General features: G+C 50.7%; 1 long non-coding RNA gene across 1 annotated transcript; it reads left to right on the top strand.

Moving 5' to 3' along the window:
* Positions 1 to 22,080: 22,080 nt before the first annotated feature.
* LOC130304178 (uncharacterized) lies at positions 22,081 to 87,751 on the top strand. Its single transcript, XR_008853977.1, has 3 exons — positions 22,081 to 22,171; positions 77,837 to 77,950; positions 87,694 to 87,751. It is a non-coding gene; the product is annotated as an uncharacterized LOC130304178 (long non-coding RNA).
* The last annotated feature ends 18,221 nt before the right edge of the window (positions 87,752 to 105,972 follow it).

Below are 105,972 nucleotides of genomic sequence, written 5' to 3'. Positions count from 1 at the left end.
AGTATACAGCCTCCTATATACAGAGATCACTAATATACAGTACAGTGTACAGCCTCCTATATACAGAGCTCACTAATATACAGTACAGTATACAGCCTCCTATATACAGAGCTCACTAATATACAGTACAGTATACAGCCTCCCTATATACAGAGCTCACTAATATACAGTACAGTGTACAGCCTCCCTATATACAGAGCTCACTAATATACAGCACAGTATACAGCCTCCTATATACAGAGCTCACTAATATACAGTACAGTATACAGCCTCCTATATACAGAGCTCACTAATATACAGTACAGTATACAGCCTCCTATATACAGAGCTCACTAATATACAGTACAGTATACAGCCTCCTATATACAGAGCTCACTAATATACAGTACAGTATACAGCCTCCTATATACAGAGCTCACTAATATACAGTACAGTATACAGCCTCCCTATATACAGAGCTCACTAATATACAGTACAGTATACAGCCTCCTATATACAGAGCTCACTAATATACAGTACAGTATACAGCCTCCCTATATACAGAGCTCACTAATATACAGTACAGTATACAGCCTCCCTATATACAGAGATCACTAATATACAGTACAGTATACAGCCTCCTATATACAGAGCTCACTAATATACAGTACAGTATACAGCCTCCTATATACAGAGCGCCCTAATATACAGTACAGTATACAGCCTCCCTATATACAGAGCTCACTAATATACAGTACAGTATACAGCCTCCCTATATACAGAGCTCACTAATATACAGTACAGTATACAGCCTCCCTATATACAGAGCTCACTAATATACAGTACAGTATACAGCCTCCTATATACAGAGATCACTAATATACAGTACAGTGTACAGCCTCCCTATATACAGAGATCACTAATATACAGTACAGTATACAGCCTCCCTATATACAGAGCTCACTAATATACAGTACAGTATACAGCCCCTATATACAGAGCTCACTAATATACAGTACAGTATACAGCCTCCCTATATACAGAGCTCACTAATATACAGTACAGTATACAGCCTCCCTATATACAGAGCGCCCTAATATACAGTACAGTGTACAGCCTCCTATATACAGAGCTCACTAATATACAGTACAGTATACAGCCTCCCTATATACAGAGCTCACTAATATACAGTACAGTATACAGCCTCCTATATACAGAGATCACTAATATAGAGTACAGTATACAGCCTCCTATATACAGAGCTCACTAATATACAGTACAGTATACAGCCTCCCTCTATACAGAGCTCACTAATATACAGTACAGTATACAGCCTCCTATATACAAAGCTCACTAATATACAGTACAGTATACAGCCTCCTATATACAGAGATCACTAATATACAGTACAGTATACAGCCTCCTATATACAGAACTCACTAATATACAGTACAGTATACAGCCTCCTATATCCAGAGCTCACTAATATACAGTACAGTATACAGCCTCCCTATATACAGAGCTCACTAATATACAGTACAGTATACAGCCTCCCTATATACAGAGCTCACTAATATACAATACAGTATACAGCCTCCTATATACAGAGATCACTAATATACAGTACAGTATACAGCCTCCTATATACAGAGATCACTAATATACAGTACAGTGTACAGCCTCCCTATATACAGAGCTCACTAATATACAGTACAGTATACAGCCTCCTATATACAGAGATCACTAATATACAGTACAGTATACAGCCTCCTATATACAGAGATCACTAATATACAGTACAGTATACAGCCTCCTATATACAGAGATCACTAATATACAGTACATTATACAGCCTCCCTATATACAGAGCGCACTAATATACAGTACAGTATACAGCCTCCTATATACAGAGCTCACTAATATACAGTACAGTATACAGCCTCCTATATACAGAGCTCACTAATATACAGTACAGTATACAGCCTCCCTATATACAGAGCTCACTAATATACAGTACAATATACAGCCTCCCTATATACAGAGCTCACTAATATACAGTACAGTATACAGCCTCCTATATACAGAGCTCACTAATATACAGTACAGTATACAGCCTCCCTATATACAGAGCTCACTAATATACAGTACAGTATACAGCCTCCTATATACAGAGCTCACTAATATACAGTACAGTATACAGCCTCCTATATACAGAGCTCACTAATATACAGTACAGTATACAGCCTTCCTATATACAGAGATCACTAATATACAGTACAGTATACAGCCTCCCTATATACAGAGCTCACTAATATACAGTACAGTATACAGCCTCCTATATACAGAGCTCACTAATATACAGTACAGTATACAGCCTCCTATATACAGTACAGTATACAGCCTCCTATATACAGAGCGCCCTAATATACAGTACAGTATACAGCCTCCTATATACAGAGCTCACTAATATACAGTACAGTATACAGCCTCCTATATACAGAGCTCACTAATATACAGTACAGTATACAGCCCCTATATACAGAGCTCACTAATATACAGTACAGTATACAGTCTCCTATATACAGAGATCACTAATATACAGTACAGTATACAGCCTCCTATATACAGAGCTCACTAATATACAGTACAGTATACAGCCTCCCTATATACAGAGCTCACTAATATACAGTACAGTATACAGCCTCCTATATACAGAGATCACTAATATACAGTACAGTATACAGCCTCCTATATACAGAGCTCACTAATATACAGTACAGTATACAGCCTCCTATATACAGAGATCACTAATATACAGTACAGTATACAGCCTCCCTATATACAGAGCTCACTAATATACAGTACAGTATACAGCCTCCCTATATACAGAGCTCACTAATATACAGTACAGTATACAGCCTCCTATATACAGAGCTCACTAATATACAGTACAGTATACAGCCTCCCTATATACAGAGCTCACTAATATACAGTACAGTATACACCCTCCCTATATACAGAGATCACTAATATACAGTACAATGTACAGCCTCCTATATACAGAGCTCACTAATATACAGTACAGTATACACCCTCCCTATATACAGAGCTCACTAATATACAGTACAGTATACAGCCTCCCTATATACAGAGCTCACTAATATACAGTACAGTATACAGCCTCCTATATACAGAGCTCACTAATATACAGTACAGTATACAGCCTCCTATATACAGAGCTCACTAATATACAGTACAGTAAACAGCCTCCTTATATACAGAGCTCACTAATATACAGTACAGTATACAGCCTCCCTATATACAGAGCTCACTAATATACAGTACAGTATACTACTATATACACCCTGCCCTTATATACAGAGTTCCTATATACACCCTGCCCTTATATACAGAGTTCCTATATACACCCTGCCCTTATATACAGAGTTCCTATATACACCCTGCCCTTATATACAGTGTTCCTATATACACCCTGCCCTTGTACACAGAGCTTCTATATACACCCTGCCCTTATATACAGAGTTCCCATATACACCCATCCCTTATATACAGAGCTCCTATATGCACCCTGCCCTTATATACAGAGCCCCTATATACACCCTGCCCTTATATACAGAATTCCTATATACACCCATCCCTTATATACAGAGCTCCTATATGCACCCTGCCCTTATATACAGAGCTCCTATATACACCCTTCCCTTATATACAGAGCTCCTATATACACCCTGCTGTTATATACAGAGCTCCTATATACACCCATACCTTATATACAGAGCTCCTATATACACCCTACCCTTATATACAGAGCTCCTATATACACCCATACCTTATATACAGAGTTCCTATGTACACCCTGCCCTTATATACAGAGCTCCTATATACACCCATATCTTATATACAGAGCTCCTATATACACCCATACCTTATATACAGAGCTCCTATATACACCCATACCTTATATACAGAGCTCCTATATACACCCTGCCCTTATATACAGAGCTCCTATATACACCCTGCCCTTATATACAGAGCTCCTATATACACCCTACCCTTATATACAGAGTTCCTATATACACCCTCCCTTATATACAGAGTTCCTATATACACCCTGCCCTTATATACAGAGCTCCTATATACAACCTGCCCTTATATACAGAGCTCCTATATACACCCTGCCCTTATATACAGAGCTCCTATATACACCCTGCCCTTATATACAGAGTTCCTATATACACCCTGCCCTTATATACAGAGCTCCTATATACACCCTGCCCTTATATACAGAGCTCCTATATACACCCTGCCCTTATATACAGAGCTCCTATATACACCCTGCCCTTATATACAGAGTTCCTATATACACCCTGCCCTTATATACAGAGCTCCTATATACACCCTGCCCTTATATACAGAGTTCCTATATACACCCTACCCTTATATGCAGAGCTCCTATATACACCCATACCTTATATACAGAGCTCCTATATACACCCATACCTTATATACAGAGCTCCTATATACACCCTTCCCTTATATACAGAGCTCCCATATACACCCTGCCCTTATATACAGAGTTCCTTTATACACCCTCCCTTATATACAGAGTTCCTATATACACCCTGCCCTTATATACATAGTTCCTATATACACCCTGCCCTTATATACAGAGTTCCTATATACACCCTTCCCTTATATACAGAGCTCCTATGTACACCCTGCCCTTATTTACAGAGCTCCTATATACACCCTGCCCTTATATACAGAGTTCCTATATACACCCTGCCCTTATATACAGTGTTCCTATATACACCCTGCCCTTATATACAGTGTTCCTATATACACCCATATCTTATATACAGAGCTCCTATATACACCCTTCCCTTATATACAGAGCTCCAATATACACTCATACCTTATATACAGAGCTCCTATATACACCCATACCTTATATACAGATTTCCCATATAAACCCTTCCCTTATATACATAGCTCCTATATACACCCTGCCCTTATATACAGAGCTCTATACACCCTGCCCTTATATACAGAGTTCCTATATACACCCTGCCCTTATATACAGACTTCCTATATACACCCTCCCTTATATACAGAGTTCCTATATACACCCTGCCCTTATATACAGAGTTCCTATATACACCCTGCCCTTATATACAGAATTCCTATATACACCTGCCCTTATATACAGAGTTCCTATATACACCCTTCCCTTATATACAGAGCTCCTATATACACCCTGCCCTTATATACAGAGCTCCTATATACACCCTGCCCTTATATACAGAGCTCCTATATACACCCTGCCCTTATATACAGAGTTCCTATATACACCCTGCCCTTATACACAGAGCTCCTATATACACCCTGCCCTTATATACAGAGCTCCTATATACACCCTCCCTTATATACAGAGTTCCTATATACACCCTCCCTTATATACAGAGTTCCTATATACACCCTGCCCTTATATACAGAGTTCATATATACACCCTGCCCTTATATACAGAATTCCTATATACACCTGCCCTTATATACAGAGTTCCTATATACACCCTTCCCTTATATACAGAGCTCCTATATACACCCTGCCCTTATATACAGAGCTCCTATATACACCCTGTCCTTATATATAGAGCTCCTATATACACCCTGCCCTTATATACAGAGTTCCTATATACACCCTGCCCTTATATACAGAGCTCCTATATACACCCTGCCCTTATATACAGAGCTCCTATATACACCCTGCCCTTATTTACAGTGTTCCTATATACACCCTACCCTTATATAGTGTTCCTATTTACACCCTGCCCTTATATACAGAGCTCCTATATACACCCTGCCCTTATATACAGAGTTCCTATATACACCCTCCCTTATATACAGAGTTGCTATATACACCCTGCCCTTATATACAGAGTTGCTATATACACCCTGGGGGGATTCATCAATCTATATAGACCATTTTTAAGTGTATTTTTTCAGGCAAAATCTTGCGCAATGATATTTTCTGCGTTATTTTTGTGCGTTTTTTTTTTTTTGGGGGGGTGTCTCCTTCTCACGATGTCCTCCCCCTTCGGTTGTACCGTGGAGCCATTTTTCCGGTAAACATCGATTTACTAACTGCGTTTTTTGTTTTTTTTTGGATGCAGAAAAAGAACGCGTCTCACTTTTTTGTACAAATATACATCACCTCGGAGGACACGCACCAAAGTGTCTATTTTTACACAGTAAGGACTACAACTCCCATCATGGACAGACTCTGCTTTTATATACACTGACATAATTCATAATCCCCCCCGCCGGAACACGGGAGCTCTGATTGGCCAATAGCTATCCACCAATCAGAGCTCCCCTCTCCCGGTGGCGGGGATTATGAATTATGTCAGTGTATATAAAAGCGGCGGAGCGCAGTGTAGACGCATGTACCGCCGCCCTTTTAACTTAAATGCGGATCGCAGCAGATCATTCTCTGGAGATCTGTTGCGATCCGCATTTATTACTATACAATCCGGCGGTACATGCGTCTACACTGCGCTGCCACTGACTCCTATATACAGGTCTCTGTCCCATGATAGGAGTAGTAGTCCAAGGGCGGAGGGACAGATCTCTGGTCACATGCGTTTTGCATAATGGGAACAGAGCCTTTCTGACACTGTGTTCCCAAACAGGGAGACTCCAGCTGTTGCTTAATTACAGCCCTCCATGATGGAAGTTGTAGTTTAGTAACAATTGGAGGATCCCTGTTTAGGAACACGCTGCATTATATGCGCTCTTCACAGGGGAGAGCGCAAAAAATGTACTAACCCATATTTCTTGTTTTTCTTTTCTTCTCATTTCAGATACATGAATGCGGAGGGCGAAGTCAGATTCGGTGGACTGCGACGATGACCAGCGGTTTTTTGTATTTCAATAAAATGGTGAACGAGGGCTGTGAGGGGGGGGGGGGCTTTAAATAAAAAAAAAATTTCAATGTGTCTTTTTTTTCAATGTTTTTTATAATTGAATTTTCAGGGTTAGTAGTGGAAGCTGTCATATAGATGGAATCCATTACTAAGCCGGGGCTGGGCATTGGCCCCAAAATCAGCTAGCGCTAACTTCCAATTATTACCTCGGTACCCACCGCCACAGGGGTGCCGGGAAGAGCCGATACCAACAGGCCCGGAGCGTCAAAATGGTGCTCCTGGACCTAGAAGGAGTGTGCGGTAGAGAAGGAGTGTGTGGTATAGGAGGAGTGCACGGTAGAGGAGGAGTGTGCGGTAGAGAAGGAGTGTGTGGTAGAGAAGGAGTGTGTGGTAGAGAAGGAGTGTACGGTAGAGAAGAGGTGTATGGTACAGAAGGAGTGTACGGTAGAGAAGGAGTGTACGGTAGAGAAGGAGTGTAGGGTAGAGGAGGAGTGTACGGTAGAGAATGAGTGTACGGTAGAGAAGGAGTGTAGGGTAGAGAAGGAGTGTACGGTAGAGAAGGAGTGTAGGGTAGAGGAGGAGTGTACGGTAGAGAAGGAGTGTACGGTAGAGAAGGAGTGTAGGGTAGAGGAGGAGTGTACGGTAGAGAAGGAGTGTACGGTAGAGAAGGAGCGCACGGTAGAGAAGGAGTGTACGGTAGAGGAGGAGTGTAGGGTAGAGGAGGAGTGTACGGTAGAGAAGGAGTGTACGGTAGAGAAGAGGTGTACGGTACAGAAGGAGTGTACGGTAGAGAAGGAGTGTACGGTAGAGAAGGAGTGTACGGTAGAGAAGGAGTGTAGGGTAGAGGAGGAGTGTACGGTAGAGAATGAGTGTACGGTAGAGAAGGAGTGTAGGGTAGAGGAGGAGTGTACGGTAGAGAAGGAGTGTACGGTAGAGAAGGAGTGCACGGTAGAGAAGGAGTGTACGGTAGAGGAGGAGTGTACAGTAGAGGAGGAGTGTACGGTAGAGAAGGAGTGTAGGGTAGAGGAGGAGTGTACGGTAGAGAAGAGGTGTACGGTAGAGAAGGAGTGTACGGTAGAGAAGGAGTGTACGGTAGAGAAGGAGTGTAGGGTAGAGGAGGAGTGTACGGTAGAGAAGGAGTATGCGGTAGAGGAGCATACGGTAGAGAAGGAGCGTACGGTAGAGAAGGAGTGTAGGGTAGAGGAGGAGTGTACGGTAGAGAATGAGTGTACGGTAGAGAAGGAGTGTAGGGTAGAGGAGGAGTGTACGGTAGAGAAGGAGTGTACGGTAGAGAAGCCGCGCATGGTAGAGAAGGAGTGTACGGTAGAGGAGGAGTGTACAGTAGAGGAGGAGTGTACAGTAGAGGAAGAGTGTACGGTAGAGAAGGAGTGTACGGTAGAGAAGGAGTATGCGGTAGAGGAGCATACGGTAGAGAAGGAGCGTACGGTAGAGAAGGAGTGTACAGTAGAGGAGGAGTGTACGGTAGAGAAGGAGTGTACGGTAGAGAAGGAGTGTGCGGTAGAGAAGGAGTGTACAGTAGAGGAGGAGTGTACGATAGAGAAGGAGTGTACGGTAGAGAAGGAGTGTGCGGTAGAGGAGCATACGGTAGAGAAGGAGCGTACGGTAGAGAAGGAGTGTACGGTAGAGAAGGAGTGTACGGTAGAGGAGGAGTGTACGGTTGAGAAGGAGTGTACGGTAGAGAAGGAGTGTACGGTAGAGAAGGAGTGTATGGTAGAGAAAGAGAGCACGGTACAGAAGGATTGTGCGGTAGAGAAGGAGTGTACGGTAGAGAAGGAGTGCACGGTAGAGAAAGAGTGTACGGTAGAGAAGGAGTGTGCAGTAGAGGAGCATACGGTAGAGAAGGAGCGTACGGTAGAGAAGGAGCATACGGCAGAGAAGGAGCATACGGTAGAGAAGGAGTGCACATAGAAAAGGAGTGTACGGTAGAGGAGGAGTGTACGGTACAGAAGGAGTGTGCGGTAGAGAAGGTGTGTGCGGTAGAGAAGGAGTGTACGGTAGAGAAGGAGTGCACGTTAGAGAAGGAGTGTACAGTAGAGAAGGAGTGTGCGGTAGAGAAGGAGTGTACGGTAGAGAAGGAGTGTACGGTAGAGGAGGAGTGTACGGTAGAGGAGGAGTGTACGGCAGAGAAGGAGTGTGCGGTAGAGGAGCATACGGCAGAGAAGGAGTATACGGTAGAGAAGGAGTGCACGTAGAGAAGGAGTGTACGGTAGAGGAGGAATGTACGGTAGAGAAGGAGTGTGCGGTAGAGAAGGTGTGTGCGGTAGAGAAGGAGTGTACGGTAGAGAAGGAGTGTATGGTAGAGGAGTGTACAGTAGAGAAGGAGTGTGCGGTAGAGAAGGAGTGTACGGTAGAGGAGGAGTGTACGGTAGGGAAGGAGTGTACGGTAGAGAAGGAGCGTATGGTAGAGAAGAAGCGCACGGTAGAGGAGGCGTGTACGGTAGAGAAGGAGTGTACGGTAGAGAAGGAGTGTACGGTAGAGAAGGAGTGTACAGTAGAGAAGGAGTGTACGGTGGAGAAGGAGCGCACAGTAGAGAAGGAGTGTACAGTAGAGAAGGAGTGTACGGTAGAGGAGGAGTGTACGGTAGAGAAGGAATGTACGGTGGAGAAGGAGTGCACGTTAGAGACGGAGTGTACGGTAGAGAAGGAGCGTACGGTAGAGAAGGAGCGTACGGTAGAGAAGGAGTGTACAGTAGAGAAGGAGTGTACAGTAGAGAAGGAGCGTACGGTAGAGGAGGAGTGTACGGTAGAGAAGGAGCGTACGGTAGAGAAGGAGCGTACGGTAGAGAAGGAGTGTACAGTAGAGAAGGAGCGTACGGTAGAGGAGGAGTGTACGGTAGAGAAGGAGCGTACAGTAGAGAAGAGGTGTATGGTAGAGAAGGAGTGTACGGTAGAGAAGGAGTGTACGGTAGAGGAGTGTACGGTAGAGGAGGAGTGTACGGTAGAGGAGGAGTGTACGGTAGAGAAGAGGTGTACGGTAGAGGAGGAGTGTACGGTAGAGAAGGAGTGTAGGGTAGAGGAGGAGTGTACGGTAGAGAAGGAGTGTACGGTAGAGAAGCCGCGCATGGTAGAGAAGGAGTGTACGGTAGAGGAGGAGTGTACAGTAGAGGAGGAGTGTACAGTAGAGGAAGAGTGTACGGTAGAGAAGGAGTGTACGGTAGAGAAGGAGTATGCGGTAGAGGAGCATACGGTAGAGAAGGAGCGTACGGTAGAGAAGGAGTGTACAGTAGAGGAGGAGTGTACGGTAGAGAAGGAGTGTACGGTAGAGAAGGAGTGTGCGGTAGAGAAGGAGTGTACAGTAGAGGAGGAGTGTACGATAGAGAAGGAGTGTACGGTAGAGAAGGAGTGTGCGGTAGAGGAGCATACGGTAGAGAAGGAGCGTACGGTAGAGAAGGAGTGTACGGTAGAGAAGGAGTGTACGGTAGAGGAGGAGTGTACGGTAGAGAAGGAGTGTACGGTAGAGAAGGAGTGTACGGTAGAGAAGGAGTGTATGGTAGAGAAAGAGAGCACGGTACAGAAGGATTGTGCGGTAGAGAAGGAGTGTACGGTAGAGAAGGAGTGCACGGTAGAGAAAGAGTGTACGGTAGAGAAGGAGTGTGCGGTAGAGGAGCATACGGTAGAGAAGGAGCGTACGGTAGAGAAGGAGCATACGGCAGAGAAGGAGCATACGGTAGAGAAGGAGTGCACATAGAAAAGGAGTGTACGGTAGAGGAGGAGTGTACGGTACAGAAGGAGTGTGCGGTAGAGAAGGTGTGTGCGGTAGAGAAGGAGTGTACGGTAGAGAAGGAGTGCACGTTAGAGAAGCAGTGTACAGTAGAGAAGGAGTGTGCGGTAGAGAAGGAGTGTACGGTAGAGAAGGAGTGTACGGTAGAGGAGGAGTGTACGGTAGAGGAGGAGTGTACGGCAGAGAAGGAGTGTGCGGTAGAGGAGCATACGGCAGAGAAGGAGTATACGGTAGAGAAGGAGTGCACGTAGAGAAGGAGTGTACGGTAGAGGAGGAATGTACGGTAGAGAAGGAGTGTGCGGTAGAGAAGGTGTGTGCGGTAGAGAAGGAGTGTACGGTAGAGAAGGAGTGTATGGTAGAGGAGTGTACAGTAGAGAAGGAGTGTGCGGTAGAGAAGGAGTGTACGGTAGAGAAGGAGTGTACGGTAGAGAAGGAGTGTACAGTAGAGAAGGAGTGTACGGTGGAGAAGGAGCGCACAGTAGAGAAGGAGTGTACAGTAGAGAAGGAGTGTACGGTAGAGGAGGAGTGCACGGTAGAGAAGGAGTGTACGGTGGAGAAGGAGTGCACGTTAGAGACGGAGTGTACGGTAGAGAAGGAGCGTACGGTAGAGAAGGAGCGTACGGTAGAGAAGGAGTGTACAGTAGAGAAGGAGTGTACAGTAGAGAAGGAGCGTACGGTAGAGGAGGAGTGTACGGTAGAGAAGGAGCGTACGGTAGAGAAGGAGCGTACGGTAGAGAAGGAGTGTACAGTAGAGAAGGAGCGTACGGTAGAGGAGGAGTGTACGGTAGAGAAGGAGCGTACAGTAGAGAAGAGGTGTATGGTAGAGAAGGCGTGTACGGTAGAGAAGGAGTGTACGGTAGAGGAGTGTACGGTAGAGGAGGAGTGTACGGTAGAGGAGGAGTGTACGGTAGAGAAGAGGTGTACGGTAGAGGAGGAGTGTACGGTAGAGAAGGAGTGTACGGTAGAGAAGGAGCGTACGGCAGAGAAGGAGTATTCGGTGGAGAAGGAGTGTACGGTAGAGAAGGAGTGTACGGTAGAGAAGGAGCGTACGGTAGAGGAGGAGTGTACGGTAGAGGAGGAGTGTACGGTAGAGAAGAGGTGTACGGTAGAGGAGTGCACGGTAGAAAAGGAGTGTACGGCAGAGAAGGAGTGTACGGTAGAGAAGGAGTGTACGGTAGAGAAGGAGCGTACGGCAGAGAAGGAGTGTACAGAGGAGAAGGAGTGTAGGGTAGAGAAGGAGTGTGCGGTAGAGGAGGAGTGTACGGTAGAGAAGGAGTGTACAGTAGAGAAGGAGTGTACGGTAGAGAAGGAGTGTACGGTAGAGAAGGAGTGTACGGTGGAGAAGGAGCGTACGGTAGAGGAGGAGTGTACGGTAGAGAAGGAGTGTACGGTAGAGAACGAGTGTACGGTGGAGAAGGAGTGTACGGTAGAGAAGGAGTGTACGGTGCAGAAGGAGCGTACGTAAGAGAAGGAGTGTGCGGTAGAGAAGGTGTGTGCGGTAGAGAAGGAGTGTACGGTAGAGAAGGAGTGTATGGTAGAGGAGTGTACAGTAAAGAAGGAGTGTGCGGTAGAGAAGGAGTGTACGGTAGAGGAGGAGTGTACGGTAGGGAAGGAGTGTACGGTAGAGAAGGAGTGTACTGTAGAGAAGGAGCGTATGGTAGAGAAGAAGCGCACGGTAGAGGAGGCGTGTACGGTAGAGAAGGAGTGTACGGTAGAGAAGGAGTGTACGGTAGAGAAGGAGTGTACAGTAGAGAAGGAGTGTACGGTGGAGAAGGAGCGCACAGTAGAGAAGGAGTGTACAGTAGAGAAGGAGTGTACGGTAGAGGAGGAGTGTACGGTAGAGAAGGAGTGTACGGTGGAGAAGGAGTGCACGTTAGAGACGGAGTGTACGGTAGAGAAGGAGCGTACGGTAGAGAAGGAGCGTACGGTAGAGAAGGAGTGTACAGTAGAGAAGGAGTGTACAGTAGAGAAGGAGCGTACGGTAGAGGAGGAGTGTACGGTAGAGAAGGAGCGTACGGTAGAGAAGGAGCGTACGGTAGAGAAGGAGTGTACAGTAGAGAAGGAGCGTACGGTAGAGGAGGAGTGTACGGTAGAGAAGGAGCGTACAGTAGAGAAGAGATGTATGGTAGAGAAGGAGTGTACGGTAGAGAAGGAGTGTACGGTAGAGGAGTGTACGGTAGAGGAGGAGTGTACGGTAGAGGAGGAGTGTACGGTAGAGAAGAGGTGTACGGTAGAGGAGGAGTGTACGGTAGAGAAGGAGTGTACGGTAGAGAAGGAGCGTACGGCAGAGAAGGAGTATTCGGTGGAGAAGGAGTGTACGGTAGAGAAGGAGTGTACGGTAGAGAAGGAGCGTACGGTAGAGGAGGAGTGTACGGTAGAGGAGGAGTGTACGGTAGAGAAGAGGTGTACGGTAGAGGAGTGCACGGTAGAGAAGGAGTGTACAGAGGAGAAGGAGTGTAGGGTAGAGAAGGAGTGTGCGGTAGAGGAGGAGTGTACGGTAGAGAAGGAGTGTACGGTAGAGAAGGAGTGTACGGTAGAGAAGGAGTGTACGGTGGAGAAGGAGTGTACGGTAGAGAAGGAGTGTACGGTGGAGAAGGAGCGTACGTAAGAGGAGGAGTGTACAGTAGAGAAGGAGTGTACGGTAGAGAAGGAGTGTACGGTGGAGAAGGAGCATACGGTAGAGGAGGAGTGTACGGTGGAGAAGGAGTGTACGGTAGAGAAGGAGTGTACGGTGGAGAAGGAGCGTACGTAAGAGGAGGAGTGTACAGTAGAGAAGGAGTGTACGGTAGAGAAGGAGTGTACGGTGGAGAAGGAGCATACGGTAGAGGAGGAGTGTACGGTAGAGAAGGAGTGTACGGTAGAGAAGGAGCGTACGGTAGAGGAGGAGTGTACGGTAGAGAAGGAGTGTACGGTAGAGAAGGAGTGTACGGTGGAGAAGGAGTGTACGGTAGAGAAGGAGTGTACGGTGGAGAAGGAGCGTACGTAAGAGGAGGAGTGTACAGTAGAGAAGGAGTGTACGGTAGAGGAATGTACGGTAGAGAAGGAGTGTACGGTAGAGTAGGAGTTTACGGTAGAGAAGGAGTGTACGGTAGAGGAGGAGTGTACGGTAGAGGAGGAGTGTACGGTAGAGAAGGAGTGTACGGTAGAGAAGGAGTGTACGGTAGAGAAGGAGTGCACGGTAGAGGAGGAGTGTACGGTAGAGAAGGAGTGTACGGTAGAGAAGGAGTGCACGGTAGAGGAGGAGTGTACGGTAGAGAAGGAGTGTACGGTAGAGGAGGAGTGTACGGTAGAGAAGGAGTGTACGGTAGAGGAGTGTACGGTAGAGAAGGAGTGTACGGTAGAGAAGGAGTGTAGGGTAGAGAAGCAGTGTACGGTGGAGAAGGAACGTACGGTAGAGGAGGAGTGTACGGTAGAGAAGGAGTGTACAGTAGAGAAGGAGTGTACGGTAGAGGAGGAGTGTACGGTAGAGAAGGAGTGTACGGTAGAGAAGGAGTGCACGGTAGAGGAGGAGTGTACGGTAGAGAAGGAGTGCACGGTAGAGGAGGAGTGTACGGTAGAGAAGGAGTGTACGGTAGAGAAGGAGTGTACGGTAGAGGAGGAGTGCACGGTAGAGGAGGAGTGTACGGTAGAAAAGGAGTGCACGGTAGAGGAGGAGTGTACGGTAGAGAAGGAGTGTGCGGTAGAGAAGGAGTGTACGGTAGAGGAGGAGTGTACGGTAGAGAAGAGGTGTTCGGTAGAGAAGGAGTGTACGGTAGGGCAGGAGTGTACGGTAGAGAAGGAGTGTACGGTAGAGAAGGAGTGTGCGGTAGAGGAGGAGTGTACGGTAGAGGAGGAGTGCACGGTAGAGAAGGAGTGTACGGTAGAGAAGGAGTGTACGGTAGAGGAGGAGTGTACGGTAGAGGAGGAGTGTACGGTAGAGAAGGAGTGTACGGTAGAGAAGGAGTGTACGGTAGAGGAGGAGTGTACGGTAGAGAAGAGGTGTACGGTAGAGAAGGAGTGCACGGTAGAGGAGGAGTGTACGGTAGAGAAGGAGTGTACGGTAGAGAAGGAGTGTACGGTAGAGGAGGAGTGTACGGTAGAGAAGGAGTGTACGGTAGAGAAGGAGTGCACGGTAGAGGAGGAGTGTACGGTAGAGAAGGAGTGTACGGTAGAGAAGGAGTGTACGGTAGAGGAGGAGTGTACGGTAGAGGAGGAGTGTACGGTAGAGAAGGAGTGTACGGTAGAGTAGTGTACGGTAGAGAAGGAGGGCACGGTAGAGAAGGAGTGTACGGTAGAGAAGGAGTGCACGGTAGAGAAGGAGTGTACGGTAGAGAAGGAGTGTACGGTAGAGAAGGAGTGTGCGGTAGAGGAGGAGTGTACGGTAGAGGAGGAGTGCACGGTAGAGAAGGAGTGTACGGTAGAGAAGGAGTGTACGGTAGAGGAGGAGTGTACGGTAGAGGAGGAGTGTACGGTAGAGAAGGAGTGTACGGTAGAGAAGGAGTGTACGGTAGAGGAGGAGTGTACGGTAGAGAAGAGGTGTACGGTAGAGAAGGAGTGCACGGTAGAGGAGGAGTGTACGGTAGAGAAGGAGTGTACGGTAGAGAAGGAGTGTACGGTAGAGGAGGAGTGTACGGTAGAGAAGGAGTGTACGGTAGAGAAGGAGTGCACGGTAGAGGAGGAGTGTACGGTAGAGAAGGAGTGTACGGTAGAGAAGGAGTGTACGGTAGAGGAGGAGTGTACGGTAGAGGAGGAGTGTACGGTAGAGAAGGAGTGTACGGTAGAGGAGTGTACGGTAGAGAAGGAGGGCACGGTAGAGAAGGAGTGTACGGTAGAGAAGGAGTGCACGGTAGAGAAGGAGCGCACGGTAGAGAAGGAGTGTACAGTAGAGAAGGAGTGTGCGGTAGAGGAGGAGTGTACGGTAGAGAAGAGGTGTTCGGTAGAGAAGGAGTGTACGGTAGAGGAGGAGTGTACGGTAGAGAAGGAGTGTGCGGTAGAGGAGGAGTGTACGGTAGAGAAGGAGTGTACGGTAGAGAAGGAGTGTGCGGTAGAGGAGGAGTGTACGGTAGAGGAGGAGTGTACGGTAGAGGAGGAGTGCACGGTAGAGAAGGAGTGTACGGTAGAGAAGGAGTGTACGGTAGAGGAGAAGTGTACGGTAGAGAAGGAGTGTACGGTAGAGAAGGAGTGTACGGTAGAGGAGGAGTGTACGGTAGAGAAGAGGTGTACGGTAGAGAAGGAGTGCACGGTAGAGGAGGAGTGTACGGTAGAGAAGGAATGTACGGTAGAGAAGGAGTGTACGGTAGAGAAGGAGTGCACGGTAGAGGAGGAGTGTACGGTAGAGAAGGAGTGTACGGTAGAGGAGGAGTGTACGGTAGAGGAGGAGTGTACGGTAGAGGAGGAGTGTACGGTAGAGAAGGAGTGTACGGTAGAGGAGGAGTGTACGGTAGAGAAGGAGTGTACGGTAGAGAAGGAGTGTACGGTAGAGAAGAGGTGTACGGTAGAGAATGAGTGCACGGTAGAGAAGGAGTGTACGGTAGAGAAGAGGTGTACGATAGAGTTGGAGGGCACGGTAGAGAAGGAGTGTACGGTAGAGAAGGAGTGCACGGTAGAGAAGGAGCGCACGGTAGAGAAGGAGTGTACAGTAGTGTTGAGCGGCATAGGCCATATTCGAATTCGCGAATATTCGCGAATATATGGACGAATATTCGTCATATATTCGCGAATATTCGCATATTCGTTATATCCTCGTTTTATTTTCGCATATGCGAATATACGCGTATGCGAAAATTTACAGATGTGAAAATTAGTATATACAAAATTAGCATAAGGTAAAATTCGCATATACGAATATTCGCATATGCTAATTTTCGCATATGCGAATTTTCGCACGCCAGTCTCACACAGTAGTATTACAGCCTTCTTTACACCACACAAGCTGGAAGCAGAGAGGGGTGATCACTGTGATGTGTACTGTGAAAAAAAAAACAAAAAAAAAAAACACGAATATTCGTAATTACGAATATATAGCGCGAAATTCGCGAATTCGCGAATATGCGATATTCGCGAATAATATTCGAATTGCGAATATTCGCGAGCAACACTAGTGTACAGTAGAGAAGGAGTGTGCGGTAGAGGAGGAGTGTACGGTAGAGAAGAGGTGTACGGTAGAGGAGGAGTGTACGGTAGAGAAGAGGTGTTCGGTAGAGAAGGAGTGTACGGTAGAGGAGGAGTGTACGGTAGAGAAGGAGTGTACGGTAGAGAAGGAGTGTACGGTAGAGAAGGAGTGTAGGGTAGAGGAGGAGTGTACGGTAGAGAATGAGTGTACGGTAGAGAAGGAGTGTAGGGTAGAGGAGGAGTGTACGGTAGAGAAGGAGTGTACGGTAGAGAAGGAGTGTACGGTAGAGAAGGAGTGTACGGTAGAGAAGGAGTGTGCGGTAGAGGAGGAGTGTACGGTAGAGAAGGAGTGTACGGTAGAGAAGGAGTGTGCGGTAGAGGAGGAGTGTACGGTAGAGAAGGAGTGTACGGTAGAGAAGGAGTGTGCGGTAGAGGAGGAGTGTACGGTAGAGGAGGAGTGTACGGTAGAGGAGGAGTGCACGGTAGAGAAGGAGTGTACGGTAGAGAAGGAGTGTACGGTAGAGGAGAAGTGTACGGTAGAGAAGGAGTGTACGGTAGAGAAGGAGTGTACGGTAGAGGAGGAGTGTACGGTAGAGAAGAGGTGTACGGTAGAGAAGGAGTGCACGGTAGAGGAGGAGTGTACGGTAGAGAAGGAATGTACGGTAGAGAAGGAGTGTACGGTAGAGAAGGAGTGCACGGTAGAGGAGGAGTGTACGGTAGAGAAGGAGTGTACGGTAGAGGAGGAGTGTACGGTAGAGGAGGAGTGTACGGTAGAGGAGGAGTGTACGGTAGAGAAGGAGTGTACGGTAGAGAAGGAGTGTACGGTAGAGGAGGAGTGTACGGTAGAGAAGGAGTGTACGGTAGAGAAGGAGTGTATGGTGGAGGAGGAGTGTACGGTAGAGGAGGAGTGTACGGTAGAGGAGAAGTGTACGGTAGAGGAGGAGTGTACGTAGAGGAGGAGTGTACGGTAGAGGAGGAGTGTACGGTAGAAAATGAGTGCACGGTAGAGAAGGAGTGTACGGTAGAGAAGAGGTGTACGGTAGAGGAGGAGTGTACGGTAGAGAAGAGGTGTACGGTAGAGGAGGAGTGTACGGTAGAGGAGGAGTGTACGGTAGAAAATGAGTGCACGGTAGAGAAGGAGTGTACGGTAGAGAAGAGGTGTACGGTAGAGGAGGAGTGTACGGTAGAGAAGAGGTGTACGGTAGAGAAGGAGTGTACGGTAGAGGAGGAGTGTACGGTAGAGAAGAGGTGTACGGTAGAGAAGAGGTGTACGGTAGAGAAGGAGTGTACGGTAGAGAAGGAGTGTACGGTAGAGGAGGAGTGTACGGTAGAGGAGGAGTGTACGGTAGAGGAGGAGTGTACGTAGAGGAGGAGTGTACGGTAGAGGAGGAGTGTACGGTAGAGAAGGAGTGTACGGTAGAGGAGGAGTGTACGGTAGAGAAGGAGTGTACGGTAGAGGAGGAGTGTACGGTAGAGAAGAGGTGTACGGTAGAGGAGGAGTGTACGGTAGAGAAGAGGTGTACGGTAGAGGAGGAGTGTACGGTAGAGAAGAGGTGTACGGTAGAGAAGGAGTGTACGGTAGAGAAGGAGTGTACGGTAGAGAAGGAGTGTAGGGTAGAGGAGGAGTGTACGGTAGAGAAGGAGTGTACGGTAGAGGAGGAGTGTACGGTAGAGAAGGAGTGTACGGTAGAGAAGGAGTGTACGGTAGAGGAGGAGTGTACGGTAGAGAAGGAGTGTACGGTAGAGGAGGAGTGTACGGTAGAGAAGAGGTGTACGGTAGAGAAGGAGTGTACGGTAGAGAAGGAGTGTACGGTAGAGAAGGAGTGTACGGTAGAGGAGGAGTGTACGGTAGAGTGAGGGGGGGGGGCATTTCTATATTTACACAAGATTTATCAAAGAGGACGTGCACAACCTTAGTAAATGCTGAGCAAGAGAGTAAAGGGGGAGAACTGTGTATACAACAGACAAATAATGATAAATCTCCCCCCCCGCCCTTATACACAGAGCTCCTATATACACCCTGCCCTTATATACAGAGTTCCAATATACACCCATCCCTTATATACAGAGTTCCTATATACACCCTGTCCATATATACAGAGTTCCTATATACACCCATCCCTTATATACAGAGTTCCTATATACACTCTGCCCTTATACACATAGCTCCTATAAACACCCTGCCCTTATATACAGAGCTCCTATATACACCCTGTCCATATATACAGAGTTCCTATATACACCCATCCCTTATATAAAGAGCTCCTATATACACCCTGCCCTTATACACAGAGCTCCTATATACACCCTGCCCTTATATACAGCGTTCTTATATACACCCTGCCCTTATATACAGAGCTCCTATATACACCCTACCCTTATATACAGAACTCCTATATACACCCTGCCCTTATATACAGCGCTCCTATATACACCCTGCCCTTATATACAGAGCTCCTATATACACCCTGCCCTTATATACAGAGCCCTTATATACACCCTGGCCTTATATACAGAGCTCCTATATACACCCTGTCCTTATATACAGAGCTCCTATATACACCCTGCCCTTATATACAGAGTTCCTATATACACCCTGTCCTTATATACAGAGTTCCTATATACATCCTGCCCTTATATACAGAGCTCCTATATACACCCTGCCCTTATATACATAACTTCTATATACACCCTGCCCTTATATACAGAGCTCCTATATACACCCTGCCCTTATATACAGAGTCCCTATATACACCCTGCCCTTATGTACAGAGCTCCTATATACACCCTGCCCTTATATACAGAGCTCCTATATACACCCTGCCCTAATATAGAGTTCCTATATACACCCTGTCCTTATATACAGAGCTCCTATATACACCCTGCCCTTATATATAGAGTTCCTACATACACCCTGCCCTTATATACAGAGCTCCCATATACACCCTACCCTTATATACAGAGCTCCTATATACACCCTACCCTTATATACAGAGTTCTTATATACACCCTGCCCTTATATGCAGAACTCCTATATACACTCATACCTTATATGCAGAACTCCTATATACACCCGGCCCTTATATACAGAGCTCTATACACCCTACCCTTATACACAGAGCTCCTATATACACCTTGCCCTTATATACATAGTTCCTATATACAGTTCCTATATACACCCTGCTTTTATATACAGAGTTCCTATATACACTCATCCCTTATACACAGAGCCCCTATATACACTCTGCCCTTATATACAGAGTTCCTTTATACACCCTGCCATTATATACAGAGCTCCTATATACACCCTGTCCATATATACAGAGTTCCTATATACACCCATCCCTTATATACAGATTTCCTATATACACTCATCCCTTATATACAGAGCTCCTATATACACCCTGCCCTTACATACAGAGTTCCTATATACACCCATCCATTATATACAGAGCTCCTATATACACCCTGCCCTTATATAAAGAGTTCCTATATACACCCATCCCTTATATACAGATTTCCTATATACACTCATCCCTTATATACAGAGCTCCTATATACACCCTGCCCTTATATACAGAGCTCCTATATACACCCATCCATTATATACAGAGCTCCTATATACACCCTGACCTTATATAAAGAGTTCCTATATACACCCATCCCTTATATACAGAGTTCCTATATACACCCATCCCTTATATACAGAGCTCCAATATACACCCATCCATTATATACAGAGTTCCTATATACACCCATCCCTTATATACAGAGCTCCTATATACACCCTGCCCTTATATACAGAGCTCCTATATACACCCTGCCCTTATATACAGAGCTCCTATATACACCCTGCCCTTATATACAGTGTTCCTATATACACCCTACCCTTATATAGTGTTCCTATATACACCCTGCCCTTATATACAGAGCTCCTATATACACCCATCCCTTATATACAGAGTTCCTATATACACCCATCCCTTATATACAGAGCTCCTATATACACCCTGCCCTCATATACAGAGCTCCAATATACACCCTGCCCTTATATACAGAGTTCCTATATACACCCTGCCCTTATATACAGAGCTCCAATATACACCCTGCCCTTATATACAGAGCTCCTATATACACCCTGCCCTTATATACAGAGCTCCTATATACACCCATAACTTATATACAGAGTTCCTATATACACCCATCCCTTATATACAGAGCTCTTATATACACCCTGCCCTTATATACAGAGCTCTTATATACACCCTGCCCTTATATACAGAGGCCCTATATACACCCTGCCCTTATATACAGAGTTCCTATATACACCCTGCCCTTATATACAGAGCTCCTATATACACCCTGCCCTTATATACAGAGCTCCTATATACACCCTGCCCTTATATACAGAGCCCCTATATAGACCCTGCCCTTATATATAGAGTTCCTATATACACCCTGCCCTTATATACAGAGCTCCTATATACACCCATCCCTTATATACAGAGCTCCTATATACACCCTGCCCTTATTTACAGAGCTCCTATATACACCCTGCCCTTATATATAGAGTTCATATATACACCCTGCCCTTATATACAGAGCTCCTATATACACCCTGCCCTTATATACAGAGCTCCTATATACACCCTGCCCTTATATACAGAGCCCCTATATAGACCCTGCCCTTATATATAGAGTTCCTATATACACCCTGCCCTTATATACAGAGCTCCTATATACACCCATCCCTTATATACAGAGCTCCTATATACACCCTGCCCTTATTTACAGAGCTCCTATACACACCCTGCCCTTATATATAGAGTTCATATATACACCCTGCTCTTATATACAGAGTTCCTATATACATCATTCCCTTATATACAGAGCTCCTATATACACCCTGCTCTTATATACAGAGTTCCTATATACATCCTGCCCTTATATACAGAGCTCCTATATACACCCTGCTCTTATATACAGAGTTCCTATATACATCCTGCCCTTATATACAGAGTTCCTATATACACCCTGCTCTTATATACAGAGTTCCTATATACATCCTGCCCTTATATACAGAGCTCTTCTATACACCCTGCCCTTATACACAGAGCTGCTATATACACTCATCCCTTATATACAGAGCTCTTCTATACACTCTGCCCTTATACACAGCGCCCCCAGTGTCTTTATATCCGGGTGGGGGAGGGGCACAGTCAGCGGCTGAGACGGAGAGCGAGGAAGGAAGAGGAGGAACGCCCCGCCCCTCCTCTATACTGAGCGCTGATTGGTGGAGCGGACAGTCAGTACGCGCTTCGGCTCGTCTCGTTCCTGTACACAGATTGGTGGGGCAAAGCCCGAACAGAGCCACACCCCCGAGGACCCGGCCGCGCATACGACATAGGACATGGTGAGCTCCGCAGTGTATACTAGACTCTGTCCTCCAATCCTCAGTGTATCCCCCTCATCTTCTGTCCTCCAATCCTAAGTGTATCCCCTCATCCTCTGTCCCCCAATCCTCAGTGTATCCCCCTCATCCTCTGTCACCCAATCCTCAGTGTATCCCCCTCATCCTCTGTCCCCCAATCCTCAGTGTATCCCCCTCATCCTCTGCCCCCCAATCCTCAGTGTATCCTCCTCATCCTCTGTCCCCCAATCCTCAGTGTATCCCCCTCATCCTCTGTCCCCCAATCCTCAGTGTATCCCCCTCATCCTCTGTCCTCCAATCCTCAGTGTATCCCCCTTAACCTCTGTCCTCCAATCCTCAGTGTATCCCCCTCATCCTCTGCCACCCAATCCTCAGTGTATCCCCCTCATCCTCTGTCCTCCAATCCTCAGTGTATCCCCCTCATCCTCTGTCCCCCAATCCTCAGTGTATCCCCCTAATCCTCAGTCCACTAATCCTCAGTGTATCCCCTTATCCTCTGTCCACTAATCCTCAGTGTATCCCCCTCATCCTCTATTCTCCAATCCTCAGTGTATCCCCCTCATCCTCTGTCCCCCAATCCTCAGTGTATCCCCCTCATCCTCTGTCCCCCAATCCTCAGTGTATCCCCCTCATCTTCTGTCCTCCAATCCTAAGTGTATCCCCTCATCCTCTGTCCCCCAATCCTCAGTGTATCCCCCTCATCCTCTGTCACCCAATCCTCAGTGTATCCCCCTCATCCTCTGTCCCCCAATCCTCAGTGTATCCCCCTCATCCTCTGTCCTCCAATCCTCAGTGTATCCCCCTCATCCTCTGTCCCCCAATCCTCAGTGTATCCCCCTCATCCTCTGTCCCCCAATCCTCAGTGTATCCCCCTCATCCTCTGCCACCCAATCCTCAGTGTATCCCCCTCATCCTCTGTCCTCCAATCCTCAGTGTATCCCCCTCATCCTCTGTCCCCCAATCCTCAGTGTATCCCCCTAATCCTCAGTCCACTAATCCTCAGTGTATCCCCTTATCCTCTGTCCACTAATCCTCAGTGTATCCCCCTCATCCTCTGTTCTCCAATCCTCAGTGTATCCCCCTCATCCTCTGTCCCCCAATCCTCAGTGTATCCCCCTCATCCTCTGTCCCCCAATCCTCAGTGGTATCCCCCTCATCCTCTATCCCCCAATCCTCAGTGGTATCCCCCTCATCCTCTGTCCTCCAATCCTCAGTGTATCCCCCTCATCCTCTATCCCCCAATCCTCAGTGTATCCCCCTCATCCTCTTCCCCCCAATCCTCAGTGTATCCCCCTAATCCTCAGTCCACTAATCCTCAGTGTATCCCCTTATCCTCTGTCCACTAATCCTCAGTGTATCCCCCTAATCCTCAGTCCACTAATCCTCAGTGTATCCCCCTCATCCTCTGTCCTCCAATCCTTAATGTATCCCCCTCATCCTCTGTCCCCCAATCCTCAGTGGTATCCCCCTCATCCTCTGTCCTCCAATCCTCATTGTATCCCCCTCATCCTCTATCCCCCAATCCTCAGTGTATCCCCCTCATCCTCTATCCCCCAATCCTCAGTGTATCCCCCTCATCCTCTATCCCCCAATCCTCAGTGTATCCCCCTCATCCTCTGTCCCCCAATCCTCAGTGTATCCCCCTCATCCTCTGTCCCCCAATCCTCAGTGCATCCCCCTCATCCTCTATCCCCCAATCCTCAGTGTATCCCCCTCATCCTCTGTCCCCCAATCCTCAGTGTATCCCCCTCATCCTCTGTCCTCCAATCCTCAGTGTATCCCCCTCATCCTCTATCCCCCAATCCTTAATGTATCCCCCTCATCCTCTGTCCTCCAATCCTCAGTGTATCCCCCTCATCCTCTGTCCCCCAATCCTCAGTGTATCCCCCTCATCCTCTGTCCTCCAATCCTCAGTGTATCCCCCTCATCCTCTGTCCCCCAATCCTCAGTGTATCCCCCTCATCCTCTATCCCCCAATCCTCAGTGTATCCCCCTCATCCTCTATCCACTAATCCTCAGTGTATCCCCCTCATCCTCTGTCCTCCAATCCTCAGTGTATCCCCCTCATCCTCTGTCCACCAATCCTCAGTGTATCCCCCTCATCCTCTGTCCACTAATCCTCAGTGTATCCCCCTTATCCTCTGTCCTCCAATCCTCAGTGTATCCCCCTCATCCTCTATCCCCCAATCCTCAGTGTATCCTCCTCATCCTCTGTCCTCCAATCCTCAGTGTATCCCCCTCATCTTCTGTCCTCCAATCCTAAGTGTATCCCCTCATCCTCTGTCCCCCAATCCTCAGTGTATCCCCCTCATCCTCTGTCCCCCAATCCTCAGTGTATCCCCCTCATCCTCTGTCACCCAATCCTCAGTGTATCCCCCTCATCCTCTGTCCCCCAATCCTCAGTGTATCCCCCTCATCCTCTGTCCTCCAATCCTCAGTGTATCCCCCTCATCCTCTGTTCCCCAATCCTCAGTGTATCCCCCTCATCCTCTGTCCCCCAATCCTCAGTGTATCCCCCTCATCCTCTGCCACCCAATCCTCAGTGTATCCCCCTCATCCTCTGTCCTCCAATCCTCAGTGTATCCCCCTCATCCTCTGTCCCCCAATCCTCAGTGTATCCCCCTAATCCTCAGTCCACTAATCCTCAGTGTATCCCCTTATCCTCTGTCCACTAATCCTCAGTGTATCCCCCTCATCCTCTGTTCTCCAATCCTCAGTGTATCCCCCTCATCCTCTGTCCACTAATCCTCAGTGTATCCCCCTCATCCTCTGTCCACTAATTCTCAGTGTATCCCCCTCATCCTCTGTCCCCCAATCCTCAGTGTATCCCCCTCATCCTCTGTCCCCCAATCCTCAGTGGTATCCCCCTCATCCTCTGTCCCCCAATCCTCAGTGGTATCCCCCTCATCCTCTGTCCTCCAATCCTCAGTTTATCCCCCTCATCCTCTATCCCCCAATCCTTAGTGTATCCCCCTCATCCTCTTCCCCCCAATCCTCAGTGTATCCCCCTAATCCTCAGTCCACTAATCCTCAGTGTATCCCCTTATCCTCTGTCCACTAATCCTCAGTGTATCCCCCTAATCCTCAGTCCACTAATCCTCAGTGTATCCCCCTCATCCTCTGTCCTCCAATCCTTAATGTATCCCCCTCATCCTCTGTCCCCCAATCCTCAGTGGTATCCCCCTCATCCTCTGTCCTCCAATCCTCAGTGTATCCCCCTCATCCTCTATCCCCCAATCCTCAGTGTATCCCCCTCATCCTCTATCCCCCAATCCTCAGTGTATCCCCCTCATCCTCTATCCCCCAATCCTCAGTGTATCCCCCTCATCCTCTGTCCCCCAATCCTCAGTGTATCCCCCTCATCCTCTGTCCCCCAATCCTCAGTGCATCCCCCTCAACCTCTATCCCCCAATCCTCAGTGTATCCCCCTCATCCTCTGTCCCCCAATCCTCAGTGTATCCCCCTCATCCTCTGTCCTCCAATCCTCAGTGTATCCCCCTCATCCTCTATCCCCCAATCCTTAATGTATCCCCCTCATCCTCTGTCCTCCAATCCTCAGTGTATCCCCCTCATCCTCTGTCCCCCAATCCTCAGTGTATCCCCCTCATCCTCTGTCCTCCAATCCTCAGTGTATCCCCCTCATCCTCTGTCCCCTAATCCTCAGTGTATCCCCCTCATCCTCTATCCCCCAATCCTCAGTGTATCCCCCTCATCCTCTATCCACTAATCCTCAGTGTATCCCCCTCATCCTCTGTCCTCCAATCCTCAGTGTATCCCCCTCATCCTCTGTCCACCAATCCTCAGTGTATCCCCCTCATCCTCTGTCCACTAATCCTCAGTGTATCCCCCTTATCCTCTGTCCTCCAATCCTCAGTGTATCCCCCTCATCCTCTATCCCCCAATCCTCAGTGTATCCTCCTCATCCTCTGTCCTCTAATCCTCAGTGTATCCCCCTCATCCTCTGTCCTCCAATCCTCAGTGTATCCCCCTCATCCTCTGTCCCCCAATACTCAGTGTATCCCCCTCATCCTTTATCCCCCAATCCTCAGTGTATCCCCCTCATCCTCTGTCCTCCAATCCTCAGTGTATCCCCCTCATCCTCTATCCCCCAATCCTTAATGTATCCCCCTCATCCTCTGTCCTCCAATCCTCAGTGTATCCCCCTCATCCTCTGTCCACCAATCCTCAGTGTATCCCCCTCATCCTCTGTCCACTAATCCTCAGTGTATCCCCCTTATCCTCTATCCTCCAATCCTCAGTGTATCCCCCTCATCCTCTGTCCCCCAATCCTCAGTGTATCCCCCTCATCCTCTGTCCTCCAATCCTCAGTGTATCCCCCTCATCCTCTGTCCCCCAATCCTCAGTGTATCCCCCTCATCCTCTATCCCCCAATCCTCAGTGTATCCCCCTCATCCTCTGTCCACTAATCCTCAGTGTATCCCCCTCATCCTCTGTCCTCCAATCCTCAGTGTATCCCCCTCATCCTCTGTCCACCAATCCTCAGTGTATCCCCCTCATCCTCTGTCCACTAATCCTCAGTGTATCCCCCTTATCCTCTGTCCTCCAATCCTCAGTGTATCCCCCTCATCCTCTGTCCCCAAATCCTCAGTGTATCCCCCTCATCCTCTGTCCTCCAATCCTCAGTGTATCCCCCTCATCCTCCATCCCCCAATCCTCAGTGTATCCCCCTCATCCTCTGTCCCCCAATCCTCAGTGTATCCCCCTCATCCTCTGTCCCCCAATCCTCAGTGTATCCCTCTCATCCTCTGTCCCCCAATCCTCAGTGTATCTCCCCTCATCCTCTGTCCTCCAATCCTTAGTGTATCCCCCTCAGCCTCTGTCCTCCAATCCTCAGTTTATCCCCCTCATCCTCTGCCCACTAATCCTCAGTGTATCCCCCTCATCCTCTGTCCCCCAATCCTCAGTGTATCCCCCTCATCCTCTATCCCCCAATCCTCAGTGTATCCCCCTCATCCTCTGTCCACCAATCCTCAGTGTATCCTCCTCATCCTCTGTCCACTAATCCTCAGTGTATCCCCCTTATCCTCTGTCCTCCAATCCTCAGTGTATCCCCCTCATCCTCTATCCCCCAATCCTCAGTGTATCCTCCTCATCCTCTGTCCTCCAATCCTCAGTGTATCCCCCTCATCCTCTGTCCACCAATCCTCAGTGTATCCCCCTCATCCTCTGTCCACTAATCCTCAGTGTATCCCCCCTTATCCTCTGTCCTCCAATCCTCAGTGTATCCCCCTCATCCTCTATCCCCCAATCCTAAGTGTATCCCCCTCATCCTCTGTCCCCAAATCCTCAGTGTATCCCCCTCATCCTCTGTCCTCCAATCCTCAGTGTATCCCCCTCATCCTCCGTCCCCCAATCCTCAGTGTATCCCCCTCATCCTCTGTCCTCCAATCCTCAGTGTATCCCCCTCATCCTCTGTCCACTAATCCTCAGTGTATCCCCCTCGGACTCTGTCCTCCAATCCTCAGTGTATCCCCCTCATCCTCTGCCCCCCAATCCTCAGTGTATCCCCCTCATCCTCTGTCCACTAATCCTCAGTGTATCCCCCTCATCCTCTGTCCTCCAATCCTCAGTGTATCCCCCTCATCCTCTGTCCCCCAATCCTCAGTGTATCCCCCTCATCCTCTGTCCCCCAATCCTCAGTGTATCTCCCCTCATCCTCTGTCCTCCAATCCTTAGTGTATCCCCCTCAGCCTCTGTCCTCCAATCCTCAGTGTATCCCCCTCATCCTCTGTCCACTATTCCTCAGTGTATCCCCCTCATCCTCTGTCCCCCAATCCTCAGTGTATCCCCCTCATCCTCTGTCCCCCAATCCTCAGTGTATCCCCCTCATCCTCTGTCCTCCAATCCTTAGTGTATCCCCCTCATCCTCTGTCCCCCAATCCTCAGTGTATCCCCCTCATCCTCTGTCCTCCAATCCTTAGTGTATCCCCCTCATCCTCTGCCCCCCAATCCTCCGTGTATCCCCCTCATCCTCTGTCCCCCAATCCTCAGTGTATCCCCCTTATCCTCTGTCCACTAATCCTCAGTGTATCCCTCTCATCCTCTGTCCTCCAATCCTCAGTGTATCCTCCTCAGCCTCTGTCCCCCAATCCTCAGTGTATCCTCCTCAGCCTCTGTCCCCCAATCCTCAGTGTATCCTCCTCAGCCTCTGTCTCCCAATCCTCAGTGTATCCCCCTCATCCTCTATCCTCCAATCCTCAGTATATCCCCCTCATCCTCTGTCACCCAATCCTCAGTGTATCCCCCTCATCCCATGTCCCCTAATCCTCAGTGTATCCCCCTCATCCTCTGTTCTCCAATCCTTAGTGTATCCCCCTCATCCTCTGCCCCCCAATCCTCAGTGTATCCCCCTAATCCTCTGTCCCCCAATCCTCAGTGTATCCTCCTTATCCTCTGTCCACTAATCCTCAGTGTATCCCTCTCATCCTCTGTCCTCCAATCCTCAGTGTATCCTCCTCAACCTCTGTCCCCCAATCCTCAGTGTATCCTCCTCAGCCTCTGTCCCCCAATCCTCAGTGTATCCCCCTCATCCTCTGTCCTCCAATCCTCAGTATATCCCCCTCATCCTCTATCCTCCAATCCTCAGTGTATCCCCCTTATCCTCTGTCCTCCAATCCTCAGTGTATCCCCCTCATCCTCTATCCCCCAATCCTCAGTGTATCCTCCTCATCCTCTGTCCTCCAATCCTCAGTGTATCCCCCTTATCCTCTGCCCTCCAATCCTCAGTGTATCCCCCTCATCCTCTATCCCCCAATCCTCAGTGTATCCCCCTCATCCTCTGTCCTCCAATCCTCATTGTATCCCCCTCATCCTCTGTCCCCCAATACTCAGTGTATCCCCCTCATCCTCTATCCCCCAATCCTCAGTGTATCCCCCTCATCCTCTGTCCCCCAATCCTCAGTGTATCCCCCTCATCCTCTGTCCTCCAATCCTCAGTGTATCCCCCTCATCCTCTATCCCCCAATCCTTAATGTATCCCCCTCATCCTCTGTCCATCAATCCTCAGTGTATGCCCCTCATCCTCTGTCCACCAATCCTCAGTGTATCCCTCTCATCCTCTGTCCACTAATCCTCAGTGTATCCCCCTATCCTCTGTCCTCCAATCCTCAGTGTATCCCCCTCATCCTCTGTCCCCCAATCCTCAGTGTATCCCCCTCATCCTCTGTCCTCCAATCCTCAGTGTATCCCCCTCATCCTCTGTCCCCCAATCCTCAGTGTATCGCCCTCATCCTCTATCCCCCAATCCTCAGTGTATCCCCCTCATCCTCTGTCCACTAATCCTCAGTGTATCCCCCTCATCCTCTGTCCTCCAATCCTCAGTGTATCCCCCTCATCCTCTGTCCACCAATCCTCAGTGTATCCCCCTCATCCTCTGTCCACTAATCCTCAGTGTATCCCCCTTATCCTCTGTCCTCCAATCCTCAGTGTATCCCCCTCATCCTCTGTCCCCAAATCCTCAGTGTATCCCCCTCATCCTCTGTCCCCCAATCCTCAGTGTATCCCCCTCATCCTCTATCCCCCAATCCTTAATGTATCCCCCTCATCCTCTGTCCCCCAATCCTCAGTGTATCCCCCTCATCCTCTGTCCTCCAATCCTCAGTGTATCCCCCTCATCCTCTATCCCCCAATCCTTAATGTATCCCCCTCGTCCTCTGTCCTCCAATCCTCAGTGTATCCCCCTCATCCTCTGTCCCCCAATCCTCAGTGTATCCCCCTCATCCTCTGTCCTCCAATCCTCAGTGTATCCCCCTCATCCTCTGTCCCCCAATCCTCAGTGTATCCCTCTCATCCTCTATCCCCCAATCCTCAGTGTATCCCCCTCATCCTCTATCCACTAATCCTCAGTGTATCCCCCTCATCCTCTGTCCTCCAATCCTAAGTGTATCCCCCTCATCCTCTGTCCTCCAATCCTCAGTGTATCCCCCTCATCCTCTGTCCACTAATCCTCAGTGTATCCCCCTTATTCTCTGTCCTCCAATCCTCAGTGTATCCCCCTCATCCTCTATCCCCCAATCCTCAGTGTATCCTCCTCATCCTCTGTCCTCCAATCCTCAGTGTATCCCCCTCATCTTCTGTCCTCCAATCCTAAGTGTATCCCCTCATCCTCTGTCCCCCAATCCTCAGTGTATCCCCCTCATCCTCTGTCCCCTAATCCTCAGTGTATCCCCCTCATCCTCTGTCACCCAATCCTCAGTGTATCCCCCTCATCCTCTGTCCCCCAATCCTCAGTGTATCCCCCTCATCCTCTGTCCTCCAATCCTCAGTGTATCCCCCTCATCCTCTGTCCCCCAATCCTCAGTGTATCCCCCTCATCCTCTGTCCCCCAATCCTCAGTGTATCCCCCTCATCCTCTGCCACCCAATCCTCAGTGTATCCCCCTCATCCTCTGTCCTCCAATCCTCAGTGTATCCCCCTCATCCTCTGTCCCCAATCCTCAGTGTATCCCCCTAATCCTCAGTCCACTAATCCTCAGTGTATCCCCTTATCCTCTGTCCACTAATCCTCAGTGTATCCCCCTCATCCTCTGTTCTCCAATCCTCAGTGTATCCCCCTCATCCTCTGTCCACTAATCCTCAGTGTATCCCCCTCATCCTCTGTCCACTAATCCTCAGTGTATCCCCCTCATCCTCTGTCCCCCAATCCTCAGTGTATCCCCCTCATCCTCTGTCCCCCAATCCTCAGTCGTATCCCCCTCATCCTCTGTCCCCCAATCCTCAGTGGTATCCCCCTCATCCTCTGTCCTCCAATCCTCAGTGTATCCCCCTCATCCTCTATCCCCCAATCCTCAGTGTATCCCCCTCATCCTCTTCCCCCCAATCCTCAGTGTATCCCCCTAATCCTCAGTCCACTAATCCTCAGTGTATCCCCTTATCCTCTGTCCACTAATCCTCAGTGTATCCCCCTAATCCTCAGTCCACTAATCCTCAGTGTATCCCCCTCATCCTCTGTCCTCCAATCCTTAATGTATCCCCCTCATCCTCTGTCCCCCAATCCTCAGTGGTATCCCCCTCATCCTCTGTCCTCCAATCCTCAGTGTATCCCCCTCATCCTCTATCCCCCAATCCTCAGTGTATCCCCCTCATCCTCTATCCCCCAATCCTCAGTGTATCCCCCTCATCCTCTATCCCCCAATCCTCAGTGTATCCCCCTCATCCTCTGTCCCCCAATCCTCAGTGTATCCCCCTCATCCTCTGTCCCCCAATCCTCAGTGCATCCCCCTCATCCTCTATCCCCCAATCCTCAGTGTATCCCCCTCATCCTCTGTCCCTCAATCCTCAGTGTATCCCCCTCATCCTCTGTCCTCCAATCCTCAGTGTATCCCCCTCATCCTCTATCCCCCAATCCTTAATGTATCCCCCTCATCCTCTGTCCTCCAATCCTCAGTGTATCCCCCTCATCCTCTGTCCCCCAATCCTCAGTGTATCCCCCTCATCCTCTGTCCTCCAATCCTCAGTGTATCCCCCTCATCCTCTGTCCCCCAATCCTCAGTGTATCCCCCTCATCCTCTATCCCCCAATCCTCAGTGTATCCCCCTCATCCTCTATCCACTAATCCTCAGTGTATCCCCCTCATCCTCTGTCCTCCAATCCTCAGTGTATCCCCCTCATCCTCTGTCCACCAATCCTCAGTGTATCCCCCTCATCCTCTGTTCACTAATCCTCAGTGTATCCCCCTTATCCTCTGTCCTCCAATCCTCAGTGTCTCCCCCTCATCCTCTATCCCCCAATCCTCAGTGTATCCTCCTCATCCTCTGTCCTCTAATCCTCAGTGTATCCCCCTCATCCTCTGTCCTCCAATCCTCAGTGTATCCCCCTCATCCTCTGTCCCCCAATACTCAGTGTATCCCCCTCATCCTCTATCCCCCAATCCTCAGTGTATCCCCCTCATCCTCTGTCCCCCAATCCTCAGTGTATCCCCCTCATCCTCTGTCCTCCAATCCTCAGTGTATCCCCCTCATCCTCTATCCCCCAATCCTTAATGTATCCCCCTCATCCTCTGTCCTCCAATCCTCAGTGTATCCCCCTCATCCTCTGTCCACCAATCCTCAGTGTATCCCCCTCATCCTCTGTCCACTAATCCTCAGTGTATCCCCCTTATCCTCTGTCCACCAATCCTCAGTGTATCCCCCTCATCCTCTGTCCCCCAATCCTCAGTGTATCCCCCTCATCCTCTGTCCTCCAATCCTCAGTATATCCCCCTCATCCTCTGTCCCCCAATCCTCAGTGTATCCCCCTCATCCTCTATCCCCCAATCCTCAGTGTATCCCCCTCATCCTCTGTCCACTAATCCTCAGTGTATCCCCCTCATCCTCTGTCCTCCAATCCTCAGTGTATCCCCCTCATCCTCTGTCCACCAATCCTCAGTGTATCCTCCTCATCCTCTGTCCACTAATCCTCAGTGTATCCCCCTCATCCTCTGTCCACTAATCCTCAGTGTATCCCCCTTATCCTCTGTCCTCCAATCCTCAGTGTATCCCCCTCATCCTCTGTCCCCAAATCCTCAGTGTATCCCCCTCATCCTCTGTCCTCCAATCCTCAGTGTATCCCCCTCATCCTCCGTCCCCCAATCCTCAGTGTATCCCCCTCATCCTCTGTCCTCCAATCCTCAGTGTATCCCCCTCATCCTCTGTCCACTAATCCTCAGTGTATCCCCCTCGGACTCTGTCCTCCAATCCTCAGTGTATCCCCCTCATCCTCTGTCCCCCAATCCTCAGTGTATCCCCCTCATCCTCTGTCCACTAATCCTCAGTGTATCCCCCTCATCCTCTGTCCCCCAATCCTCAGTGTATCCCCCTCATCCTCTGTCCCCCAATCCTCAGTGTATCCCTCTCATCCTCTGTCCCGCAATCCTCAGTGTATCTCCCCTCATCCTCTGTCCTCCAATCCTTAGTGTATCCCCCTCAGCCTCTGTCCTCCAATCCTCAGTGTATCCCCCTCATCCTCTGCCCACTAATCCTCAGTGTATCCCCCTCATCCTCTGTCCCCCAATCCTCAGTGTATCCCCCTCATCCTCTATCCCCCAATCCTCAGTGTATCCCCCTCATCCTCTGTCCACTAATCCTCAGTGTATCCCCCTCATCCTCTGTCCTCCAATCCTCAGTGTATCCCCCTCATCCTCTGTCCACCAATCCTCAGTGTATCCTCCTCATCCTCTGTCCACTAATCCTCAGTGTATCCCCCTTATCCTCTGTCCTCCAATCCTCAGTGTATCCCCCTCATCCTCTATCCCCCAATCCTCAGTGTATCCTCCTCATCCTCTGTCCTCTAATCCTCAGTGTATCCCCCTCATCCTCTGTCCTCCAATCCTCAGTGTATCCCCCTCATCCTCTGTCCCCCAATCCTCAGTGTATCCCCCTCATCCTCTATCCCCCAATCCTCAGTGTATCCTCCTCATCCTCTGTCCCCCAATCCTCAGTGTATCCCCCTCATCCTCTGTCCTCCAATCCTCAGTGTATCCCCCTCATCTTCTATCCCCCAATCCTTAATGTATCCCCCTCATCCTCTGTCCTCCAATCCTCAGTGTATCCCCCTCATCCTCTGTCCCCCAATCCTCAGTGTATCCCCCTCATCCTCTGTCCTCCAATCCTCAGTGTATCCCCCTCATCCTCTGTCCCCCAATCCTCAGTGTATCCCCCTCATCCTCTATCCCCCAATCCTCAGTGTATCCCCCTCATCCTCTGTCCACTAATCCTCAGTGTATCCCCCTCATCCTCTGTCCTCCAATCCTCAGTGTATCCCCCTCATCCTCTGTCCACCAATCCTCAGTGTATCCCCCTCATCCTCTGTCCACTAATCCTCAGTGTATCCCCCCTTATCCTCTGTCCTCCAATCCTCAGTGTATCCCCCTCATCCTCTATCCCCCAATCCTAAGTGTATCCCCCTCATCCTCTGTCCCCAAATCCTCAGTGTATCCCCCTCATCCTTTGTCCTCCAATCCTCAGTGTATCCCCCTCATCCTCCGTCCCCCAATCCTCAGTGTATCCCCCTCATCCTCTGTCCTCCAATCCTCAGTGTATCCCCCTCATCCTCTGTCCCCCAATCCTCAGTGTATCCCCCTCATCCTCTGTCCCCCAATCCTCAGTGTATCTCCCCTCATCCTCTGTCCTCCAATCCTTAGTGTATCCCCCTCAGCCTCTGTCCTCCAATCCTCAGTGTATCCCCCTCATCCTCTGTCCACTATTCCTCAGTGTATCCCCCTCATCCTCTGTCCCCCAATCCTCAGTGTATCCCCCTCATCCTCTGTCCCCCAATCCTCAGTGTATCCCCCTCATCCTCTGTCCTCCAATCCTTAGTGTATCCCCCTCATCCTCTGTCCCCCAATCCTCAGTGTATCCCCCTCATCCTCTGTCCTCCAATCCTTAGTGTATCCCCCTCATCCTCTGCCCCCCAATCCTCCGTGTATCCCCCTCATCCTCTGTCCCCCAATCCTCAGTGTATCCCCCTTATCCTCTGTCCACTAATCCTCAGTGTATCCCTCTCATCCTCTGTCCTCCAATCCTCAGTGTATCCTCCTCAGCCTCTGTCCCCCAATCCTCAGTGTATCCTCCTCAGCCTCTGTCCCCCAATCCTCAGTGTATCCTCCTCAGCCTCTGTCTCCCAATCCTCAGTGTATCCCCCTCATCCTCTATCCTCCAATCCTCAGTGTATCCCCCTCATCCCATGTCCCCCAATCCTCAGTGTATCCCCCTCATCCTCTGTTCTCCAATCCTTAGTGTATCCCCCTCATCCTCTGCCCCCCAATCCTCAGTGTATCCCCCTAATCCTCTGTCCCCCAATCCTCAGTGTATCCTCCTTATCCTCTGTCCACTAATCCTCAGTGTAGCCCTCTCATCCTCTGTCCTCCAATCCTCAGTGTATCCTCCTCAACCTCTGTCCCCCAATCCTCAGTGTATCCTCCTCAGCCTCTGTCCCCCAATCCTCAGTGTATCCCCCTCATCCTCTGTCCTCCAATCCTCAGTATATCCCCCTCATCCTCTATCCTCCAATCCTCAGTGTATCCCCCTTTTCCTCTGTCCTCCAATCCTCAGTGTATCCCCCTCATCCTCTATCCCCCAATCCTCAGTGTATCCTCCTCATCCTCTGTCCTCTAATCCTCAGTGTATCCCCCTCATCCTCTGTCCTCCAATCCTCAGTGTATCCCCCTCATCCTCTGTCCCCCAATACTCAGTGTATCCCCCTCATCCTCTATCCCCCAATCCTCAGTGTATCCCCCTCATCCTCTGTCCCCCAATCCTCAGTGTATCCCCCTCATCCTCTGTCCTCCAATCCTCAGTGTATCCCCCTCATCCTCTATCCCCCAATCCTTAATGTATCCCCCTCATCCTCTGTCCTCCAATCCTCAGTGTATGCCCCTCATCCTCTGTCCACCAATCCTCAGTGTATCCCCCTCATCCTCTGTCCACTAATCCTCAGTGTATCCCCCTTATCCTCTGTCCTCCAATCCTCAGTGTATCCCCCTCATCCTCTGTCCCCCAATCCTCAGTGTATCCCCCTCATCCTCTGTCCTCCAATCCTCAGTGTATCCCCCTCTTCCTCTGTCCCCCAATCCTCAGTGTATCCCCATCATCCTCTATCCCCCAATCCTCAGTGTATCCCCCTCATCCTCTGTCCACTAATCCTCAGTGTATCCCCCTCATCCTCTGTCCTCCAATCCTCAGTGTATCCCCCTCATCCTCTGTCCACCAATCCTCAGTGTATCCCCCTCATCCTCTGTCCACTAATCCTCAGTGTATCCCCCTTATCCTCTGTCCTCCAATCCTCAGTGTTTCCCCCTCATCCTCTGTCCCCAAATCCTCAGTGTATCCCCCTCATCCTCTGCCCCCCAATCCTCAGTGTATCCCCCTCATCCTCCATACCCCAATCCTCAGTGTATCCCCCTCATCCTCTGTCCTCCAATCCTCAGTGTATCCCCCTCATCCTCTGTCCACTAATCCTCAGTGTATCTCCCTCGGACTCTGTCCTCCAATCCTCAGTGTATCCCCCTCATCCTCTGTCCCCCAATCCTCAGTGTATCCCCCTCATCCTCTGTCCACTAATCCTCAGTGTATCCCCCTCATCCTCTGTCCCCCAATTCTCAGTGTATCCCCCTCATCCTCTGTCCCCCAATCCTCAGTGTATCCCTCTCATCCTCTGTCCCCCAATCCTCAGTGTATCTCCCCTCATCCTCTGTCCTCCAATCCTTAGTGTATCCCCCTCAGCCTCTGTCCTCCAATCCTCAGTGTATCCCCCTCATCCTCTGCCCACTAATCCTCAGTGTATCCCCCTCATCCTCTGTCCCCCAATCCTCAGTGTATCCCCCTCATCCTCTATCCCCCAATCCTCAGTGTATCCCCCTCATCCTCTGTCCACTAATCCTCAGTGTATCCCCCTCATCCTCTGTCCTCCAATCCTCAGTGTATCCCCCTCATCCTCTGTCCACCAATCCTCAGTGTATCCCCCTCATCCTCTGTCCCCAAATCCTCAGTGTATCCCCCTCATCCTTTGTCCTCCAATCCTCAGTGTATCCCCCTCATCCTCCGTCCCCCAATCCTCAGTGTATCCCCCTCATCCTCTGTCCTCCAATCCTCAGTGTATCCCCCTCATCCTCTGTCCACTAATCCTCAGTGTATCCCCCTCGGACTCTGTCCTCCAATCCTCAGTGTATCCCCCTCATCCTCTGCCCCCCAATCCTCAGTGTATCCCCCTCATCCTCTGTCCACTAATCCTCAGTGTATCCCCCTCATCCTCTGTCCTCCAATCCTCAGTGTATCCCCCTCATCCTCTGTCCCCCAATCCTCAGTGTATCCCCCTCATCCTCTGTCCCCCAATCCTCAGTGTATCTCCCCTCATCCTCTGTCCTCCAATCCTTAGTGTATCCCCCTCAGCCTCTGTCCTCCATTCCTCAGTGTATCCCCCTCATCCTCTGTCCACTATTCCTCAGTGTATCCCCCTCATCCTCTGTCCCCCAATCCTCAGTGTATCCCCCTCATCCTCTGTCCCCCAATCCTCAGTGTATCCCCCTCATCCTCTGTCCTCCAATCCTTAGTGTATCCCCCTCATCCTCTGTCCCCCAATCCTCAGTGTATCCCCCTCATCCTCTGTCCTCCAATCCTTAGTGTATCCCCCTCATCCTCTGCCCCCCAATCCTCCGTGTATCCCCCTCATCCTCTGTCCCCCAATCCTCAGTGTATCCCCCTTATCCTCTGTCCACTAATCCTCAGTGTATCCCTCTCATCCTCTGTCCTCCAATCCTCAGTGTATCCTCCTCAGCCTCTGTCCCCCAATCCTCAGTGTATCCTCCTCAGCCTCTGTCCCCCAATCCTCAGTGTATCCTCCTCAGCCTCTGTCTCCCAATCCTCAGTGTATCCCCCTCATCCTCTATCCTCCAATCCTCAGTGTATCCCCCTCATCCCATGTCCCCCAATCCTCAGTGTATCCCCCTCATCCTCTGTTCTCCAATCCTTAGTGTATCCCCCTCATCCTCTGCCCCCCAATCCTCAGTGTATCCCCCTAATCCTCTGTCCCCCAATCCTCAGTGTATCCTCCTTATCCTCTGTCCACTAATCCTCAGTGTATCCCTCTCATCCTCTGTCCTCCAATCCTCAGTGTATCCTCCTCAACCTCTGTCCCCCAATCCTCCGTGTATCCTCCTCAGCCTCTGTCCCCCAATCCTCAGTGTATCCCCCTCATCCTCTGTCCTCCAATCCTCAGTATATCCCCCTCATCCTCTATCCTCCAATCCTCAGTGTATCCCCCTCATCCTCTATCCCCCAATCCTCAGTGTATCCTCCTCATCCTCTGTCCTCTAATCCTCAGTGTATCCCCCTCATCCTCTGTCCTCCAATCCTCAGTGTATCCCCCTCATCCTCTGTCCCCCAATACTCAGTGTATCCCCCTCATCCTCTATCCCCCAATCCTCAGTGTATCCCCCTCATCCTCTGTCCCCCAATCCTCAGTGTATCCCCCTCATCCTCTGTCCTCCAATCCTCAGTGTATCCCCCTCATCCTCTATCCCCCAATCCTTAATGTATCCCCCTCATCCTCTGTCCTCCAATCCTCAGTGTATGCCCCTCATCCTCTGTCCACCAATCCTCAGTGTATCCCCCTCATCCTCTGTCCACTAATCCTCAGTGTATCCCCCTTATCCTCTGTCCTCCAATCCTCAGTGTATCCCCCTCATCCTCTGTCCCCCAATCCTCAGTGTATCCCCCTCATCCTCTGTCCTCCAATCCTCAGTGTATCCCCCTCATCCTCTGTCCCCCAATCCTCAGTGTATCCCCCTCATCCTCTATCCCCCAATCCTCAGTGTATCCCCCTCATCCTCTGTCCACTAATCCTCAGTGTATCCCCCTCATCCTCTGTCCTCCAATCCTCAGTGTATCCCCCTCATCCTCTGTCCACCAATCCTCAGTGTATCCCCCTCATCCTCTGTCCACTAATCCTCAGTGTATCCCCCTTATCCTCTGTCCTCCAATCCTCAGTGTATCCCCCTCATCCTCTGTCCCCAAATCCTCAGTGTATCCCCCTCATCCTCTGTCCTCCAATCCTCAGTGTATCCCCCTCATCCTCCATACCCCAATCCTCAGTGTATCCCCCTCATCCTCTGTCCTCCAATCCTCAGTGTAACCCCCTCATCCTCTGTCCACTAATCCTCAGTGTATCCCCCTCGGACTCTGTCCTCCAATCCTCAGTGTATCCCCCTCATCCTCTGTCCCCCAATCCTCAGTGTATCCCCCTCATCCTCTGTCCACTAATCCTCAGTGTATCTCCCTCATCCTCTGTCCCCCAATCCTCAGTGTATCCCCCTCATCCTCTGTCCCCCAATCCTCAGTGTATCCCTCTCATCCTCTGTCCCCCAATCCTCAGTGTATCTCCCCTCATCCTCTGTCCTCCAATCCTTAGTGTATCCCCCTCAGCCTCTGTCCTCCAATCCTCAGTGTATCCCCCTCATCCTCTGCCCACTAATCCTCAGTGTATCCCCCTCATCCTCTGTCCCCCAATCCTCAGTGTATCCCCCTCATCCTCTATCCCCCAATCCTCAGTGTATCCCCCTCATCCTCTGTCCACTAATCCTCAGTGTATCCCCCTCATCCTCTGTCCTCCAATCCTCAGTGTATCCCCCTCATCCTCTGTCCACCAATCCTCAGTGTATCCCCCTCATCCTCTGTCCTCCAATCCTCAGTGTATCCCCCTCATCCTCTGTCCCCCAATCCTCAGTGTATCCCCCTCATCCTCTATCCCCCAATCCTCAGTGTATCCCCCTCATCCTCTGTCCACTAATCCTCAGTGTATCCCCCTCATCCTCTGTCCTCCAATCCTCAGTGTATCCCCCTCATCCTCTGTCCACCAATCCTCAGTGTATCCCCCTCATCCTCTGTCCACTAATCCTCAGTGTATCCCCCTTATCCTCTGTCCTCCAATCCTCAGTGTATCCCCCTCATCCTCTGTCCCCAAATCCTCAGTGTATCCCCCTCATCCTCTGTCCTCCAATCCTCAGTGTATCCCCCTCATCCTCCATACCCCAATCCTCAGTGTATCCCCCTCATCCTCTGTCCTCCAATCCTCAGTGTATCCCCCTCATCCTCTGTCCACTAATCCTCAGTGTATCCCCCTCGGACTCTGTCCTCCAATCCTCAGTGTATCCTCCTCATCCTCTGTCCCCCAATCCTCAGTGTATCCCCCTCATCCTCTGTCCACTAATCCTCAGTGTATCCCCCTCATCCTCTGTCCCCCAATCCTCAGTGTATCCCCCTCATCCTCTGTCCCCCAATCCTCAGTGTATCCCTCTCATCCTCTGTCCCCCAATCCTCAGTGTATCTCCCCTCATCCTCTGTCCTCCAATCCTTAGTGTATCCCCCTCAGCCTCTGTCCTCCAATCCTCAGTGTATCCCCCTCATCCTCTGCCCACTAATCCTCAGTGTATCCCCCTCATCCTCTGTCCCCCAATCCTCAGTGTATCCCCCTCATCCTCTATCCCCCAATCCTCAGTGTATCCCCCTCATCCTCTGTCCACTAATCCTCAGTGTATCCCCCTCATCCTCTGTCCTCCAATCCTCAGTGTATCCCCCTCATCCTCTGTCCACCAATCCTCAGTGTATCCCCCTCATCCTCTGTCCACTAATCCTCAGTGTATCCCCCTTATCCTCTGTCCTCCAATCCTCAGTGTATCCCCCTCATCCTCTATCCCCCAATCCTCAGTGTATCCTCCTCATCCTCTGTCCTCTAATCCTCAGTGTATCCCCCTCATCCTCTTTCCTCCAATCCTCAGTGTATCCCCCTCATCCTCTGTCCCCCAATCCTCAGTGTATCCCCCTCATCCTCTATCCCCCAATCCTCAGTGTATCCTCCTCATCCTCTGTCCCCCAATCCTCAGTGTATCCCCCTCATCCTCTGTCCTCCAATCCTCAGTGTATCCCCCTCATCTTCTATCCCCCAATCCTTAATGTATCCCCCTCATCCTCTGTCCTCCAATCCTCAGTGTATCCCCCTCATCCTCTGTCCCCCAATCCTCAGTGTATCCCCCTCATCCTCTGTCCTCCAATCCTCAGTGTATCCCCCTCATCCTCTGTCCCCCAATCCTCAGTGTATCCCCCTCATCCTCTATCCCCCAATCCTCAGTGTATCCCCCTCATCCTCTGTCCACTAATCCTCAGTGTATCCCCCTCATCCTCTGTCCTCCAATCCTCAGTGTATCTCCCTCATCCTCTGTCCACCAATCCTCAGTGTATCACCCTCATCCACTGTCCACTAATCCTCAGTGTATCCCTCTCATCCTCTGTCCTCCAATCCTCAGTGTATCCTCCTCAACCTCTGTCCCCCAATCCTCAGTGTATCCTCCTCAACCTCTGTCCCCCAATCCTCAGTGTATCCCCCTCATCCTCTGTCCTCCAATCCTCAGTATATCCCCCTCATCCTCTATCCTCCAATCCTCAGTGTATCCCCCTTATCCTCTGTCCTCCAATCCTCAGTGTATCCCCCTCATCCTCTATCCCCCAATCCTCAGTGTATCCCCCTCATCCTCTGTCCCCCAATCCTCAGTGTATCCCCCTCATCCTCTGTCCACTAATCCTCAGTGTATCCCCCTCATCCTCTGTCCCCCAATCCTCAGTGTATCCCCCTCATCCTCTGTCCCCCAATCCTCAGTGTATCCCTCTCATCCTCTGTCCCCCAATCCTCAGTGTATCTCCCCTCATCCTCTGTCCTCCAATCCTTAGTGTATCCCCCTCAGCCTCTGTCCTCCAATCCTCAGTGTATCCCCCTCATCCTCTGCCCACTAATCCTCAGTGTATCCCCCTCATCCTCTGTCCCCCAATCCTCAGTGTATCCCCCTCATCCTCTATCCCCCAATCCTCAGTGTATCCCCCTCATCCTCTGTCCACTAATCCTCAGTGTATCCCCCTCATCCTCTGTCCTCCAATCCTCAGTGTATCCCCCTCATCCTCTGTCCACCAATCCTCAGTGTATCCCCCTCATCCTCTGTCCACTAATCCTCAGTGTATCCCCCTTATCCTCTGTCCTCCAATCCTCAGTGTATCCCCCTCATCCTCTATCCCCCAATCCTCAGTGTATCCTCCTCATCCTCTGTCCTCTAATCCTCAGTGTATCCCCCTCATCCTCTTTCCTCCAATCCTCAGTGTATCCCCCTCATCCTCTGTCCCCCAATCCTCAGTGTATCCCCCTCATCCTCTATCCCCCAATCCTCAGTGTATCCTCCTCATCCTCTGTCCCCCAATCCTCAGTGTATCCCCCTCATCCTCTGTCCTCCAATCCTCAGTGTATCCCCCTCATCTTCTATCCCCCAATCCTTAATGTATCCCCCTCATCCTCTGTCCTCCAATCCTCAGTGTATCCCCCTCATCCTCTGTCCCCCAATCCTCAGTGTATCCCCCTCATCCTCTGTCCTCCAATCCTCAGTGTATCCCCCTCATCCTCTGTCCCCCAATCCTCAGTGTATCCCCCTCATCCTCTATCCCCCAATCCTCAGTGTATCCCCCTCATCCTCTGTCCACTAATCCTCAGTGTATCCCCCTCATCCTCTGTCCTCCAATCCTCAGTGTATCTCCCTCATCCTCTGTCCACCAATCCTCAGTGTATCCCCCTCATCCACTGTCCACTAATCCTCAGTGTATCCCTCTCATCCTCTGTCCTCCAATCCTCAGTGTATCCTCCTCAACCTCTGTCCCCCAATCCTCAGTGTATCCTCCTCAACCTCTGTCCCCCAATCCTCAGTGTATCCCCCTCATCCTCTGTCCTCCAATCCTCAGTATATCCCCCTCATCCTCTATCCTCCAATCCTCAGTGTATCCCCCTTATCCTCTGTCCTCCAATCCTCAGTGTATCCCCCTCATCCTCTATCCCCCAATCCTCAGTGTATCCTCCTCATCCTCTGTCCTCTAATCCTCAGTGTATCCCCCTCATCCTCTGTCCTCCAATCCTCAGTGTATCCCCCTCATCCTCTGTCCCCCAATACTCAGTGTATCCCCCTCATCCTCTATCCCCCAATCCTCAGTGTATCCCCCTCATCCTCTGTCCCCCAATCCTCAGTGTATCCCCCTCATCCTCTGTCCTCCAATCCTCAGTGTATCCCCCTCATCCTCTATCCCCCAATCCTTAATGTATCCCCCTCATCCTCTATCCCCCAATCCTCAGTGTATCCCCCTCATCCTCTGTCCACTAATCCTCAGTGTATCCCCCTCATCCTCTGTCCTCCAATCCTCAGTGTATCCCCCTCATCCTCTGTCCACCAATCCTCAGTGTATCCCCCTCATCCTCTGTCCTCCAATCCTCAGTGTATCCCCCTCATCCTCTGTCCCCCAATCCTCAGTGTATCCCCCTCATCCTCTATCCCCCAATCCTCAGTGTATCCCCCTCATCCTCTGTCCACTAATCCTCAGTGTATCCCCCTCATCCTCTGTCCTCCAATCCTCAGTGTATCCCCCTCATCCTCTGTCCACCAATCCTCAGTGTATCCCCCTCATCCTCTGTCCACTAATCCTCAGTGTATCCCCCTTATCCTCTGTCCTCCAATCCTCAGTGTATCCCCCTCATCCTCTGTCCCCAAATCCTCAGTGTATCCCCCTCATCCTCTGTCCTCCAATCCTCAGTGTATCCCCCTCATCCTCCATACCCCAATCCTCAGTGTATCCCCCTCATCCTCTGTCCTCCAATCCTCAGTGTATCCCCCTCATCCTCTGTCCACTAATCCTCAGTGTATCCCCCTCGGACTCTGTCCTCCAATCCTCAGTGTATCCCCCTCATCCTCTGTCCCCCAATCCTCAGTGTATCCCCCTCATCCTCTGTCCACTAATCCTCAGTGTATCCCCCTCATCCTCTGTCCCCCAATCCTCAGTGTATCCCCCTCATCCTCTGTCCCCCAATCCTCAGTGTATCCCTCTCATCCTCTGTCCCCCAATCCTCAGTGTATCTCCCCTCATCCTCTGTCCTCCAATCCTTAGTGTATCCCCCTCAGCCTCTGTCCTCCAATCCTCAGTGTATCCCCCTCATCCTCTGCCCACTAATCCTCAGTGTATCCCCCTCATCCTCTGTCCCCCAATCCTCAGTGTATCCCCCTCATCCTCTATCCCCCAATCCTCAGTGTATCCCCCTCATCCTCTGTCCACTAATCCTCAGTGTATCCCCCTCATCCTCTGTCCTCCAATCCTCAGTGTATCCCCCTCATCCTCTGTCCACCAATCCTCAGTGTATCCCCCTCATCCTCTGTCCACTAATCCTCAGTGTATCCCCCTTATCCTCTGTCCTCCAATCCTCAGTGTATCCCCCTCATCCTCTATCCCCCAATCCTCAGTGTATCCTCCTCATCCTCTGTCCTCTAATCCTCAGTGTATCCCCCTCATCCTCTTTCCTCCAATCCTCAGTGTATCCCCCTCATCCTCTGTCCCCCAATCCTCAGTGTATCCCCCTCATCCTCTATCCCCCAATCCTCAGTGTATCCTCCTCATCCTCTGTCCCCCAATCCTCAGTGTATCCCCCTCATCCTCTGTCCTCCAATCCTCAGTGTATCCCCCTCATCTTCTATCCCCCAATCCTTAATGTATCCCCCTCATCCTCTGTCCTCCAATCCTCAGTGTATCCCCCTCATCCTCTGTCCCCCAATCCTCAGTGTATCCCCCTCATCCTCTGTCCTCCAATCCTCAGTGTATCCCCCTCATCCTCTGTCCCCCAATCCTCAGTGTATCCCCCTCATCCTCTATCCCCCAATCCTCAGTGTATCCCCCTCATCCTCTGTCCACTAATCCTCAGTGTATCCCCCTCATCCTCTGTCCTCCAATCCTCAGTGTATCTCCCTCATCCTCTGTCCACCAATCCTCAGTGTATCCCCCTCATCCACTGTCCACTAATCCTCAGTGTATCCCTCTCATCCTCTGTCCTCCAATCCTCAGTGTATCCTCCTCAACCTCTGTCCCCCAATCCTCAGTGTATCCTCCTCAACCTCTGTCCCCCAATCCTCAGTGTATCCCCCTCATCCTCTGTCCTCCAATCCTCAGTATATCCCCCTCATCCTCTATCCTCCAATCCTCAGTGTATCCCCCTTATCCTCTGTCCTCCAATCCTCAGTGTATCCCCCTCATCCTCTATCCCCCAATCCTCAGTGTATCCTCCTCATCCTCTGTCCTCTAATCCTCAGTGTATCCCCCTCATCCTCTGTCCTCCAATCCTCAGTGTATCCCCCTCATCCTCTGTCCCCCAATACTCAGTGTATCCCCCTCATCCTCTATCCCCCAATCCTCAGTGTATCCCCCTCATCCTCTGTCCCCCAATCCTCAGTGTATCCCCCTCATCCTCTGTCCTCCAATCCTCAGTGTATCCCCCTCATCCTCTATCCCCCAATCCTTAATGTATCCCCCTCATCCTCTGTCCTCCAATCCTCAGTGTATGCCCCTCATCCTCTGTCCACCAATCCTCAGTGTATCCCCCTCATCCTCTGTCCACTAATCCTCAGTGTATCCCCCTTATCCTCTGTCCTCCAATCCTCAGTGTATCCCTCTCATCCTCTGCCCCCCATTCCTCAGTGTATCCCCCTCATCCTCTGTCCACCAATCCTCAGTGTATCCCCCTCATCCTCTGTCCTCCAATCCTCAGTGTATCCCCCTCATCCTCCGTCCCCCAATCCTCAGTGTATCCCCCTCATCCTCTGCCCCTTAATCCTCAGTGTATCCCCCTCATCCTCTGCCCCCCAATCGTCAGTGTATCCCCCTCAGCCTCTGTCCCCAATCCTCAGTGTATCCCCCTCATCCTCTGTCCCCCAATCCTTAGTGTATCCCCCTCATCCTCCGTCCCCCAATCCTCAGTGTATCTCCCCTCATCCTCCGTCCCCCAATCCTCCGTGTATCCCCCTCATCCTCCGTCCCCCAATCCTCAGTTTATCCCCCTCATCCTCTGCCCCCCAATCCTCAGTGTATCCCCCTCATCCTCTGCCCCCCAATCCTCAGTGTATCCCCTCATCCTCTGCCCCCCAATCCTCAGTGTATCCCCCTCATCCTCTGTCCTCCAATCCTCAGTGTATCCCCCTCATCCTCCGTCCTCCAATCCTCAGTGTATCCCCCTCATCCTCCGTCCTCCAATCCTCAGTGTATCTCCCCTCATCCTCCGTCCCCCAATCCTCAGTGTATCCCCCTCATCCTCTGTCCCCCAATCCTCAGTGTATCCCCCTCATCCTCTGTCCTCCAATCCTCAGTGTATCCCCCTCATCCTCTGCCCCCCAATCCTCAGTGTATCCCCCTCATCCTCTGCCCCTCAATCCTCAGTGTATCCCCTCATCCTCTGTCCCCTATTCCTCAGTGTATCCCCCTCATCCTCTACCCCCCAATCCTCAGTGTATCCCCCTCATCCTCTGCCCCCCATTCCTCTGTGTATCCCCTTCATCCTCTGTCCACTAATCCTCAGTGTATCCCCCTCATCCTCTGTCCTCCAATCCTCAGTGTATCCCCCTCATCCTCCGTCCCCCAATCCTCAGTGTATCCCCCTCATCCTCTGTTCACTAATCCTCAGTGTATCCCCCTCATCCTCTGTCCCCCAATCCTTAGTGTATCCCCCTCATCCTCTGTCCCCCAATCCTCAGTGTATCTCCCCTCATCCTCCGTCCCCCAATCCTCCGTGTATCCCCCTCATCCTCCGTCCCCCAATCCTCAGTTTATCCCCCTCATCCTCTGCCCCCCAATCCTCAGTGTATCCCCCTCATCCTCTGCCCCCCAATCCTCAGTGTATCCCCTCATCCTCTGCCCCCCAAATCCTCAGTGTATCCCCCTCATCCTCTGTCCTCCAATCCTCAGTGTATCCCCCTCATCCTCCGTCCTCCAATCCTCAGTGTATCTCCCCTCATCCTCCGTCCCCCAATCCTCAGTGTATCCCCCTCATCCTCTGTCCCCCAATCCTCAGTGTATCCCCCTCATCCTCTGTCCTCCAATCCTCAGTGTATCCCCCTCATCCTCTGCCCCCCAATCCTCAGTGTATCCCCCTCATCCTCTGCCCCTCAATCCTCAGTGTATCCCCTCATCCTTTGTCCCCTATTCCTCAGTGTATCCCCCTCATCCTCTACCCCCCAATCCTCAGTGTATCCCCCTCATCCTCTGCCCCCCATTCCTCTGTGTATCCCCTTCATCCTCTGTCCACTAATCCTCAGTGTATCCCCCTCATCCTCTGTCCTCCAATCCTCAGTGTATCCCCCTCATCCTCCGTCCCCCAATCCTCAGTGTATCCCCCTCATCCTCTGTCCACTAATCCTCAGTGTATCCCCCTCATCCTCTATCCACTAATCCTCAGTGTATCCCCCTCATCCTCTATCCCCCAATCCTCAGTGTATCCCCCTCATCCTCTGTCCTCCAATCCTCAGTGTATCCCCCTAATCCTCTGTCCTCCACTCCTCAGTGTATCCCCCTTATCCTCTGTCCACTAATCCTCAGTGTATCCCCCTCAGCCTCTGTCCCCCAATCCTCAGTGTATCCCCCTCATCCTCTATCCCCAATCCTCAGTGCATCCCCCTCATCCTCTCTCCCACATTCCTCAGTGTATCCCCCTCATCCTCTATCCCCAATCCTCAGTGCATCCCCCTCATCCTCTGTCCCCCAATCCTCAGTGTATCCCCCTCATCCTCTATCCCCAATCCTCAGTGTATCCCCCTCATCCTCTATCCACTAATCCTCAGTGTATCCCCCTCATCCTCTATCCCCCAATACTCAGTGTATCCCCCTCAGCCTCTGTCCCCAATCCTCAATGTATCCCCCTCATCCTCTGTCCCCCAATCAACAGTATATCCCACTTATCCTCTGTCCCCCAATCCTCAGTCTATCCCCCCTCATCCTCCGTCCCCCAATCCTCAGTGTATCCCCCTCATCCTCTGTCCACCAATCCTCAGTGTATCCCCCTCATCCTCTGTCCACTAATCCTCAGTGTATCCCCCTTATCCTCTGTCCTCCAATCCTCAGTGTATCCCCCTCATCCTCTATCCCCCAATCCTCAGTGTATCCTCCTCATCCTCTGTCCTCTAATCCTCAGTGTATCCCCCTCATCCTCTTTCCTCCAATCCTCAGTGTATCCCCCTCATCCTCTGTCCCCCAATCCTCAGTGTATCCCCCTCATCCTCTATCCCCCAATCCTCAGTGTATCCTCCTCATCCTCTGTCCCCCAATCCTCAGTGTATCCCCCTCATCCTCTGTCCTCCAATCCTCAGTGTATCCCCCTCATCTTCTATCCCCCAATCCTTAATGTATCCCCCTCATCCTCTGTCCTCCAATCCTCAGTGTATCCCCCTCATCCTCTGTCCCCCAATCCTCAGTGTATCCCCCTCATCCTCTGTCCTCCAATCCTCAGTGTATCCCCCTCATCCTCTGTCCCCCAATCCTCAGTGTATCCCCCTCATCCTCTATCCCCCAATCCTCAGTGTATCCCCCTCATCCTCTGTCCACTAATCCTCAGTGTATCCCCCTCATCCTCTGTCCTCCAATCCTCAGTGTATCTCCCTCATCCTCTGTCCACCAATCCTCAGTGTATCCCCCTCATCCACTGTCCACTAATCCTCAGTGTATCCCTCTCATCCTCTGTCCTCCAATCCTCAGTGTATCCTCCTCAACCTCTGTCCCCCAATCCTCAGTGTATCCTCCTCAACCTCTGTCCCCCAATCCTCAGTGTATCCCCCTCATCCTCTGTCCTCCAATCCTCAGTATATCCCCCTCATCCTCTATCCTCCAATCCTCAGTGTATCCCCCTTATCCTCTGTCCTCCAATCCTCAGTGTATCCCCCTCATCCTCTATCCCCCAATCCTCAGTGTATCTTCCTCATCCTCTGTCCTCTAATCCTCAGTGTATCCCCCTCATCCTCTGTCCTCCAATCCTCAGTGTATCCCCCTCATCCTCTGTCCCCCAATACTCAGTGTATCCCCCTCATCCTCTATCCCCCAATCCTCAGTGTATCCCCCTCATCCTCTGTCCCCCAATCCTCAGTGTATCCCCCTCATCCTCTGTCCTCCAATCCTCAGTGTATCCCCCTCATCCTCTATCCCCCAATCCTTAATGTATCCCCCTCATCCTCTGTCCTCCAATCCTCAGTGTATGCCCCTCATCCTCTGTCCACCAATCCTCAGTGTATCCCCCTCATCCTCTGTCCACTAATCCTCAGTGTATCCCCCTTATCCTCTGTCCTCCAATCCTCAGTGTATCCCTCTCATCCTCTGCCCCCCATTCCTCAGTGTATCCCCCTCATCCTCTGTCCACCAATCCTCAGTGTATCCCCCTCATCCTCTGTCCTCCAATCCTCAGTGTATCCCCCTCATCCTCCGTCCCCCAATCCTCAGTGTATCCCCCTCATCCTCTGCCCCTTAATCCTCAGTGTATCCCCCTCATCCTCTGCCCCCCAATCGTCAGTGTATCCCCCTCAGCCTCTGTCCCCAATCCTCAGTGTATCCCCCTCATCCTCTGTCCCCCAATCCTTAGTGTATCCCCCTCATCCTCTGTCCCCCAATCCTCAGTGTATCTCCCCTCATCCTCCGTCCCCCAATCCTCCGTGTATCCCCCTCATCCTCCGTCCCCCAATCCTCAGTTTATCCCCCTCATCCTCTGCCCCCCAATCCTCAGTGTATCCCCCTCATCCTCTGCCCCCCAATCCTCAGTGTATCCCCTCATCCTCTGCCCCCCAATCCTCAGTGTATCCCCCTCATCCTCTGTCCTCCAATCCTCAGTGTATCCCCCTCATCCTCCGTCCTCCAATCCTCAGTGTATCCCCCTCATCCTCCGTCCTCCAATCCTCAGTGTATCTCCCCTCATCCTCCGTCCCCCAATCCTCAGTGTATCCCCCTCATCCTCTGTCCCCCAATCCTCAGTGTATCCCCCTCATCCTCTGTCCTCCAATCCTCAGTGTATCCCCCTCATCCTCTGCCCCCCAATCCTCAGTGTATCCCCCTCATCCTCTGCCCCTCAATCCTCAGTGTATCCCCTCATCCTCTGTCCCCTATTCCTCAGTGTATCCCCCTCATCCTCTACCCCCCAATCCTCAGTGTATCCCCCTCATCCTCTGCCCCCCATTCCTCTGTGTATCCCCTTCATCCTCTGTCCACTAATCCTCAGTGTATCCCCCTCATCCTCTGTCCTCCAATCCTCAGTGTATCCCCCTCATCCTCCGTCCCCCAATCCTCAGTGTATCCCCCTCATCCTCTGTTCACTAATCCTCAGTGTATCCCCCTCATCCTCTGTCCCCCAATCCTTAGTGTATCCCCCTCATCCTCTGTCCCCCAATCCTCAGTGTATCTCCCCTCATCCTCCGTCCCCCAATCCTCCGTGTATCCCCCTCATCCTCCGTCCCCCAATCCTCAGTTTATCCCCCTCATCCTCTGCCCCCCAATCCTCAGTGTATCCCCCTCATCCTCTGCCCCCCAATCCTCAGTGTATCCCCTCATCCTCTGCCCCCCAAATCCTCAGTGTATCCCCCTCATCCTCTGTCCTCCAATCCTCAGTGTATCCCCCTCATTCTCCGTCCTCCAATCCTCAGTGTATCTCCCCTCATCCTCCGTCCCCCAATCCTCAGTGTATCCCCCTCATCCTCTGTCCCCCAATCCTCAGTGTATCCCCCTCATCCTCTGTCCTCCAATCCTCAGTGTATCCCCCTCATCCTCTGCCCCCCAATCCTCAGTGTATCCCCCTCATCCTCTGCCCCTCAATCCTCAGTGTATCCCCTCATCCTCTGTCCCCTATTCCTCAGTGTATCCCCCTCATCCTCTACCCCCCAATCCTCAGTGTATCCCCCTCATCCTCTGCCCCCCATTCCTCTGTGTATCCCCTTCATCCTCTGTCCACTAATCCTCAGTGTATCCCCCTCATCCTCTGTCCTCCAATCCTCAGTGTATCCCCCTCATCCTCCGTCCCCCAATCCTCAGTGTATCCCCCTCATCCTCTGTCCACTAATCCTCAGTGTATCCCCCTCATCCTCTATCCACTAATCCTCAGTGTATCCCCCTCATCCTCTATCCCCCAATCCTCAGTGTATCCCCCTCATCCTCTGTCCTCCAATCCTCAGTGTATCCCCCTAATCCTCTGTCCTCCACTCCTCAGTGTATCCCCCTTATCCTCTGTCCACTAATCCTCAGTGTATCCCCCTCAGCCTCTGTCCCCCAATCCTCAGTGTATCCCCCTCATCCTCTATCCCCAATCCTCAGTGCATCCCCCTCATCCTCTCTCCCACATTCCTCAGTGTATCCCCCTCATCCTCTATCCCCAATCCTCAGTGCATCCCCCTCATCCTCTGTCCCCCAATCCTCAGTGTATCCCCCTCATCCTCTATCCCCAATCCTCAGTGTATCCCCCTCATCCTCTATCCACTAATCCTCAGTGTATCCCCCTCATCCTCTATCCCCCAATACTCAGTGTATCCCCCTCAGCCTCTGTCCCCAATCCTCAATGTATCCCCCTCATCCTCTGTCCCCCAATCAACAGTATATCCCACTTATCCTCTGTCCCCCAATCCTCAGTCTATCCCCCCTCATCCTCCGTCCCCCAATCCTCAGTGTATCCCCCTCATCCTCCGTCCCCCCAATCCTCAGTATATCCCCCTTATCCTCTGTCCCCCAATCCTCAGTATATCCTCCTCATCCTCTGTCCTCCAATCCTCAGTGTATCCCCCTAAGCCTCTGTCCCCCAATCCTCAGTGTAGCCCCTCATCCTCTGTTCACTAATCCTCAGTGTATCCCCCTCATCCTCGGCCCCCCAATCCTCAGTGTATCCCCCTTATCCTCTGTCCCCCAATCCTCAGTTTATCCCCCTCATCCTCTGTCCCCCAATCCTCAGTGTATCCCCCTCATCCCCTGCCCCCAATCCTCAGTGTATCCCCCTCATCCTCTGTCCCCCAATCCTCAGTGTATCCCCCTTATCCTCTGTCCCCCAATCCTCAGTGTATCCCCCTCATCCTCTGTCCTCCAATCCTCAGTGTATCCCCCTCATCCTCTGTCCTCCAATCCTCAGTGTATCCCCCTCATCCTCTGTCCACTAATCCTCAGTGTATCCCCCTCATCCTCTGTCCACTAATCCTCAGTGTTTCCCCCTCATCCTCTGCCCCCAATCCTCAGTCTATCCCCCTCATCCTCTGTCCTCCAATCCTCAGTGTATCCCCCTTATCCTCTGTCCACTAATCCTCAGTGTATCCCCCTCATCCTCTGTCCCCCAATCCTCAGTGTATCCCCCTCATCCTCTGTCCCCCAATCCTCAGTGTATCCCCCTCATCCTCTGTCCCCCCAATCCTCAGTGTATCCCCCTCATCCTCTGTCACCCAATCCTCAGTGTATCCCCCTCATCCCCTGTCCCCCAATCCTCAGTGTATCCCCCTCATCCTCTGTCCTCCAATCCTTAGTGTATCCCCCTCATCCTCTGCCCCCCAATCCTCAGTGTATCCCCCTCATCCTCTGTCCCCCAATCCTCAGTGTATCCCCCTTATCCTCTGTCCACTAATCCTCAGTGTATCCCCCTCATCCTCTGTCCTCCAATCCTCAGTGTATCCCCCTCATCCTCTGTCCTCCAATCCTCAGTGTATCCCCCTCATCCTCTGTCCTCCAATCCTCAGTGTATCCCCCTCATCCTCTGTCCTCCAATCCTCAGTGTATCCCCCTCATCCTCTGTCCTCCAATCCTCAGTGTATCCCCCTCATCCTCTGTCCTCCAATCCTCAGTGTATCCTCCTCAGCCTCTGTCCCCCAATCCTCAGTGTATCCCCCTCATCCTCTATCCTCCAATCCTCAGTGTATCCCCCTCATCCTCTGTCCTCCAATCCTCAGTGTATCCCCCTTATTCTCTGTCCTCCAATCCTCAGTGTATCCCCCTCAGCCTCTGTCCCCCAATCCTCAGTGTATCCCCCTCATCCTCTGTCCCCCAATCCTCAGTGTATCCCCCTCATCCTCTGTCCTCCAATCCTCAGTGTATCCCCCTCATCCTCTGTCCACTAATCCTCAGTGTATCCCCCTTATCCTCTGTCCTCCAATCCTCAGTGTATCCACCTTATCCTCTGTCCTCCAATCCTCAGTGTTTCCCCCTCATCCTCTTCCCCCCAATCCTCAGTGTATCCCCCTCAGCCTCTGTCCCCCAATCCTCAGTGTATCCCCCTCATCCTCTGTCCCCCAATCCTCAGTGTATCCCCCTCATCCTCTTTACCCCAATCCTCAGTGTATCTCCCCTCATCCTCCGTCCCCCAATCCTCAGTGTATCCCCCTCATCCTCCGTCCCCCAATCCTCAGTGTATCCCCCTCATCCTCTGCCCCCCAATCCTCAGTGTATCCCCCTCATCCTCTGCCCCCCAATCCTCAGTGTATCCCCTCCTCCTCTGCCCCCCAATCCTCAGTGTATCCCCCTCATCCTCTGTCCTCCAATCCTCAGTGTATCCCCCTCATCCTCTGTCCCCCAATCCTCAGTTTATCCCCCTCATCCTCCGTCCCCCAATCCTTTGTGTATCCCCCTCATCCTCTGTCCCCCAATCCTCAGTGTATCCCCCTCATCCTCTGTCCCCCAATCCTCAGTGTATCTCCCCTCATCCTCTGTCCCCCAATCCTCAGTGTATCCCCCTCATCCTCTGTCCCCCAATCCTCAGTGTATCTCCCCTCATCCTCCGTCCCCCAGTCCTCAGTGTATCCCCCTCATCCTCTGCCCCCCAATCCTCAGTGTATCCCCCTCATCCTCTGCCCCCTGATCCTCAGTGTATCCCCTAATCCTCTGCCCCCCAATCCTCAGTGTATCCCCCTCATCCTCTGTCCTCCAATCCTCAGTGTATCCCCCTCATCCTCTGTCCTCCAATCCTCAGTGTATCCCTCTCATCCTCTGTCCACTAATCCTCAGTGTATCCCCCTCATCCTCTGTCCACTAATCCTCAGTGTATCCCCCTCATCCTCTGCCCCCCAATCCTCAGTGTATCCCCCTTATCCTCTGCCCCCCCAATCCTCAGTCTATCCCCCTCATCCTCTGTCCCCCAATCCTCAGTGTATCCCCCTCATCCTCTGTCCTCCAATCCTCAGTGTATCCCCGTTATCCTCTGTCCTCCAATCCTCATTGTATCCCCCTCAGCCTCTGTCCCCCAATCCTCAGTGTATCCCCCTCATCCTCTGTTCACTAATCCTTAGTGTATTCCCCTCATCCTCGGCCCCCCAATCCTCAGTGTATCCCCCTTATCCTCTGTCCCCCAATCCTCAGTTTATCCCCCTCATTCTCTGTCCCCCAATCCTCAGTGTATCCCCCTCATCCTCTGTCCCCTAATCCTCAGTGTATCCCCCTCATTCTCTGTCCCCCAATCCTCAGTGTATCCCACTCATCCTCTGTCCACTAATCCTCAGTGTATCCCCCTCATCCTCTGCCCCCCAATCCTCAGTGTATCCCCCTTATCCTCTTCCCCCCCAATCCTCAGTCTATCCCCCTCATCCTCTGTCCCCCAATCCTCAGTGTATCCCCCTCATCCTCTGTCCTCCAATCCTCAGTTTATCCCCCTTATCCTCTGTCCTCCAATCCTCAGTGTATCCCCCTCAGCCTCTGTCCCCCAATCCTCAGTATATCCCCCTCATCCTCTCTCCCACAATCCTCAGTGTATCCCCCTCATCCTCTATCCCCCAATCCTCAGTGTATCCCCCTCATCCTCTGTCCCCAATCCTCAGTGTAGCCCCCTCATCCTCTGTTCACTAATCCTCAGTGTATCCCCCTCATCCTCGGCCCCCCAATCCTCAGTGTATCCCCCTTATCCTCTGTCCCCCAATCCTCAGTTTATCCCCCTCATCCTCTGTCCACCAATCCTCAGTGTATCCCCCTCATTCTCTGTCCCCCAATCCTCAGTGTATCCCACTCATCCTCTGTCCCCCAATCCTCAGTGTATCCCCCTCATCCTCTGTCCCCCAATCCTCAGTGTATCCCCCTCATCCTCTGCCCCCCAATCCTCAGTGTATCCCCCTCATCCTCTGTCCCCTAATCCTCAGTGTATCCCCCTCATTCTCTGTCCCCCAATCCTCAGTGTATCCCACTCATCCTCTGTCCCCCAATCCTCAGTGTATCCCCCTCATCCTCTGTCCCCCAATCCTCAGTGTATCCCCCTTATCCTCTGTCCCCCAATCCTCAGTGTATCCCCCTCATCCTCTGTCCTCCAATCCTCAGTGTATCCCCCTCATCCTCTATTCACTAATCCTCAGTGTATCCCCCTCATCCTCTATTCACTAATCCTCAGTGTATCCTCCTCATCCTCTATTCACTAATCCTCAGTGTATTCCCCTCATCCTCGGCCCCCCAATCCTCAGCGTATCCCCCTTATCCTCTGTCCCCCAATCCTCAGTTTATCCCCCTCATTCTCTGTCCCCCAATCCTCAGTGTATCCCCCTCATCCTCTGTCCCCCAATCCTCAGTGTATCCCCCTCATCCTCTGCCCCCCAAGCCTCAGTGTATCCCCCTCATCCTCTGTCCCCCAATCCTCAGTGTATCCCCCTTATCCTCTATCCCCCAATCCTCAGTTTATCCCCCTCATCCTCTGTCCCCCAATCCCCAGTGTATCCCCCTCATCCTCTGTCCCCCAATCCTCAGTGTATCCCCCTCATCCTCTGTCCCCTAATCCTCAGTGTATCCCCCTCATCCTCTGTCCCCTAATCCTCAGTGTATCCCCCTCATCCTCTGCCCCCCAATCCTCAGTGTATCCCCCTCATCCTCTGCCCCCCAATCCTCAGTGTATCCCCCTCATCCTCTGTCCACCAATCCTCAGTGTATCCCCCTCATCCTCTGTCTTCCAATCCTCAGTGTATCCCCCTCATCCTCCGTCCCCCAATCCTCAGTGTATCCCCCTCATCCTCTGCCCCCCAATCCTCAGTGTATCCCCCTCATCCTCTGCCCCCCAATCCACAGTGTATCCCCCTCATCCTCTGCCCCCCAATCCTCAGTGTATCCCCTCATCCTCTGACCCCCAATCCTCAGTGTATCCCCCTCATCCTCTGTCCTCCAATCCTCAGTGTATCCCCCTCATCCTCCGTCCTCCAATCCTTAGTGTATCTCCCCTCATCCTCCGTCCCCCAATCCTCAGTGTATCCCCCTCATCATCTGTCCCCCAATCCTCAGTGTATCCCCCTCATCCTCTGTCCCCCAATCCTCAGTGTATCTCCCTCATCCTCTGCCCCCCAATCCTCAGTGTATCCCCCTCATCCTCTGCCCCTCAATCCTCAGTGTATCCCCTCATCCTCTGTCCCCTATTCCTCAGTGTATCCCCCTCATCCTCTGTCACCCAATCCTCAGTGTATCCCCCTCATCCCATGTCCCCCAATCCTCAGTGTATCCCCCGTATCCTCTGTCCTCCAAACCTCAGTGTATCCCCCTCATCCTCTGCCCCCAATCCTCAGTGTATCCCCCTCATCCTCTGTCCCCCAATCCTCAGTGTATCCCCCTTATCCTCTGTCCACTAATCCTCAGTGTATCCCCCTCATCCACTGTCCTCCAATCCTCAGTGTATCCCCCTCATCCTCTGTCCTCCAATCCTCAGTGTATCCCCCTCATCCTCTGTCCTCCAATCCTCAGTGTATCCCCCTCATCCTCTGTCCTCCAATCCTCAGTGTATCCCCCTCATCCTCTGTCCTCCAATCCTCAGTGTATCCTCCTCAGCCTCTGTCCCCCAATCCTCAGTGTATCCTCCTCAGCCTCTGTCCCCCAATCCTCAGTGTATCCCCCTCATCCTCTATCCTCCAATCCTCAGTGTATCCCCCTCATCCTCTGTCCTCCAATCCTCAGTGTATCCCCCTTATCCTCTGTCCTCCAATCCTCAGTGTATCCCACTCAGCCTCTGTCCCCCAATCCTCAGTGTATCCCCCTCATCCTCTGTCCCCCAATCCTCAGTGTATCCCCCTCATCCTCTGTCCTCCAATCCTCAGTGTATCCCCCTCATCCTCTGTCCACTAATCCTCAGTGTATCCCCCTTATCCTCTGTCCTCCAATCCTCAGTGTATCCCCCTTATCCTCTGTCCTCCAATCCTCAGTGTATCCCCCTCATCCTCTGCCCCCCAATCCTCAGTGTATCCCCCTCAGCCTCTGTCCCCCAATCCTCAGTGTATCCCCCTCATCCTCTATCCCCCAATCCTCAGTGTATCCCCCTCATCCTCTATCCCCCAATCCTCAGTGTATCCCCCTCAGCCTCTGTCCCCAATCCTCAGTGTATCCCCCTCATCCTCTGTCCCCCAATCAACAGTATATCCCACTTATCCTCTGTCCCCCAATCCTCAGTCTATCCCCCCTCATCCTCCGTCCCCCAATCCTCAGTGTATCCCCCTCATCCTCCGTCCCCCCAATCCTCAGTATATCCCCCTTATCCTCTGTCCCCCAATCCTCAGTATATCCTCCTCATCCTCTGTCCTCCAATCCTCAGTGTATCCCCCTATGCCTCTGTCCCCCAATCCTCAGTGTAGCCCCTCATCCTCTTTTCACTAATCCTCAGTGTATCCCCCTCATCCTCGGCCCCCCAATCCTCAGTGTATCCCCCTTATCCTCTGTCCCCCAATCCTCAGTTTATCCCCCTCATCCTCTGTCCCCCAATCCTCAGTGTATCCCCCTCATCCCCTGCCCCCAATCCTCAGTGTATCCCCCTCATCCTCTGTCCCCCAATCCTCAGTGTATCCCCCTTATCCTCTGTCCCCCAATCCTCAGTGTATCCCCCTCATCCTCTGTCCTCCAATCCTCAGTGTATCCCCCTCATCCTCTGTCCTCCAATCCTCAGTGTATCCCCCTCATCCTCTGTCCACTAATCCTCAGTGTATCCCCCTCATCCTCTGTCCACTAATCCTCAGTGTTTCCCCCTCATCCTCTGCCCCCAATCCTCAGTGTATCCCCCTTATCCTCTGCCCCCCAATCCTCAGTCTATCCCCCTCATCCTCTGTCCCCCAATCCTCAGTCTATCCCCCTCATCCTCTGTCCTCCAATCCTCAGTGTATCCCCCTTATCCTCTGTCCACTAATCCTCAGTGTATCCCCCTCATCCTCTGTCCCCCAATCCTCAGTGTATCCCCCTCATCCTCTGTCCCCCAATCCTCAGTGTATCCCCCTCATCCTCTGTCCCCCAATCCTCAGTGTATCCCCCTCATCCTCTGTCACCCAATCCTCAGTGTATCCCCCTCATCCCCTGTCCCCCAATCCTCAGTGTATCCCCCTCATCCTCTGTCCTCCAATCCTTAGTGTATCCCCCTCATCCTCTGCCCCCCAATCCTCAGTGTATCCCCCTCATCCTCTGTCCCCCAATCCTCAGTGTATCCCCCTCATCCTCTGTCCTCCAATCCTCAGTGTATCCCCCTCATCCTCTGTCCACTAATCCTCAGTGTATCCCCCTTATCCTCTGTCCTCCAATCCTCAGTGTATCCCCCTTATCCTCTGTCCTCCAATCCTCAGTGTATCCCCCTCATCCTCTGCCCCCCAATCCTCAGTGTATCCCCCTCAGCCTCTGTCCCCCAATCCTCAGTGTATCCCCCTCATCCTCTATCCCCCAATCCTCAGTGTATCCCCCTCATCCTCTATCCCCCAATCCTCAGTGTATCCCCCTCAGCCTCTGTCCCCAATCCTCAGTGTATCCCCCTCATCCTCTGTCCCCCAATCAACAGTATATCCCACTTATCCTCTGTCCCCCAATCCTCAGTCTATCCCCCCTCATCCTCCGTCCCCCAATCCTCAGTGTATCCCCCTCATCCTCCGTCCCCCCAATCCTCAGTATATCCCCCTTATCCTCTGTCCCCCAATCCTCAGTATATCCTCCTCATCCTCTGTCCTCCAATCCTCAGTGTATCCCCCTATGCCTCTGTCCCCCAATCCTCAGTGTAGCCCCTCATCCTCTTTTCACTAATCCTCAGTGTATCCCCCTCATCCTCGGCCCCCCAATCCTCAGTGTATCCCCCTTATCCTCTGTCCCCCAATCCTCAGTTTATCCCCCTCATCCTCTGTCCCCCAATCCTCAGTGTATCCCCCTCATCCCCTGCCCCCAATCCTCAGTGTATCCCCCTCATCCTCTGTCCCCCAATCCTCAGTGTATCCCCCTTATCCTCTGTCCCCCAATCCTCAGTGTATCCCCCTCATCCTCTGTCCTCCAATCCTCAGTGTATCCCCCTCATCCTCTGTCCTCCAATCCTCAGTGTATCCCCCTCATCCTCTGTCCACTAATCCTCAGTGTATCCCCCTCATCCTCTGTCCACTAATCCTCAGTGTTTCCCCCTCATCCTCTGCCCCCAATCCTCAGTGTATCCCCCTTATCCTCTGCCCCCCAATCCTCAGTCTATCCCCCTCATCCTCTGTCCCCCAATCCTCAGTCTATCCCCCTCATCCTCTGTCCTCCAATCCTCAGTGTATCCCCCTTATCCTCTGTCCACTAATCCTCAGTGTATCCCCCTCATCCTCTGTCCCCCAATCCTCAGTGTATCCCCCTCATCCTCTGTCCCCCAATCCTCAGTGTATCCCCCTCATCCTCTGTCCCCCAATCCTCAGTGTATCCCCCTCATCCTCTGTCACCCAATCCTCAGTGTATCCCCCTCATCCCCTGTCCCCCAATCCTCAGTGTATCCCCCTCATCCTCTGTCCTCCAATCCTTAGTGTATCCCCCTCATCCTCTGCCCCCCAATCCTCAGTGTATCCCCCTCATCCTCCGTCCCCCAATCCTCAGTGTATCCCCCTTATCCTCTGTCCACTAATCCTCAGTGTATCCCCCTCATCCTCTGTCCTCCAATCCTCAGTGTATCCCCCTCATCCTCTGTCCTCCAATCCTCAGTGTATCCCCCTCATCCTCTGTCCTCCAATCCTCAGTGTATCCCCCTCATCCTCTGTCCTCCAATCCTCAGTGTATCCCCCTCATCCTCTGTCCTCCAATCCTCAGTGTATCCCCCTCATCCTCTGTCCTCCAATCCTCAGTGTATCCTCCTCAGCCTCTGTCCCCCAATCCTCAGTGTATCCCCCTCATCCTCTATCCTCCAATCCTCAGTGTATCCCCCTCATCCTCTGTCCTCCAATCCTCAGTGTATCCCCCTTATCCTCTGTCCTCCAATCCTCAGTGTATCCCCCTCAGCCTCTGTCCCCCAATCCTCAGTGTATCCCCCTCATCCTCTGTCCCCCAATCCTCAGTGTATCCCCCTCATCCTCTGTCCTCCAATCCTCAGTGTATCCCCCTCATCCTCTGTCCACTAATCCTCAGTGTATCCCCCTTATCCTCTGTCCTCCAATCCTCAGTGTATCCACCTTATCCTCTGTCCTCCAATCCTCAGTGTATCCCCCTCATCCTCTTCCCCCCAATCCTCAGTGTATCCCCCTCAGCCTCTGTCCCCCAATCCTCAGTGTATCCCCCTCATCCTCTGTCCCCCAATCCTCAGTGTATCCCCCTCATCCTCTTTACCCCAATCCTCAGTGTATCTCCCCTCATCCTCCGTCCCCCAATCCTCAGTGTATCCCCCTCATCCTCCGTCCCCCAATCCTCAGTGTATCCCCCTCATCCTCTGCCCCCCAATCCTCAGTGTATCCCCCTCATCCTCTGCCCCCCAATCCTCAGTGTATCCCCTCCTCCTCTGCCCCCCAATCCTCAGTGTATCCCCCTCATCCTCTGTCCTCCAATCCTCAGTGTATCCCCCTCATCCTCTGTCCCCCAATCCTCAGTTTATCCCCCTCATCCTCCGTCCCCCAATCCTTTGTGTATCCCCCTCATCCTCTGTCCCCCAATCCTCAGTGTATCCCCCTCATCCTCTGTCCCCCAATCCTCAGTGTATCTCCCCTCATCCTCTGTCCCCCAATCCTCAGTGTATCCCCCTCATCCTCTGTCCCCCAATCCTCAGTGTATCTCCCCTCATCCTCCGTCCCCCAGTCCTCAGTGTATCCCCCTCATCCTCTGTCCCCCAATCCTCAGTGTATCTCCCCTCATCCTCCGTCCCCCAGTCCTCAGTGTATCCCCCTCATCCTCTGTCCCCCAATCCTCAGTGTATCCCCCTCATCCTCTGCCCCCTGATCCTCAGTGTATCCCCTAATCCTCTGCCCCCCAATCCTCAGTGTATCCCCCTCATCCTCTGTCCTCCAATCCTCAGTGTATCCCCCTCATCCTCTGTCCTCCAATCCTCAGTGTATCCCTCTCATCCTCTGTCCACTAATCCTCAGTGTATCCCCCTCATCCTCTGTCCACTAATCCTCAGTGTATCCCCCTCATCCTCTGCCCCCCAATCCTCAGTGTATCCCCCTTATCCTCTGCCCCCCCAATCCTCAGTCTATCCCCCTCATCCTCTGTCCCCCAATCCTCAGTGTATCCCCCTCATCCTCTGTCCTCCAATCCTCAGTGTATCCCCGTTATCCTCTGTCCTCCAATCCTCAGTGTATCCCCCTCAGCCTCTGTCCCCCAATCCTCAGTGTATCCCCCTCATCCTCTGTTCACTAATCCTTAGTGTATTCCCCTCATCCTCGGCCCCCCAATCCTCAGTGTATCCCCCTTATCCTCTGTCCCCCAATCCTCAGTTTATCCCCCTCATTCTCTGTCCCCCAATCCTCAGTGTATCCCCCTCATCCTCTGTCCCCTAATCCTCAGTGTATCCCCCTCATTCTCTGTCCCCCAATCCTCAGTGTATCCCACTCATCCTCTGTCCACTAATCCTCAGTGTATCCCCCTCATCCTCTGCCCCCCAATCCTCAGTGTATCCCCCTTATCCTCTTCCCCCCCAATCCTCAGTCTATCCCCCTCATCCTCTGCCCCCCAATCCTCAGTGTATCCCCCTCATCCTCTGTCCTCCAATCCTCAGTTTATCCCCCTTATCCTCTGTCCTCCAATCCTCAGTGTATCCCCCTCAGCCTCTGTCCCCCAATCCTCAGTATATCCCCCTCATCCTCTCTCCCACAATCCTCAGTGTATCCCCCTCATCCTCTATCCCCCAATCCTCAGTGTATCCCCCTCATCCTCTGTCCCCAATCCTCAGTGTAGCCCCCTCATCCTCTGTTCACTAATCCTCAGTGTATCCCCCTCATCCTCGGCCCCCCAATCCTCAGTGTATCCCCCTTATCCTCTGTCCCCCAATCCTCAGTTTATCCCCCTCATCCTCTGTCCACCAATCCTCAGTGTATCCCCCTCATTCTCTGTCCCCCAATCCTCAGTGTATCCCACTCATCCTCTGTCCCCCAATCCTCAGTGTATCCCCCTCATCCTCTGTCCCCCAATCCTCAGTGTTTCCCCCTCATCCTCTGCCCCCCAATCCTCAGTGTATCCCCCTCATCCTCTGTCCCCTAATCCTCAGTGTATCCCCCTCATTCTCTGTCCCCCAATCCTCAGTGTATCCCACTCATCCTCTGTCCCCCAATCCTCAGTGTATCCCCCTCATCCTCTGTCCCCCAATCCTCAGTGTATCCCCCTTATCCTCTGTCCCCCAATCCTCAGTGTATCCCCCTCATCCTCTGTCCTCCAATCCTCAGTGTATCCCCCTCATCCTCTATTCACTAATCCTCAGTGTATCCCCCTCATCCTCTATTCACTAATCCTCAGTGTATCCTCCTCATCCTCTATTCACTAATCCTCAGTGTATTCCCCTCATCCTCGGCCCCCCAATCCTCAGCGTATCCCCCTTATCCTCTGTCCCCCAATCCTCAGTTTATCCCCCTCATTCTCTGTCCCCCAATCCTCAGTGTATCCCCCTCATCCTCTGTCCCCCAATCCTCAGTGTATCCCCCTCATCCTCTGCCCCCCAAGCCTCAGTGTATCCCCCTCATCCTCTGTCCCCCAATCCTCAGTGTATCCCCCTTATCCTCTATCCCCCAATCCTCAGTTTATCCCCCTCATCCTCTGTCCCCCAATCCTCAGTGTATCCCCCTCATCCTCTGTCCCCCAATCCTCAGTGTATCCCCCTCATCCTCTGTCCCCTAATCCTCAGTGTATCCCCCTCATCCTCTGTCCCCTAATCCTCAGTGTATCCCCCTCATCCTCTGCCCCCCAATCCTCAGTGTATCCCCCTCATCCTCTGCCCCCCAACCCTCAGTGTATCCCCCTCATCCTCTGTCCACCAATCCTCAGTGTATCCCCCTCATCCTCTGTCTTCCAATCCTCAGTGTATCCCCCTCATCCTCCGTCCCCCAATCCTCAGTGTATCCCCCTCATCCTCTGCCCCCCAATCCTCAGTGTATCCCCCTCATCCTCTGCCCCCCAAACCACAGTGTATCCCCCTCATCCTCTGCCCCCCAATCCTCAGTGTATCCCCTCATCCTCTGACCCCCAATCCTCAGTGTATCCCCCTCATCCTCTGTCCTCCAATCCTCAGTGTATCCCCCTCATCCTCCGTCCTCCAATCCTTAGTGTATCTCCCCTCATCCTCCGTCCCCCAATCCTCAGTGTATCCCCCTCATCATCTGTCCCCCAATCCTCAGTGTATCCCCCTCATCCTCTGTCCCCCAATCCTCAGTGTATCTCCCTCATCCTCTGCCCCCCAATCCTCAGTGTATCCCCCTCATCCTCTGCCCCTCAATCCTCAGTGTATCCCCTCATCCTCTGTCCCCTATTCCTCAGTGTATCCCCCTCATCCTCTGTCACCCAATCCTCAGTGTATCCCCCTCATCCCATGTCCCCCAATCCTCAGTGTATCCCCCGTATCCTCTGTCCTCCAATCCTTAGTGTATCCCCCTCATCCTCTGCCCCCCAATCCTCAGTGTATCCCCCTCATCCTCTGTCCCCCAATCCTCAGTGTATCCCCCTTATCCTCTGTCCACTAATCCTCAGTGTATCCCCCTCATCCACTGTCCTCCAATCCTCAGTGTATCCCCCTCATCCTCTGTCCTCCAATCCTCAGTGTATCCCCCTCATCCTCTGTCCTCCAATCCTCAGTGTATCCCCCTCATCCTCTGTCCTCCAATCCTCAGTGTATCCCCCTCATCCTCTGTCCTCCAATCCTCAGTGTATCCTCCTCAGCCTCTGTCCCCCAATCCTCAGTGTATCCTCCTCAGCCTCTGTCCCCCAATCCTCAGTGTATCCCCCTCATCCTCTATCCTCCAATCCTCAGTGTATCCCCCTCATCCTCTGTCCTCCAATCCTCAGTGTATCCCCCTTATCCTCTGTCCTCCAATCCTCAGTGTATCCCACTCAGCCTCTGTCCCCCAATCCTCAGTGTATCCCCCTCATCCTCTGTCCCCCAATCCTCAGTGTATCCCCCTCATCCTCTGTCCTCCAATCCTCAGTGTATCCCCCTCATCCTCTGTCCACTAATCCTCAGTGTATCCCCCTTATCCTCTGTCCTCCAATCCTCAGTGTATCCCCCTTATCCTCTGTCCTCCAATCCTCAGTGTATCCCCCTCATCCTCTGCCCCCCAATCCTCAGTGTATCCCCCTCAGCCTCTGTCCCCCAATCCTCAGTGTATCCCCCTCATCCTCTATCCCCCAATCCTCAGTGTATCCCCCTCATCCTCTTTACCCCAATCCTCAGTGTATCTCCCCTCATCCTCTGTCCCCCAATCCTCAGTGTTTCCCCCTCATCCTCCGTTTCCCAATCCTCAGTGTATCCCCCTCATCCTCTGCCCCCCAATCCTCAGTGTATCCCCCTCATCCTCTGCCCCCCAATCCTCAGTGTATCCCCTCATCCTCTGCCCCCCAATCCTCAGTGTATCCCCCTCATCCTCCGTCCCCCAATCCTCAGTGTATCTCCCCTCATCCTCCGTCCCCCAATCCTTTGTGTATCCCCCTCATCCTCTGTCCCCCAATCCTCAGTGTATCCCCCTCATCCTCTGTCCCCCAATCCTCAGTGTATCTCCCCTCATCCTCCGTCCCCCAATCCTCAGTGTATCCCCCTCATCCTCTGTCCCCCAATCCTCAGTGTATCTCCCCTCATCCTCCGTCCCCCAGTCCTCAGTGTATCCCCCTCATCCTCTGCCCCCCAATCCTCAGTGTATCCCCCTCATCCTCTGCCCCCCGATCCTCAGTGTATCCCCTCATCCTCTGCCCCCCAATCCTCAGTGTATCCCCCTCATCCTCTGTCCTCCAATCCTCAGTGTATCCCCCTCATCCTCTGCCCCCCAATCCTCAGTGTATCTCCCCTCATCCTCTGTCCCCCAATCCTCAGTGTATCCCCCTCATCCTCTGTCCCCCAATCCTCAGTGTATCCCCCTCATCCTCTGCCCCCCAATCCTCAGTGTATCCCCATCATCCTCTGCCCCCCAATCCTCAGTGTTTCCCCTCATCCTCTGTCCACTAATCCTCAGTGTATCCCCCTCATCCTCTATTCACTAATCCTCAGTGTATCCCCCTCATCCTCTGTCCCCCAATCCTCAGTCTATCCCCCCTCATCCTCCGTCCCCCAATCCTCAGTGTATCCCCCTTATCCTCTGTCCCCCAATCCTCAGTGTATCCCCCTCAGCCTCTGTCCCCCAATCCTCAGTATATCCCCCTCATCCTCTGTCCCCCAATCCTTAGTGTATCCCCCTCATCCTCTGTCCCCCAATCCTCAGTGTATCTCCCCTTATCCTCCGTCCCCCAATCCTCCGTGTATCCCCCTCATCCTCCGTCCCCCAATCCTCAGTTTATCCCCCTCATCCTCTGCCCCCCAATCCTCAGTGTATCCCCCTCATCCTCTGCCCCCCAATCCTCAGTGTATCCCCTCATTCTCGGCCCCCCAATCCTCAGTGTATCCCCCTCATCCTCCGTCCTCCAATCCTCAGTGTATCTCCCCTCATCCTCCGTCCCCCAATCCTCAGTGTATCCCCCTCATCCTCTGTCCCCCAATCCTCAGTGTATCCCCCTCATCCTCTGTCCCCCAATCCTCAGTGTATCCCCCTCATCCTCTGCCCCCCAATCCTCAGTGTATCCCCCTCATGCTCTACCCCCCAATCCTCAGTGTAGCCCCTCATCCTCTGTTCACTAATCCTCAGTGTATCCCCCTCATGCTCTACCCCCCAATCCTCAGTGTATCCCCCTCATCCTCTGCCCCCCAATCCTCTGTGTATCCCCTTCATCCTCTGTCCACTAATCCTCAGTGTATCCCCCTCATCCTCTGTCCTCCAATCCTCAGTGTATCCCCCTCATCCTCCGTCCCCCAATCCTCAGTGTATCCCCCTCATCCTCTGTCCACTAATCCTCAGTGTATCCCCCTCAGCTCTTGTCCCCCAATCCTCAGTGTATCCCCCTTATCCTCTGTCCCCCAATCCTCAGTGTATCCCCCTCATCCTCTGTCCTCCAATCCTCAGTGTATCCCCCTCATCCTCTGTCCTCCAATCCTCAGTGTATCCCCCTCATCCTCTGTCCACTAATCCTCAGTGTATCCCCCTCATCCTCTGTCCACTAATCCTCAGTGTTTCCCCCTCATCCTCTGTCCCCCAATCCTCAGTGTATCCCCCTTATCCTCTGCCCCCCAATCCTCAGTCTAACCCCCTCATCCTCTGTCCCCCAATCCTCAGTCTATCCCCCTCATCCTCTGTCCTCCAATCCTCAGTGTATCCCCCTTATCCTCTGTCCACTAATCCTCAGTGTATCCCCCTCATCCTCTGTCCCCCAATCCTCAGTGTATCCCCCTCATCCTCTGTCCCCCAATCCTCAGTGTATCCCCCTCATCCTCTGTCCCCCAATCCTCAGTGTATCCCCCTCATCCTCTGTCACCCAATCCTCAGTGTATCCCCCTCATCCCCTGTCCCCCAATCCTCAGTGTATCCCCCTCATCCTCGGCCCCCCAATCCTCAGTGTATCCCCCTCATCCTCCGTCCTCCAATCCTCAGTGTATCTCCCCTCATCCTCCGTCCCCCAATCCTCAGTGTATCCCCCTCATCCCCTGTCCCCCAATCCTCAGTGTATCCCCCTCATCCTCTGTCCCCCAATCCTCAGTGTATCCCCCTCATCCTCTGCCCCCCAATCCTCAGTGTATCCCCCTCATGCTCTACCCCCCAATCCTCAGTGTAGCCCCTCATCCTCTGTTCACTAATCCTCAGTGTATCCCCCTCATGCTCTACCCCCCAATCCTCAGTGTATCCCCCTCATCCTCTGCCCCCCAATCCTCTGTGTATCCCCTTCATCCTCTGTCCACTAATCCTCAGTGTATCCCCCTCATCCTCTGTCCTCCAATCCTCAGTGTATCCCCCTCATCCTCCGTCCCCCAATCCTCAGTGTATCCCCCTCATCCTCTGTCCACTAATCCTCAGTGTATCCCCCTCAGCTCTTGTCCCCCAATCCTCAGTGTATCCCCCTTATCCTCTGTCCCCCAATCCTCAGTGTATCCCCCTCATCCTCTGTCCTCCAATCCTCAGTGTATCCCCCTCATCCTCTGTCCTCCAATCCTCAGTGTATCCCCCTCATCCTCTGTCCACTAATCCTCAGTGTATCCCCCTCATCCTCTGTCCACTAATCCTCAATGTTTCCCCCTCATCCTCTGTCCCCCAATCCTCAGTGTATCCCCCTTATCCTCTGCCCCCCAATCCTCAGTCTAACCCCCTCATCCTCTGTCCCCCAATCCTCAGTCTATCCCCCTCATCCTCTGTCCTCCAATCCTCAGTGTATCCCCCTTATCCTCTGTCCACTAATCCTCAGTGTATCCCCCTCATCCTCTGTCCCCCAATCCTCAGTGTATCCCCCTCATCCTCTGTCCCCCAATCCTCAGTGTATCCCCCTCATCCTCTGTCCCCCAATCCTCAGTGTATCCCCCTCATCCTCTGTCACCCAATCCTCAGTGTATCCCCCTCATCCCCTGTCCCCCAATCCTCAGTGTATCCCCCTCATCCTCTGTCCTCCAATCCTTAGTGTATCCCCCTCATCCTCTGCCCCCCAATCCTCAGTGTATCCCCCTCATCTTCTGTCCCCCAATCCTCCGTGTATCCCCTTATCCTCTGTCCACTAATCCTCAGTGTATCCCCCTCATCCTCTGTCCTCCAATCCTCAGTGTATCCCCCTCATCCTCTGTCCTCCAATCCTCAGTGTATCCCCCTCATCCTCTGTCCTCCAATCCTCAGTGTATCCCCCTCATCCTCTGTCCTCCAATCCTCAGTGTATCCCCCTCATCCTCTGTCCTCCAATCCTCAGTGTATCCCCCTCATCCTCTGTCCTCCAATCCTCAGTGTATCCTCCTCAGCCTCTGTCCCCCAATCCTCAGTGTATCCCCCTCATCCTCTATCCTCCAATCCTCAGTGTATCCCCCTCATCCTCTGTCCTCCAATCCTCAGTGTATCCCCCTTATCCTCTGTCCTCCAATCCTCAGTGTATCCCCCTCAGCCTCTGTCCCCCAATCCTCAGTGTATCCCCCTCATCCTCTGTCCCCCAATCCTCAGTGTATCCCCCTCATCCTCTGTCCTCCAATCCTCAGTGTATCCCCCTCATCCTCTGTCCACTAATCCTCAGTGTATCCCCCTTATCCTCTGTCCCCCAATCCTCAGTGTATCCCCCTCATCCTCTGTCCCCCAATCCTCAGTGTATCCCCCTCATCCTCTGTCCCCTAATCCTCAGTGTATCCCCCTCATCCTCTGCCCTCCAATCCTCAGTGTATCCCCCTCATCCTCTGCCCTCCAATCCTCAGTGTATCCCCCTCATCCTCCGACCCCCAATCCTCAGTGTATCGCCCTCATCCTCCGTCCCCCAATCCTCAGTGTATCCCCCTCATCCTCCGTCCCCCAATCCTCAGTGTATCCCCCTCATCCTCTGTCCACTAATCCTCGGTGTATCCCCCTCATCCTCTGTCCCCCAATCCTCAGTGTATCCCCCTCATCCTCTGTCCCCCAATCCTCAGTGTATCCCCCTTATCCTCTGTCCCCCAATCCTCAGTGTATCCCCCTCATCCTCTGTCCTCCAATCCTCAGTGTATCCCCCTCAACCTCTGCCCCCCAATCCTCAGTGTATCCCCCTCATCCTCTGTCCCCCTATCCTCAGTGTATCCCCCTCATCCTCTGTCCTCCAATCCTCAGTGTATCCCCCTCATCCTCTGCCCCCCAATCCTCAGTGTATCCCCCTCATCCTCTGTCCCCCAATCCTCAGTGTTTCCCCCTTATCCTCTGTCCCCCAATCCTCAGTGTATCCCCCTCATCCTCTGTCCCCCAATCCTCAGTGTATCCCCCTCATCCTCTGTCCCCTAATCCTCAGTGTATCCCCCTCATCCTCTGTCCCCTAATCCTCAGTGTATCCCTCTCATCTTCTGTATTTCAATCCTCAATGTATCCCCCTCATCCTCTGCCCTCCAATCCTCAGTGTATCCCCCTCATCCTCTGCCCTCCAATCCTCAGTGTATCCCCCTCATCCTCCGACCCCCAATCCTCAGTGTATCGCCCTCATCCTCCGTCCCCCAATCCTCAGTGTATCCCCCTCATCCTCTGTCCTCCAATCTTCAGTATATCCCCCTCAACCTCTGCCCCCCAATCCTCAGTGTATCCCCCTCATCCTCTGTCCCCCTATCCTCAGTGTATCCCCCTCATCCTCTGCCCTCCAATCCTCAGTGTATCCCCCTCATCCTCTGCCCCCCAATCCTCAGTGTATCCCCCTCATCCTCTGTCCCCCAATCCTCAGTGTATCCCCCTTATCCTCTGTCCCCCAATCCTCAGTGTATCCCCCTCATCCTCTGTCCCCCAATCCTCAGTGTATCCCCCTCATCCTCTGTCCACTAATCCTCAGTGTATCCCCCTCATCCTCTGCCCTCCAATCCTCAGTGTATCCCCCTCATCCTCTGACCTCCAATCCTCAGTGTATCCCCCTCATCCTCTGACCTCCAATCCTCAGTGTATCCCCCTCATCCTCCGACCCCCAATCCTCAGTGTATCGCCCTCATCCTCCGTCCCCCAATCCTCAGTGTATCCCCCTCATCCTCTGCCCTCCAATCCTCAGTGTATCCCCCTCATCCTCCGACCCCCAATCCTCAGTGTATCCCCCTCATCCTCTGTCCCCCAATCCTCAGTGTATCCCCCTCATCCTCTGTCCTCCAATCCTCAGTGTATCCCCCTCATCCTCCGACCCCCAATCCTCAGTGTATCCCCCTCATCCTCTGTCCCCCAATCCTCAGTGTATCCCCCTCATCCTCCGTCCCCCCAATCCTCAGTGTATCCCCCTCATCCTCTGCCCACTAATCCTCAGTGTATCCCCCTCATCCTCCGTCCCCCCAATCCTCAGTGTATCCCCCTCATCCTCTGTCCACTAATCCTCAGTGTATCCCCCTCATCCTCTGCCCCCCAATCCTCAGTGTATCCCCCTCATCCTCTGTCCCCCAATCCTCAGTGTATCCCCCTTATCCTCTGTCCCCCAATCCTCAGTGTATCCCCCTCATCCTCTGTCCCCCAATCCTCAGTGTATCCCCCTCATCCTCTGTCCACTAATCCTCAGTGTATCCCCCTCATCCTCTGCCCTCCAATCCTCAGTGTATCCCCCTCATCCTCTGACCTCCAATCCTCAGTGTATCCCCCTCATCCTCTGACCTCCAATCCTCAGTGTATCCCCCTCATCCTCAGCCCTCCAATCCTCAGTGTATCCCCCTCATCCTCTGCCCTCCAATCCTCAGTGTATCCCCCTCATCCTCCGACCCCCAATCCTCAGTGTATCCCCCTCATCCTCTGTCCCCCAATCCTCAGTGTATCCCCCTCATCCTCTGTCCTCCAATCCTCAGTGTATCCCCCTCATCCTCCGACCCCCAATCCTCAGTGTATCCCCCTCATCCTCTGTCCCCCAATCCTCAGTGTATCCCCCTCATCCTCCGTCCCCCCAATCCTCAGTGTATCCCCCTCATCCTCTGCCCACTAATCCTCAGTGTATCCCCCTCATCCTCCGTCCCCCCAATCCTCAGTGTATCCCCCTCATCCTCTGTCCACTAATCCTCAGTGTATGATTTGGTTTAATTTTTTTTTTTTTTAAATTGTAACTTTTTGTATGAAAATTAGTATGTTTAAAATTCTCCTCTTCTGACCCCTAGAACTTTTTTATTTTTCCGTATATAGGAATGTATGAGGGTCATTTTTTTCACTGTGATCTGTATTTTTTTAAGTAAACGCCATTGACCATGTGGTTTAGTTAACATTGTATTTTTGTGGTTTGGACATTTACGTAGCAGCGATACCACATGTGTTTATTTTTGTTTGCATATTATTATATTTTTGTAAATGGGAAAAGGGGGGTGAGTTAAACTTTTATTAGGGAAGGGGTTAATTCACATTAATTTACTTTTATTACACAGTTTTTTAGTCCCCATAGGATTCTATTACATGTAATCATTAGATTGCATACACTGTATAAAGCAGTGTTTCCCAACCAGGGTGCCTCCAGCTGTTGCAAAACTACAACTCCTAGTATGCCAAAAGCTGCCCTGGCATGCTGGGAGTTGTAGTTTTGCAACACCTGGAGGCACCCTGTTTGGGAAACACTGGTATGAAGTAATGCCATAGCACAGCATTGATCAGTGTTATCTGCGCTCGTTTGCTCCAGGCTGCTGAGGCCTCCGGGAATGTCGATCGGACGGCGAGGAGGCAAGTATGGACCCTCCCACCGTCCTCTCAGCTGATCGGGACAAAGGTGGTGGTCCTCATGAGCTCTACTGAGCTGTTGGCAATTACTTTTTTTTATTTTAGATGCTGCGATCAACTAAAGGATTAATGCCGGGTATCACCGCGATCGGTGATGTCCGGCATTAGACATGCGTCCCGGCAGTTGATAGCAGCCAGGACCACCCTGCCATGACTCTAGGTCAGCTCCTGAGCTCCTTCCCCTGATGTTCTTTAGGTGCAAGAGGCCCTCAGTGGGTTTGATATTCTCCTGATATCCTCTGCGCTGCACTTCTATGGTTATAAGCAGGTGATGGGCAGTGCCTGGTTTCCTCCAGACATGATGCTGCCCCCATCATGATCACTGTAGGGATGGTATTGGGCAGGTGATGGGCAGTGCCTGGTCTCCCCCAGACATGATGCTGCCCCCACCATGATCACTGTAGGGATGGTATTGGACAGGTGATGGACAGTGCCTCGTCTCCCCCAGACATGATGCTGCCCCCACCATGATCACTGTAGGGATGGTATTGGGCAGGTGATGGGTAGTGCCTCGTCTCCCCCAGACATGATGCTGCCCCCACCATGATCACTGTAGGGATGGTATTGGGCAGGTGATGGGCAGTGCCTCGTCTCCCCCAGACATGATGCTGCCCCCACCATGATCACTGTAGGGATGGTATTGGGCAGGTGATGGGCAGTGCCTGGTTTCCCCCAGACATGATGCTGCCCCCACCATGATCACTGTAGGGATGGTATTGGGCAGGTTTCCTCCAGACATGATGCTGCCCCCACCATGATCACTGTAGGGATGGTATTGGGCAGGTGATGGGCAGTGCCTCGTCTCCCCCAGACATGATGCTGCCCCCACCATGATCACTGTAGGGATGGTATTGGGCAGGTGATGGGTAGTGCCTGGTTTCCCCAGACATGATGCTGCCCCCACCATGATCACTGTAGGGATGGTATTGGGCAGGTGATGGGCAGTGCCTCGTCTCCCCCAGACATGATGCTGCCCCCACCATGATCACTGTAGGGATGGTATTGGGCAGGTGATGGGCAGTGCCTGGTTTCCCCCAGACATGATGCTGCCCCCACCATGATCACTGTAGGGATGGTATTGGGCAGGTGATGGGCAGTGCCTGGTCTCCCCCAGACATGATGCTGCCCCCACCATGATCACTGTGGGGATGGTATTGGGCAGGTGATGGGCAGTACCTGGTTTCCTCCAGACATGATGCTGCCCCACCATGATCACTGTAGGGATGGTATTGGACAGGTGATGGACAGTGCCTCGTCTCCCCCAGACATGATGCTGCCCCCACCATGATCACTGTAGGGATGGTATTGGGCAGGTGATGGGTAGTGCCTCGTCTCCCCCAGACATGATGCTGCCCCCACCATGATCACTGTAGGGATGGTATTGGGCAGGTGATGGGCAGTGCCTGGTTTCCTCCAGACATGATGCTGCCCCCATCATGATCACTGTAGGGATGGTATTGGGCAGGTGATGGGCAGTGCCTGGTCTCCCCCAGACATGATGCTGCCCCCACCATGATCACTGTAGGGATGGTATTGGACAGGTGATGGACAGTGCCTCGTCTCCCCCAGACATGATGCTGCCCCCACCATGATCACTGTAGGGATGGTATTGGGCAGGTGATGGGTAGTGCCTCGTCTCCCCCAGACATGATGCTGCCCCCACCATGATCACTGTAGGGATGGTATTGGGCAGGTGATGGGCAGTGCCTCGTCTCCCCCAGACATGATGCTGCCCCCACCATGATCACTGTAGGGATGGTATTGGGCAGGTGATGGGCAGTGCCTGGTTTCCCCCAGACATGATGCTGCCCCCACCATGATCACTGTAGGGATGGTATTGGGCAGGTTTCCTCCAGACATGATGCTGCCCCCACCATGATCACTGTAGGGATGGTATTGGGCAGGTGATGGGCAGTGCCTCGTCTCCCCCAGACATGATGCTGCCCCCACCATGATCACTGTAGGGATGGTATTGGGCAGGTGATGGGTAGTGCCTGGTTTCCCCAGACATGATGCTGCCCCCACCATGATCACTGTAGGGATGGTATTGGGCAGGTGATGGGCAGTGCCTCGTCTCCCCCAGACATGATGCTGCCCCCACCATGATCACTGTAGGGATGGTATTGGGCAGGTGATGGGCAGTGCCTGGTTTCCCCCAGACATGATGCTGCCCCCACCATGATCACTGTAGGGATGGTATTGGGCAGGTGATGGGCAGTGCCTGGTCTCCCCCAGACATGATGCTGCCCCCACCATGATCACTGTGGGGATGGTATTGGGCAGGTGATGGGCAGTACCTGGTTTCCTCCAGACATGATGCTGCCCCACCATGATCACTGTAGGGATGGTATTGGGCAGGTGATGGACAGTGCCTCGTCTCCCCCAGACATGATGCTGCCCCCACCATGATCACTGTAGGGATGGTATTGGGCAGGTGATGGGTAGTGCCTCGTCTCCCCCAGACATGATGCTGCCCCCACCATGATCACTGTAGGGATGGTATTGGGCAGGTTTCCTCCAGACCTGATGCTGCCCCCATGATCACTGTAGGGATGGTATTGGGCAGGTGATTAGCAGTGCCTGGTTTCCCCCAGACATGATGCTGCCCCCACCATGATCACTGTAGGGATGGTATTGGGCAGGTGATGGGCAGTGCCTGGTTTCCCCCAGACATGATGCTGCCCCCACCATGATCACTGTAGGAATGGTATTGGGCAGGTGATGGGCAGTGCCTGGTTTCCCCCAGACATGATGCTGCCCCCACCATGATCACTGTAGGGATGGTATTGGGCAGGTTTCCTCCAGACATGATGCTGCCCCCACCATGATCACTGTAGGGATGGTATTGGGCAGGTGATGGGCAGTACCTGGTTTCCTCCAGACATGATGCTGTCCCCACCATGATCACTGTAGGGATGGTATTGGGCAGGTGATGGGCAGTGCCTGGTTTCCCCCAGACATGATGCTGCCCCCACCATGATCACTGTAGGGATGGTATTGGGCAGGTGATGGGTAGTGCCTCGTCTCCCCCAGACATGATGCTGCCCCCACCATGATTACTGTAGGGATGGTATTGGGCAGGTGATGGGCAGTGCCTGGTTTCCTCTATACATGATGCTGCCCCCACCATGATCACTGTAGGGATGGTATTGGGCAGGTGATGGGCAGTGCCTGATTTCCTCTATACATGATGCTGCCCCCACCATGATCACTGTAGGGATGGTATTGAACAGGTGATGAGCAGTGCCTGGTCTCCCCCAGACATGATGCTGCCCCCACCATGATCACTGTAGGCATGGTATTGGGCAGGTGATGGGCAGTTCCTGGTTTCCCCTCTTTCTGCCATAAAGCCCGGATTGTGAAGGCCTCAGTGATAGTTCTGGACATTCTCTTACCAATGCCCTTCTCCCCCCCCATTAAGAATTATGAAGCCCTCTGAGCTCATGTGAAATGTTAGTGCAGTAGAAATGTTTTTGTCTCCTCCAGATCTGTGCCTCTACACAATCCTGCCTCTGAGCTCTACAGGCAGTTCTTTCCACCTCATGGTGTATGCTCTGATATACATTGTCAGCCGTGAGATCGTATATACACGGGGCTGTGTCTGAGCTCTGCAGGTAGTTCTTTCAACCTCATGGTGTACATTGTCAACTGTGAGACCTTATATTGACAGGGCTGTGTCTGAGCTCTACAGGCAGTTCTTTCTTCCTCATGGCTTGGTGTTTGCTCTGATATACATAGTCAGCTGTGAGACCTTATATACACAGGAATGTGTCTGAGCTCTACAGGCAGTTCATTCCTTCTCATGGTGTTTGCTTTGATATACATTGTCAGCTGTGAGATCTTATATATACAAGGCTGTGTCTGAGCTCTACAGGCAGTTCTTTCTCCTCATGGTGTTTGCTCTGATATACATTGTCAGCTGTGAGACCTTATATAGACAGGGCTGTGTCTGAGCTCTACAGGCAGTTCTTTCCGCCTCATGGTGTCTGCTCTGATATACATTGTCAGCTGTGAGACCTTATATAGACAGAGCTGTGTCTTGTCCAATGGGACAGGAGCTAGAGATAAATATCATATGTAATAGTAAAGGGTATGAATATTTATGTCACATGTCACAGTAAAGGGTATGAATACTTATGTCACATGTTATAGTAAAGGGTATGAATACTTATGTATACAATGATGGGATACCGAGGAAGAATACTTATATCACATATCATAGTAAAGGGTATGAATACTTATGTCACATGTCATAGTAAAGGGTATGAATACTTATGTCACATGTCATAGTAATGGGTATGAATACTTATGTCATAGTAATGGGTATGAATACTTATGTCATAGTAAAGGGTATGAATACTTATGTCACATGTCATAGTAAAGGGTATGAATACTTATGTCACATGTCATAGTAAAGGGTATGAATACTCATGTCACATGTCATAGTAAAGGGTATGAATACTCATGTCACATATCATAGTAAAGGGTATGAATACTTTTGTCATAGTAAAGGGTATGAATACTTATGTCACATGTTATAATAAAGGGTATGAATACTTATGTGACATGTCATAGTAAAGGGCATGAATACTTATGTCACATGTCATAGTAAAGGGTATGAATACTTATGTCACATGTCACAGTAAAGGGTATGAATACATATGTCACTGCATAGTAAAGGGTATGAATACTTATGTCACATGTTATAGTAAAGGGTATGAATACTTATGTCACATGTCATAGTAAAGGGTATGAATACTTATGTCACATGTTATAGTAAAGGGTATGAATACTTATGTCACATGTCATAGTAAAGGGTATGAATACTTATGTCATAGTAAAGGGTTTGAATACTTATGTCACATGTCATAGTAAAGGGTATGAATACTTATGTCACATGTCACAGTAAAGGGTATGAAAACTTATGTGACATGTCATAGTAATGGGTATGAATACTTATGTCACATGTCATAGTAAAGGGTATGAATACTTATATCACATGTCATAGTAAAGGGTATAAATACTTATGTCATAGTAAAGAGTATGAATACATATGTCACTGCATAGTAAAGGGTATGAATACTTATGTCACATGTCATAGTAAAGGGTATGAATACTTATGTCATAGTAAAGGGTATGAATACTTATGTCACATGTCATAGTAAAGGGTATGAATACTTATGTCACATGTCATAGTAAAGGGTATGAATACTTATGTCACATGTCATAGTAAAGGGTATGAATATTTATGTCACATGTCATAGTAAAGGGTATGAATACTTATGTCACATGTCATAGTAAAGGGTATGAATACTTATGTCATAGTAAAGGGTATGAATACGTATGTCATAGTAAAGGGTATGAATACTTCTGTCACATGTCATGGTAAAGGGTATGAATACTTATGTCACATGTCATGGTAAAGGGTATGAATACTTATGTCACATGTCATAGTAAAGGGTATGAATACTTATGTCATAGTAAAGGGTATGAATACTTATGTCACATGTCATAGTAAAGGGTATGAATACTTATGTCAAATGTCATAGTAACGGGTATGAATACTTATGTCACATGTCATAGTAACGGGTAGGAATACTTATGTCACATGTCATAGTAAAGGGTATGAATACTTATGTCACATGTCATAGTAAAGGGTATGAATACTTATGTCACATGTCATAGTAAAGGGTATGAATACTTATGTCATAGTAAAGGGTATGAATACGTATGTCATAGTAAAGGGTATGAATACTTATGTCACATGTCATGGTAAAGGGTATGAATACTTATGTCACATGTCATAGTAAAGGGTATGAATACTTATGTCATAGTAAAGGGTATGAATACTTATGTCACATGTCATAGTAAAGGGTATGAATACTTATGTCACATGTCATGGTAAAGGGTATGAATACTTATGTCACATGTCATAGTAAAGGGTATGAATACTTATGTCATAGTAAAGGGTATGAATACTTATGTCACATGTCATAGTAAAGGGTATGAATACTTATGTCAAATGTCATAGTAAAGGGTATGAATACTTATGTCATAGTAAAGGGTATGAATACGTATGTCATAGTAAAGGGTATGAATACGTATGTCATAGTAAAGGGTATGAATACTTATGTCACATGTCATGGTAAAGGGTATGAATACTTATGTCACATGTCATAGTAAAGGGTATGAATACTTATGTCATAGTAAAGGGTATGAATACTTATGTCACATGTCATAGTAAAGGGTATGAATACTTATGTCACATGTCATGGTAAAGGGTATGAATACTTATGTCACATGTCATGGTAAAGGGTATGAATACTTATGTCACATGTCATAGTAAAGGGTATGAATACTTATGTCACATGTCATAGTAAAGGGTATGAATACATATGTCATGTCATAGTAAAGGGTATGAATACTTATGTGACATGTCATAGTAAAGGGTATGAATACTTATGTGACATGTCATAGTAAAGGGTATGAATACTTATGTCACATATCATAGTAAAGGGTATGAATACTTATGTCACATGTCACAGTAAAGGGTATGAATACTTATGTCACATGTCATATTAAAGGGCATGAATACTTATGTGACATGTCATATTAAAGGGCATGAATACTTGTGTCCATGAGAAGTTGCAGTTCTGCTGTTTAGTACATTAGCACATATATCTCTGATTCAGTTCTCTGTGCTCTGATGGTTCCTTCCTGTAGACAATGAAGACTTCTCCATCCTCCAAGGCGACTAAACTCTTCACCAAGGATTCATCTGCGACCAATGATGGGATCCCGAGGAAGAAGTCAGGAGACGATGGAGGAACTCCGGAGGTGAGGGGGGGGGGGGGGGACAGGATGGAGGAGCTCCGGAGGTGAGGGGGGGACAGGATGGAGGAGCTCCGAAGGTGAGGGGGGGGCAGGATGGAGGAGCTCCGGAGGTGAGGGGGGGACAGGATGGAGGAGCTCCGGAGGTGAGGGGGGCAGGATGGAGGAGCTCCGGAGGAGAGGGGGGGATGGGATGGAGGAGCTCCGCAGGAGAGGGAGGACAGGATAAAGGAGCTCCGGAGGTGAGGGGAGGGGGGACAGGATGGAGGAGCTACAGAGGAGAGGGGGGACAGGATAGAGGAGCTCCAGAGGAGAGGGGGGGATGGGATGGAGGAGCTCCGGAGGTGAGGGGGGCAGGATGGAGGAGCTCCGGAGGTGAGGGGGGCAGGATGGAGGAACTCCGGAGGAGAGGGGGGGACGGGATGGAGGAGCTCCGGAGGAGAGGGGGGACAGGATGGAGAAGCTCCGGAGGAGAGGGGGGGACGGGATGGAGGAGCTCCGGAGGAGAGGGGGGGGGGACAGGATGGAGGAGCTCCGGAGGTGAGGGGGGGACAGGATGGAGGAGCTCTGGAGGAGAGGGGGGGCAGGACGGAGGAGCTCTGGAGGTGAGGGGGGGGACAGGATGGAGGAGCTCCGGAGGTGAGGGGGGGACAGGATGGAGGAGCTCTGGAGGAGAGGGGGGGCAGGACGGAGGAGCTCTGGAGGTGAGGGGGCTGGACGGAGGAGCTCTGGAGGTGAGGGGGGGGGCAGGACGGAGGAGCTCCGGAGGTGAGGGGGGGGGGGGTGCAGGATGGAGGAGCTCCGGAGGTGAGGGGGGGGGACAGGATGGAGGAGCTCCAGAGGTGAGGGGTGGGACAGAATGGAGGAGCTCCGGAGGTGAGGAGGGGGGGCAGGATGGAGGAGCTCCGGAGGTGAGGGGGGAGGAGCAGGATGGAGGAGCTCCGGAGGGGAGGGGGCAGGATGGAGGAGCTCCGGAGGAGAGGGGGGGGGGACAGGATGGAGGAGCTCCGGAGGAGAGGGGGGGGGACAGGATGGAGGAACTTCCGGAGGTGAGGGGGGCAGGATGGAGGAACTCCGGAGGTGAGAGGGGCAGGATGGAGGAGGTCCGGAGGTGAGGGGGGCAGGATGGAGGAGGTCCGGAGGAGAGGGGGGACGGGATGGAGGAGCTCCGGAGGTGAGGGGGGACAGAATAAAAGAGCTCCGGAGGAGAGGGGGGACAGGATAAAGGAGCTCCGGAGGAGAGGGGGGGGGGGTGAGGGGAACAGGATGGAGGAGCTCCGGAGGAGAGGGGGGACAGGATAAAGGAGCTCCGGAGGAGAGGGGGGGGGGGGAGGGGAACAGGATGGAGGAGCTCCGGAGGTGAGGGGGACAGGATGGAAGAGGTCCGGAGGAGAGGGAGGGACGGGATGGAGGAGCTCCGGAGGTGAGGGGGGACAGAATAAAAGAGCTCCGGAGGAGAGGGGGGACAGGATAAAGGAGCTCCGGAGGAGAGGGGGGGTGAGGGGAACAGGATGGAGGAGCTCCGGAGGAGAGGGGGGACAGGATAAAGGAGCTCCGGAGGAGAGGGGGGGGGGGGGAACAGGATGGAGGAGCTCCGGAGGTGAGGGGGGGGCAGGATGGAGGAGCTCCGGAGGTGAGGGGGGTAGGATGGAGGAGCTACGGAGGAGAGGGGGGGCAGGATAGAGGAGGTCCAGAGGAGAGGGGGGACGGGATGGAGGAGCTCCGGAGGTAAGGGAGGGGGATGGGGGACAGGATGGAGGAGCTACGGAGGTGAGGGGGAGACAGGATGGAGGAGTGCCATAGGAGAGGGGGGGGGGGATATAGGCTGGTGGAGCTCTGGAGGTGAGAGGGAGATAGGATGGATAATCTCCGAAGGTGAAGGGGGATAGAAAAGAGGAGCACCAGAGGAGAGGGGGGATAGGATTGAGGAACTCCAGTGGTGAGTGTGTATTTGGATTGCGGAGCTCCGGAGAAGCTCCTGAGCTGAGGGGGATAAGATGGAGGAGCTCCAGAGCTGAGGGGGATAAGATGGAGGAGCTCCAGAGCTGAGGGGGATAAGATGGAGGAGCTCCAGAGCTGAGGGGTTTAGGATGAAGGAGCTTCAGAGCTGAGGGGGATAAGATGGAGGAGCTCCAGAGCTGAGGGGGATAAGATGGAGGAGCTCCAGAGCTGAGGGGGATAAGATGGAGGAGCTCCAGAGCTGAGGGGGATAAGATGGAGGAGCTCCAGAGCTGAGGGGGATAAGATGGAGGAGCTCCAGAGCTGAGGGGTTTAGGATGAAGGAGCTTCAGAGATGAGGGGGATAAGATGGAGGAGCTCCAGAGCTGAGGGGGATAAGATGGAGGAGCTCCAGAGCTGAGGGGGATAAGATGGAGGAGCTCCAGAGCTGAGGGGGATAAGATGGAGGAGCTCCAGAGCTGAGGGGGATAAGATGGAGAAGCTCCAGGGCTGAGGGGGATAAGATGGAGGAGCTCCAGAGATGAGGGGGATAAGATGGAGGAGCTCCAGAGATGAGGGGGATAAGATGGAGGAGCTCCAGAGATGAGGGGGATAAGATGGAGGAGCTCCAGAGATGAGGAGGATAAGATGGTGGAGCTCCTGAGCTGAGGGGGATAAGATGGAGGAGCTCCAGAGCTGAGGGGGATAAGATGGAGGAGCTCCAGAGCTGAGGAGGATAAGATGGAGGAGCTCCAGAGCTGAGGGGGATAAGATGGAGGAGCTCCAGAGCTGAGGGGGATAAGATGGAGGAGCTCCAGAGCTGAGGGGGATAAGATGGAGGAGCTCCAGAGCTGAGGGGGATAAGATGGAGGAGCTCCAGAGCTGAGGGGGATAAGATGGAGGAGCTCCAGAGATGAGGGGGATAAGATGGAGGAGCTCCAGAGCTGAGGGGGATAAGATGGAGGAGCTCCAGAGATGGGGGGATAAGATGGAGGAGCTCCAGAGATGAGGGGGATAAGATGAGGAGCTCCAGAGCTGAGGGGGATAAGATGGAGGAGCTCCAGAGATGGGGGATAAGATGGAGGAGCTCCAGAGCTGAGGAGGATAAGATGGAGGAGCTCCAGAGATGGGGGGGATAAGATGGAGGAGCTCCAGAGATGAGGGGATAAGATGGAGGAGCTCCAGAGATGGGGGGGGGATAAGATGGAGGAGCTCCAGAGATGAGGGGGACAGGATGGAGGAGCTCCAGAGATGAGGGGGATAAGATGGAGGAGCTCCAGAGATGAGGGGGATAAGATGGAGGAGCTCCAGAGATGAGGGGGATAAGATGGAGGAGCTCCAGAGATGAGGGGGATAAGATGGAGAAGCTCCAGAGATGAGGGGGACAGGATGGAGGAGCTCCAGAGATGAGGGGGATAAGATGGAGGAGCTCCAGAGATGGGGGGGGGATAAGATGGAGGAGCTCCAGAGATGAGGGGGATAAGATGGAGGAGCTCCAGAGCTGAGGGGGATAAGATGGAGGAGCTCCAGAGATGGGGGGATAAGATGGAGGAGCTCCAGAGATGAGGGGGATAAGATGAGGAGCTCCAGAGCTGAGGGGGATAAGATGGAGGAGCTCCAGAGATGGGGGGATAAGATGGAGGAGCTCCAGAGCTGAGGAGGATAAGATGGAGGAGCTCCAGAGATGGGGGGGATAAGATGGAGGAGCTCCAGAGATGAGGGGATAAGATGGAGGAGCTCCAGAGATGGGGGGGGGGATAAGATGGAGGAGCTCCAGAGATGAGGGGGACAGGATGGAGGAGCTCCAGAGATGAGGGGGATAAGATGGAGGAGCTCCAGAGATGAGGGGGATAAGATGGAGGAGCTCCAGAGATGAGGGGGATAAGATGGAGGAGCTCCAGAGATGAGGGGGATAAGATGGAGAAGCTCCAGAGATGAGGGGGACAGGATGGAGGAGCTCCAGAGATGAGGGGGATAAGATGGAGGAGCTCCAGAGATGGGGGGGGGGATAAGATGGAGGAGCTCCAGAGATGAGGGGGACAGGATGGAGGAGCTCCAGAGATGGGGGGGGAGGGATAAGATGGAGGAGCTCCAGAGATGAGGGGGACAGGATGGAGGAGCTCCAGAGATGAGGGGGATAAGATGGAGGAGCTCCAGAGCTGAGGGGGATAAGATGGAGGAGCTCCAGAGATGGGGGGATAAGATGGAGGAGCTCCAGAGATGAGGGGGATAAGATGAGGAGCTCCAGAGCTGAGGGGGATAAGATGGAGGAGCTCCAGAGATGGGGGGATAAGATGGAGGAGCTCCAGAGCTGAGGAGGATAAGATGGAGGAGCTCCAGAGATGGGGAGGATAAGATGGAGGAGCTCCAGAGATGAGGGGATAAGATGGAGGAGCTCCAGAGATGGGGGGGATAAGATGGAGGAGCTCCAGAGATGAGGGGGACAGGATGGAGGAGCTCCAGAGATGAGGGGGATAAGATGGAGGAGCTCCAGAGATGAGGGGGATAAGATGGAGGAGCTCCAGAGATGAGGGGGATAAGATGGAGGAGCTCCAGAGATGGGGGGGATAAGATGGAGGAGCTCCAGAGATGGGGGGATAAGATGGAGGAGCTCCAGAGATGAGGGGGATAAGATGGAGAAGCTCCAGAGATGAGGGGTATAAGATGAGGAGCTCCAGAGCTGAGAAGGACAAGATGGAGTAGCTCCAGAGATGAGGGGGATAAGATGGAGAAGCTCCAGAGATGAGGGGGATAAGATGGAGGAGCTCCTGAGATGAGGGGGATAAGATGAGGAGCTCCAGAGCTGAGGAGGACAAGATGGAGGAGCTCCAGAGATGAGGGGGACAGGATGGAGGAGCTCCAGAGATGAGGGGGATAAGATGGAGGAGCTCCAGAGATGGGGGGGGGGGATAAGATGGAGGAGCTCCAGAGATGAGGGGGATAAGATGGAGGAGCTCCAGAGATGGGGGGGGATAAGATGGAGGAGCTCCAGAGATGAGGGGGATTAGATGGAGGAGCTCCAGAGATGGGGGGGATAAGATGGAGGAGCTCCAGAGATGAGGGGATAAGATGGAGGAGCTCCAGAGATGGGGGGGGGATAAGATGGAGGAGCTCCAGAGATGAGGGGGACAGGATGGAGGAGCTCCAGAGATGAGGGGGATAAGATGGAGGAGCTCCAGAGATGAGGGGGATAAGATGGAGGAGCTCCAGAGATGAGGGGGATAAGATGGAGGAGCTCCAGAGATGAGGGGGATAAGATGGAGAAGCTCCAGAGATGAGGGGGACAGGATGGAGGAGCTCCAGAGATGAGGGGGATAAGATGGAGGAGCTCCAGAGATGGGGGGGGGGATAAGATGGAGGAGCTCCAGAGATGAGGGGGACAGGATGGAGGAGCTCCAGAGATGGGGGGGGGGGGGGTAAGATGGAGGAGCTCCAGAGATGAGGGGGACAGGATGGAGGAGCTCCAGAGATGAGGGGGATAAGATGGAGGAGCTCCAGAGATGAGGGGGATAAGATGGAGGAGCTTCCAGGTCGAGCTGAGGGGGATAAGATGGAGGAGCTCCAGAGATGGGGGGATAAGATGGAGGAGCTCCAGAGATGAGGGGGATAAGATGAGGAGCTCCAGAGCTGAGGGGGATAAGATGGAGGAGCTCCAGAGATGGGGGGATAAGATGGAGGAGCTCCAGAGCTGAGGAGGATAAGATGGAGGAGCTCCAGAGATGGGGAGGATAAGATGGAGGAGCTCCAGAGATGAGGGGATAAGATGGAGGAGCTCCAGAGATGGGGGGGGATAAGATGGAGGAGCTCCAGAGATGAGGGGGACAGGATGGAGGAGCTCCAGAGATGAGGGGGATAAGATGGAGGAGCTCCAGAGATGAGGGGGATAAGATGGAGGAGCTCCAGAGATGGGGGGATAAGATGGAGGAGCTCCAGAGATGAGGGGGATAAGATGGAGGAGCTCCAGAGATGAGGGGGACAGGATGGAGGAGCTCCAGAGATGAGGGGGATAAGATGGAGGAGCTCCAGAGATGAGGGGGATAAGATGGAGGAGCTCCAGAGATGGGGGGGATAAGATGGAGGAGCTCCAGAGATGAGGGGGATAAGATGGAGGAGCTCCAGAGATGAAGGGGGGGGGGGGATAAGATGGAGGAGCTCCAGAGATGAGGGGGACAGGATGGAGGAGCTCCAGAGATGAGGGGGATAAGATGGAGGAGCTCCAGAGATGAGGGGGATAAGATGGAGGAGCTCCAGAGATGAGGGGGATAAGATGGAGGAGCTCCAGAGATGAGGGGGACAGGATGGAGGAGCTCCAGAGATGAGGGGGATAAGATGGAGGAGCTCCAGAGATGGGGGGGGGGGGATAAGATGGAGGAGCTCCAGAGATGAGGGGGATTAGATGGAGGAGCTCCAGAGATGGGGGGGATAAGATGGAGGAGCTCCAGAGATGAGGGGATAAGATGGAGGAGCTCCAGAGATGGGGGGGGGGATAAGATGGAGGAGCTCCAGAGATGAGGGGGACAGGATGGAGGAGCTCCAGAGATGAGGGGGATAAGATGGAGGAGCTCCAGAGATGAGGGGGATAAGATGGAGGAGCTCCAGAGATGAGGGGGATAAGATGGAGGAGCTCCAGAGATGAGGGGGATAAGATGGAGAAGCTCCAGAGATGAGGGGGACAGGATGGAGGAGCTCCAGAGATGAGGGGGATAAGATGGAGGAGCTCCAGAGATGGGGGGGGGGGATAAGATGGAGGAGCTCCAGAGATGAGGGGGACAGGATGGAGGAGCTCCAGAGATGGGGGGGGGGGTAAGATGGAGGAGCTCCAGAGATGAGGGGGACAGGATGGAGGAGCTCCAGAGATGAGGGGGATAAGATGGAGGAGCTCCAGAGATGAGGGGGATAAGATGGAGGAGCTCCAGAGCTGAGGGGGATAAGATGGAGGAGCTCCAGAGATGGGGGGATAAGATGGAGGAGCTCCAGAGATGAGGGGGATAAGATGAGGAGCTCCAGAGCTGAGGGGGATAAGATGGAGGAGCTCCAGAGATGGGGGGATAAGATGGAGGAGCTCCAGAGCTGAGGAGGATAAGATGGAGGAGCTCCAGAGATGGGGAGGATAAGATGGAGGAGCTCCAGAGATGAGGGGATAAGATGGAGGAGCTCCAGAGATGAGGGGGATAAGATGGAGGAGCTCCAGAGATGAGGGGGACAGGATGGAGGAGCTCCAGAGATGAGGGGGATAAGATGGAGGAGCTCCAGAGATGAGGGGGATAAGATGGAGGAGCTCCAGAGATGGGGGGGATAAGATGGAGGAGCTCCAGAGATGAGGGGGATAAGATGGAGGAGCTCCAGAGATGAGGGGGACAGGATGGAGGAGCTCCAGAGATGAGGGGGATAAGATGGAGGAGCTCCAGAGATGAGGGGGATAAGATGGAGGAGCTCCAGAGATGGGGGGGATAAGATGGAGGAGCTCCAGAGATGAGGGGGATAAGATGGAGGAGCTCCAGAGATGAGGGGGACAGGATGGAGGAGCTCCAGAGATGAGGGGGATAAGATGGAGGAGCTCCAGAGATGAGGGGGATAAGATGGAGGAGCTCCAGAGATGGGGGGGATAAGATGGAGGAGCTCCAGAGATGAGGGGGATAAGATGGAGGAGCTCCAGAGATGAAGGGGGGGGGATAAGATGGAGGAGCTCCAGAGATGAGGGGGACAGGATGGAGGAGCTCCAGAGATGAGGGGGATAAGATGGAGGAGCTCCAGAGATGAGGGGGATAAGATGGAGGAGCTCCAGAGATGAGGGGGATAAGATGGAGGAGCTCCAGAGATGAGGGGGACAGGATGGAGGAGCTCCAGAGATGAGGGGGATAAGATGGAGGAGCTCCAGAGATGAGGGGGACAGGTTGGAGGAGCTCCAGAGATGAGGGGGATAAGATGGAGGAGCTCCAGAGATGAGGGGGATAAGATGGAGGAGCTCCAGAGATGAGGGGGATAAGATGGAGGAGCTCCAGAGATGAGGGGGACAGGATGGAGGAGCTCCAGAGATGAGGGGGATAAGATGGAGGAGCTCCAGAGATGGGGGGGGGGGGATAAGATGGAGGAGCTCCAGAGATGAGGGGGATAAGATGGAGGAGCTCCAGAGATGAGGGGGATAAGATGGAGAAGCTCCAGAGATGAGGGGGATAAGATGAGGGGGATAAGATGGAGAAGCTCCAGAGATGAGGGGGATAAGATGGAGGAGCTCCTGAGATGAGGGGGATAAGATGAGGAGCTCCAGAGCTGAGGAGGACAAGATGGAGGAGCTCCAGAGATGAGGGGGATAAGATGGAGGAGCTCCAGAGATGGGGGGGGGATAAGATGGAGGAGCTCCAGAGATGAGGGGGATAAGATGGAGGAGCTCCTGAGATGAGGGGGATAAGATGGAGGAGCTCCAGAGCTGAGGGGGATAAGATGAGGAGCTCTGAAGAGAATTTTTACAGATGTACAGTGACCCCCCGACCTACGATGGCCCCAACATATGATGAAATGGACATCCGATGCTTTTATATGACAGCGCAGGATGCTTCAGCTGCTGTCCGATAGCAGTTTAATCATCCCGGACAGGTTCACTTACCTATCCCCGCTGCTCCGGGTCCACTTCGCGATCCTCCGGCGTCTTCTGCATGTTCTCCAGGGTCCGGGTCTCGCTTTCCGGCGTCGTTATTACGTCACTACGCACGCCGTACCGGCGCAGCAATGTAATACGTCACCAGAAAGCGAGGCCCGGACCCTGCAGAAGATGCAGAAGACGCCGGAGCAGCGGGACAGCATCGGAAGCCCCTGGGACGGCAGCGGTGACGGTCCGGAGAGGCGGGGACAGGTACAACTTTCTCTAACAGTGGTCTACAGCCTGCGGACCTCCAGATCTTGCAAAACTACAACTCTCAGAATGCTGGGAGTTGTGTTTTTGCAATATCTGGAGGTCCGCAGGTTGAAGACCACTGGCTTAGTAGCTCACTCACGTGGCGGAGTCGTTAATGCTGCCGCGGGGTGACGGGTTAACGCTACCGCTGCCATGGGGTGAGGGGTTAACTTAACCCCGCACCCAATGGCAGCGGCAGTGATAACCCCCTCTCCCCAGGACATAACAGCAAGTACACCCAGGCCTGGGCAAAAGACCCCCGGGCCTGGGCACAAATCCCCCCCACCCCAGGCCTGGGCACAAATCTCCCCCCACCCCAGGCCTGGGCACAAATCTCCCCCCACCCCAGGCCTGGGCACAAATCTCCCCCCACCCCAGGCCTGGGCACAAATCTCCCCCCCCCGCCCCCCAGGCCTGGGCACAAATCTCCCCCCCCCCCCCCGCCCCCCCAGGCCTGGGCACAAATCCCCCCCATCCCAGGCCTGGGCACAAATCCCCCCACCCCAGGCCTGGGCACAAATCCCCCCCACCCCAGGCCTGGGCACAAATCTCCCCCACCCCAGGCCTGGGCACAAATCCCCCCCACCCAAGGCCTGGGCACAAATCTCCCCCACCCCAGGCCTGGGCACAAATCTCCCCCACCCCAGGCCTGGGCACAAATCTCCCCCACCCCAGGCCTGGGCACAAATCCCCCCACCCCATATGTACTTTGTGTGGTTATTTTTACTTACTTTTGCTTGAAATTTCATGGACTCAGGAACCAGTTACCAGTTTTCCATAGACATATGTACTCAACATATGATGGTTTCAACATATGATGGTCCTCTCGGAACCAATTACCATCATATGTTGAGGGACCACTGTATATATTTTATACATACACACAACTGGTGGTCACATGTCTGTTCTTCCTTCTCAGAGAACATGTGACCGGAGCTGCTCTCAGCATGAGGACCATGACATGAAGCCGACTGATGGTGAGCGTATGACAGAGACACCTGGTGGTGAGCATATGACAGAGACACCTGGTGGTGAGCGTATGACAGAGACACCTGGTGGTGAGCATATGACAGAGACACCTGGTGGTGAGCGTATGACAGAGACACCTGGTGGTGAGCGTATGACAGAGACACCTGGTGGTGAGCGTATGACAGAGACACCTGGGGATGAGCGTATGACAGAGACACCTGGTGGTGAGCATATGACACAGACACACTTGATTGTGAGCGTATGACAGAGACACCTGGTGGTGAGCATATGACAGAGACACCTGGTGGTGAGCGTATGACAGAGACACCTGGTGGTGAGCATATGACAGAGACACCTGGTGGTGAGCATATGACAGAGACACCTGGTGGTGAGCATATGACAGAGACACCTGGTGGTGAGCATATGACAGAGACACCTGGTGGTGAGCGTATGACAGAGACACCTGGTGGTGAGCATATGACAGAGACACCTGGTGGTGAGCATATGACAGAGACACCTGGTGGTGAGCATATGACAGAGACACCTGGTGGTGAGCGTATGACAGAGACACCTGGTGGTGAGCGTATGACAGAGACACCTGGTGGTGAGCGTATGACAGAGACACCTGGTGGTGAGCGTATGACAGAGACACCTGGTGGTGAGCGTATGACAGAGACACCTGGTGGTGAGCATATGACAGAGACACCTGGTGGTGAGCGTATGACAGAGACACCTGGTGGTGAACATATGACAGAGATACCCGGTGGTGAGCGTATGACAGAGACACCCGGTGGTGAGCGTATGACAGAGACACCCGGTGGTGAGCGTATGACAGAGACACCCGGTGGTGAGCGTATGACAGAGACACCCGGTGGTGAGCGTATGACAGAGACACCCGGTGGTGAGCGTATGACAGAGACACCCGGTGGTGAGCGTATGACAGAGACACCCGGTGGTGAGCGTATGACAGAGACACCCGGTGGTGAGCGTATGACAGAGACACCCGGTGGTGAGCGTATGACAGAGACACCCGGTGGTGAGCGTATGACAGAGACACCCGGTGGTGAGCGTATGACAGAGGCACCCGGTGGTGAGCGTATGACAGAGACACCCGGTGGTGAGCGTATGACAGACACCTGGTGGTGAGCGTATGACACAGACACACTTGATTGTGTGCGTATGACAGAGACACCTGGTGGTGAGCGTATGACAGAGACACCTGGTGGTGAGCGTATGACAGAGACACCTGGTGGTGAGCGTATGACTGAGACACCTGGTGGTGAGCGTATGACAGAGACACCTGGTGGTGAGCGTATGACAGAGACACCTGGTGGTGAGCGTATGACAGAGACACCTGGTGGTGAGCGTATGACAGACACTTGGTGGTGAGCGTATGACAGAGACACCCGGTGGTGAGCGTATGACAGAGACACCTGGTGTTGAGCGTATGACAGAGACACCTGGTGGTGAGCGTATGACAGAGACACCTGGTGGTGAGCGTATGACAGAGACACCCGGTGGTGAGCGTATGACAGAGACACCCGGTGGTGAGCGTATGACAGAGACACCTGGTGGTGAGCGTATGAGAGAGACACCTGGTGGTGAGCGTATGACAGAGACACCTGGTGGTGAGCGTATGATAGACACTTGGTGGTGAGCATATGACATGAGCTAATGTTATATCATCATATATCCTCATACACTTACCATGTGTCTACTGTCCTGAACCAGCCTCTTATACCCTCACACTTATCATCCATATACACTGTCCTGAACCAGCCTCTTATACACTCACACTTATCATACATATACACTGTCCTGAACATCCTCTTATACACTCACACTTATACATATACACTCTCCTGAACCAACCTCTTATACACTCACTTATCATACATATACTCTGTCCTGAACCAGCCTCTTATACACTCACACTTATCATACATATACACTGTCCTGAACCAACCTCTTATACACTCACACTTATCATACATATACACTGTCCTGAACATCCTCTTATACACTCACACTAATCATACATATACACTGTCCTGAACATCCTCTTATACACTCACACTTATACATATACACTTTCCTGAACCAACCTCTTATACACTCACACTTATCATACATATACACTGTCCTGAACCAGCCTCTTATACCCTCACACTTATACATATACACTGTCCTGAACCAACCTTTTATACACTCACACTTATCATACATATACTCTGTCCTGAACCAGCCTCTTATACACTCACACTTATCATACATATACTCTGTCCTGAACCAGCCTCTTATACACTCACACTTATCATACATATACACTGTCCTGAACCAGCCTCTTATACCCTCACACTTATCATACATATACACTGTCCTGAAGCAACCTCTTATACACTCACACTTATCATACATATACACTGTCCTGAACCAACCTCTTATACACTCACACTTATCATACATATACTCTGTCCTGAACCAGCCCCTTATACACTCACACTTATCATACATATACTCTGTCCTGAACCAGCCTCTTATACACTCACACTTATACATATACACTGTCCTGAACCAACCTCTTATACACCCACACTTATCATACATATACTCTGTCCTGAACCAGCCTCTTATACACTCACACTTATCATACATATACACTGTCCTGAACCAGCCTCTTATACCCTCACACTTATCATCCATATACACTGTCCTGAACCAGCCTCTTATACCCTCACACTTATCATCCATATACACTGTCCTGAACCAGCCTCTTATACACTCACACTTATCATACATATACACTGTCCTGAACCAGCCTCTTATACCCTCACACTTATCATACATATACATTGTCCTGAACCAACCTCTTATACACTCACACCTATACATATACACTGTCCTGAACATCCTCTTATACGCTCACACTTATCATACATATACACTGTCCTGAACCAGTCTCTTATACGCTCATACATATACACTGTCCTGAACCAGCCTCTTATACACTCACACTTATCATACATATACACTGTCCTGAACCAACCTCTTATACACTCACACTTATCATACATATACACTGTCCTAAACCAGCCTCTTATACGCTCATACATATACACTGTCCTGAACATCCTCTTATACACTTACACTTATACATATACACTGTCCTGAACCAGCGTCTTATACACTCACACTTATCATACATATACACGGTCCTGAACCCGCCTCTTATACACTCACACTTATACACTTTCCTGAACCAACCTCTTATACACTCACACTTATACATATACACTGTCCTGAACCAACCTCTTATACCCTCACACTTATCATACATATACACTGTCCTGAACCAACATCATACATATACACTGTCCTGAACCAACCTCTTATACTACACTCACACTTATCATACATATACACTGTCCTGAACATCCTCTTATACACTCACACTTATCATACATATACACTGTCCTGAACCAACCTCTTATACACTCACACTTATCATACATATACACTGTCCTGAACCAAACCTCTTATACACTCACACTTATACATATAAACTGTCCTGAACCAGCCTCTTATACACTCACACTTATACATATACACTTTCCTGAACCAGCCTCTTATACACTCACACTTATCATACATATACACTGTCCTGAACCAAACCTCTTATACACTCACACTTATACATATACACTTTCCTGAACCAGCCTCTTATACACTCGCACTTATCATACATATACACTGTCCTGAACCAACCTCTTATACACTCACACTTATCATACATATACACTGTCCTGAACATCCTCTTATACACTCACACCTATACATATACACTGTCCTGAACATCCTCTTATACGCTCACACTTATCATACATATACACTGTCCTGAACCAACCTCTTATACGCTCATACATATACACTGTCCTGAACCAGCCTCTTATACACTCACACTTATCATACATATACACTGTCCTGAACCAACCTCTTATACACTCACACTTATCATACATATACACTGTCCTGAACCAACCTCTTATACACTCACACTTATACATATACACTGTCCTGAACCAGCCTCTTATACGCTCACACAGGTTTACTATCGATCACATGACCTATGATAAGTTTGGGGGAACCCCAATGGGCCGTATTGTGCTCCCACACACGCTGTACAGTGTAGACCTACCGCTCCTCCTCCTCTCCTTATTGCTTATGGCAACTCCACCTTCTCGTCTTCCTCCGGCGGCCGGGTGGAGTTGGGTGGGGACGCGGCTGCTACAAGACCTCTCCGTGATAAGCTGCGTGTTGTGATATGCCTGACTTCTGGGATCACCGGCCTCCATTTTTCCATACATTAGGGCAGTGGTTCTTGGCTAGTGTGTCTCCAGCTGTTGCAAAACTACAATTCCCAGCATGCCCAGACAGCCTACGGCTGTCCGAGCATGCTGGGAGTTGTAGTTTTGCAACAGCTGTAGGCATACTGCTTCGGAAACCCTGCATTAGGTGGGGATGCATAGATATAGGTTATATGCGGGATGCGCTGACATCTAGTGGTCACTATTCAAACTGCAAGATGCCACATCCCCGCAGCCGATGGCTAAGGCTCCGTTCACATCACGATTTTTACATCCATCTAAGTCAGCGGTTTCCAAACTGCGGCCCCCAGATGTTGCAAGACTACAACTCCCAGCATGCACAGATAGCTGAAGGCTGAGAGTTGTAGTTGCGCGCTGGTTGGGAGACATGGGGTTACGGATATGGGTAAGTGGTCATGTGATGAGATAGCTGAACAATCCTGTACGAGGGATGCGCTGACATCTAGTGGTCACCCCCCAAACTGCACGATCCCACACGATCCCCACGTGGAGAAATCCCGTGTGAAATTGGCACCAATTACTAAAGTAGGAGGCTTAGGTACAGCGACTCAGGTCAGTATCGCACATGATAGGCTTAGATACAGTGGCTCAGCAGAGTATCACAAATGATAGGCTTAGATACAGCAGCTAAGCAGACAGTATCACACATGATAAGTTTAGATACAGAAGCTCAGAGGTCAGTATCACACTTGATAGGCTTAGATACAGGGCCTCAGCAGACAGTATTACACTTGATAGGCCTAGATACAGTGGCTCAGAGGTCAGTTTTACACATGATAGGATTAGATACAGCAGCTTAGAAGTCAGTATCAAACATGATAGGCTTAGATACAGCAGCTCAGCAGACAGTATCACCCGTGATACGATTAGATACAGTGGCTCAGAAGTCAGTATCACACATGGCTGGAATAGATACAGCAGCTAAGAAAACAGTATCACACATGATAGGATTAGATAGAGCAGCTCAGAAGTCAGTATCACACTTGATAGGCCTAGATACAGCGGCTCAGAGTTCAGTTTCACACATGATAGGCTTAGATATAGGGCCTCAGCAGACGGTATCACACTTGATAGACTTAGATACAGTGGCTCAGAGGTCAGTTTGACACATGAAAGGATTAGATACAGCGTCTCAGAAGTCAGTATCACACATGACTGGAATAGATACAGCAGCTAAGAAGACAGTATCACACATGATAAGCTTAGATACAGCAGCTCAGAAGTCAGTATCACACATGATAAGCTTAGATACAGCAGCTTAGTAGTCAGTATCAAACATGATAGGCTTAGATATAGCAGCTCAGCAAACAGTATCACACATGATAAGCTTAGATACAGCAGCTCAGAAGTCAGTATCACACATGATAAGCTTAGATACAGCAGCTCAGAAGTCAGTATCACACATGATAAGCTTAGATACAGCAGCTAAGAAGTCAGTATCACACTGCGCTGATATGTCCCGAGGTTTCTGTGTTACACGTAACCCTATGTGCCAGAAAGGGAATAGAGACTATAGTGGTATACAGACCTCTAGGTGTATATAGATAACATTGTATTAGATGAATATAAGAACGGAGATGTGAGGTAGGTAGATGTGTAAGTAGACTAGCAGTAGATGATCGGAGTAAAGATTCGTTTATTAATGTAGAATATAGATCGTCCTAGCGGGGCCCTTACTATGATCTAATAAATATATTAACAACAAATTTGTGCAAAAACAGTTAAAAATAATATAACGTTGTGCAAAGAATAATAAAAAATAATATAACGTTGTGCAAAGAATAATACAAAATAATATAACATTGTGCAAAGAATAATAAAAAATAATATAACGTTGTGCAAAGAATAATACAAAATAATATAACATTGTGCAAAGAATAATAAAAAATAATATAACGTTGTGCAAAGAATAATAATAAATAATATAACGTTGTGCAAAGAATAATACAAAATAATATAACGTTGTGCAAAGAATAATACAAAATAATATAACGTTGTGCAAAGAATAATAATAAATAATATAACGTTGTGCAAAGAATAATACAAAATAATATAACGTTGTGCAAAGAATAATACAAAATAATATAACGTTGTGCAAAGAATAATACAAAATAATATAACGTTGTGCAAAGAATAATACAAAATAATATAACGTTGTGCAAAGAATAATAAATAATATAACGTTGTGCAAAGAATAATAAAAAATAATATAACGTTGTGCAAAGAATAATACAAAATAATATAACGTTGTGCAAAGAATAATAATAAATAATATAACGTTGTGCAAAGAATAATAATAAATAATATAACGTTGTGCAAAGAATAATAATAAATAATATAACGTTGTGCAAAGAATAATAAATAATATAACGTTGTGCAAAGAATAATAAAAAATAATATAACGTTGTGCAAAGAATAATACAAAATAATATAACGTTGTGCAAAGAATAATACAAAATAATATAACGTTGTGCAAAGAATAATACAAAATAATATAACGTTGTGCAAAGAATAATAATAAATAATATAACGTTGTGCAAAGAATAATACAAAATAATATAACGTTGTGCAAAGAATAATACAAAATAATATAACGTTGTGCAAAGAATAATACAAAATAATATAACGTTGTGCAAAGAATAATAAATAATATAACGTTGTGCAAAGAATAATAAAAAATAATATAACGTTGTGCAAAGAATACAAAATAATATAACGTTGTGCAAAGAATAATACAAAATAATATAACGTTGTGCAAAGAATAATAAAAAATAATATAACGTTGTGCAAAGAATAATAAAAAATATAACGTTGTGCAAAGAATAATACAAAATAAAATATTAATATAAAATAATGGTGCAGGAAATTGTGCAGTTATAAGGTTTTATAATCCCCAGAGATACTTTACAAATGGCGGGTATACAGTATAAGTATACAGTATAAGTATATTGGTAGTAGTGCTGGGCGCTATGACCAAATATGTGTAGCACAGTATGGTGGTTTCACGGTATATAACGGTATTATCACCCCCCCCCCCCCCCCCAGATTATGTGACCCGCCAGCGCTGTTCTGCTCCCCCCAATTAATGATCAGCCCAACGGGTACTACTCACAGATGTCACCTTCAACCACTGCCCTCCTCCTCTTTGTTGGGGGCCGCCGGGCGCTAGAACTCTATACTGTACGCCAGTGGTCTCCAACCTGCGGACCTCCAGCTGTTGCAAAACTACAACTCCCAGCATGCCCGGACAGCCAACAGCTGTCCAGGCCTGCTGGGAGTTGTAGTTTTGCAACAGCCGGAAGATGGCAGTTTCTAGAGCTCTGGACTAAAGGATGAGATGAGAGGAAAGCCTTGATTTACCTTTCAGGGGCAGTGTGGATCCTCTGGAGGAGGCCGACAGGCACACGGCTGTCCGGGCATGCTGGGAGTTGTAGTTTTGCAACAGCTGGAGGTCCGCAGGTTGGAGACCACTGCTGTCCGCTGTATCCCTATGCCCGGGCTGCAAAAGATAAAGAAAATAAACTTTAAACTCACCTACATCGGCTGCACGCTGGGGACTGGAATGTCCGGGCCTGCTGGGAGTTGTAGTTTTGCAACAGCCGGAAGATAGCAGTTTCTAGAGCTTTGGACTAAAGGATGAGATGAGAGAAAAGCCTTGATTTACCTTTCAGGGACAGTGTGGATCCTCTGGAGGAGGCCGACAGGCACACGGCTGTCGGGACATGCTGGGAGTTGTAGTTTTGAAACATCTGGAGGTCCGCAGGTTGGAGACCACTGGCGTACAGTATAGAGTTCCAGCGCCCGGCGGCCCCCAACAAAGAGGAGGAGGGCAGTGCTTGCGGGTGACATATGTGGGTAGTACCCCACCGGGCTGATCATTAATTGGGGGGGGGGGGGGTCACATATGATTAGTTCCCTGATGTGGGGACAGCGCTGCGCTGATGATACATTCCCGAGGGGCCCAACCGGTATTGCGGTATGGGGGAAAATTCATATCGTGCAGCCCAAAAAATTCGGTATGAACTGGTAATACCGCCCAGCACTAAATGTTAGTGTTACAGTCCAGTGAAGTTTAGCAAAATAGTAACAAATAAAGTATGAAATGTATATATGAAATATACGCCGGAGCTTCTGCAGCGCTCACCGCTCCGCTGTGTGCAGGTAACCTGGGATGGAAGCCGCTATTGCGCTGGACTCCGTATGGCAGACTGTCATGGCAGCTGTTGCAAATGGTAGGATGGTGTTAGGCTTCCAATAGTGATCTGAATGCTGGGGGTGGATGAGCTAGACGCGTTTCGGGAGTGACCCCTTTTTCAATAGCTGTTGTATACCCCATGTTTGAGGGTTTATATAGTCCATGTTGCTTTAATTGGTGGCTGATTTAAAGGGGTACTCCGCTGCCTGGTGCTTATTTCACCAACTTTTTACCTCTTCCTTGATGACTTCACATAACACCCCTGTACTGTATGCGCCTTATCCATTAGCGTTGGCGTTCTGTCAGCTCACGTTGTTGCTTAGTCCGTGAAAACTACCATTCCCCTAATACTTTGCGGCCTGATTATGCGCTTAGGTGCCACCTATTTTTCCTTGTTATTCCGCCCATCCTTTTTTTTGTTCACGCCTATGTGCACGCCCCCTTTAAAAAAAAAAAAAAATTCGCCCATAGGCGTCCTAGCTTCCGCCCCTTGTTTCTTCTGTCCACGCCCATTATGTTCCATCGTTCGGTAGAGAAATGTGCGCATGCGCCTCCTTCCAGTTCAGGGCTTATGTTCCTAGAATAGCCCTGCGCATGCGCAGTTGTCCTTACAGCTCAGGGCTACGCTACTAACGTTAGCCCTTATCTGTAAGGACTACTGCGCATGCGCAGGGCTATGCTACTAATGTAAGCCCTTATCTGTAAGGACTACTGCGCATGCACAGGGCTACGCTACTAACGTAAGCCCTTATCTGTAAGGACTACTGCGCATGCGCAGGGCTACGCTACTAATGTAAGCCCTTATCTGTAAGGACTACTGCGCATGCGCAGGGTTACGCTGCTAACGTTAGCCCTTATCTGTAAGGACTACTGCGCATGCGCAGGGCTACGCTACTAACGTTAGCCCTTATCTGTAAGGACTACTGCGCATGCGCAGGGCTACGCTACTAACTTAAGCCCTTATCTGTAAGGACTACTGCGCATGCGCAGGGCTACGCTACTAACGTTAGCCCTTATCTGTAAGGACTGCTGCGCATGCGCAGGGCTACGCTACTAACATTAGCCCTTATCTGTAAGGACTACTGCGCATGTGCAGGGCTACGCTACTAACGTTAGCCCTTATCTGTAAGGACTACTGCGCATGCTCAGGGCTACGCTACTAACGTTAGCCCTTATCTGTAAGGACTACTGCGCATGCGCAGGGCTACGCTACTAACGTTAGCCCTTATCTGTAAGGACTACTGCGCATGCGCAGGGCTACGCTACTAACTTAAGCCCTTATCTGTAAGGACTACTGCGCATGCGCAGGGCTACGCTACTAACGTTAGCCCTTATCTGTAAGGACTGCTGCGCATGCGCAGGGCTACGCTACTAACATTAGCCCTTATCTGTAAGGACTACTGCGCATGTGCAGGGCTACGCTACTAACGTTAGCCCTTATCTGTAAGGACTACTGCGCATGCTCAGGGCTACGCTACTAACGTTAGCCCTTATCTGTAAGGACTACTGCGCATGCGCAGGGCTACGCTACTAACGTTAGCCCTTATCTGTAAGGACTACTGCGCAGGGCTACGCTACTGACATAGCTGACGTTAGCACTACGCTGTAACGCGATTCACAAAATGACCAGACATGCGCACTACACGCCGAAGACAACTCTCAAAATATACATGACGCATGCGCCTGGCGCAAAGGACGATTGGACCCGGCTAGGACGCTCACACAAGGGGCGGCAAAGAAAGTGAAAAACGTCATTCCCACACAATTTCAAAGAATGAATATTCAAGAAGGGGGCCGGCTTGACTACGGACACGGGAGGAGGGAAGTGCGGACGTCAACGCCGACACCGCAGGGCGGGCTGACAACAACATGGCCGCAAACGTTGTCAACAGTCACCAAGCACCAAAAAACGACACTACTGCCTGCACATAGGAACAGTAAGAATAACGGAAATAATATGCAGTATTGACACAGCAGCATATCAGAGAGTTTACACAATGGGCAAATGTATTGATAAAGTCATAGCAGCGGAGTACCCCTTTAAGGTTCGTTACAAACTGTGCACTGGGTTGTCGGTGATGTATAAAACATGGACTAGATCATGCACAATTTAAAGGGGTACTCCAGTGGAAAACTTTTTTTTTTTTTAACCCCTTAAGGACTCAGACAATTTAATTTTTACGTTTTCGTTTTTTCCTCCTCGCCTTCTAAAAATCCTAACTCTTTTATATTTTCATCCACAGACTAGTATGAGGGCTTGTTTTTTGCGCGACCAGTTGTCCTTTGTAATGACATCACTCATTATATCATAAAATGTATGGCGCAACCAAAAAAATACTATTTTTGTGGGGAAATTAAAAAGAAAAACGCAATTTTGCTAATTTTGGAAGGTTTTATTTTAACGCCGTACAATTTACAGTCAAAATGACATGTGTTCTTTATTCTGAGGGTCAATACGATTAAAATTATACCCATCATTACATACTTTTCTATAAAAAAAAAATCACAAACTTTTTAACCAAATTAGTACGTTTATAATCCCTTTAATTTGATGACCTCTAACTTTTTTATTTTTCCGTATAAGCGGCGGTATGGGGGCTCATTTTTTTTGCGCCATGATCCATACTTTTTTTTTGATACCACATTTGCATATAAAAAACTTTTAATAAATTTTTTATAATTTTTTTTAAAATAAAATTTATTAAAAAAGTAGCAATTTTGGACTTTTTTCTTTTTTTTTGTTCACGCCGTTCACCGTACGGGATCATTAACATTTTATTTTAATAGTTCGGACATTTACGCACGCGGCGATACCAAATATGTCTATAAAAAATTTTTTTACGCTTTTTGGGGGTAAAATAGGAAAAAACGGACGTTTTACTTTTTTATTGGGGGAGGGGATTTTTCACTTTTTTTTTACTTTTACTTTTACATTTTTTTGCATTTTTTTTTTACACTTGAATAGTCCCCATAGGGGACTATTCATAGCAATACCATGATTGCTAATACTGATCTGTTCTATGTATAGGACATAGAACAGATCAGTGTTTTCGGTCATCTTCTGCTCTGGTCTGCTCGATCACAGACCAGAGCAGGAGACGCCGGGAGATGGACGGAGGAAGGAGAGGGGACCTCCGTGCGGCGTTATGAATGATCGGATCCCCGCAGCAGCGCTGCGGGCGATCCGATCATTCATTTAAATCGCGAACTGCCGCAGATGCCGGGATCTGTATTGATCCCGGCACCTGAGGGGTTAATGGCGGACGCCTGCAAGATCAGCAGCCGGGATCAGCTGCGCATGACACGGGCATCACTCCGATGCCCGCGGTTATGCTTAGGACGTAAATGTACGTCCTGGTGCGTTAAGTACCACCTCACCAGGACGTACATTTACGTCCTGCGTCCTTAAGGGGTTAAACATAGTATATAGAAATAACTTAGGAACGGCTGGTCGATACGAATAATGTGAAGAGTGAAATGGAAGTAGAGATTTATTATATTAAATTCTATATATTATATTAAAGTAGAGATTTATTATATTAAATTCTATATATTATATTAAAGTAGAGATTTATTATATTAAATTCTATATATTATACTAAAGTAGAGATTTATTATATTAAATTCTATATATTATATTAAAGTAGAGATTTATTATATTAAATTCTATATATTATATTAAAGTAGAGATTTATTATATTAAATTCTATATATTATATTAAAGTAGAGATTTATTATATTAAATTCTATATTTATACTAAAGTAGAGATTTATTATATTAAATTCTATATATTATACTAAAGTAGAGATTTATTATATTAAATTCTATATATTATATTAAAGTAGAGATTTATTATATTAAATTCTATATATTATATTAAAGTAGAGATTTATTATATTAAATTCTATATATTATATTAAAGTAGAGATTTATTATATTAAATTCTATATATTATACTAAGTAGAGATTTATTATATTAAATTCTATATATTATATTAAAGTAGAGATTTATTATATTAAATTCTATATATTATATTAAAGTAGAGATTTATTATATTAAATTCTATATATTATATTAAAGTAGAGATTTATTATATTAAATTCTATATATTATACTAAAGTAGAGATTTATTATATTAAATTCTATATATTATACTAAGTAGAGATTTATTATATTAAATTCTATATATTATATTAAAGTGAGAGATTTATTATATTAAATTCTATATATTATATTAAAGTAGAGATTTATTATAACGACGTTGGTTTATATGAGTATAAAATGGATAATTCTAGAGTGTGAATCTTATGTGGATGAATGTAGTTTCCTGATAGAACGGATAATATAGTATATTTCATAATAATATAATAATTATAAAAAAAAAATCATATACATAATATTTTAACATACGCAACTTTATATTTCTAATTTTAATTTTCATATTTCTGTATCTCTCTAGCTATATATATGGTTTCCTTCTATTGATATTATTTATTAAAGGGTAATTTCAGGGGAAAAAAAAACTTAGAGCTCTCTCTCTCTCTCTCTTAAATCAGCTTCACGGACTATATAATCCCTCAATCATGGGGTATACAACAGCGATTGTAAAAGGGGGTCACTCCCGAAACGCGTCTAGCTCATCCACCCCAGCATTCAGATCACCATTGGAAGCCTAACACCATCCTACCATTTGCAACAGCTGGAACCCCTTGCTTTCGGGACCACTGTGCATACGTGCGCTCTCCAAACACGAGGACGACGCCTTCAGCATTACTAATCTGCGTCACTTACCTGCCACACACCGCATCCTTGTTACCATCAGAATTGGGAAATCCTTGACCACACAGACATCCACACTGAGCCGCCGCCATGACAGTCTGCCATACGGAGTCCAGCGCAATAGCGGCTTCCATCCCAGGTTACCTGCACACAGCGGAGCGGTGAGCGCTGCAGAAGCTCCGGCGTCTATTTCATATATACATTTCATACGTTATTTGTTACTATTTTACTAAACTTCACTGGACTGTAACACTAACAATACAGTGACCCCCGACCTACCATATATATACAGTGACCCCCCGACCTACCATATATATATATATATACAGTGACCCCCCCGACCTACCATATATATATACAGTGACCCCCGACCTACCATATATATACAGTGACCCCCCCAACCTACCATATATATATATATATATATATATACAGTGACCCCCGACCTACCATATATATACAGTGACCCCCGACCTACCATATATATACAGTGACCCCCGACCTACCATATATATACAGTGACCCCCGACTACCATATATATTACAGTGACCCCCCGACCTACCATATATATACAGTGACCCCCCGACCTACCATATATATATATATATACAGTGACCCCCGACCTACCATATATATACAGTGACCCCCGACCTACCATATTTATATACAATGACCCCTGACCTACCATATATATACAGTGACCCCCGACCTACCATATATATACAGTGACCCCCCGACCTACCATATATATACAATGACCCCCGACCTACCATATATATACAGTGACCCCCCGACCTACCATATTATATATATATATACAGTGACCCCCCGACCTACCATATATATATATACAGTGACCCCCCGACCTACCATATATATACAGTGACCCCCCGACCTACCATATATATACAGTGACCCCCCGACCTACCATATATATACAGTGACCCCCCGACCTACCATATATATACAGTGACCCCCCGACCTACCATATATATATATACAGTGACCCCCGACCTACCATATATATACAGTGACCCCCGACCTACCATATATATATACAGTGACCCCGACTACCATATATATATACAGTGACCCCCCGACCTATCCAATATATATACAGTGACCCCCGACCTACCATATATATATACACAGTGACCCCCGACCTACCATATATATATACAGTGACCCCCGACCTACCATATATATACAGTGACCCCCGACCTACCATATATATACAGTGACCCCCCGACCTACCATATATATACAGTGACCCCCCGACCTACCATATATACACAGTGACCCCCCGACCTACCATATAGATACAGTGACCCCCCGACCTACCATATATATACAGTGACCCCCCGACCTACCATATATACAGTGACCCCCCGACCTACGATGACCCCGACATACCATATATACACAGTGACCACCGACCTACCATATATACACAGTGACCCCCCGACCTACCATATATATATATACAGTGACCCCCCGACCTACCATATATATATATATACAGTGACCCCCCGACCTACCATATATATATACAGTGACCCCCCGACCTACCATATATATATACAGTGACCCCCGACCTACCATATATATACAGTGACCCCCCGACCTACCATATATATACAGTGACCCCCCGACCTACAATATATATACAGTGACCCCCCGACCTACCATATATATACAGTGACCCCCCGACCTACCATATATATACAGTGACCCCCCGACCTACCATATATATATACAGTGACCCCCCGACCTACAATATATATACAGTGACCCCCCCGACCTACCATATATATACAGTGACCCCCCGACCTACCATATATATACAGTGACCCCCCGACCTACCATATATATACAGTGACCCCCCGACCTACCATATATATACAGTGACCCCCCGACCTACATATATATACAGTGACCCCCCGACCTACCATATATATACAGTGACCCCCCGACCTACCATATATATACAGTGACCCCCCGACCTACCATATATATACAGTGACCCCCCGACCTACCATATATATACAGTGACCCCCCGACCTACCATATATATACAGTGACCCCCCGACCTACCATATATATACAGTGACCCCCCGACCTACCATATATATACAGTGACCCCCCCAACCTACCATATATATACAGTGACCCCCCGACCTACCATATATATACAGTGACCCCCCCGACCTACCATATATATATATACAGTGACCCCCCGACCTACCATATATATACAGTGACCCCCCGACCTACCATATATATACAGTGACCCCCCGACCTACCATATATATATATACAGTGACCCCCCCGACCTACCATATATACAGTGACCCCCCGACCTACCATATATATATATATACAGTGACCCCCCCGACCTACCATATATACAGTGACCCCCCGACCTACCATATATATACAGTGACCCCCGACCTACCATATATACAGTGACCCCCGACCTACCATATATATACAGTGACCCCCGACCTACCATATATATACAGTGACCCCCCGACCTACCATATATATATACAGTGACCCCCCCGACCTACCATATATACAGTGACCCCCCGGCCTACCATATATATATACAGTGACCTCCCGACCTACCATATATATATACAGTGACCCCCGAAATACCATATATATACAGTGACCCCCCCCGACCTACCATATATATACAGTGACCCCCGACCTACCATATATATATATATATATATATATATACACAGTGACCCCCCCGACCTACCATATATACAGTGACCCCCGGCCTACCATATATATACAGTGACCCCCCGACCTACGATGACCCCGACATACCATATATATACAGTGACCCCGACCTACGATGGCCCCGACATACCATATATATATACAGTGACCCCCCCGACCTACGATGGCCCCGACATACCATATATATACAGTGACCCCCCGACCTACGATGCCTCGACATACCATATATATACAGTGACCCCCCGACCTATGATGGCCCCGACATACCATATATATACAGTGACCCCCCGACCTACGATGGCCCTGACCTACCATATATATACAGTGACCCCCCGACCTACGATGGCCCCGACATACCATATATATACAGTGACCCCCCGACCTACAATGACCCCGACATACCATATATATACAGTGACCCCCCGACCTACGATGGCCCCGACATACCATATATATACAGTGACCCCCCGACCTACAATGACCCCGACATACCATATATATACAGTGACCCCCGACCTACGATGGCCCAGACATACCATATATATACAGTGACCCCCGACCTACGATGGCCCCGACATACCATATATATACAGTGACCTCCCCCGACCTACGATGGCCCCGACATACCATATATATACAGTGACCCCCCCGACCTACGATGGCCCCGACATACCATATATATACAGTGACCCCCCCGACCTACGATGGCCCCGACATACCATATATACAGTGACCCCCCGACCTACGATTGCCCCGACATACCATATATATACAGTGACCCCCCGACCTACGATGGCCCCGACATACCATATATATACAGTGGACCCCCCCCGACCTACGATGGCCCCGACATAGCATATATATACAGTGACCCCCCGACCTACGATGGCCCAGACATACCATATATATACAGTGACCCCCCAACCTACGATGGCCCCGACATACCATATATATACAGTGACCCCCCGACCTACGATGGCCCCGACATACCATATATATACAGTGACCCCCGACCTACGATGGCCCCGACATACCATATATATACAGTGACCCCCGACCTACAATGACCCCGACATACCATATATATACAGTGACCCCCCGACCTACGATGGCCCCGACATACCATATATATATACAGTGACCCCCCGACCTACGATGGCCCCGACATATCATATATATATACAGTGACCCCCCGACCTACGATGGCCCCGACATACCATATATATATACAGTGACCCCCCGACCTACGATGGCCCCGACATACCATATATATATACAGTGACCCCCCGACCTACGATGGCCCCGACATACCATATATATATACAGTGACCTCCCCGACCTACGATGGCCCCGACATACCATATATATATACAGTGACCCCCCCCGACTCGATGCCCCGACATACCATATATATACATCCGACCTACGATGGCCCCGACATACCATATATATATACAGTGACCTCCCGACCTACGATGGCCCCGACATACCATATATATACAGTGACCCCCCCGACCTACGTTGGCCCCGACATACCATATATATATACAGTGACCCCCCCGACCTACGATGGCCCCGACATACCATATATATACAGTGACCTCCCGACCTACGATGGCCCCGACATACCATATATATACAGTGACCCCCGACCTACGATGGCCCCGACATACCATATATATACAGTGACCCCCCGACCTACGATGGCCCCGACATACCATATATATACAGTGACCCCCGACCTACGATGGCCCCGACATACCATATATATACAGTGACCCCCCAACCTACGATGGCCCCGACATACCATATATATACAGTGACCTCCCGACCTACGATGGCCCCGACATAACCATATATATACAGTGACCCCCCGACCTACGATGGCCCCGACATACCATATATAATACAGTGACCCCCGACCTACGATGGCCCCGACATACCATATATATACAGTGACCCCCCCGACCTACGATGGCCCCGACATACCATATATATACAGTGACCCCCCGACCTACGATGCCCCGACATACCATATATATACAGTGACCTCCCGACCTACGATGGCCCCGACATACCATTATATATATACAGTGACCCCCCCGACCTACGATGG

This window comes from Hyla sarda, unplaced genomic scaffold, assembly GCF_029499605.1.
Source record: "Hyla sarda isolate aHylSar1 unplaced genomic scaffold, aHylSar1.hap1 scaffold_1265, whole genome shotgun sequence".
Classification (NCBI taxonomy): Eukaryota; Metazoa; Chordata; class Amphibia; order Anura; family Hylidae; genus Hyla; species Hyla sarda.
This window is presented reverse-complemented; position numbering and strand designations above follow the sequence as displayed.